Below are 144,179 nucleotides of genomic sequence, written 5' to 3' on the forward strand. Positions count from 1 at the left end.
GACCCAATGGTGCCCTGCCTGCTTATTATGGGATGTGGTTTCTTAGGGTGATGAGGCTGAAGTTTCCTAGATGAAATGAATGGGGAGTGTATAACGTGGAGGGATGTGATGCAAGTTTTGTGTCAACTTGGCTGGACCCTTTCAAGGTCTGTCTGACAAAGGAATAGAAGAAATGCTCTTGAAATGCACATTTAAAAGTGTCCTGCCTACACTTGGATGACAGCCCAGCTTCACTGGTCACCCTCTGCATGGCCTGGACTGGGATTATGGCTGTGTGGGCCAGAAGAGCTGAATTCTTGCTCCGCCTTACCCTTCTTTGCTGTGTACACCTGTTCTACCTGAGCCTCAACTTTCTCATTTGTAAACTGGAGAACCTCTAGCCTTGACTCTCAGAGTGTAACCTTGGATATTAAGTGAAGTGCTGTCAGTAAAGGAGTTTGTCAGGTATGAATTACACAAACTTGGAGACCAAGATGGCTATGAGACTCACTGCCTTCCTCAACAACGTCTGGACCAAGGAGCAGGAGCTGGTCCCATCCTTTGCCACCCAGACCTCACTATAACTCTGCCCACACTCAGCCCCTACACTACATACAAGGCTAGATCAACCAGGTACAGCCTACAATCATCCAGTGCCCCTCTGAGACCATGGGAACCCACCCAGCCACCCCCAGGACTCCCAGACCCAAGCCTGGAGTGGATGGAGAAAGTATGAACACCTCCATGCCCAGGGAGAGGCCCCTCCCCGGTGGCCCCCAATAAAAATGTGAAAATGGAATAAATAATACAGTACATAAATTAACTAGAGAATGTAACAAGTAGGGGTAGGGAATTAAAAGGTATAAACCATTATGTGTAAAATAAATAAGCTACAAGAATATATTGTACAGCACAGGGAATAAAGTCAGTACTTTGTAACAACTTAAATGGAATATAACCTTTAAAAATTGTGAACCACTATGTTGAACACCTGGAACTTATAAAATATTGTACATCAACCATTGCTGTTGTTGTTCAGTCACTAAGTTGTGTCCAACTCTTTGTGACCCCATGGACTGCATTGCATCAGGCTTCCCTGTCCTTCACTATCTCCCAGAGCTTACTCAAACTCATGTCCATTGAATTAATGATGCTAACTAACCATCTCATTCTCTGTCATCCCCTTTTCCTTCACTCAATCTTCCCCAGCATCAGGGTCTTTTCTAATGAGTCGGCTCTTTGCATCAGATGGCCAAAGTACTGGAGCTTCAGCTTTAGCTCCTTGCTGTCCAAAGGCCTCTAAAAGTATTCTCCAACATCAACCATACATCAATTTAAAAGAAAAAAGAATAAGTTCAATGAAGGTAAGGACATTTTATGCTTTACTTATATTTGTATTCTTTGAGGTTAGTAACTACCCTGTACATAGTAGAAACTCAAATACATTCGTTGAATGAAATAGATAAATAAATGACACAGAAGTGGGGTCCATTTTCCAGCCTTGTGGTCTAACACCGGCAGCCACGCTGGGCGGTCACTGCCACACGCTGCTTATTCTTTGATCCTGAAGCCACAAGTGCAGCCCTCAGCCAGAGGCAGGATGCGTATGAGCTTTATCAAGCAGCCCCTGCCCTAATAAAGATTCCCAGATGCCCTGGTGGGGGCTGGGAGAGGAGGTAGGTTTTGAAAAATCTCCTCAGAAATTTCCTCCATGAAGCCCCACCTCCCAAGTTAAGTCCCCCAAGCTCAACTCCTCCAAGGAACCCACTGAGACGGAAAGGCCCTGAAATTCCCAACACCTTTAGCTCATTCAGAGCAAAAAGTTCACCAGATGCTTCTGAACAGTAAGCGATGTCAGACACAGACTCCTCCCCATCCTTTCCGGAGGCAGCTCCTCCAGCCCCAGCTCATTCGCTCTGCCTGGCCCACCTGGAGAGGCCTGGGCTGCAGTGAATGGTTTCCAAAGGTCTGAATTTAATGAAATGCATCATTCCTAAAGTCATTCTAGAAAGAGATTAGAAGCTTCCAGTGGGAGGTAAAGAGAACCGCCCCCCCCCCCCTCCAGAAGCCATTAACCTTCCAGCATCTTAGGGGGTGCTAGTCAAGCAGTTTGGAAGGAGATCAGACCCAACTGGGGAACCAGGGAGGATCACTTTGGGGTGAGCCTGGTAAGTCAGTCACTAAGAGTGTGTACCTCAGCTGTCACCAAGGACGCTACTGGCTCCCAGCCTGAGATGGGAGACGGGACAGGGATAAGAGTGGTGACCCTCACTCAGCACATCCTGCACCCCAGGCCCAGCCCAGTCCAAGCTCCACCTCATCCAGTGCTCACAAGGACCCAGTGACGTAGTGTCTTTATTAGCCCATTTCACAGATTAGGAAGGCAAGGCTCAGAGAAGATAACTGAGGGCAGTAGCCAACAAGTGTCAGGAGTAGGATTTGACCCTCTGTGCCAACCACTATGCTATGCCCCCAGAGAGGGGCTGAGGCATCGGTCTTCAGAGAAAATTGAATGATCCCCCAGATGGGAGTTCAGAAAAGGGCTTAGCAGCCATGGGGCAAGTGACACACATGTGGTTTGGGAGAGTGGGGAGGAATGGGAGAGTCAGACTTGGGGCAGGCCTTGGCCCCTGCCTGGACTTTCCATGTGGTGGTGAAGTCTCTGTGGCCATCCCAGAGTGGCCCCACCACCCTTTCCTTGGCTCCCTGTCCATCTTTTCCTAGGGGGGCAGCCAGGCCTACTGCACAGTTCAGAGCACAGCGGAGTTAGTCCTCCAGCCTTGGCATCCCATCTGCTCTGCTTTCCTCTTTTCTGCAAGAGGAGGGACTCCCATTTTATCTGAAAACACTTGGGCATCAAGGCTCTTAGGAGCCTGGGTGCAGGCCTAGGTCTGGGAGCTGCAGCCCAAATTGTGAAGCATGGGAAAGGCTGTCCACCCCCTTCCTCACGCACCTGCAAGTCAGTGGGAGGCCTGCTTGAGACAAACAGCACTTCACCATTTATTTTTCCTTTCTTCTATTTTTTTTAAACACTTATGTTCCATAATAGCTGGTATTCCTCAATGTTTACTCTCATCATTATACAGCCCTTATTCCTTAAATGTTTGCTTAACATTTTTTGCAGAGCGAAGGAGAAAGCTCCACGGGCCTTTGCAAACAGCTGTTTCCCAAAGGCAAAGGAGGAAAATGCTAAGGTGACAGGGTTCGGGTTCCTGGGGTCCCTGGCTGAGCCCTGGGAGGTTTTCCCAGCAGCCCAAGGGCTGGAGTTCCTTGCCAAGGCCATAACATAGCTGCCTTCAGAGTCCAGTCACTGACCAGTCTCTGGGGCCCTTGAAGACCATGGAGGCTGTTAGAAAAAAGGTCATCTCACTTCCCACCCAGAAGCATTTGGTGGGAAGTGCCCATAGCAGTGGGGCAGTCCAAATGACCCACACCCCAGTGGGACCGCTGCACTGAGGCCCCAGCAGGGTAGATGGTTCCCTGGGGAGCTCTGAGACCAGGACTGGCTCTGGAATAGCCAGATAGCATCCCCAGCCAGGCATCTCCAGCAACTTCTTGGCAGGTCAACTACATGGTCTCTCCTGTGGCCCCTTCTCCTTGAATTAACACATTTTATTTTTAAAACTCCTTGTGATTTTCAGAACTCTTACACACATTTTTTACTTGATCTTCACATTTCCCTGGAAGAAATGAATGTAACACCCTCCACCCCATTCTCCCCCTGGCATGCAGAACACACATCTGCTAATGTTTCTCCACTAAGGCACCCTTTAGTGATCCCCCATGGCCTTTAGGGTCAAGTCCAAGCCCCTGGCACCTTCGGGGCCCTTCCCTCACACCTACAATGGTGCCCACTCATTAAATCTCTTGCCTAAGAATCCTCACGGGGCTTCCCAGGTGGCTCAGTGGTAAAGAACCCACCTGCCAATGCAGGAGATTTAGGAGACTCAGGTTCAATCCCTGGGTCGGAAAGATCCCCTGTAGAAGGAAATGGCAATCCACTCCAGTATTCTTGTCTGGGAAATCCCATGGACAGAGGAGCCTGGAGGGCTACAGTCCATGGAGTGGCAAAGAGTCGGACATGACTGAGCACGCGCGCGTGCACACACACACACACACACACACACACACACAAATCCTCATCTCAAATCTGCTTCTGGCCAACACGCTATCAAACAGGTGTGAGGATTAAATGAGATTATGTGAGTCAAACAGTGCCCGGCATACGGCAGGAGCTTACTAGAAGGGAGCTACCTTGATTACTATTCCTGCCAGAACCAGTGCCTGGTAGGGCCAGCCCAGGCTGCATAAGCACCGTCTCAGGCTAAGCCAGCACTAAAATGCACCTCCCAGTGCTGACCTCGTCCTGCTAGGCCCAGGAGGAGGTAATTCAAGCATAGAAGTTGAGTGTGTGCCCAGTTCACAACCACCCATAAGAAGGCTCGTGAAACACCACCCACGGCAGCTCTCTTGTGAATACAGCGCTCTGATTGTTCCAAGTAACCAGGAATGTTCCTGGGTAATAACTAAGCCTTCAGCAAAAAGAAACAAAGAGGCTGGAAACCTGGGTGTCTGAGGATAGGCAATCAAGTGTGATTTAAGAGATGCCAAAAATCTCTGCTTTCTAAACTCACAGCTTGCCCCAAAGCCCCTGCTGTCCCCAACCAAGGTCCCTGAAATTCCCTCATTCAAAATCCATTCTTTTAATTAGCCTCCAACTAATAAAAAAAAAAAAAAAAGAATACAATTAAACCCAAGACTTAAAAAAAAAACAACAAAATCCATTCTTTGGAGATTTTTTTTTTTTTTTGGCGTGGGGGGGGGGGAGATTCTGTGTGTGTGTGTGTGTGTGTGTGTGTGTGTGTGTGTGTGTGTGGTGTCTCACAGCAACCAGGGATAGAACCCATGCCTTTCCCCTGCGTTGGAAGCGCCGAGTCTTAACCACTGGACCACAAGGGAAGTCCTCCCTTGGAGGTTTTTTTTTTAATTAATTAATTAATTTTAACTGGAGGCTAATTACTTTACAATATTGTATTGGTTTTGCCATACATCGACTTGAATCAGCCATGGGTGTACATGTGTTCCCCATCCTGAACCCCCCTCCCACCTCCCTCCCCATCCCATCCCTCTGGGTCATCCCAGTGCACCAGCCCTGAGCACCCTGTCTCATGCATCAAACCTGGACTGGCGATCTGTTTCACATATGAGTTTTGAGTTCGAGTTTAGAGTTAAACGACCTGGGTTCGGCTTTGGGCTCGGTCACCCACAAGAGGAGCGTGTGTGCTTAGTCGTTCAGTCCGACTCTTTGCGACCCCGTGGACTGTAGTCCACCAGGTTCCTCTGTCCTTGGGGATTCTCCAGGCAAGAATACTGGAGAATGCCCTCCTCCAGGGGGTCTTCCCAACCCAGGGATTGAACCCAGGTCTCCCACATTGCAGGCAGATTCTTTACTGTCTGAGCCACCAGGAGACATGTCCAAATCAAGCTCACATCTCAAGGAGAGCACAGCTGGGCACAGAAGTCTCCGGGTACGAGTTGGTTGGTGCCTGCTCCAGGGGCATACCACACTTAAGGGGGTCTGTGCCACTACAACAGTCAACTGCTAAGTTCCTAGGGACAGAAAGTAGAACAGTGTTTGAGAGGTTGGAGGAGGGGGAGTGAGGTGTTATTTGGGGGGTTTCAGGGTTTTAGTTTAGGAAATGGAAAGAGTTCTATGGTTGGATGGTATTGATGTTACACAATGTGAATGTACTTAATGTCACTGAACTGTACCCTTAAAAATGGCGAAGATAGTATATTTTAGTACCATCTAGTAAGCTCCTGCCGTATGCCGGGCACTGTTTGACTCACACAATCTCATTTAATTTTAGTACATTTTAGTACAATTGAAAAAAAAAAAAAAAAACCACTACAATAAGCCAAAGACAAAGGTAGCTCTGATGCTCACTGTGTTGAAAAGGCTGAAGGGGCCTGGTCCCAAGCTCCCAAAGGCCTCGAGAGGGAACACCTGAAGCAGATGCTGGCCAGGCCAGCCTCCCAGGGGGGTGCAGTGCAGGCAGGGGGAGTAGGAAGGAAAGATGGGCCCAGAAAGAGGAACAAGCAGGGAAGGGAGCCCTCGGACCAGCGCTCCTGGAGAATGTGCGGAAAACCTCTCTCACCTTCCCCGTTTCAGATGAAACAAGGCAGATGTAGGGAGCTGGGGGGATAAACAGGAAAGGACGGTGGAGCTCAGCTTCCTGATTTTCTACAAGGACCACCAGGTATGGTGTCCATGGGTAGGTCCAGGCCAGGCGGGTTCTGACAGTCAACCCACAAGTATCTCCAGGTGTGCACCAAGAAATGCACAGGTTCAGTCCTGTGTGGTGGGGAACCAGGTGAGGGGCCCATTCAGAGTGGGGGTGGCAGGATTATCCAGGAAGGCTTCCTGGAGGAGGCAACCTTCCCTGAGTGTTGAAAGAGTTGGGGAGAATATTAGAAGGGACTTGAGGGGGCCAAGGAGTAGGCTCCCAGGTCAGGGGAAGCCTCTTATATGTTCTTCACAGCCCCCAGTCTCGATTTGTCTGGGGTCCTGCTGATCAATTACAAACTACATGAAAAGACAGACTCTCCTCCCCAAGGCCTTGATGGTCCACTTAGTTGCCCCCCCTTAAGGATTCACCAAATAAGTAATTACTAAGACTGACTCAGCAAGAAAATGAAATATCTCTCAGGGAGGGGGGTAAACAAATTCCCTGTATAATGAAGGGAATTATATAGGCCCTTCATTGCCCCCAACCCATGAGAGAGGGACAGAGGGTGGCAGCGAATGATGCCAGGCAGTGTGCTTTGCTTCCGTGGCATGTGGTTTCCAGAGAGACCAGGGCCACTTCCTTCAGAAAAACACCCGCCCACATAGCTGGAACACAGGATGCATCCTCCAAGCCGTTCTGCACAGAGGCCTCGGCTGCTTGCACCTGTACCTAGCTGCGTCCCAAGGGGAATTTCAAGTGATGCTCTGGTCAGGATGTCCAAAGGAGAGCAATGGACCCCTCTGGAGACAAGAAGCCTCCTGCCCTGGCTCACGTCCCGGGCCCTCCTTTTTCTCTCTGTCTGTCGTTGCTCACGTGACAATCTCTCAGGTGGTTCTCTTGGGCCAAGAAGAGAGAATGGTCACACCCTGACCTCCTGGAACCCTCCGTCCAGCTCCTGTTGTGTATCTTCCTTTCCCCGGGGTCCTGGTGTGTGACTTTCAGGACCAGGAGGAAGAATGTGGTCTCTCCTTCTGAAACTGCAGACTTTAGCCTGACTCCTCGAGACAGTGCCGGGGGAGAGAGGGGCCCTGTGGGAGGGATGAGGTGCGAGGCGGTTGTCATGCCCCTGTGAGGGCTGCACACGCTCCCGTCATCCTCAAATCGCCACAGAGACTGGAGATCTCCACGTGGTGGAGACCCTTGACCACAGTTAGGAAGCTGGGGACGGGTCTGGCCGAATTCAAAACTCTTAACTCACTAAAATAGGCTATTCCCCTGAGATGGGGATGAATCTTCTGTGAGCAGGTAGCAGAAACCAAATTCAAATGTGGGTGTTTTTGTTTTTCAGTAAACAGAACACTTTGCCGCTTTGTGGAGGCCGGGCAGACGGCCCTCCCAGCCTCTCAGCCCAGGCTATATGCTAGTCTGTGTGTCTCTCTGTCTCCATCTCTCTTTCTCTCTATTTCTATCTCTCCCTCCCTCCCTTCCCTAGTCACCGTCAACAAGTTTGATTTCCCCAGTAGAGAGTTTTACAGCCGTAATAATGTAGTCCATCTTCTGGAGTTTAAGGCACCCTTACATATTATCTCATTTGTCTTTGCAGCATCTCTGCAAGGTGAAGGCTTGACAGAAATAGTAAAACAAGAGGCAAGAGCTATAAAAGGACTTTCATGAGGCTCTGTGCGAGAGCAGGGTGGGTGCTCGGGGTTCCTGAGACCGATACTTCCAGAAGACCCACTGAGCCTGGCATGTGAGGCTTTGTAGCAGCCTGCACTCTTCCAACAAGCCTAGAAGTGTTTTAAGAACAAAAGATGTGACGTGGAAGCAACATGAATTAACTCTGCCTGGGGCATCCTCTGAAATGACCATGTGACACTGGTGTTCACCCTTGAAGGATGGGCAGCACATTTCTGTTTTGACTACAGGAAGAACAAGAAAGATCTGGGACAGAGAAGGGCCGGTATCCCAGCTCGTTTGGGCTTACAGGGCTGGATAACCAGGTGTCTGCGGTGGGCAGTGGAATAAAGGTGAGATTCCAGAAGACTCGGTGATTTTTCCAGGGGGTGATTCTGTGAGTGTACCAAGGGATTTAGAAGACGATCCTGCCCATGAGGAGCTTGTAACCTAGTTGGGAAAATAAGATCAGGTAGACACTGAACCACTCAAAGCTATTGCCTTCAAGAATATAGTTCTGAGTCCTACTGAAATAGCATTCCAAAGAAAGAAAAGATCAAGTATGGGCAAGGCAAGTCCAAGAAGTCATCACAAGAGAAGGGGAGGAGAATTGGATGGAAAGGAAAGCATTTAGGTAGGCAAAAAGCAGAGGAAACTGTGGGGAAGCTGAGCGAAGGCCTGGGGCGGGAGCCCCTTAGACCTCTGTCCTCTTAGCATTGCATTGGTCCCCAGACCACCCCCCTTTCCCATCACCCTGCCCCCATGATCCTGCTCAACCCACAGGTTGATACTCAGGTAGACTATAATGGGTCATCATATCACTGTCTTACGTGAACAGTCTACCGTGGCTCCGCTTTGGGTGGAAAGAAAGTAAATCAAGGGGTTTGGGGGGGATCCAGGTCCCTGAAGATGATGGAAACGTTGTAAGCCCCGGAACTAGATTTCCCGCCTGCCTTCTCCCTTCCATTGGCAAATTCAGACTCCAGCTGTTTCTCATGCCTGGAACCTCTTGAGAGACACTGGCTAGCCCAGGGGACTCTAGAGAGATTGAAACATACTGGTCTTCAGCAATTAGTTTTTGAATGAATGACTAAGTGAATGAATGAATGAATGAGAACCTGAATTCCCTTTCCTTTCCCATCCATCACCCATCACAGGCAGCTCACCAGGGTGCTGTGCTATCTATTGTCCCTTGGTATCCTCAGGGGATTGTTTCCAGGACAGATACCTAAATCCATGGATGTTCAAGCCCCTTATATAAAATGGTGTAGTATTTGCATATGTACTACTACACTCGTCTTCCCGCATACTTTACATCATCTCTAGATTACCTACAATAACTTGGTTGTTGGTCGTCCAGTTGCTAAGTCACGTCCAACTCTTTACAGCCCCATGGACTGTAGCCTGCCAGGCTCCTCTGTCTGTGGGATTTTCCAGGCAAGAGTACTGGAGTGGGTTGCCATTTCCTTCCCCAGGGCCTCTTCCCAGGCCCAGGGATCAAACACACGTCTTCCACATTGCAGGTGAATTCTTTACCACTGAGTCACCAGAGAAGCCCTTTACAATACCTAATACAATGTAGATGATAGGTAAATAGAAGCTTCAAGCAGCAAATTCAAGTTTTGCTTTGGGGAACTTTCTGGAATTTTTTTTCTTTCCAGGTATTTTCCATCTGCTGTTAGCTGAATCTGCAGATAGGGAATGTGCAGATACAGAAGGCTAACTTCACTCAACTCTGGACAAACGCAGTTCTAAGTGCTTTGTTCATATTCTCTCTCACATCCCTGAGTGTATTCATGCACATCTGACAGCTGAGAAAATGTTCAGGGAGGCTGTAAATAATACCGATGACAATAATAATGTCAGTGTTAGCTGATACTCATTGAGCACGATCTATGTGTCAGGCATTGTCTAAATGATATAAACACGTTATTCCACTTAACCCCACAACAACTCTATGAAGTAGCTGTTTTGAAGATAAGGAAACTGATAAAGAGCTGTGATGCGGCGGTTCTCACAGCAAGTGAATGAATGAAAATAAACGGGCACTAAGAAAGTGGGTGCAATCAACAAAAACAGAAAGTCATTTCCATCCCCTTCTCGAACGGGGTCCATCTCCAAAAGAGAGGTGAGTGGCTGTGAACGGGCTTGGGCCCCAGCGCCCCCCAGAGATTGCTCCCCGAGTCACCTCCTCCCACCTTCTCCCAGGCTGGCACAGCAGCCAACCTGGAGCTGTAGCTCTTCAGATGATAAGGGCTCTGGGAATGGCTTGGAGGAGGAGAGTTAATTAGTTCACAGCAAGCAGAGCAGGAGCCTGATTACTCCCACCGCAGGGAGTTGATGGCATGTGATAAAGGCTAAGCCAGCCCCCAGGAAGTTCAGTCCTTCTGCACCTGCACAGATGGAAGAACAGGGGACCTCCTCTTCTTCCTCCAGAGACCCGAGTCACCATCCAGAACAAAGTGAGATTAAAGAAGCCTCTCTCCAAGTTGCACCTGGCCCACCCCACCCCACCCTGCCTTGACTGGATTACAGGGTGACTGTCAGCGATCTTGTGGGTCCTGACCTCACTGTAATGGAGCGTAGGATATATAGACGGCTGGCCTGTCCAGCAAGGTACCCGGCCTTCTGTCTCTGTTCTGTTGCCTGTGTACTGAGAGACTCCTTTGGGCTTTCTAAGATTACACGACCAGCCATGCAACAGGAAGAGCTCAGGTGTGAAGGAAAAGAGTCTAGGTTCAAATCTTGACTTTTTCATTGACTAGCTGGGTGACCTTGGTTGAATTTCTTAACCTCTCTGAGCATCAGTTTTCTTTAAAAATAAATAAATAAATAACATGGAAAGAAAACTTGCCTAACATATTAATTAATAGGATAGCATATATAACTTGCCCAAAACAATCTTACTCAAAAAATACTACTTTCCTTCCCTATCTGTAAAATGGAACTAGTCTCACCTGCCTGTCCCCACCTTATAGAGACTGGTGCCAGTGAAGTGAGATGTCGAATATGAAGATGTTCTGCGACCTATATCTCTACGGAGTACAGCTTCCTCCGTCATTCTTCCAGCAAAAGTGCGACATTGACTTCCCAGCACTGGCTGGGCTCCGGTGGCATGTGTCAGTGATTTAGGGCCTGGCGTGATGATTTTGCCAGTCAGCTCCATAACAGAGAGGAATTGACACTCACAGCTCACGCTCCAGTCTGCCTGATGGTCAGCGAGCCGCCTCAGTGTTAAGTTGCTTCAGCTGTGTCCAACTCTTTGTGACCCTATGGACGATAGCCCACCAGGCTCCTCTGTCCATGGAATTCTCCAGGCAAGTATACTGGAGTGGGTTGTCCTGCCCTTCTCCAGGGGATCTTCTTGATCCAGGAATCAAACCTGTGTCTCCTATGACTCCTGCATTGGCAGGTGGGTTCTTTACCACTAACGCCATTTGGGAAGCCCAAGCAAGCCTCCTCTAGCTCCAAGTAGAACTCAGGAGAGGGGAGGGAACACCCCCATGCCCTTCGGGGAAGGCCTCAGGAGGACAGCACAGGAGACGAGAGGTCAGAGTACAGAGTCGATGAACCAGACAGGAGCAGAAGGGAATGGCTCTCAGAAGACCTCCTACCAGAGACGGCTGGAGACTGAGCCTCCCAGCAGCCTGTGATGGGAGGATGCAGGGCCAGCCCGAGGGCTCCAGGGAGGCTCTAGGGGGATCATGTCTCTCACCTGGTGCTGCAGTACCTGGGGAGGCTGAGATCCAGGGAACAGGTCCTGGGATGCTGGTGAACACCTAAGAGGGTCCAGGTGTGAAGACAGGGCTGTGCTGGGGGCTGTTGAACAGGATGGTGGACAGGGTGGGTGGGTGGGAAGGAGACTGGATGGAATGGGTAGCCTATCCCTTCTCCAGGGGATCTTCCCAATCCAGGAATCGAACCGGGGTCTCCTGCATTGCAGGTGGATTCTTTATCAGCTGAGCTACCATGGAAGCCCTCAAAGCACACAGCAGGAACAGGAAAGTCAGAGGGCATGAGGCAGTGAAGGAGCAAACTAAGAAAGCCACACCCATCTCGTGATCTTCCCCATCTTTTTTTTTTACCTTTTATTTTGTATCGGGGTATAGTCCATTAACAGTGTTGTGATAGTTTTGGGTGAACAGTGAAGGGACTCAGCCATACATGTACATGTATCCATTCTCCCCCAAGCTCCCTTCCCATCCAGGCTGCCACATAACACTAGCAGAGTTCCCTGTGCTATACAGTAGGTCCTTGTTGGCTATCCGCTTTAAATACAGCAGTGCGTACTGACACGACCACAGCCTTGGGCAAAGGCACTCACCCCACCCTCTCAGCCTCCTTTCCACATTAGAAAGCCCAAGAAAACACAGTAATTACCTTCTTCCATTTCCGAAGGTCTTTAAGTGATTAACATTGTGGGGATGGCTTTGAACTTCTCAGATAGGAGCTGCTATGGAAATATTATTATTGTTTTAAGAAATAATATGTCTCCCATTGCTGGCTGTTGCTAAAGGGTCTGTTACCTTATCATTGGGGTAAATGTTTGTGAGCTGATTAATTACAACTCCATTTTTCCGACTGTTTAATTTAGATGTTAATAAATTCAATACTTTTATCCACTTATTGTCCCAGATAATATCCTTTGGGAATAACTTCTCATTTATGATAGTGACCTGAGCAAGGAGGCTCATAAACTGTATTAGGAATGCCTTCAATATGAAATGATGAAAATTGCATTATGAATACAGTTCTCTTGCAAGCTTCCAAACGATCAGAACCACGACCCAGCCCAAACTCCACCATTAAGTTGAATTAACATTCCTGTAAGAACTGTGTAATGCTTGCACAGTCTGATTTTCTGTTTAATTTCTCAACCCAAGCATACTGACTTTTCCATTTAATTGACTTTGCCTCAATCTTTATTCAAAGGGAGAAAAAAAAGATACGCAAGAGGGAAAATGATTTCCATTACATCCCTCTGCCCTTCCCCTCTCTGCTGCCTCCACCCCACGCCCCAGGCTGAGAGGCACCTGGGAGGAGAGGCACAGCCCGTGGGCGTCAGGAGACACGGGGACCTGCACTGGAGGCAGGGAGAAGTCGCGTCTCTGTCTCATGTGACACCGAACACCCTTTCTCAGGACGAAGGTGTCTGGAGATGACACCCAGGACCACGGGCATTCAGAGATTTGGGGGAAGGGAGGGCTCTTGCCCATCCAGGAGGGTCAGCTCCCAGCCCTGCTCGAAACCCCAGCCAGCAGTCTCTCTGGGTCTTGGGGCTCCATCTTGGGGTCACATGGGCATGCTAAGTCACTTCAGTCATATTCAACTTTTGGCAACCCCATGGACTGCAGCCCGCCAGGCTCCCCTGTCCAAGGAATTCTCCAGGCAAGAACACTAGTGTGGGTTGCCATAGCCTCCTCCAGGGGATCTTCCCAACCCAGGGATTGAACCTGGATCTCCTGCATTGACAGCCGGGTTCTTTACCGCTAGCGCCATCTGGGAAGCCCCTGGAGCCACACAGCAACACAGAACTGCTCCAGGCATTCACCACGGGATGTTGTTGCTTAGTTGCTAAGTTGAGTCCTACTCTTTTGTGACACTATAGACTGCAGCCGGCCAAGTTCCTCTGTCCATGGGATTCCCCAAGCAAGAATACTGGAGTGGGTTACCATTTCCTACTCCAGGGGTTCTTCCTGACACAGGGATCGAATATGCATCTCCTGCATTGGCAAGCGGGTTCTTTACCACTGAGCCACCAGGGTGTAATCTTTCTCTTTAAAAAGTCCTTTTGAAGAGGACCCCGCCAGTCCTCTGGACATCACAGTCCAGCCCCCAAACTCTGCAGGGAGCCGTAGCCTGTTCCCTGTCCTCCCCATCTTCCCCACCCTCCCCCCATCTTCTCCACCCTGCTCCTCCCTTTCTGTCCCTCCCTCCCTCACCTGCTCTCACTCACCCAGCAGGCTCTCCTCCATCCAAGTTTGGTTTCACCGACGCAGCAGACCATCCTCGTCTAAATACTAGTAAAGATCACCCATCAGTCCTCAGTTATCTGCACAGTGATCAAAGGCAGCAAAACCAGCAAATCCAGAACCACAGACACTGCCATTTGGAATGTGGGAGATGGTTTCATAAGCTACAGCTCCCCAGCATGCCTCAGGTAGTTACTGTTCAAATGACCCTCACTCTGCAGGCAGGGTCCCTGGTGTGAGGGGAGTTCTGTGTGGGGCCGAACAGGACGGCAGCGACAGGCACCCCCAGTGCCCTGACAGAGCGCCACAGTCTCTGGCAGGCCTGGAGGCGGCTCCGCCTGGCGAAGCCTCTCCTCTGGTCTGGCTTTACTGGGGAGGCACAAATGGCACCAAAGGCCTCAGGGTGGGTGGATGGAAAGACTTTTCTTCAAAAGGGAGCAGCCTGCTCAGAGCGTATGCTGAGAAGAGAGACGAAAACATAACCCCCCTGGATCCAAGCACTGAACAAGCAGTCAGCATGCCTTGGGGCAGACAGCTCTGAACCCCCGTCACAGGGTAGCTTCCCTCTAGCTGTGTATGCAGAGTCTGCTTCCTCATGTCCGTGTCCCACAGCCACCCCTCACCTCAGCACCTTATCATGTCACATCGGAGTCCCAGCCTCCCAGCTCACGGCCTCCCATTTCCCTTCTGTTACTGACCTGGGTCCTGGGACTCTGCAATCAATAGAAATCGATAAGAGTCCAAAAGAGAAATTCAAGCAAGGCTTTTACTGGGACTGGTGCTACAGCAGGAGGGAATGAAAACTAGTAACAGGTGCCCTTGCCCACTCCCTGGGGGATGGGGGGGGGCGTGCCAGCTGGTTCCTTAAATGGGGTAACAGCAGGCACAGGGTTGGGCAGGGGGATGGTCTGCCCAACCCCGTAGCGGTGCAGCGTGCGAGGATCACTCACAGTCCCCCCCTTTTGCTCTTGGCAGCTCAGAAGTGGCAGTTGGTTTGTGGCCTTTTTGTATCTTACTGCTTATAGTTGTCCCAACTGAGCATGCGTGCAGTTATTTTCAGTCCCTTGTAGTTTCTTCGTATTCTGTTGCTGGAGGAGAGGTTTGTCTAGGTGCAACGACTCTGGTAAAGGGTCCCAGGTCTCAGGTCCCAGCCTGTCTCCCTTCCACTCCCACAGCTGTGTCCACAGAACCCGATACAGGGTAGAGATAGTTCACTTATGTTTCTCTGCTCATCACCAAAGCAGACAAACCTGGCTGCACCAAGGTGAGAGGTGATATAGCAAGTGATTAAGCCTGAAGCCTGGCCCTGCCTTCTTCCAGCCAGGTGACCATGGGCGATGAACACACCTCCTCTATACTTCAGTGTTCTCCCCTGCAAAGTGAAAGTGGAAGTGTTAATCACTAAGTCATGCCCAACTCATTGTGACCTCATGAACTGCAGCCCACCAGGCTCCTCTGTACTTTTCCAGGCAAGAATACTGGAATGAGTGGGTAGCCATTCCCTTCTCCAGGTGATCTTCCCAACCCAGAGGTTGAACCCAGTCCCCTGCATTGGCAGGTGGATTCTTTACCATCTGAACCACCAGAGAAGCTTCCCCCTCTATAAAATGAGGCCAAAAATAATAGATTGCTTTTGTATGAATTAAGTGAATTAACATATGTATAAATTGCTTAGAACATTGTCTGACACAAAAGTGCTATGTGTTTGCAAGTATCGTTAGTAAGATGTTTAACCCCTTGAGAGCAGGGGCTGTATCCTGCATCTGCAGATCTCTATTCAGCTTGTGGGACAAAACAGTAAAATCATCTAACAGAAAGGCACAGGAGAGAAATGAAGTTAGATTCAAGAGCTGGCTGTGTGATCTTGGATGAATTATATGTTATTCAATACAATGACATTTAGTCTCGTGAAAAACTTGCAAGGCTGATGTAAGGCTTGGAATGATGTTTGTAAAACCTTTATTAGCATAGCGTCTGGTGCTACAGGACACTGGATAAATGGTGACCGTAATCTTTGCTATTATTGCTGAAAGAATGAGCGGCGAGTGAGCTGCAGTCCCTCCAAAGCTGGAATTACATCAGTAAATCTTCAAGAAACCTGCATCCCCATGGGCGGGTCCTGCTAAAGGAATTGTGGGGCCCAGTGCAAAATGAAAACATAGGGCTCCTTGTCCAAAAGTATGATTCAGTATTTCAAGATGGTGACAGCACAGCATTACACGAAGCATGGACCCTACCCAGGGCACAGGTGTCATTCACGCCCCTGGGACTGACCAGTGCTAGTTTCAGCCAAAGGGGCCAAGGCCCTCTTTTGAAGTCAAGAGTCTCAACCCAGAGAATTCTGGGACTTCAGCAGAGTGAAGCTGAGCACGCAGAGTTCCTAAGGCCAGACCAAGTGTCCCCAGTGACTCGACTTCCCAGCAGTGGCCTTAGCACCCCCTCCTGCACCTGAGACCTCACTTCGCAAAGTGAGTGACTCAAGGCCATCCCTTATCTTTGATTAGGTGTGGACCAAAAATGTACTTAGTAGCTGCAGCCAATTGAATTACTGACCCTAATCTCTCACTCCCCTCTCAGCGTATTGACTCCAAGGTCAGCCCGAGTGCATCTCACTGCTGCTTGAATTTCACCCACATTACTCACTTTGAACAATAGGAGCAGCTGGGCTTGCCCTCTTGCACACCTGCCTCTCACCATGGGAAGTACACACCCAGGGTGGCCCCTGCCCCCAAAAAGAGGAGAGACACATGAAGCAGACCTGGACCCACCTCACAATCTGCAGTCAAGCCCAAGTAAATTCAACGGAGATCAACTGAACCCTCCCATAAGCAAGGAACAAATATTCTCCGTTTGGGGCCACTAAGCTTGGGATAGCTTGTTAAGCGGAGTCACCTTGGCAATAGCTGATAGTTGATATAGCATCTTGCAACCCAAAGACACTGACACTCATCTCCCAGTCACCTATTGAAAGTAAGGTACCAGACACAACTTATAAGGGTTTGCAAATAAAACACACACACACACACATCCCCAGCCACAGTCAAGAAACCACCAAGAGGCAAGAGCAAATCTGTGTAACTAGTATCTTGAGTCAACAACTCTAGCTTTACCTCCCAATTTCCTTTAAAACATATTCCTGAAAGCCCATTTTCCCTGCCCCTGGATGAAAAGACAGCAAGATGGCAGCTCCATGACTCTCCTGACCACTCCTATGTAATATAATAGTTCTCCAGTCCTCAGGATCGTAAGTTTTGGTTTAATATTAATAATTAAAATGCCAGGCCTAAGGATTAGTCAAGACTCCACTCTTGATCCAAGCTGGAGACCCCTCCCTCCACTCCTGGATCCCATGCCATGGGGGCAGTGAGGCTGGCCAGGTGGATGTGATCACCATCTTCTCCAGCCTCTCCAACCATAGGATTCTACTCCTTCTGTCCAGCTTCAGAACTGGACTGGAACTGGGCTGATGGAGGGAAGAGAAACAGGGAGTGGAGAGCAGAAAGGTCTCCCTTGACTGGCACTGCTGGGTGATCCAGCATGACTCCCTCTTAAGTGAAGGAAGATTCTCGTCTCATGTGCATTTATGAGGGCACGTCTGGAGACACCCTCAAAGCTGGGGCTCTCTTGTCCACAGTTCCCCTGAGCTGTGTCAAAGCACCTCCGTTCCTGCTGTTTCCTTACTCTTTCCTCAGCTCCTAAGCTGTCAGCACTCCCTCCAACTTCTTTCAGCTGGTTCTGTCTGTCCTTCCAGGTGACCCTCTAGGACAGATCCTAAGATGGCCCATACTAGCTCTCTCTCACACATGGTCAAAAGCGGTCCAGGGTATCACCCTGCACCCTTTGACCTGGCGGATACCAGGAGTGCAGGTCAATCCTGGGGTGGCAGAAACTTCCCAGCCTTGCTCCTCTCCTCACAAAGGTGCTGTCTCTTGCCTTTTAGATTTTCCAAGGGGACTCAGACCATGGACTACTGTACCCTTCAATCTGAAGGGGATCCATATTGAGCTGGGTGATTATATTTTAAACTCTTTCATCTGGACTTGAGGTGAAGGAGGATATATCTTCCATGTCCCTGTATTGGTCATAGTTCAGACAAGAAAATAGAAACCACTCATTATTTTCATCAGACAGGTGACAGAGTGTAAGTTTCCCTGGTTGGCAGTGCTCTGTGTGTGTTGTCACACATGCCAAGAGACTAAAGGATCCTGACTCCATGGGGAGAAGAAAAGTTCCACACTTGGAACTTTCCTGGGCTCTGCTATGTGCTTCTCTTCTTTTGGCTGATCTTGATCTATACCCTTTCCCTATAATAAACCATAATTGTGAATATAACAATGTTAGTGAGTTCTGTGAGTATTTCTAGTGAATTATCAAAACTGAAGGTCTTTTGGAAGCTCTTGAACTTGCAATGGGTGTCAGAAGTGGGAGCAGTCTAGTGAAAAGTCCCCTCTAAATTTCCAGGTGGCTAACTTTGCAGAAATCAGGTGTCAGTCAAATTCTTGGAAAGGCTAGAGGAGTGAGATTTAGGGCCTCTTTGGCCCATCACAGAATTTCAGGTTTATCACCATGGTAGTGATCCTAAAGATTATGAAGTTGTTGTGCTACCTGGAGTCTGAAAACTGCAGAAACCACTGCTGATGTTCATAGCTTCCCATCAGCCCTGAGGCAGGAGACTGACTGGAAAACAGAGAATCCACTGGGAAAACTCAAATTGGCCAGAGCACCCACTACTTCTGCCATGCTGGAGGAGAAAGAATAGCTCTGACTGCTACTTTGGCTTTCAAATCTAGCTCCAGGGCATCTCATTGGCAGAATTAAACCACTCACCAAACAAGTAAGTCTGAGAAGTGGCTTCTGGACTTCTAAAGAGGAGAGCTAAAGAGGAGAGAGCTAGAGTCAGGGTGGGGGGCAATAGGGGTGGGGGGTGGCAATGAATGACTCCTGCCTCGGGCTCAGCAGGAGCTCTCTTTCTTGAAATTCACTTCCTAATTTCCCATAACCATTCTTTGAAGACTTTACTAAGAATGAGGGGTTTGAGACTCATGTTATTAAATTTTGGAAAATTCCACAGTAAACCCTGGAGTCTCCCCACTCCTTTGAATGATGCATGTGTGGTCCAAAAGCTTCAGCCACAAGCACCTTTTTAACATCACATTTTAACATCACACATGGAACAATTAGGATACACTAACACTTGGAATAATGAAGGTATGAACATCCAGAGTCTGGTCTTTGGAAATAATAGATGTGATCATATAGCCTGATATTCAGGAGAAACCCTTCTCTTTAGGACACTCATTTCCAAAATCTGAAACTAAAGGAGATAAAGTAATACTTATTTGGTAAAGGATACCTTGTTTACAAAACACTTCATTCGAATGATAGGGATTTTCAGATGTTTACCACTTGTCAAAACGGAGAAAAGAAACTCTACAGTATTAAGAGGTGTTGTGAGTTAAATAACAATCATTAGTTCAGTCAAAGTATCTTAGAAACAGTCATGAAGTCTCTGGAGAATTATAACTTGTATAACCCATGGTTTCTATGAAAGGATCTTTGTTAATAAAATAAGACCCAGCTATGCATTATGAGTATGGCATGAGTTAGTAAGGGCTTCCCAGAGGTCTCAGGGGTGCATTTCCCATCTCCCTTGGATGCTAGTCTCCTAAAGGGAAAGATTCTATTGTCTGTGTTTATCAGTTAGGATGCTTTGGGCTGTAAGAAACAGAATATCATATCCCAATCAAAATAACTGAAACAATAATGAAATTGATTATCTTACACATCAAGAAGCCTCAGAATATCCCCAGGTCTAGAATTGGTTAATTCAGTGTGATGAAGTCATCAAGGACTTACTGCCTTCCACTTTCCCACTCTTCCATCCTTAGTGTCTGCCTGGTCCCCTCAAAGTGGCAAGATAGCGGCCAACCACACAGCCTCAGGCAGTCACATCACAAAATAGGAGGACAACCTCTTTACCCATTTCTCTTTTTTCCACAGAGAAAATCTTTCCCTAGAAGACTTTCCTTTTGTGTGTGTGACTTTCCTTGCAGGCTCCTTAATCAAGGTTCAAGGTTAGGTCTTGGGGGTGGCCTACTGGACCAGAAAGGAAGGAAGAGATTGGGAAATGTTATTGGTTCAGCAACTGATAACCAACTCTGCCCTTTCCTGAGGCCACAGCTCAATGTGCTGCACATAGTAGGTGTTCAGCAGACACAAGGTAAGAAGTAAAATATCCAAGAGCCAGCTGGGAGCAGTGCTCCCTCAGTCAGTCTCAGTGTCCAGGCTCAGTAGCCTCCGTCACAGGCACCAAGAACCAGCCCCATTTTCCCTCTTACTTTCCTAGAAGCGTCTGGTAAGCCTGATCCAGGAAACAAGGAATGAAACTATTTCTGTATTTTGTCACTGTCTTGTTCTCCCATCTCCTGCAAGCGTCGACATGCCCAAGCAGTAGGAACCTAGAGACCCCAGAGGAGAAGAGCTACTGACAGAAGCACGGTGGTCCCCACAGAGATGAGAGAGCCTGTCCCAGGTTTGACCTCAGGAAAGCCTGCCTTCAGATCAGAAAATAGAAGGACCTCGTTCACATTCCCAGGGAAATTGAGGGCAGCACTCTCGAGTTAAAATGAATGCATCATGCAGGGCCCTTTAGAGGAGCTGAAACTCAGTGACTTTTAAGAGAAGAGAACAGTCGTTCAGAGGTGAATGGTATTGGATTTGCAAAGGTCCCCATCCTCAATGGGGACACATGGGCCAGATGCCTCCTCTTTTCTCAAGATGGAGATGAGACTCACTAAAATGTCACAGCCTCTTCCACTTGCCTTGGTGACCGAATTTCATTGATCTCAGCAGTTACGTGGCCTCTCTCTGCGTCCACTCAACATCCTCCAGAAAACCACAGAAAAATGAGACTTCAGCAAAGATCATGGCAAGTGAGGAGCTTGGACATGGACTTAGCCTCAGCTGACCCCCGTGGTGAAAGCTGGAGCAGCCCAGAGGGTGCAGACCATCAAGGCAGAAGGAAGGCAAAGCATTCATTTTATACCTAAGGAAACAGGAGCCCCAGAGAGGCACACAGGTACTTTGGCTCATTGGAGAGGCTAATGAGCCTACTCTCCACTCCTAATTAGTTGTATAATCTTGGACAAGCCGCATAACCACTTTGAATATTGGTTTCTTCATCTGTAAAATGGAGTTAATTATGTGGACTGCACAGAACTGCCTCAAGCATTAAAAGAGATGAGCCAGGTGGGGGTGCCTCTTCCTGGACTGCGGCGTCACCGTGACCATCTCCTTTCCTACTCCTCTCCCCACTCTGCCTCGGGGCTCCTGGCAGCAGCAAGAGGCTGTACTTTGTTGCAGCCCAGGTGTTCTCTCTCCCCAGCACAGCTCTGAGCCTCTTGCTCGGGGGGCATGAGGCAGGCAGGGAAGCCCTCCCATGAGTCCCCACACTCGGAGCATCAGCCAAGGTCTGGATGGTTCCTTGGAGGAACCACAGGAGCACCTCTGCCCACCCCACTTGCTGTGAGCTGACTCTTATTTACCCCCACAAAGGGGCACAGCTGCTGTTGTTAGGTCTGGGCTCCTTTCTCCTGCCTCTTCCCAACCACCCAGCCTGGGCCTGCCCTCACAGGGGCTGTGCTCCCAACCCCCAGCTTCAAACACCTGGCAGGAGCAGTTTTGACCTTCAGAGACCAAGGACACCAGCCCCACCTCCCTCCCACCTCACCCTGGGAGTGCCTGGATGGGACCCACCCATGTCCCAGTTATACTGCAGAGTCCGTTATTATCTAAGTGAGAACAACAGCCCACATGGACCATTCTGGAAGCATGTGCTCCGGGAAGTCACTATCTGTAGAGATGAGCTCTTCTGCTCCAAAGTTCCTGCAACTCTGCCCTGAGCTCCATGCCCTAACCAAACACCAGCTACCCTGCTTTCCTGATCCTTCTGATCCCCACAAATCTCCCATTTGAATTGGAACTATCTCCTTCAGAGGAAGCTTCCAGCATAAACAGAGATACCCCAAGCCTGTGGGCAGCCCTGGGGTGGCAGCCAGGATTCCTGTTTGTGACTTCTTAGGGGACCCAAGCAAGAAGCATTATGCCTCCGGATCCTCTAAAGCTTGATGTGTAGACATGATCTTCGGCACAAGGGAGTTGTAAGGAATAACCGAATAGCAATTGTATTTTTAAAGCACTTTGCAAGGTGCCACATAAATAACTCTTCCTGTAAGTGATTGTCATATATATAAAATGCTAGAGATGGCAGGGGAAAATTATCGCCAGAGGCAGAAACACACACCGAGTCAGGAAAGCTGGTTTCTGGAGGAAGTCATTGATGGCATCCTGAGAATTAAATGTCAGCAGGGACCTTGTCCCTGGTCTTCATTTCCCAGTTGCCACATGCAGACAGCAAGAGACATGCGCATGTGTTTTAAAAAAAATCACTGGCAGTAAAATCCACTTAAAATATTAAGTCAGCCCTCATGTGGGGGACTTAACAGTGGCACTGATCCTACCTATGATTGCTTTTAATTCTCGGCAGAGAGTGAGATGATCAAACATAACCATTATTTTTCCATCTTATCTGGGGTTGCTAACTCTTTATTCTCCTAGAGCCTGTTAAGGGCAGTTTGCTTTCCTCCAATAGTGTAGCATTTAGCATTAGTTAGATATCATTTACAAGGACAGTTAAAGGTCAAACTACCCCCACGCATTTTCTCTCCATGTTTAATTGGATGGTGTTTAGTCAGCTTCATTCTCAGTGTAAAAAAGCTCTCAGAAATAAAATACAATTGTATAAAAGTCTGCACACAATCCTTTGGGGGGCAACTTTGGGTCCGAGCTCTGAGCTTGAAACAAACAAAAAGAGACCCATCCTGGTGACAAGCCAAGCCTGATCTCAATTGGTACAAACAGGGAGTGTGGAAAGGCCAACACTTTGAAACACCAAGAAAATAGACAAGATTCAAACAAGATTTCATCAAAGAGAAAGAGAATACAAAAAAATACAACAGAAATGAAACAGGCTATGGCTTCAAATACCTTAAACGTTGTAAAAAAAAAAAAAAAAATGCATGCACATTTTTGTGCCAATAAACTTGAAACTTGGATGAAATGAATGATTTCCTAAACAACTTACTGACTTGAAATATAGTGCCCTGATGGTCCAGTGGTTAAGAATCCATCTTCCAATGCAGGGGACATGGGTTTGATCTCTGGTAGGGTAACTAAGATCCCACATGCAGCTGGGCAACTACATCCACGTGCCACAATGAAAGATCATGTTTTGCAACTAAGACCACCTCAGCCAAATAAGTAAATAAATAATTTTTTTAAGTGCACTTCTGGGTAAAGATAGTGGATTGAACACATGCCTGTAACATTTTTCCCTCTCTTTAATCCCATTAAAACTACAGGAAAGGATTTTTTTTTTTAATTTGCTATTTTTATGGTTAAGTCCCTTTTCTGCCCTGCTGTATGGTTTGGCGTTCATTTCCAGTGAACTCTGGGGTTTTGTTTTTTATTAAGACAATTTTTTAGAGCAGTGTTCAGTTCACAGCAAAATTGAGGGAAAGGTTAAAAAAATTGTTTGTTTTCCATATAATCCCTGCCACCAAAAGGATTTTTTTTTTTTCTTTTTAGGAGAAAGACTTATAATCTAGGAGCTGTGAGTCAGAGGAACACGTGGTAGGTAAGTCAGCTGTCTTGAGAAGGCGGTGTGGCGCACAGCGCCGCTGGCCCAGGTCGCCTCCTTTTCGATGACCACTGTCCAGAAGACACCTGCTGGCAGCTTCTCCCTGTGCCTGATGGCTCCGGACACAGCTGGGGTGTCCACCTGGCGCTTTCCCCCGTGCTGCCAACCGAGGAACACTCAGGGCAGAAGTAACACCGTATTTCACTTCCCCTCTTTTCGAGCGGTGGACTGATATGGCAAGGCCTGCTCTTCTGGGCTTCCCACTCCCCGGACCCTTGCCTCCCCAAGACGGAAAAGGCAGCTCTTCCGCTCCCGACGTGGGGTAGGGGAGAGGACCAGCGTGTGAGGCCTGCACCATCCTTCCTTTCCCACGTCACACCCGATGCCCCTCTGTTCCACGTGTGCCCTCCCCCCAACTGCGCCATAACACTGGGAAAGGGCGGCCATGCAGTGTCCCCTCCCCCACCACCCCACGGCGCATGCCCAGACCCACAGCGCATGCCCAGACCCACAGCGCATGCCCAGACCCACAGCGCATGCCCAGACCCACAGCGCATGCCCAGACCCACTCAGTCCCTCCACATGTTGCTGTTTCCACAGGCTGTATTTTTCTAAATCTCCCGTCGGTGTGAGGAAATAGGGAAATAGGTTGTGTCTAACTTGTTTGCATTTAAAATAATTATATTTGATGAGTTAGATGTAAATGAGTCCCCAGTCACACAATATTTTTATAAGTAATAGAATTTACTTCAAAATGTTTTAAATTTTCATTTCAAATGGAGCTATAGGAACCTGAATTCTTCAGCAATGTGGCATCTTGTTACTTTCATCAGGTTGGGAAAAATGAATGAAAGTCAGACAGTGGAAGCAGTTGTGAGAATTACTATAACAAAAGAAGTTACTGTATTTTCTCCACTAAGTGTCTTCCAATGTCAAGAAGGTAGAGGAAGAAAATGTATTTTTAAAGGGTAAAATTTTCTGAATGGGATTTTTGCTTTTAATAATGAAAAGAGCTGACACTGATGGAATGTCTGCTCTGGGCCCAAGCCTAAACCCAGAGCTGAACATACATTAACTCAAAAACATATATTAACCCTACAGTAACTCAGGCCAGTCAGAATCACTGTGGTTCCATTTTACAGATGAAGAAACTGAGGCTTGGTGAAGTTAAGTAATGAGGATTAAGTATTTCCTGACATATCAGTAAACAAAGGATGTTGCCACCATCAAGCTATCACATTACATCTGCCTGGATGGTGAGCCTTGAGGGAACACAGGATGGAGACAAACAGACTGCCAGCAGCCAACTCTGCCTAGGAATCAGCCTCTGCAACCACCCCTGATGGTGCACCTGAAATGACTAGGATAAGAAAACAGGATCCTGGCCCCATATAGCTGAGATCCACAAAAAAAGAATGATTTCAGTGAGCCCAGACTCTGGCATCTTTTCATACATAGAAAAGAGCTAAATTCCTTGAGATATCTGTGGGTTTTTGTTTTAATTAACAATAACCTTTTGATTCCTTTTCATTCCAATCCCAAAGAAACGCAATCCCAAAGAATGCTCAAACTACCTCACAATTGTAATCATCTCACATGCTAGCAAAGTAATGCTCAAAATTCTCCAAGCCAGGCTTCAACAGTACATGAACCGAGAACTTCCAGATGTTCAAGCTGGATTAAGAAAAGGCAGAGGAACCAGAGATCAAATGGCCAACATCTGCTGGATCATCAAAAAAGTGAGAGAGTTCCAGAAAAACATCTATTTCTGATTTATTGACTATGCCAAAGCCTTTGACTGTATGGATCACAACAAACTGTGGAAAATTCTGAAAGAGATGGGAATACCAGACCACCTGACCTGCCTCCTGAGAAATCTGTATCCAGGTCAAGAAGCAACAGTTAGAACTGAACATGAAACAACAGACTGGTTCCAAATAGGGAAAGGAGTACGTCAAGGCTGTATATTGTCACCCTGCTTATTTAACTTATATGAGAGTACATCATGACAAATGATAGACTGGATGAAGCACAAGCTGGAATCAAGAATGCCGAGAGAAATATCAATAACCTCAGATATGCAGATGATACCACACTTATGGCAGAAAGTGAAGAACTAAAGATGAAAGTGAAACAGGAGAGTGAAAAAGTTGGCTTAAAACTCAACATTCAAAAAGCTAAGATCATGGCATCTGGTCCCATAACTTCAATGCAAATAGATGGGGAAACAATGGAAACTGTGAGAGACTTTATTTGTGGGGGCTCCAAAATCACTGCAGATGGTGACTGCAGCCATGAAATTAAAAGACACTTGCTCCTTGGAAGAAAAGCTATGAGACAGCATATTAAAAAGCATATTAAAAAGCAGAGACATTATTTTGCCAACAAAGGTCCATCTAGTCAAAGCTTTTGTTTTTCCAGTAGTCATGTATGGATGTGAGAATTGGACTATAAAGAAAACTGAGTGCCGAAGAATTGATGCTTTTGAACTGCAGTGTTGGAGAAGACTCTTGAGAGTCCCTTGGACTGCAAGGAGATCCAACCAATCCATCCTAGAGGAAATCAGTTCTGAATACTCGTTGGAAGGATTGATGCTGACGCTGAAACTCCTAATACTTTGGCCACCTTATGTGAAGAACTGACTCATTTGAAAAGACCCTAATGCTGGGAATGATTGAAGGTGGGAGGAGAAGGGGACAACAGAGGATGAGATGGCTGGATGGCATCACCAACTCAATGGACATGAGTTTGAGTAAGCTCCGGGAGCTGGTGATTAACAGGGACTCCTGGTGTAATGCAGTCCATGGGGTCACAAAGAGTCAGACATGACTGAGCAACTGAACTGAACTGAACTGAACCTTTTGACATTCAGATTACCTGCCTTTTGAGCAAAAACTCTGATATAACCTGCCCCCTCTGCCCCCCTGTCCACCAGCCCCCACCCCCAGCCTCCTCATAGCAGTCTCTCAGAGTTATTTGAGATGCTGTCTCCCAGGCTTGGAGTCCTAAGAATGTTCACCTAATAAAACATAGCTCTCAGCTTTTACCCTGTACATTTTCTTTTTTCAGTTGATAGTAACTCATCCAGGGTCACATGGCTATGAAATGGGGATTCTGAGTTTGTCTGACTCAGAGCCTGAGTTTTTAGTCAACACATATCCTGACTTTATTCTGGAATCTTGTCTAAACTTTCTCTATTTATACTGCTTCTAATACTTAATTTTTGTCAGGCTTAAGAAAGTGAAACTTCTGCCCAGAGAAAGAATGTGCTACACATTTAGATGCTCACTTATTTCTTGATCCAGAGTGCAAATTCCAGAAACATTCTCTCTGCCAAAGTGAGGCAGCGCGTGATATGCTGATGCTGCTGGATGGTTTTAGGACTGAAGGATTATTGGCAACCCAGCCTTCCAGCCACACTTCCCTGAGATGCACACTCTAAACAGTTTTGTTTGGCCAGTGGGGCAGTTGAAAAGAGCTTACTGAACCTCAGTTAGGCTGGTCCCCTGGACTTTGTCCACTGGCTTACAGCACTTGCACTGTCTGTCTGGGGTCAATCAGCCCCCATCCCCACCCCCAGAACATCCCTCCCTCATCCTTCCTGGACACACAGCACCCTTTCAAATGATCTGTGCCCCATAGTTACCAAATGGGATCCCAACTGTCTCCCCTACTCTGACTCTTTTAACATACCCTACCCACCCCATAAACCTTGCTGTCGGTGTGACCATCTCAGCTTAAGAACCCACACCACCCACGTTGACCCTCCTCCTCATCAGCAACCCCTAAATTCACACCATTTGCTTACTCTGCCTTTCCCATCTGACTTTGTGGTGACCTAGTTCTTGGACCATCCATTCAGCTCAGACCTTGGCCCCATCAGACTCTGCTTCCAGTGTCAGCCCATTGGCTCCCCCTGCCCACTTCCCTGAAGGATCGGTGCCCCCTATCCCACCCCCACCCCCTCACCCCTGAAGCTGTGCAGCCCACCCCCATCCTCAGTGGGAAACAGACAAGAAATCCCATTTGGGAGGGAGGGAGAGAAAGACTTAAAGTGCTAGACATGTTGTAATTGTCACTTAATCCTCATGACTACTTGTAATTGATTTATCCCCCACTTTACTCCAGAAATGGGTTAAGAAGCCTTATGAGACTACATAAAAGGCCAACTAACATGAATTAAAAGCAGAAGCAGAAGAAAAAAGTAACAGGACACATAAACCAAGATTAAAGTGCCAAATATGTCCATAAAGTCTGTGCTGTGCATGGGCCATAGCTTTGCCTCGAATATCCACTGCAGCCAGGAGGACCTGAGCAATAGCTGAGGCTGGTTCCCTGTTCAGTTAAGGGTGAGGAAACTGACCAGAAGGTTGAGTGACTCAGCCAAGACCACACGGCCGGGTGACTGGAAGGTGGTGACAAGATTTAAATCTAAGCCCACGCGAACAGAAGACGCTTCCTTAAGTCTGTAAGGCCCTCCCACAAACTTCCTTCTGAACAAAAAGCATCCATCAGCCTCCCTCCACTGTGGCTCAGCCTCCCTCCAGCCACAGTGGTGTCACCTGGACAATTAGAGAAGAGGCCACCTGGCTGCAGGGGGCTTGTCCGTAGCCATGGCACTGAGGGAAGGGGCCTCCAACAGTTGCTCTGCCCTGGGGGAGACGCAGAAGCAACCAAGCTGCAGCCCTGGGCAGAGGCCAGGGAGCCGGGGGAGGCAACCCGGCAGGACAGCCCACACTTCTGTGAGACAGGCCTGCTCCCCTGTTTCACCCTGAAGGCAGCATACAACTAATAGGCTTGTCATCTGGGGAGATAACATTAGCCTCGTCATTACCATTTTACTAAATAAGTCATTTTCAATTAATTACATTGCACTCTGAGAAGAATTAGCTCTGGTTGACTTTTCCATTCCTGCTGATTATGGCGTTGGCAGAATTCATTAGTCCTATAGATAAGCCAGTGTTTGTGGGCGTGGTGGGTAGAGACAAGCTCACGTGGACCAGTGCCAGGAGCCCCAGTGCATCAGGACAGCTCTAGTCTGTGGCCAGCAACATGGCCTTGGGTCTGCCCATGGGCCCTCCAGGACAACAGTCATTAGCCCTGAGAGCAGCATCCATCTAGAAAAGACCTCCTCATTGGTTGCTTTGCTTTTGGCCTTCCCTTTGATTCCAGGAGAAAAATCTATGAATTGAGTTGTTGATTGCTTTCCTCTCAATTTGAGAGTCTCCAAGAGCAGCTGGGCTTCCCCGGTGACTCAGATGGTAAAGAATCTGCCAGCAATGCTGGAGTCCTGGGTTTGATCCCTGAGTTAGGAAGATCCAATGGAGAAGGGAATGGCAACCCACTCCAGTGTTCTTGCCTGGAGAATCCCGTAGACAGAGGAGCCTGGCAGGCTAGAGTCTATAGGGTTGCAGAGTCAGACATGACTGAAGCAACTTAGCACACACTCATGTCCCTGTAATTTAGCTAAGTGTCTTCAAGGAAAACCATGCAGTCCATGGGGTCACAAAGAGTCAGACATCACTGAGCAACTAACACACAAGAGCAGCTAGAGACTGTGCCCCATAGGGAGGGAAGCCTGGACCCTCTGCTGAGGAGCAAGCTAGGGAGGACCAGTCTGGAAACATGGGGTGCTGTGAAGCAGACATGTGTGAACAGTCACAGGCTGGAGTTCCTCCTTGGCCACTGCAATGGATGAGTGTTCATTTCCCTCCAACATTCATGTGAAACCCACCCCTCAGTGTGATGGTGTTTGGAGGTGGGGCCTGGGGCCTCTGGCAACAATTAGGTCATGAGGGTGCAGCCCTCGTGAATGGGATTAGTGCCCTTGTAAAAGGGACCCCAGGGAGACTTCTAACCCTCTTTCCATCATGTAAAGACATAACAAGATGATGGCAGTCTGCAACTTGGAAGAGGGCCCTCCTCAGAACCGCCTGGGCTGACACTCTGGTCTTGAGCTCCAGCTTCCAAAACTGTGAGATGCAAATATCTGTTTCACCCAGTCTATGGTATTTCATTACAGCAGTTGGAATGGACCAAGACAGCCACATACCCTTAGCCTCTCTAAGCCCCAATTTCCTCAGTAGCCAGCCAGAATAACAGTACCCTCTGATAGGTGTTTTGGGAAGGCTGTCATTTGTAGTGTTAATAGCTAGATTTTAATGGAGTACTGACCACATGCTGGACACTTCTGAACACATGGACCAATTCATTTAACCATGACACAACCTTATGAGGTAGATACCATAATTTTTTCCACTGTCAGATGAGAAAATTGAGGATCAGAAAGGTAAACAATAACCAGGTGGCCCAAAGCCACCTGAGTGGCAGCTAGACGGTCACCTCTGTGCCCCTTACTCTTAGCCACTACGCTCTGTCAATTAGAGGAGATAAAGCATAAAATATTTCATAGACGTTCTGGCATATAGAAAAACTCAAATACTGTTAGCTGTTTTTGCTGTTAATTTTGCACATTAGTGGGGTGGAGAGGAAAAGCCAAACAGAAGGGGGATGTAGAAATTCCACTGGAGGGACCCTACAACCCTGGATCCCTTGCTTCCCTTCTAGCCCACCTGTCTGCAGACAGGGTTCCATTTCAGAAGCTTCTCCCTCCATAGACACTTATGTTATTTTCCCAAAATATAAGGTTGGGTTTGGGGAGCTGGAAAAGAACTGAGTGACCCTCTAGCCCAGGCTCCTCACATTACAGATGAGGAGACCAAGGCCTGGGAAAGTCACAGAGCGGAGCCAGCAGGGAGCCTGTGTCCCCAGATAGTTTCTCTACCACAGGCTTAATGTCCTACAGTCCTCTTTGCATATTGCTTTCCATAAATTTGCATACTGGGCTCTAGAGACTCAGCATATGAAACAAAATAAAAGAATTTATGTATGCTGAATTCCAATGTAATAATCAACTCAACATACTTGAAATGCAGAACAGAGCCCCAGGCTGCCAGGAAGGGGCTGAAGGCCTGGTGAGGCAGGACGGGCGTGCAGGACACAGCCTCACTCTATGCACCATCAGGAGCACCGTCCCATTCCCAGGATGACCCAGGAGCTGCTCCAAGGAGCCAAGGGACACCTCCTTGACAGCCCACCAGAACTAGGACACAATCTCCCCATATAGCCTTCACGAGGGCAAGAGTGGGTGAAGCAACTTCTCTAAGACCGCCAGACAGCTCATGACAGAGCCAAGACAGGGACTCCCAGGCCCACTGTGACATCCACCTTCTAGGTGAAGCTGTCATGAGACCTCTCTGAAGTGCGATTTCTTCCTTCTCTGGCTGGGGAGGGGGAGCCTCCCCTTTGGCTCAGAGCTGTACCTCTAAGGAATTGTCCACTTGGAAAACCCAGAGGCTATGAGCAGATGAGCCCAAGGATTGGTAAGCACTGTGCTGTATGGACTTACCCTGGGTGTTCCCTGGCGGTACATCCCTGAGCCAGGCAGGCCCCCATGCTGGTAGGCCTCACCTGGGGGCATGGTTGGGAGGTGGGGCCAAGGGAGAGAGGGAAATAAAAACACTCACCAGAGCCCACATGGGAGGAAAGAGAAGCCAACGAAACAGTCACTGCCCTGCTGGGGAAGAACAAGCAGGACTGACCCCGGAATGCCTGTCTCTCCCTTCTAGAGCCCAGGGGTGAGGGATTGGCATGATGCTGAACAAAGGGCGGCCCCAGCTGCTGGAAGAGACCCAAGAAGGGGATCCTGAGAGCTCCAGTTAAAGAGAGGCTGCACAGGGGACCATGGGATACCGGGAACTCAGTGAGAGCAGAAGGCCAGAGACAGTCCAGAAGACACGCCTCCAGTTTGCAGTGGTTTTCCTTGAAGACACTTAGCTAAATACAAGGGGACATGTGTGGGTGCTAGGTTGCTTCAGTCATGTCTGATTCTGCGACCCTATGGACTACACCCTGTCTGTGTCCATGGGATTTCCCAAGCAAGAATACTGGAGTGGGTTGCCATGCCCTCCTCCAGGAGATCTTCCCAATCCAGGGATCAAACCTGCATCTCCTGTGTTGCAGGCAGATTCTTTACCCACTTAGCCACCTGAGAAGCCCAAATACAGGGAATTCGCTGGTTAATTCATACAAAGGCCTGCCCCTGACAGCCTGCAGGGCAACACCTCCTTCTCCAGAGACACAGTAGAAAACCACCTTTTGGACCGGACTGAAACTGTGCCTGGGGTGGGCAGATGGGCCATCAGGGGCTCAAGTTAGGGTTCTGCAGACCTTCTCTGATTCATGGCCCTGTGCCTTGTCCCCTGCCAGGCTGGCAGGCTTGAACTGAATGGGACATAATTTGAGTTTGGGCATGTTGGAAAAAGTAAAGAAACTGTCTTTTTTTTTTTTTCCATTTATTTTTATTAGTTGGAGGAGAAACTGTCTTCTTCACCTTCATGGAGGCTGGGAAAAAGTAGAGTAGGGTGGATGGGGCATTTGTAGAAGGGGAAGAGGGACACGAGGAAAGCACAGGTAGAAAGCACAGCATAGTCCCAGCAAAGTTAGTGTGCTTGGTGATATTAGGTAATACTGAGTCATCCTGCATTATTAAAACACAGCAGTGAGACTAGGTTGGAGTCTGGAAAGATGGCTTGGGACCCGTCCTGTGTCCCATAGAGGAGGCTCTTGGACACTATGAGTTTGACTGTCATTCTACTGGCAAGGACACCACTGAAAGCTTTGAGGGTAGACAGTGTGATGCACTGATGCTTTAGAAAGCAGTTTGTGATGTAGGGGACAGAGAGGAAAGAGCTTCAAAGGAGAAAGATTAATTAGGAGGCCTCTGCACCAGGACAAGCCATGAGAGACGAGGAAATAGCCTGAATTTGAGCAGTGGAAAGGAAAGGCGGAAACTAGGAGGGAGTGAAAAGAGAGCTGATAGGAGTCAGTGATGGATCAGCTCTGAGAATAAATAAGAGGAAGGCATCAAAGATGCCTGAGCTTGGGCCAGAATGACTGGGCGATGATGTTATGTGACATCCAGGATTTGGGAGGGGTAGGTGCAAATCAGGAATAAAGGGAGAAGACTGAGCTCATTTGGCAACATTTGATATTCATTTGATAGCCTCACGGGTCTTCAGGACAGTCTTGTGGAGATACCAGAAAGGGGTTGGAAACTCAAGACCAAGTAAGAGGTAGTTGGGCTGGAGAAAGGGTAGGGATCTGGAGGTTGATTTCACTAAAGGAACCAGAGGATACTGAGAAAGGAAAGAGGAGAAATCAAGAAGGAAACCCTGGAGAATGCTGAGCAGATAAAGATGAGGACAGACACATCCTCTGTAGTTAGCGGTAAGTCAGGGGAGGGCACCCAGGGATAGGTTGCAGGAGTCAAAACTGCAAAAACAAAACAACTCGAAAAGGTTTTTTTGCAAGAAAATAAAGCCCCAGAGTGTCCAAAATCATTTCAACTCTTAGGGAATTGAAGTTAAATTCTTTTTCTGGGAAAATAAGAATTTTATAAGAGTAGTGAACAATAAGGGCTTCACTGGTAGCTCAACTGATAAAGAATCCGTCTGCAATGCAGGAGACCCTGGTTCAATTCCAGGGTAGGGAAGATCCACTGGAGAAAGGATAGGCTACCCACTCCAGTATTCTTGGGCTTCCCAGGTGGCTCAGATGGTAAAGAATCTGCCTGCAGTGCAGGAGACCTGGGTTCAGTCCCTGGGTTGGGAAGATCACCTGGAGGAGGGCATGGCAACCCACTCCAGTACTCTTGCCTGGAGAATCCCCTCGAACAGAGGAACCTGGCGGGCTACAGTCCATGGGGTCCAAAGAATTGGGCACAACAGAGGGACTGAGTACTGCACAGCACAGTGAGCAGGAAACATGCAAATACCCTGGATTATTCAAGATGATTTCTACCTCTCAGGTTATTAAGACTGCATTCTTCAGGTTAATTTTTTCTTAATGAACTAAAATAAAAATTTTTCATAACTTTATCATCATAGATGTCATAAATATTTTTTTAAACTTGCAGTTAATATCAGTTCCATCCTTCAGCTGCTCAAGCCAAAAATATTGTAATCATCCTTGACTCTTCCCTCCCACTCATGCCCCATGTCTAACCGACAGCAGATCCTATAAACTCGCCTCACCAGCTCCACAGCTGCCAGGCTGGTCCAAGCCACAGTCACCACTCACGTGGGTTGGGGCCTCAGTCTCCCACAGTCCCCACTGCTCCTGGGCTCACTTGCCAGAATGGTCCTCGTAAAGTGCAGTAGGACAGGGGCTTCCCTGGTAGGTCAGTGGTAAAGAATCCACCTGCCAAAGCAAGAGACATGGGTTTGACCCCTGAGCCGGGAAAATCCCACATGCTGAGGAGCAATTAAGCCTGTGAGCCACAATTGTTGAGCCTGTGTCTAGGGCTTGGGAGCTGCCATTATTGAAGCCCATGCTCTGCAACAAGAGAAGCCACGGCAATGAGAAGCCCGCACACTGCCACTAGAGAGTAGACCCAGCTCACCACAACTACAGAAAAGCCTTTGCACCAATGAAGACCCAACTGCAGCCAAAATAAATAAATAAAATTATAAAAAACAAAACAAAAAATGCAGTAGGACCTTGTCAGGCTTTGGTTCAAAACTTCCAGTGACTTCCCATCTCAACAGTTAAACCCGAAGTCCCCAGCAAGATGCGTAGGATCAGGCCCACCGTGACTCAGCAGCTGCTCCCTCTCTCCCTCCATCTCTTGCTTCAGCCCTGCAGGCCTCCTTGCTCTTCCTCAAAGATCTCCTTTCTATGTTCTCTTGTTTTCTTTACTTGCTATTCCCATGAGTGTCCAGACAGCTTCCTCCCAAACCAACATGTTTTTTCATAGACCACATTCTCCAAGATGCCTTGCTATTCTCAGAGATGCCTTGCCTATTTAAAATTGAATGCTTGACATATCCAGAAAAGATGAAGACTCTAATTCAAAAAGATACCTGCACCCCAATCTTCATTCACAGTAGCCAAGACATGGAAGCAACCCAAGTGTCCATTGACAACGGAATGGATAAAGGAGATGTGGTATACTTATACAGTGGAATATTACTCAGCCATATAAAAGGAATGAGGTATTGCCATTTACAGAAACATGAATGGACTTAGAGATGATCGTGCTGAATGAAGGGGCCAAAGACAAATATCATATGATATCACTTATACATGGAATCTTTTAAAAATGATACAAATGAATCTATATACAGAACAGAAACAGACTCACAGACATAGGAAACAAACTTATAGTAACCAAAGGGGATGGGTGGGCATCAATTAGGAGTATGCAATTAACAGGTACATACTACTATAGATAAAATATATAAACAACAAGGATTTACTGTGTAGCACAGGGAACTAGATTCAATATCTTGTAATAACCAATAATAAAAAGGAATCAGAAAAAATATATATATAACTGAATATATGTATAACTGAATCACTTTGCTGTACTCCTAAAACTAACACATACTGTAAATCAACTATACTTTGAATTAATTAATTGATGCTTGCCCCAGATTCTCTCTCACACATACACCCACACACATTTATCTTCTATTTCTCTTCATATAATATGATAATATACTATATAATTTCTCATTTATTTTTGTTTATTGTCTGTCAACTAGAATGGAAAAGAAGGGATTTTTCCATGCACCTATGGATACCTTATCTTTGACAAAGGAGGCAAAAATATGCAATGGAGAAAAGACAATCTCTTTAACAAGTGGTGCCGGGAAATCTGGTCAACCACCTGTAAAAGAATGAAATTAGAACACTTTCTAATACCATACACAAAAATAAACTCAAAATGGATTAAAAATCTAAATGTAAGATCAGAAACTATAAAACTCCTAGAGGAAAACATAGGCAGAACACTCTCTGACATAAATCACAGCAAGATCCTCTATGACCCACCTCCCAGAGTAATGGAAATAAAAGCAAAAATAAACAAATGGGACCTAATTAAACTTAAAAGCTTTTGCACAATGAAGGAAACTATAAGCAAGGTGAAAAGACAGCCTTCAGAATGGGAGAAAGTAATAGCAAATGAAGCAACTGACAAAGAATTAATCTCAAAAATATACAAGCAGCTCATGCAGCTCAATACCAGAAAAATAAATGACCCAATCTAAAAATGGGTCAAAGAACTAAACAGGCATTTCTCCAAAGAAGACATACAGATGGCTAACAAACACATGAAAAGATGCTGAACATCACTTGTTATCAGAGAAATGCAAATCAAATCCACAGTAGGTACCATCTTAAGCTGGTCAGAATGGCTGCTATCAAAAACTTTACAAACCATAGATGCTAGAGAGGATGTGGAGAAAAGGGAACCCTCTTACACTGTTGGTGGGAATGCAAACTAATACAGCCACTATGCAGAACAGTGTGGAGGTTCCCTAAAAACTGGAAATAGAACTGCCATACAACCCAGCAATCCTACTGCTGGGCATACACACTGAGGAAATCAGAATTGAAAGAGACTCATGTACCCCTATGTTCATCACAGCACTGTTTACAATAGCCAGGACATGGAATCAACCTAGATGTCCATCAGCAGACAAATGGATAAGAAAGTTGTGGTACATATACACAATGGAATATTACTCAGCTATTAAAAAGGAGGCATTTGAGTCAACTCTAATGAGGTGGATGAAACTGGAGCCTATTATACAGAGAAAAGTAAGTCAGAAAGAAAAACACCAGTACAGTATATTAACACATATCCAGGAATTTAGAAATATGGTAACAACGACCCTATATGCAAGACAGCAAAGGAGACACAGATATAAAGAACAGACTTTTGGACTCTGTGGGACAAGGTGAGGGTGGGATGATTTGAGAGAATGGAGAAGGAAATGGCAACCCACTCCAGTATTCTTGCCTGGAGAATCCCATGGACAAAGGAGTTTGGTGGGCTATAGTCCATGGGATCTCCAAGAGTCAGACATGCCTGAGTGACTAACACACACACAAACATTGAAACATGTATATTACCATATGCAAAATAAATGTTCAGTCCAAGTTCGATGCATGAAACAGGGCACTCAAAGCCCATGCACTGTGACAACCCAGAGGGATGGGATTGGGAGGGAGGTAGGAGGGGGGTTTGGGACGGGGGGGACACATGTACACCTGTGGCTGATTCATGTCAATGTATGGCAAAAACCACTAACAATACTGTAAAGTAATTAGCCTCCAATTATAATAAAGATATTAATTTTTTTAAAAAGAAGGGATTTTCGTCTATTTTGCTCACTATTGTGTCCCCAGGGCCATAAAAGTTTGACTTTTGTGAATACTCAAAAATCTAAGTTGAATGAATGAATCTCCAGCTCCTGGGACCAGCCCCACCTTCTCAATCTCTGCCCACTGGTTCCATATTGCTGTACTTAGTCGCTGAGTGTGTCTGACTCTGCGCCCCATGGACTGTAGCCCTCCAGGCTCCTCTGTCCATGGGGATTCTCCAGGCAAGAATACTGGAGTGGGTTGCCATGGACTCCTCTAGAGGATCTTCCCAACTCAGGGACTGAATCCAGGTCTCCTGCACTGCAGGTTGGATTCTTTACCATCTTAGCCACCAGGGAAGCCCAAGAATACTGAAGTGGGTAGACTATCCCTTCCCCAGAGGATCTTCCCTACCCAGGGATTGAACCTGGGTCTCCTGCATTGCAGGTGGATTCTTTATCAGCTGAGCTATCTGGGAAGCCCATATTAGGGGCTGCCATACTAGGCACTGCCAACAGAGGGCGCCAGCAGCAGTAAACCCGCCCTGCTATTTTTCCTACAATTGTAAAACCTGCCCCCTTGTGGTGCAACCTCCGGCTCCAAAGACATCAGCGTCTCAGACGGTGTGAGTTCCAGCTTGACGCGGGCGGGGTGGGGGCGGCAGGGGTCTCTAAATTTCAATGTTTTAATAATTCGCAGCTGTTATTCCACAGTGCCTTTAAGTACTCCTCTTATCCACTCAATTACTAATTATAACTTTCTACCTAGGTAACAATTTGCTGTGTTTAATTCTTTCTGTTCCAATAACTGCTGTGGTTTCTGTCCCCTGATGGACTGTGGCAGGTACAACCCACCGCTCAGGAGGACCACTCATAGCTGACAGCCTGTGTACGTGGCATTCTACCTGTAAGCCAGAGGCTGAGGGTGGGGGAGGGCTCCAGCCCTCCGGATCCAGGTAGGAGTGGAGGGGACTCCTAGTCCACACTCTCCTCTGTTCCCCGCAGACTTGCCCGAACCGGGAGAGGTAGCTAAGGCCCTCATGGCTCCCTGTGCCTGCCTCCGCCTCAACGCTGAAGCCACTTGTGTTCACACCTGTCTCTCTCCTTAGACTACAGGGACAGACCTGCAGGCAGGGGCCCGATCTTATTTGTGTAACCCACTGGCTAGCATGCCGCCTGCACACAGTAGGAGAGCTCAGTAGGTTTGGTGAACCTAAGAGACATGTGATAATGCATCTATTTCAAAACAATATGAAAGAAAGCTACTTACTTGTTTTAATGTACTATCCAACCTAGTATTAAAAAAAAAATGCCATGTGGCAGTAAAAACAAAATGGAAAAAAACTGGTCTGCTTTAATCACCACAACGCAAAATGAGACTTTCAGACGTGAAAACGTGGCCAGTCCCCAGTGAGTCTCTCTCCTCGTAATGTTCAGCTATAATTATGTTTGCATCCTGTCTGCGTGTTATTATTTACATTTCTGTGTTGGTGTTTGCACAGTTGGCAGGGCTCCCAAGGAAGCTTTCCTTCTGAGCCCAGAGATGTCTGCATGTCTCCTAGAAGGGTTGTTGAGGTTCCCCAGACAACTCTGCTCTTTCAGATGACAGCCAGCCTCTGAGACTAGGAGGATCCTGCCAGCCAGGCGTTCCTTCTGTCTCAATTGATCCATAATCAACCTCTCTCTCTCTCTTCCCCTCTCTCTCCTTCCTCCACCCTGCCCCTTCATCTCCCTCTCATTTCTGGGAGAGCATCTATTAGAATCACTTGTGCAATAAATAACAACCCCTTTATAGCTTCTAGTGCTTCCCCTGTGTAATTAGGAAGTGCATTGTTGTGTAATTCAGAAATTAATTAGTAGTAAATGTTTCAGGAGTGCAGGTGGAAGCCGGAGGCTGGCTGCACTTCCTTCGTCCTTGCTTTTGGCTCCAGAGGAATGTTTCTTGCCTCCTTCAGGGGCTTTCTGGGGGTTGGCCCTCTCTTCTTCACCCCGGGTGGTGAGAACACAGCTGCAGAGGCCACGGCTGGCTGTACATCTAGGTGCTCTGGCCCAGTGCTGGGCAGCAGCCACAGAAGGTGACTCTCCGCTGCCCAAAGAGCTCCAGGGATGCCTCTGGTCCAGGGGGCAGAGGGAGTGGATGTTACCCCACAGCTGAACCTCAGAAGGCCAAGGACCCTGCCCTCTCTGGGGAATAGCCTGAAATTCTTTCCCTGCGATGTAGAAAGGCAAAGTGTCCCCCATCCCCTGCAGGATCATGGCACAGAAGACAGTAATGAACAAGGAAGGTGGCTACTTTCCAGCCCAGGAAGTCCTTGTAGGGATGCAGTGATGGCCTCAACGTCACAGCACAGCCCCGAATCTTCCAGAAGAGCCCAGGCCTCTCCAAACAGGCTGTCTTTTCCTATGCTCTTCCCTTCTCTCATGACGTTCCCTCCATCTAGAACACCTTTCCCTCTCGCTGACGGTTGCCTGCATAATACCTAGAATATTTGCTGTTCAGTCGCTAAGTCATGTCCGACTCTTTGCGACCCCATGAACTGCAGCACTCCCAGCTTCCCAGTCCTTCACTCTCTCCCAGAGCTTGCTTAAACTCATGTCCATGTCAGTGATGCCATCCAACCATCTCATCCCCTCTGTCCCCTTCTCCTTCTGCCCTCAATCTTTCCCAGCATCAGGGTCTTTTCCAATGAATCGGCTCTTTGCATCAGGTGGCCAAAGTACTGGAGCTTCGGCTTCAGCATCAGCCTTTCAATGAATATTCAGGATTGATTTCCTTTAGGATTGACTGGTTTGATCTCCTTGCTGGCCAAGGGACTTTCAAGAGTCTTCTGCAGCACCAGAGTTCAAAAGCATCAATTCTTCAGTGCACAGCCTTCTTTATGGTCCAACTCTCACATCCATACATGATCACTGGAAAAACCATAGCTTTGACTATATATACCTAGAATAGTATATATGTGTGTGTGTGTGTGTGTGTGTGTGTGTGTGTGTGTGTGTATACTGGAGAAGGAAATGGCAACCCATTCCAGTATTCTTGCCTGGAGAATCCCATAGCCAGAGGATCCTGGCGGGCTACAGTCCATGGGGTTGCAGAGTCAGACACAACTGAGCGATCTAGTGCCATATATGTGTACCTATCTGTACATATATATACATATATATATACTAGAATAGTAAATAGCTGATGCTTAATATTTACCTAATGAATGAATGAATGAAATCCCAGCTGCCCAGTTCCTATCCATCTCTCAGGAAGCCTGCTCCCTTTCCTGAAACAGCATGGACCTCTCTTCTCTTGTGGCCTGACTTCCCTGTACCTCTTCCAGCAGTGATGTTACACTGTTTTAAATTGTTGTTAGCTGTGTGGGAATCTGTCTCCCCCACTCGCCTGTAAGCTTCTGGGAGACAGAGACCTCTGTTACTCATATTTGCGCTGCCCACCCCGCTTCACCCCCACCCCACCCCCACCCCCACCCCCACAACTCCCGGGATGAGCACTGAGCCTGGATTGTAGCTGGTGCTTCAGACGGTCACTGACTGAATTAGTGAGTCGACTGAAGGGCACGGCTGCACCTCCTGGGCGCCCACCCCACTGCCCTCGGAAGGCTGAGGGGATTCCACCCCAGGTCTCCAGGAGGGGACTAGGGACCAAACAGAAGCCTCTCGTGCCCACCGGGAAAGCCCACCGTGCAAATCCACGCTTAAGTGTCTGTGAGGTTCTGGAACAAGCTGCCTGCCAATCCCCCCAGCCCAAGCATAAACAGAGTAACTGACTACAAGGACATTTTGGCTTGAATTTCATCACCAGATAATGTCTCTCATCTCCTAATCTTCTCTTCCTTGTTGAATTCAATTCGACAAGCTGAAATTGAAGGCTTACACTCCGCACGGAACCACCGTACCTTCTAAACCCCAGAGAATTCCCATGTGCTTTCCTGTGATTTTACCAACAGAGCCATTCCCCTCTGTGAATACTCAGAGGCAGATGGCTGGTCTACAGTGCCCGCCCATTGCCTCCCCAGAGCCTGGTATCCTCAGGGCCAGGACAAGTACCGCCCAGACCCACTGGCTGAAAGGAGCGTTTCCTGGTGCATGGACTCTGGGAAACTGGCTGAACCTCGGGGTCAGAGAACAAGACAACTTGAACAAAAACTAGGTAAGGCCCAGAAGGGAGGTTCCAGCCTGGATGATCCTGGAGCCAAAGGGCTAGCAGCAGGAGATGCCACCTGCAAGACTGGGTGTGCTTGGATGGCAGCCACAGTGCAGGGAACATTAGACGCCCTTTTCTGAGACTCCAGTCCCTACAAACCATCCTGCATGCTCCTGGGGAGAGGGCAGAAGCTGGGGAGGATGGGCACTCTTCAAGAGATTTAATTAGACGGAGAAGCAGAGACAACCGCTTCATATCACCAACGTTCTTCCTTAAAACTTCAATTACATATCAGTCATTCAAGACCTCGAAGAATCGGAACATTGCTGTAGGTTAAAACTGGTAAAATGAGGACCTTGGTTGAATTCCCACTTAAATAAACCAACTGTAAAAGTGCATTTTAAAGTCAATCAAGAAAATGTGGGTATAGGTTGGTTATTAGATGTGACTGAGAATTATTGCTAATTTTGTTAGGTTGGATAACAGTATTGTGGCTGAGTAATAGTGTCCTTCGCTAGAGATGCATAGCAGAGGATAAAATGTCATGATGTCTGTGATTAACTTTAACAAAAACTTCTTCAGTAAATGATAAAACAGATATGGTAAAATATTAAAAATCATTCACTCTAATGAATAATACATGAGACTTCAGTATACAGTTCCCTTATATGTTGTTGATATTTATTATATATCTTAATATTTATATATCAATAATTCATAAACATATAAGTTCATAAATGGATAATAATAAATTATAGCATAAATCATTTTAATAGAAATAAATTTATAAAATATAAGAATGTGAATATAACAAATATAAAATTTTTCAAAAAGAAAAAGCAAGTTTCAGCAGAAGGCCGTAAACTGCCAGGTGTCCCCACACGCCTGCCCCCTGGCTCTGCAGCAGGCACAGAAGGGAGCTGGGCGAAGCATCACTGGCCTTCACGAGACCTTCATAACTCAGCGAAGGTGGGACAGTGTTCCTGCCTTATTTCCACCCCCCATAGAGCCCTATGTTTAATCAACTGGTGAAGCAAGCACAGGCCTCCCAAAATTGTAAGGAGCTGACATCTGTCTTGACGACTTGCAAACTCCAAATTGTCACTCTTTCCCCCACTGAGGGGCCCTCTGTCTCCATGGAGCTGCCACTAGTAAGTGACCGTGTGTGTGCTCAGTTGCTTCGGATGTGTCTGACTCATTCGACCCTCTGAATTGTGGCCCACCAGGCTTCTCTGTCCGTGGGATTCTCCAGGCAAGAATACTAGAGTGAGTTTTCATGCTCTCCTCCAAGGAATCTTCCCTACCCAGGGAATGAACTCAAGTCTCCTGCATTGCAGGTGGATTCTTTACCGCTGAGCCACCAGGGAAGCCCAGTTAAATGACCACTGCTCTCCATTTCATAGGCCTGACAGGTGTGCATCAGACAGAACCGATGGCAGGTGGGATCCAGGATGCGTGTCTCCATCCTTGTCTGAATCACACACATGGGCTTCCCATCACCCCACCTATAACACAGAACTGAGGAACAACAACAACAACAAAAAAGAACTGAGGAACAGAACAAAATGGGCAAGTCCTTCCAGACATTGTCTTTTCTGAAGTGCAGAGAATGGCGTTGGGGCAGAGGGTCTTGACTGTCCACTCTCAATTATGTGAACTCTCCAGGTTGACCCAGCCCATCAATCAAAGCGAACAGTTCATGTATGAAGTGAAAGTGAAGTCGCTCAGTCATGCCTGACTCTTTGAGACCCCGTGGACCCACCAGGCTCCTCCGTCCATGGGATTCTCCAGGCAAGAATACCGGAGTGGGTTGCCATTTCCTTCTCCAGGGGAATCTTCCCGACCCAGGGATTGAACCCAGGTCTCCCACATTGCAGGCAGACGCTTTAACCTCTGAGTCACCAGGGAACGACAATTGGGAAGTGGGGACCCCATAGGAGAAGTATAGAGAAGTATGGCTGGTGCAGGGGGTGGCTGTGTCCTGAAGCCAGAGCAGAAGCAATTACAAGATGAGAAACTGGGACATCTAAAGCTGAGAAGACGCTGGGCATCTGAGAGGCTAGACAACCTGAAGCTTGCAGTGAAAGGAACGAAGTCAACCCTAGTTCAGCAGGGTGAGCACAGCTGACCAAGGAAGGGAGGACTCTGTTCCGTGGCCCCACTGCCCCAGCCCAGAGGAGCGGCTGGCATGAGGGAGGCAGAGAGGAGCGAGGGGAGCACTGGGCAGGGCGGGGGCCTCCACCAGCTACAATGGCAAGATGCACAGGACGCTGAGACCTGATGCTATCAGGACCTGGGTGGGAAGAGCGCCTGCCGCATGTGGCAGGGCCACTGGTCGGATTCTCCCAACCCTGCTCAGTGTGGCTTCTGCAATTGTACATAACCACCAAAAGCCTAACCTGGGCACGTGATGTGACGAGGAAGCTGATAACGCGAGGCCCTAAGCTCTCGCAGGAAAGGGGACTTGCTAGAGATGCCTTGCTAGTGTGGAATTACCCAGAGTATCTGCTACACCCTGATCGCGTCCCACCCCATCATCAGGTTCCCTGTTCCCCGAGGTCACAGTTGAGTCTGGGGGCTGCATGGGGGCGTGTGTGTCTCTGCATTTACTAATGAGGAAACAAACTCTGCCTTTGAGAGGTGATAGGACTCTGTAGGTGGAGGAGGATGGACAGGAAGGGAGGGAGGGTCACCCAACCCCCACAGCTGCCTCCCAGGCTACCTGGAGCCTCCAGCTGAGCCACTTCTCTCTCCTTCCAGAAAGTGGGGAACCCAAGAGCCCCCATGGATTCTTTGCACAAATCACAGGAGGCGGCCATGTCTCTGGCGGCAACAGCTCCCTCTACTCCTTGCCCTGAGTGTGTGTGGGGGGGAGCAGCTCATCAGGGGACCCCCCCCCCAGGGGACACATCTTTCCATCCCCCCAGCCCTTCACCCACCCACAGAGGCTGGCTCTAATCCAAATATCAGCAGTCCCCCTAGGGCTTCTGCTGCTGGAAATTGTCGTGAGGGACCAGTGCAAACACAGTGTCTATTGGGAAAACCAAGTGGGACCCAAGCTACAGAGCCTCCTCAATTGCAAAGGAAAGGACACGGTTTTCATTCACTGAGCACCTACTCTGCAGGGGCACTCTTCTAGGCTCTGGACGAACTGGGAACACTGCATTCACAGACCATCCATAGCAACAGGGAGGCCGTGAAACACAATGCAATAGCGCGTGGGGAGTGTGGGAAGCCAGGGGAGCTTCCCTGGGGAATCCATCCAGGAGCCACCATCCAGGAGGGGCTGAGCTTTCCTGAGACACAGCCACATCTGGGGTGATGAAGAGGCCACATCAAAATGCAGCAGCCCCACTGCCTTAATCCAGGGGAAAGAAAGGAGCATAAAGCAAACTCTCAAATGTTTAACAGGAAAGCTATGTGGTGTTAAGATCCTTAACCGGCCTCATGGGCTATACCGGTAAGAAGTCTTCAGGATAAACCTTACCTGGGACCCAAGACCCCTAAAGCAAATCCATTTCGTATTGAAAGTATATAGGCTTTTTGGTTAGCAAACTATCCCCTAAAGTAGCCTGTAGGCCTTCAAAATAAAGCTAATAGTTGCAAGTCGATTATAACACAATATTTTTCATTTAGGCAGCCATGCTATATTCAAAATATTAGAATGGCTTTGTAGCACTTAATATTTTTTTAATTTATTTTATTGAAGTATAGTAGATTTATGACGTTGGGTTAATTTCTACTTTACAGCAAAGTGATTTAGTTATACATACATATATTCTTTTTCATATTCTTTTCCTTTATGGTTTATCACAGGATACTGAATATAGTTCCCTGTGCTATACAGTGCAGCACTTTTTTCTAAATACAGTGGGACAGGGACCTGAACCTGGTCAGTGAGCATCAGACTAACACCAGTTGGGCTGATGGGGCAGGCTGGGTGGTATCTCCAGGTAGCCTAGAGTACTTGGACATAACACCTCCTAGGTCCTGCTGATGACAGCTCTGGAGATGAACACTCCCTCATACCTCTGACTGGATGAGGAAGGACCTCTTTCCCTCTTAGACCCACAGGCCGCCAACCAAATAGAGCTCCTTCTCCACCCTCCAATGAACTGAGCTCTCTGCAGGGGCGCCATCCCAAAGCCTCTCCCTAGAAGTGAGGTCCCAGAGCTCCCAGCATCTCCTTCACTTAAGGGCCTACCCCTGCTTCCCCCTGGGCCATGGGACAGTTGAAGGCAGTAAGGAGTAAAGCTGACTGGTGGTCAGTCAGAATGGCCATCATCAAAAAGTCTCCAAATAATAAATGCTAGAGAGGGTGGGGAGAAAAGGGAACCTTCCCACACTGTTGGTAGGAATGTAAACTTGTGCAGCCACTATGGAAAACAGTAGGAAGTTTTCTTAAAGAAATAAAAATAGAGCTACCATGTGATCTAGAAATTCCATTCCTGGGTATATATCCAGAAAAAAATAGAAACACTAACTTGAAAAGATTATAATAGTCAAGACATAGATACAAACCAAGTCTCCATCTACAGATGAATGGATAAAAGAAATGTGGTAATATATATGTATTATATATACATGTATGTATACACATATATATACAATGGAATATTAGTCATAAAAAAGAATGAAATAATGCTATTTGCAGTAACATGATGGACCTAATATCATACTAAGTGAAGTAAGTCAGACAGAGAAGAACAAATATTATATATCACTTATATGTGGAATCTTAAAAAATAATATAAATGAATTAATATACAAAACAGAAACAGACTCACAGACATAGAAAACAAACTTATGGTTACCAAAGGGGAAAGGGTGGCGGTGAGAGATAAATTAGAGGAGTTTGGGGTTAACAGATACAAACTATTTTACATAAAATAGACAGGCAATAAGGATTTACTGGATAGTACAGGGAACTGTATTTAATATCTTATAACCTATAATAGAAAAAATCTGAAAAAATATATATACAACTGAATCACTTTGCTTTACACCTGAACTAATACAATCTAGTAAATCAACTATACTTCAATTTTTAAAAAAAAATCTGACTTGTGTTATGCCATACTTATAAGTCATATTCCTATAAAGAAGATTCATCCGGTTGCATTTATAGAGGTCAAACACTAACCGTTAATCAGACTACTACCGAAACCAAGGTGTGAATGTGTGTTTTCTCGCCAGTTGCTCACTGCAATGGACTGCATGGTTGTGCTCCCTTCAAATTTAGATGTTGAAACCCCACATCACAGTGTGGTAGTTTTAGGAAGTCGGACTGAGGAGTATTAGGGTTAGTTAGATAAGATCGGGGTTTCCCTGGTGGCACAGACTGTAAAGAATCTGCCTGCAATGCAGGAGACTCAGATTCGATCCCTGGGTCAGGAAGATCCCCCAGAAAAGGGAACGGCAATCCACTGCAGTATTCTTGCTTGGAGAATTCCATAGACAGAGATACATGGCAGGCTACAGTCCATGGGGTCACAAAAGAGTCAGATGCAACTAAGCAACTAACACACACACACACACACACACACACGCGCGCGCACACACACGTAAGATCATGAGGGTGGGGCCCTCATGAATGGGATTGAAGTGTTAGTCATTCAGTCGTGTCCGCCTCTTTGTGACCCCATGGACTACTAGCCCATCAGGCTCCTCTGTCCACGGGATTAGGATTAGTGCCCTTACAAGAGTCACGAGAGAGCCTGCCTCCCTTCTGCTCTTGCCATGTAAGGACACAATGAGAAGTCCACAGTCTGTAGCCCAGAAGCAGATCTCACCAGAACCTAAGTGTGCTGCACCAATCTCAGACTTCTAGCCTCCAGAACTGTGAGAAAATAAATGTCGGTGTTTTATAAGCCACCTGGTCTCTGGTATTTGCTAGCGCAGCCCAAATAGACTAGGACATCCATCTTCCTTTATACTTCATTTCCACAGTCAGCGCGCGAGAGTCAGCTCCGTCCCCAAGTGCCCATCAGGACGCTGGGCTATGGCATCTATTTTCTTACCAATAACAAAGATACTCCTGTTCCACTGTGAGCAAAACTAACCTGAACCTCATCTCCCCTCAGGTAAGAATTCCCCCCAGCAAGAATTTTCCCTCCCTTTGCTTTCCCTTGGGCAATGCTGACTTGGAGTGTAGCAACTTCTCCATCTGCAAGTGAGGAATAAAGAACTCCTCCCCTTGCAGCTCATCCCAGCACCTATCTCAGAAGGGTGGGGAGCAACTCCTCTCCTGCAGGTGGTCCCTGGAGGCAGTTTAATCTGTAGCAGGCCTCTTCTCCAAGAAATCCACCCACATTTCTCATCTTGCAGCAGCTTTGGGCTGGGTCATTTCTCAAGGACACCTTCTTTCCTAAAGCAGGAACACCCTAGAGCAACCCCCAGATTGTGTATCAATAGAGAAAGGCACAAACCCTTTTGGCCCACAACTTTAATCAATTTCTGTCCCTCCACTGTGCCCTGGGATTGGCTTAAATGCTGTTGAAAGAGATCTCAAGACTCCCTGATTGCTCCAGTGGGAGAAGCCAGGATTTTAGGAAACAATAAACAACAAGGAAGAGATGAAAAATTAATGAATACCCCCTTAAGGATAAAAGTTCACAAAACTGCAAAGAAGGGGAGAAAAGACGCAGGCAGGTTGTCAGGGAGCGTCACTGATGACCAAAACCCTGGGTCACACCAACATACAGCACAGCCACTGCAAAAGAAGGAGATAGAAGTAAGCTCAGGGGCCCTCTGGGAGCTGGTGTGACTGCACCAGAAATGTTCTCCAGCCTCACATGGGTGTGACTTGCTCTAGCTCCTTCCCCAGGAAGTGCCTTGCTCCATAAGTGGAAGCAAGGAAGCCCTTCACTAAGTCACTGCCTCCCAGCCAGAGCCCCATGGACATATGACTTAGGAAAAGCTTAGCCCCACAGGGACTTACAAAAATTTCAGGTTCAACCCAATTGAGCCTAATATGCTTCTAGGAAGGCCTTCCCTAGATCACTGGAAAGGGGTCAGCAACACTGCCATTCTAGAGCAGAAGAGAAGTGGTTGTACCCAGACAACTATGCAGGACCAGGAATAAGCCAGTGCTCCAGCTCTTCTGCCTGAGAAGCTGGTCGAGGGCAATGGCCCCCTCCTGAATCCTTGGGACATGCCCACACCTGCAACTCCACAGGCTAGTAAAGGCCCTGCTGCATAGGCTGCGGCCTTCCACAAGGAAGGGCATGGCATTCTCTGCCTAAGATATTATGAGCCTTGTACACAGTAATTTACACCCATTTGTTTTGCATCTACTCTTGTTGCTGTTCAGTCACTCAGTTGTGTCTGACTCTTTTTGACCCCATGGACTACAGCATGCCAGGCTTCCCTGTCTTCCACCATCTCCCGGAGTTTGCTCAGATTCACATCTATTGAGTTGGTGATGCCATCCAACTATCTCATCCTCTGATGCCCCCTTCTCCTCCTGTCCTCAATCTTTCCCCACATCAGGGTCGTTTCCAGTGAGTTGGCTCTTCGCATCAGGCGGCCAAAGTATTGGAACTTTAGCATCTACTCTATGTTTTGCAATTTAATTCTTTCTGATTTCCTTCTATATGTCAATCAAAGACATTTTGCCTGAGAAGTTAGGCACTTTAAACTGTACCCACCACCCCCAATTTCATCCAAATTAATAAGAGCTTGCATCTTTGAAATGATCTGAGATATAATTGATGATAATCACACTCCTCCCAGAAATGCCTGCCACAGAACATGCACTGTTTCCACAAAGAAATAAGATAAGCCAGTGTGAATAAACAGCAGCAATACCATCCAAGAATTTTCAAGTACCACGAGCAAGCAGTTTACCAAAACTACTTACCTCAGCCACAGAGAGCTGGACAATGCCATTCTGGTCCTTGTCCAGAAGTCTGAACAGTTCTAGAATGCCAGAGCAGGAATGAAGTCAGATAAGGATGCTCCTGGACTTTGGAACAGCCAGAGAGCTGCCTCTGTCCACCCCACACCCACCTGGCACCCTCCCTCCGTCTCCTGCACCCTCTCCAGCTCCCACCTTGCCTCAGGGACCCCAGGAAGCCAGATCTGGATCCAGAGCCCAGAGCAGTGGGCTTTTGGCAGCAGATGTCCACTCGCCCAATTAGACAAACTTCCAGTTGTGAGCAGAGAAGTTCCTTTTGCCATCTGCACACTCAGAGCTCTAGAAACTTGTAATTCTTTCAACAGGGGTGGGGGATGGGGTCATGGAACAGGGGTGGTTGCCCCTTCTGTGGGTAATCTAGACACTAAGCTTCGCCTCTGGCTGCCTGACCTTTCCCCAAACTCCCTCCCTTAGTAGGATATATTAGCATAAGCATGGGGCTTCCTAGATGGCTGGGTGGGTAAAGAATCCGCCTGTAATGCAGGAGACAAAGGTTTGATTCCTGGGTCAGGAAGATCCCCTAGAGGAGGAAATGGCAACCCACTCCAGTATTCTTGCCTGAAAAGTCCCAAGGACAGAGGAGCCTGGTGGGCTACAGTCCATGGGGTCGCAGAGTCAGACATGACTGAGGGGCTAAGTACAGCATTACAGCATAAGCCTAAGTGGGCAGAAGACTATCCACAGCCTCCCAGAAGGAGACCCCTATTCCCTCTCTGGGAGGTGATACCTGCTCTCAATATGATTCCCATGGATGAGAACAGACACCAAAAGCCATTTAAGGACCATTGCAGGACTCATTCATTTGTTGCAGTGACTGCACACAATAGGTGCACAAAAATCTCCCAGAGAAGGCAACACCTTGGGCATGGCCAGCTTGGACTTCCTCAGCCCCTTCAGTTTCTGTTGCCCCTCCCTCAAGGATGCCACAGTTACCTAAGCCTTTCTGGTTCTGCCTTCTGGCCCTGCCCCCTGCCCCTTCCTATACCTCGGGAGAGGTGGGGTGGGTCAGGGTGGGGGTGAGGGGGCTTTCCTGGTGGATCAGATGGTAAAGAAACTGCCTGCAATGTAGGACACCCCGGTTTGATCCCTGAGTTGGGAAGAACCCCTGGAGAAGAAATGGGCAACTCACTCCAGTGTTTTTGCCTAGAAAATCCCATGGACAGAGGAGTATGGTGGGCTACAGCCCATGGGGTCGAAAAGAGTCGGACACAACTGAGCAACTAACACTTTCACTTAAAGGAGAGAGTGACTCACTGAAGAGGGTCTCCAGGCGGATCATACAAGCAATGAAGCTATCAAAGTCCATGGTGAGTTTGCTGCATGCATACCGCATGGCGATGGTCTGCTGGACCTGGTCACTGAGGGTGAAACCTGTGGGCAGAGGGCGGCCAGGGTCATAGATGGAATGAGGGGCTCAGTTCTGTTTCCAACAGAACTCAGGGCTAACTCTGGCCTGATGCTGCCCCCTTCAAAGGATACCAGAGGATTCTAGCCATCAAATCAGTTTCCTTTTAGAAAATCCTCAACAGGATGAACCTCCTCCCTGGTCCAAAAATAGGCCTGGAGCTCCAGCACTAACTTAGCTTTGCATCACATGGACCACAGCAAAAAAAAAAAAAACAGGGAAGGTGAAGGGACTGCCTCTCCTGCCCATTCCCTTCACAGCCCGGTCCTGTGATTGCTGTCACCTTCCCAGGAATAGGCAAAGTCCTTGGAAAAAGTCTAAAGAATCCAGCAACTGCAATCCTTCCCTGCTCGCCAGATAAGGAAGGTACTCAACACATCTTTGTTATCACACTGACATCCAACATAAGGTAATTACCACTGACAGTCATTAGCAACCACCATCATATTAAGCACATTTAAAATGAGCACATCCTGGTCTCAAGATCTTGCCTGCAAGATGTGTCCTCACCTGCCTTCTTGAGGGCTGTCCTCATCTCATGGGCATCAATAGTCCCCGAGTGGTTATGATCCGTCTCCCGAAAGATCTCCTAAAGCAGGAGAAAAATTCCAGGTGAAAACAGCTATTTGCAGCCCCTGAAGAACCATCTCCTTCCACCCCACTGCTTCCTCAACAGGCCGGGGATACCCTCAGAGGCTTCACTGATTCCTCCCAAGAAGTTTCCAGAACAAAAATAGGAACTTGTGCTGAGAGCCAGTGCTAGTCCTTTTGCTCTGTGAACAGTGGGACTTCCTCTGGCAGCACTGGCGCGGGGGCCTGCTTAGTCCTTCCTGGACAATGTGTCCACGTCTGGTGTTCACTTTGACCATGATGAAGGATCTGGTCAGACCAGGACAGGAGATTGATCAGGAATGGGTGTCAGGAAGGGCAAGGCACTAGAAACAGAACGAGGAGAGTGACCAGAGCCCAGAGGTGACCCAACAGGGAGAAAAGGGTTACCAGATACTTCTGGATCTTCAACCAGAGTGTCTTGAATTCCACCAGTTCCAGGGAGCCTGTCCCATTGCTCTAGGTGGGTTAAGGCCAACACAATCAAGCCCAGATTCCACAAGCTTTATGGATCCCATTCTCTTGTGACCTTGCACAGTGAGTGTCTTAAGACCTCAGTGAACAACCATGTCTGCAGTAAGCAGGGCCCTGGGGGTCATGGTGGGAAGGGTTGGTGGGAGGCAAGTTCAAATAAAGATTAAAGAGTCAAATGCTCATGAAGGCCCTCATTTGAGGTCAGGCACAGAGCTAGGGGCAAAGGGCAAGTCAGGAGCCTAAAGCCCTCCTACAATATCATTCATTTAGTGTCCAGCATCCTCATCATCATGGGACATTGAGAGGGTGGAACTAAACAATCTGTAGTAAATTCTCTTCCAGATTTAAATGTCTGCCATTGATATTAGAGGTGACGGCAAAATGGTACCAGAAGAGTTCTCAGGAGCATGAGATTGGGATTTTTAGCCACATGCAGTCTACACATATTTGTCTGGTGCTTTGAAGGGGCTCTGAGCTTCTCAACATTGATTCCCAGGGATCCTGGGAGGACAGCTGGCTCAGCCAAAATGGGCCAGGGGTTCAGTGCAATCCTCTGTGTCCAGTGAATACTGATTAAGCACTGGGCTAGACCTGGGGGGGGTGCTTTTGAACTGTTTGTGAAGTTTGGTCTCTTTGAAACTATCCTTTTCTTAGCTATCCCAATTAATTAATAGACACCAGTGTGTTACAACTCAGGTGTTAAAATTCTGAAACAGACCATCATTCTCACCTCCTTCAACTAGCCAAACAAAAATTCATGTTTACACTCAAGACTGTAAACCTCAGCCTTTAAGGAAGTCTGTGCCTTTTATCTCCACAATCTATGCTGAGTGTTGGATGCACCACAACCTTCAAATCCTCACTAATATGCCTACCAACATACCTGAGGATAGTAATCCGCAAAGAGGGCTAACGCTATGGTCTAGCCAGACCTTACTTGTATCTCATTTCAGCCTCACAAGACCACAAGAGCTACACTCTGTTATCCCATTTTCCAGGAGAAGACATAAGGTTCACAATATTCAATAACTGTGGTAGGGCCAGAACTTGGGTCTCCTGTCTGTTCCAAAGACCTGTGACAAAGCACCAACATATCCTCAATTCCAGATGGAGCTGCCGACTCCCAGGCCTTATCCCAGATGCCCTGAATCAGCATCTCTAGGAGCGAGACCCAGGCAACTAGATTTTTAAAGCCCCATGATTTTTCAGTGCTGATACATGCTACACTGGACCACATGTTATATGATTCTATTAACATGAAAATATCCAGAACAGGCAAATCTATAGAGACAGAAAGTGGTAGTGGGGCAGAGCGTTTGGGGTTGTTGAGCAAAAACGTGAGTGACTGCAAATATGGGTGCAGAGTCCCTTGTAGGGGTGATAAAAAGCTCTAAAATGGATGGTAGTGTTTGCACAACTCTGTGAATATACTAAAAAACCATGAAATTGTACCCTTTAAATGGGTACATTGGATGGCATGTGAATTATGTCTCAATATTGATAGCTCAACAGGTAAAGAATCCACCTGCAATGCAGGAGACACAGGAGACATGGGTTCCATCCCTGGGTCGGGAAGATCCCCTGGAAGAGGAAATCACTACCCATTACAGTATTCTTGCCTGAAAAAATCTCATGGACAGAGGAGCGTGGTGGGCTACAGTCCAAAGGGTTGCAGAGTCAGACGCCACTGAATGACTGAGCACACACGCAAAAAGCGTTTACACAAGGCTCCATGGGGCTTCCCTTGTGGCTCAGATGGTAAAGAATCCACCTGCAATGTGGAAGAACTGGGTTTGATCCCTGGGTTGGGAATATCCCCTGGAGGAGGAAACGGCTACCCACTCCAGTATTCTGGCCTAGAGAATTTCATGGACTGTATAGTCCATGGGGTCACAAAGAGTTGGACACAACTGAGCAACTTTCACTTTCACCATGGGCAGTTCTGCTATATTTTCTGGCTCAAAACCACTGCCCCCAAACCATCCAAATGGTGAAATGACACTCTTGAAGAATGACTGAGGCACAGTCCTCCTAGAGCCATGAAAATGAAAACACCCCTGGGAACAATGTTTGAGGGACCAAAAGGTCACCCTCAAATCTAAATGAAAGTTCATAGGCAAGTTTGAGAAGAATGACTCAGAAATCAAGGAACCGTTTGCAGAAAAGCGAATCAACAGTTAACAGTTCTTCAAGGCCCACACGTTAAACGTGGACCTCACTGAAGGACCATGCTGGCCTCATAGAAGGCCACAGGGCTGGACAGGTCCAGCATCTGAAACTCTGGGACCACAAGGATAGAACCAGCTCTCCGCAGTTGACACCCCTAGCAGAGGTCAGCACACTCAAGCTGGTCGTCCAGGCCCTCTGTGCATGGCCACCGTGCAAGTACAACTCATCCCTCCCACCCTAGAGGTCATCATATCTCATCACAGATGAAGCCCGCAGAGCTGAAGTACATCCTCCGAGGCTCCAGTTTTCAAAGAACTCGCCTTCACCAGCAGCACCATGGGACACCGTAACCTGGACCCACCCAAGAACACGTTTCAAGGAAGGGGTGCCCTGCCCTCCCCCACTCTGTGCTCAAGCTGTTCCTTCCACCTGGAATGCCCTGATCGTCTCCATTCCTCCCCAAGTCTGTCTCATTCTTCAATATAGAACAAGGGTTAAATCAGGTCAGAGCAAACAAACGCGTTCTATCCCGTGTGATCAACTTCTCAACAATTGGCGTCAAGGCTGGGAGACAGAGACAGATGGGGATGGGGAGAGCCAGGGAGAGGAAGGAGAAGGCACCGAGCCTCCTGGGAGGGATGCTGTGATCAATGGGAGGAAGGTCACAAATGCCATTTCTGCTATCTCTGAACTATTGACATGTATATACTACCACAGGCAAAACAGATAGCTAGTGCGGAGCTGCCGGATAGCACAGGCAGCTCAGCGTGGTGCCTGGTGATGACCTAGAGGGGTGAGATGGGGGTAGGGAGGAGGTTCAAAAGGGAGGGGATATATATATAATTATGATTGATTCACGTTATTACACAGCAAAAACCAACACAACATTGAAAAGCAATTATGCTCCAATAAAAAAAAATTAAGTTCTTGGTGAAAATGAAAAAAAAAATGTGAATCACCCAAAAAAAAGAGGATTTTAAACAAGTCATTTAAACACAGCACACCTCAGTTTCTTCGCCTGTAAAACAGAGAGCATCTCAGGCTTACTGAGGAGCAAAAATGAGATGACATTTTTCTTTCCAGCTCAGGCAGGGTACCTGCCATATGTTCAGAAAATGCTGGTTCCCTTCTCTCTCTTTCCCCTGCCTCCATCTCAGGTGGAGGAGTCGAGAAAACCAGGATCAGAGTAAAAATAATGTGGCATTTAAAGGATACATCCATCAGGCTGATCATCTCTCTGCAAGTGTTGATGTCAAATCCATCAAATTTGATGTCTGTTCCTAAATATTTAAATAGAAAGGGGGGAGTCAGGATCATTTGAAGGCACGGGAAATCACCTCCCTTGTAGGAAGCCACCAAAGACACCAGCCAGAGTACAGAGCCGAACGTGAGCTCCACATAAATGAGCGAGCTTGGTGGCAGGCTCCTGGGAAGAGGTCCCCTGGGGTCCCAGAGGTGGATGCTGGCCGCAAGGTTCAGTGTCAGAATCTCAGCTTTGCTACCCACAAGCCATGGAACTTCAGCAAGCTAATATCTCTGAGCTGCGCTATTCTGCTCCATCAATAAGAACAACAATAATACTTGCCCCCAAAGCCAACTGGTGATAAAATTAGATAATGTAAGTGAAGTTCTTAGCATGGTGCTCAGTCTATGGCAAGTTCTTAATAAATCAGCTAACTTTTTATTGGCCGGGTATTGTTCAAAGCACTCTATTTTGTTTAGTCTCTACGTCAAGTCCAGCTCTTTTGAGACCCCTTGGGCTGCAGCCCAGGTTTCCCCAGTGGCTCAGCAGAGAAGAATCTGCCTGCAATGCAGGAGTCTCAGGAGATGTGGGTTTGATACCTGGATTGGGAAGATGCCCTGGAAGAGAGCATGATAACACACTCCAGTAGTCCCGCCTGGAGAATCTGATGGACAGAGGAGTCTGGTGAGCTACAGTCCATAGCGTCACAAAGAATTGTACATGACTGAAGTGACTTAGCATGCATGGATGGACTGCAGCCCTCCAGGCTTCACCGTCCATGGAATTTCCCAGCCAAAAATACTGGAGTGGCTTGCCATTCCCTTCTCCAGGAGATCTTCCCAACCCAGGTATCAAAGCTGTGTCTCCTGGGTTGGCAGGTGGATTCTTGACTACTGAGCCACCAGGGAAGCCCTCTAAGAACTGTACCCCATGTGCTAAATACCTTCATACCCATTTTATAGATAAGGAAACAGAGGCCCAGAGACGTTAAATAATTTGCTCAAGATCACATAACCCAGGCAGAGCTGGGATCTAAATGCAGGCCATCTGGCTCCATAGCCCAAGCTTTTAACTACAACACACAGCTTCTCAAACAGTAGCTGTTAATGTTACTGCTAAATTGCAGGCATCTCTGGAATCTACAGCCATCCCTGGCTCCATGCTCACCTTGCTGACACCTGAAAGCCAAGGCAGGAAGACGCCAAAAACCCTGCAGCCCTCTCCACTTCCCTGGGCTCTTCCTCTGCCAGGCAGGAGGAGTAGCTGGAGCAGACAGTGGGGAGGGCCTCCAAGCCTGGGCTCTCAACCCCAGGGAGGTGCTCAGTCCCAGGGTGGGCTCACATCCGGCTTTGCTCCTGTGTCCTTCATGCTCAGACCCTGTTCTGCTGCGATGGGTGAACATACCCATCACTTGACCAGCCAGAAGCCTTAACCTGGCCCATCCTCGGGCTGGACAAGAAACCAGCTCCATGCCAGCTCACATGGATCTGCGGTTCACAGGGCAAGGGCATGCTTTTCCCCAGCCTGGGTGCAGTTTGATCCTCTGCCAGCCCCCAGGACTTGCTAAAGTCTAAAGACGGAGAACTGTCACGATCGAGGACAGGCAGAATCGTCCCCTCCACACACCTTCCCCAGAGGTGTACTACAGAACAGGATTTTCAAGCTGCATAGTTTCCACAGTACCAAGTTATTAATTTTGTGGGTGAATTTCATTTATGTCACTCTCAGCCCAATTTCTCTCCCGCCAGGACTCAGGACTCTTTGCTGCAGGGCCGCCTGGCCCCAGCATCAGCCCCGCTCTCACCCTGCCCACCACCCCTCTGCTCCAGCCTCTCCCACCTGCCAGACACTCTCTCAGTACAGAAGGAATCAGGGCCCTGGTCCCCATCTGCAGTGCCCCTGGCCCAGTGCCCACCCCCACTCTCACTGGCTCCCAACATCTCTCTTAGGCTCCCAGACTTCCTGAAAAGCCCCCAGGAAGAACTTACGTTTGGAAAACACTTCATTCAGAGCTGTCCTGAGTTCATTGGCCCTGATCTCAGAATCCTAGAAAGAGGAACCCGAATGCAAAGCATGTCAGACCCTAATGCATGTTTCAAAACACAAAATTCACGTAGATTCAGACACCAGGTCCACTGACCCTATGATTTTTAAAAAGTTGTGACAGCTTTAAAAAAAAAAGTCCAATTCACAGGTTCTGAGGGGCCCCCATAGCCCAGCGAGAAGTGTATATTAATGGCGTGAGCTGGGTACACTCATAGCAGAAGGCGTCACACAGGGTCTACTGCCTTTCTCAGACTTGCCCAACCCAAGACCAAGACATGGCGAGAAGCAGTAAAGGAGTCAGTGCTGACGGCCACGTGCCTGGGGTGGAGCATCCTCAAAACCTCACAACAGCCCTGTCCTCATGTTAGGGTGAAGGAAGCTGTGACTCTGTAAACTGCTAAACACCATATGGGCTTCCCTGGTAGCTCAGTCAGGAAAGAATTTGCCTGCAATGCAGGAGACCCAGGTTCAATCCCTGGGTCAGGGAAGATCCCCTGGAGAAGGCAATTCGCTCCAGTATTCTTGCCTGGGAAATGCCATGGACAGAGGAGCCTGAAGGGCCATAGTGGATGGGGTCGCAAGAGTTGAACACGACTTAGCAACCAAACCACCACCAAACACCGGATACCTTTACCACGTAATTGCCACTTGCCTGGGATATAACTGCCAGAGTTCACAGTCACCAGTGGCAGAACTGAGATTCGAAACTTAAGTCTGTCTCACCCCAAAGTACTCACTTTCCCCCCTGCATCTGTGGGAGCTGCTATTTCACATACAGCCCATCTCATCCTGGAAGTAGACATTTTGGGGACTAGGGTTTTTCACCTGCACAGGGCGGGGGATAAACTCTGAGCCTCAGGATTACTGGTCCTTTAACAGCCAGCTGGAGGACAGACCTCAGGCAGGATGACAAATGAAGCTCAGAGACAGTGAGGCTCAGAGAAGGGGCGCCAGACTAAAATCTGGGTTCCAGCCCTGACATCCCCCCCCCCCTTATTTGCCACAGGACCTTAGCCAAGTCACTTCCCCTGGTGAGGTGTGGTCTTAACACTTGTCCCCACAGGGCCCCACTGCTCCCCTCTTCCACCAGCCAGGCCCAGGCTGCTCAACTCGAAACAAGAAAGGTGGGAGCTGTGAGCTTGCCTGTGAGTGCAGCTGGCCTCATTCAGGCACAGAACGGTCAGTCTCAATAATAAGACCTGGGGACATCCTGAAAAGCCTCCAGGCCAAGAATGGGCTATTGAGAACCTGACTGTCCTTCACAAGGCCTCGTGCCCCAGCCAGCTCCTTAACCTCTCTGGGCCCGACCCTACACCAGGAGAACAGCGACAGTGACTAATATTGCCCCACCAGGCAAGAGAGAAAAGATAAGGTACATGAAGAACTACACAAATAGGAGCTTTTATTTTGTTATCAGTCTTGATGTTCCAAATGAAATATGGTCCCTTGGAAGCTAAGGCAACAAGGTTTTGTTAGCAAAAACATTGGTCTAAGTGTCTATCTAAAACATAAATTGCCTCATTTTTGCAAAACTTTCTTTAATGGCTATATAAAGGAATTGTGTTCCCAGGTTTTATTTTCTGCAAAGGATTTTAATGTATTTTCTTCTACTCCGTCCTTAAGTCTATAAAGTGGCTCAGAGCATTCCGGGGGTGGAGAGCATTATTTTTCTCCTTCTGTTACAGAATGAATGTTTGCATCCTCCAAAATTTGTATGTTGAAATCCAACCCCCAATGTTAAACTATAGAAGGAGGGACCTTTGGGAGGTGATTAGGTCATGAGGGTGGAGCCCTCATGAGTGGAATCAGTGCCTTTACAAAAGGCACCCCAGACGGATTCCTAATCCTCTTTCTGCCACATGAGACAGTGAGACATGAGTCCAAAAGTTAGAAGAGAGCCCTCCCCAGAATCTGACCAGGCCAACACCCTGATCTCAGACTGCTAGCCTCCAAAACTGTGAGAAATAAATTTCTGTTGTTCAAACGCTTCCCAGTCTGCGGTACCTTGTTATAGCAGTCCAAGATGACGGACGCCTTTCCAGGCCCTCTGGCAAACCTATTATCCTTCAAAGGGCAGTGCATTTGCTGAATTTATGGGGCCAGTTGTGACACTTGGAGTCCTGAGTCTGCTCTGACTTACAGCCCCTCAGGACCGGAATCACAATAAGCCAAGTCAGTGGGATGGGGTGGGAAGGAGCAGTGGGCTCACCAGCTCCACAAGTCCCCGAGCGGCGCTGGCACCTGGGCCAAGCTTGACTTCCACAAGCCCAGCTCTGCCGGTGTCCCTGAGGGCAGGTGAGGCAGCGGGACAGGAAGCACTTAGCCCAGGCCTGGTTGACTGAGCTGCCGGCCACCCTGGCTGGGCGATTCCTCTCGTCTCTGAAGGATATAGGGAAGTTTTGCCTCCTGGTTTTCTAGTCAGGGCTCTGACCCACCAGGGCCAGTTTACACATAGAAAGGCTTTTGGCAGGACCTGGAGACTCAAATTTTCTACTTTCTCAAAATGCAAGACGACACAGCAAGAAAAGTGGCAGTGGTCAGTCCCACGGTCCTCTCGCCAGCAGCGTAGGAAAGACCTCAGGCTTCAGACAGGAAGAGGCAACAGACAGACCTGGGAGGCCTGCGACCTGTGGCCCCTGCTACTCAAGGAGATGAAAAGGGCAAAAGACTCAGGTGACCTGAGCTTTCTCTAACACTCTCCTGCCCGTGTGGGAGCTCATGTCCGCCCTCCACTCACCTTCCCGGCAAACTTCTCAAACAGACTCCTCAGCTGGCTGTCTTCTTGCTCCACCTCGCTGGGTCGTGGCTAAAAGGCAGGGTGGTTGCAAAGTTAAGATGAGACTCACTGAGAAAAATGAAAGGTGAAGATTTAAAATTCATTCGTGCATCATTCACTACATCTGTCGCGAGTCTGTTGTGTGCTGGGCACTGCATGGGGGGAGGGGAGGCATGGTGATAAACAGGAGGGGTCCAAGGTCCTGGCCCCAGGAGTTTCCCATCCAGCCAGGCTCAGGGGTCTAGGGGATTCCTAGGCGATCAACAAGAAGCCCCGAATGACTACTAAAAGTCAGTGTCAGAGCTTGGCATTTTAAAAGGTGGCATACCTCATGTGGGTTTCCAACTACCACATCCCCAATTTCCCTGAAACACAGAGAAAGGAAAAAGCAAACATGGATAAGTATTAACAAAATGTATAGCTAATGGCTGGGTTTTTTAGGAAGTCTGTGACCCTGCTGAGGGACTGGTTTCCCAACACAAGACCTCCTTTCCCACTATCACTAAACTGCACAAATTGAACCAGGATCCCTCCCTTCATGTCTCCAACTCCCACCCCACCCTGAGTTTTTCACCAGAGACAAGAGCTGCCAAGGTCAGTGGGCCCTTCATGGAATCTAGAATATTCACCCTGGAGGACCACTCATCTGGGGAATTCTCTCCCCACTTTTCCCAGTTACTAATCTCATCTTCCCGGCTATGTGAATCCCTGCTGAAGTGGTGTCTGGGGAATGAGCCACCAAGCCCAAAACCCATGCTTACATGTACATGGTATGTGGTATGTGGTGCAATGTGTGTTTGTGTGTGTGTGGTATGGGGGGGCGATACTATGTGTTAAGTGTGTGTGTGTGTGGTTTTATGTGTGTAGGTAGTATGTGTGTGGTGTGTATGTGAGTGATAATATGTGATGTGTGTATGTACAGAAAGTATACCAGGTGTGTGTATGGTGTGTTTGTGGTGTGTGTGTAGTACATATATGTAAGGGATATGTGATCTGCATGTATGTATGGCATGCGTGTATATGAGCACAGTGTGTATGTAGTGTGTGTGGTATGTCTGTAATGTGTTGGTAGGAAGGTGCACAGTAAATGGGGTATGTGTGGCATGTATGCGTCGTGTGTGTGTATGTGTGTGTGTGTGGTATGGAGAGCTACACTGTGTGTTAAGTGTGTGTATGTGGTGTTTATGTGTGTGTATGGTTTTATGTGTGTAGGCAGTATGTGTGTGGTGTATAGTTGTGTGGTATATGTGATGTGTGTATGTACAGAAAGTATATCAGGTATGTGTGTGCTGTGTATGTGTGGTATATAAATGTAAGGGACATGTGGTCTGCATGTATGTATAGTATGTGTGTATAGGTGCAGGGTGTGTGTGTAGCGTGTGTGGTATGTCTGTAATGTGTTGGTATGTAGATGCACAGTGTATGGGGTGTGTGTGGTGTGTGTATGTGAGGTGTGCGTGCACTGTATATGTATGGTGTGTGTATGTGAGGTATGCGTGCACTGTATATGTGTGGTGTGTGTATGTGAGGTGTGTGTGTCTATATATGTGTGGTGTGTGTATGTGATGTGTGTGTGTACTGTATATGTGTGGTGTGTGTATGTGAGATGTGCATGCACTGTATATGTGTGGTGTGTGTATGTGAGGTGTGCATGCACTGTATTTGTGTGGTGTGTGTATGTGAGGTGTGCATGCACTGTATATGTGTGGCGTGTGTATGTGAGGTGTGTGTGTACTGTATATGTGTGGTGTGTGTATGTGAGATGTGCGTGCACTGTATATGTGTGGTGTGTGTATGTGAGGTGTGTGTGTACTGTATATGTGTGGCGTGTGTATGTGAGGTGTGTGTGTACTGTCTATGTGTGGTGTATGTGAGATGTGCATGCACTGTATATGTGTGGTGTGTGTATGTGAGGTGTGCGTGCACTGTATATGTGTGGTGTGTGTATGTGAGGTGTGCGTGCACTGTATATGTGTGGTGTGTGTATGTGAGGTGTGCGTGCACTGTATATGTGTGGTGTGTGTATGTGAGGTGTGTGTGTACTGTATATGTGTGGTGTGTGTATGTGAGATGTGCATGCACTGTATGTGTGTGGTGTGTGTATGTGAGGTGTGTGTGCATGGTACATGCGGTGTGTGTGTGTTGAGTGTGTGGTGTGTGTAAGAGAAGAGGCAATGTTCTCACCCAGCTCCTCCTCTATGTGGCACCCATCCCCGCTGGGAGGAAAATGCTCTCCCCCAGCTGTTACTGATGCCCTCTCTTGACCTTTTTAGAAGGAAAACTCTCCCCCTCCTACAGATCAATGTGGAGGGCTAGGAGGGGGCCCCCCTAATGAAGAACCCTTGCAGGGGTAACAGATTTCCTCCAGGGCCAGGGGTGGGTCCCACACACCGACAGGGCCCTGCACCCTCGCGGGGCCAGGTCCCTCTGCAGCCCCGCCACCAGCCCGCAGGGGAAGGACACGCACAGGGCCTTGGCCTTCTTCTCCGAGAACACCCTCAGGCAGAAGTCGCCGTCCTGGAAGGGCTGAAAGGTGGCCGGCACCACCACGTACTCCCCGGGAGGCAGCCGCACGCGCGCCGACACCTCGCGCAGGTTGACGTAGGTGCTGGAGCGGGCGGCGGGCGGGCGGCCCAGGAAGAAGTCCCGGCCCAGGTGCGCGTCTGTGTGACTCGCCAGCTGCGCAGAGCAACATCAGGGTCAGTGTCTGCCCACATCCTGGAAGATGAAGGCCGCGGAGCTGGGCTCTATCGCGTTGATTTAGGGCTCGCTGATCTTTAACCCTGGGCTGAGAATCCTAGATGTTCATTGGAAGGACTGATGTTGAAGCTGAAACTCCAATACTTTGGCCATCTGATGTGAAGGGCTGACTCATTTGAAAAGACCCTGATGCTGGGAAAGATTGAGGGCAGGGGGAGAAGCGGACGGACAACAGAGGATGAGATGGCTGGATGGCATCACCGACTCAATGGAGATGAGTTTGAATAAACTCCGGGAGTTGGTGATGGACAGGGAGGCCTGGCATGTTGCAGTTCATGGGGTCGCAAAGAGTCGGACATGACTGAACGACTGAACTGACTGACTGACTGAGAATCCATGGGCTTTGGTCTCTGCGAACTCACCCTGTGTCCATCAGCAGGTGTAATCTGAGCACCTACTGGGTGCCCGACCCCAGTCGAGGCACTGACTTTGGCTACACGACCTTGGCCTCTTCCCGGCTAAATAACGGTTGGTCAACAGGATCTCCATTGTGTGCTTGGCTTCTCTCTGGATATTTTTCCTCATGAATCACCCCTCATTGAATCCAACAGACTCTTTGCATCTGTACCTGGGGTGTGGCTCTGAGCTACCCAGTACAGGTCTGTGGCTTAAATCCCAGTTCTCAAGCATCAGCAGCCAGAAGGGCCTGTTCATCTTTATCTGGCTGGGAAAATTGCCCTGCCAGGTAACCAGGGCGTTAGGCTGGACAGTCAGGGAGACAGACAGAGGGGACGGCCACAGCCAGACTGCCCTGGGTGCCTTGGCTCTCATCTGAGGGAAAAGATGCTCTCATGACCCACTTGTTTGTTGGAGGGAGGCGGAGGCTAGGAGTGATGACACCAGCTAATTAGTGGCTGCAGAGTGCTTCGAAAACACAGGTGCCCATGTTATTATTGCTGTAATTAAGCCTTCCCTTAGCACTGTATTTTATGATCAACCTTCATCAAGATACCTGTGGCAGAGGGCAGGTGCTGGTAAGCTACAAGGGCAATGACTTCTGTGTGGCCCGGGGCTGGATTGCCCACCCCAGAGTCACAGTGTCCACTCATGGTCACCAGACCCTCTTTAGATCCCAGGTCTGCTAAACAGGAGAGAAAGGCAGGGCCACCAGCCCCCACTGCCCTGGTCAGGACTCCACGGGACCCACCAGCCAGCTCCTGATGACCTGGGTGCAAGGGCAGCCACAGCCTTGGGATCCCTCCCTGAAATTTTTTATACTCTGGGGGCATGCCAGCAAGGTCTTGGCCAAGTCTAAGCATGACTGGGCTAAATGTCATTCTTGCTGTCCCTGATGACAGCAGTCAGTAGGGGGAGGTACCAGTAACGGAGAAGTGGGGGCGGGGGTTGTGTTGGGAAAAAGGCAGATCGAGTTCTAGTAAGAACCGAGGGCTGGGACAGATTACAGAAGCCTCATTCACGAGGCCAGAGTGAGAAGTGGAGAACACGGAGGCAGGAGCTGGCGCCCCTCTGATTTACTGGAGACCCCACACAGACATGGGCACCAGGCCCCAGCTATTGCATCTCCCCATGGCCTGGCCCAGCCCCCAGTGTGTGGCCCAGGCCCAGCACGAGCAGCCCTGGGGGACTCGGAAACGCAAGTTCTTGAGCCCCACGCCAGACCTACAGACTCAGAGACTCTGGGGGCGGGGGGCAGCAGGCTAACGCTTTCACGAACCCCCATGGGCTTCTGAGCAGTGGTTTGGAACCACTGACCAAAGACCCCCCAGCACTTGGGGATCACGGGACCCATGGAGACACACAGAGGGCACGGGGAAACTCTGCAGGTAGAGGCTCCGCCGGGCGTGCAGAGGGGCCTCTCCCAGGAACCGGCCATTTCCGATGGGAATCACCATCCATCAGACTTAACACAAGTCTGCATTTAATGACTTTTGAGTAGTGACAAGGGCTTGCCTTGAATCATCCATACCCCCTTTCTGTTACCGCCATAACCAATAATATGCATTTGGGAGTCAACAGGCAGGGTATATCAGTGGTCAGCACCTTTGGAACAAGGCATGGGCAGGAGCCTGTGAACTTGGGTTTCATTGGCACATGCTACCAGGTGGCCAAGGTTGAGAACCCGTGGGTAGGGGTAAGCAAAGCAGGGCAAACATACCTCTACATACCCAGAATAACAGACTCTGGCTGAGGGAACTCCAGACAGAAGTGGTTCCTAACCTCAGCTGCATGTTGGAATCACCGCAGAGGTTCTGCTACAAGTTCTCGGGGCATGAGATGTCTAAGAATTCCCTGGTGTCCCCAGCATGCAGTCGAGGGGAGGCCTGCCAGGTTGGGATGAGCTGGGGCCTGACTGGGTACCAGCTGCGTGGACAAGGCATTCTTATAAGTGTGCCCCGCCAGCCCTTGCCCATGAGGCCACTGGCATTGCTGACTGAGGTCTGAGGCAGCACTAGGAAACCCCAGAGGTAAGTAAGACCTCGATGATGTTTCTCTCAAACCCAGCTGTAAATCACTGAGGAGCACGGGAATAGCCAGGAGCCAAAAAGATAAAATTGGTGCTTCCTTTTCTTGTCAGACATGAGGGCATTTATTCCTGGTAGCTGGATAAATAGGAGCCTGAGTGAGCTACAGTCATCTTGTTTGGATCAGAGCGCCAGGCACACGGGGGCAACGGTTACCACTGTGCCCTTCTTGGCGGGTGGGTCCCAAGTGTCTTTACCAGGTCTCAAGGTTACCAGCTCACCAGATCCTGTAGAGTTGGTTTGTAGGAGAGCCAGCTTCCATCAGAGGAAGCTGATGTTGCCAGGTGCCCGTCCGTAGAGGCTGCCCAGCTGTTCCTTACCAAAGAGGGGACATCTCCGTTAGCGTGAACATACCTCTTTGGGTATCTACAGGAAAGGAGAAAAGAGCAGGTCACCTGAGGGTGCCTCGCCCCTCCCCTTGTGCCTTTTCGTCCCTCCCCACATTTAGCGCAGACTGTGCGGTCCTGGGCCCCTGGGAGGAAGCCTGAGCTAAAGTGAGAGCCTCATCAGCATTTCCGAACCTGGAAAGTCATTGGTGAATAGCAAGACCATCTGTAGACTACTGAGCACTAGAAATCTGAAAGAAAGGGAAACAAAGAGTTCTACTTCATTTTCTTGTTGTATCATCTACCAGGATCCTAAATGTTTTAAGAGGAATAGCCTTGGGGTTTACATGAGAACTAACATCTTAAAGGCCTACAGACCTGGCCTCCAGATCAAGGGCTTGTCCAGAAGAGGGTTTGCTCAAGTCAAGACATAATTTAATCACCATTCACTACAGGGATTGGTCCAGGAAGAGGCACATGACCCAAGTTGAGTCCATCAGAGACTTCTCTATGATTTTTGAATGGGAACTAAGGGAAGAGGGCTCTTCTTTTATGTGGGTGACATTAGGGAGATTGTGCAGAAAGCTAAACCGGGAGGATGGCACTGACACCAGAGGGCAGATGTGGAAAGAAAGGGTTCTGAGAGCAGGCAAGTCCCCTGTCCCAAGCATTCCTATCGTTCTCTGGGTTTGCTTACATGAGCTGGTAGAGTCCTTTTCGCTAGTCTACATGCATGCTTAATCACTCAGCCATGTACAACTCTTTGTGACCACATAGACTGTAGCCCACTAGGCTCCTCTGTCCATGGGGATTCTCCAGGCAAGAATACTGGAGGGGGTTGCCATGCCCGCCTCCAGGAAATCTTCCCAACCCAGGGATTGAACCCAGCTCGCCCGAATTGCAGGTGGATTCTTTACCATCTGAGCCACCAGGGAAGTCCAAGAATACTGGAGTGGGTAACCTATCCCTCCGCCAGGGGATCTTCCCAACCCAGGGATCAAACCCAGGTCTCCCACATTGCAGGAGGTTTCTTAATCAGCTGAGCCACCAGGGAAGCCCCTAGTCTAGTTGGGTCTATTATTTGCAACTGGAAACAGTGACGCCCACAGGAGATCTAGGATGCAGAGTGGAGGCCCCACATGCCCAGATAGAGAGAGGGTTCAACCCCCACCTTTGCCCCTGCCACACAGGCTGTTTAGATCAGAAGAGCAGGAAGGGCACTGTTTGTGGCTTAGGTCTGTGGGCAACTGCCAATACCGAAGGAAAAAAGGAAATTTGGATCAGCTGGCATCCTCACTCTGGAGCCCCCATTTATAACTGGCAGCAGAGGTAGAAAAGTCTGGGGCCACTGTCACTCCTCTGACTTTGCGTCTAAAGCTGAGATCTGCCATGCAGAGGCCCTGGCTGTCTGGGAGAGCAGAGATTCCTCAGGGGACTGCCTCCTGCTACCTGTCTAACCGCCTTCACTCTCCTCAGCAGGGACTCCCTCAACCACCTTGGTGGTCTTTCCATTTAACCCGCCCACCACCTCCAGTAATATGCTCTGAACCCACAGCCAAGAGTCCCTGGACAGGAACTGAGCCATTCAGCCAGCCAGGCAGCAACCAGGCAGGAGACAAGGCCAGCCTCGCCCAGTGATGGATGGAAAGGGACAGTCACCTTTGAAATGTAGGATCCTGAATGCAAATGACAGGCCTGCCTGGCAGGAGCCTGTTGTCACCATGGAAGATAAGAGGGGAGAAAATCGAGGCCAGACAAGCAGGGCTTTTTAGCCTTAAGGGCTTTCTGGCTGCTCCTCAATCAGTGTCAAGTTTCCAACCTCAAGCCAGACTCCAGTTTACAGACAGTTAAAGCCAGAAAGGGGTGGAAGGGGGGAGAGGGGGGCGGTGCTTCCCAGGTGGCGCTAGCAGTAAAGAACCCACCTGCCAATGCAGGAGACATAAGAGACACGGCTTCGATCCCTGGGTCGGGAAGATCACCTGGAGAAGGAAATGGCAGCCCACTCCAGTCTTCTTGCCTGGAGAATCCCATGGACAGAGGAACTTGGTGGGCTACAGTCCATGGGGTCGCAAAGAGTTGGACACAACTCAGCGGCTAATACTTTCAAAGCCAGAGGAGGCAGTTCCAAGGGTCAGAGAACAGTACCCGCTACAACCCCTGCACTCCCTCTGTCTAACACCAGACCCTTTGAACAAGCCCAGTCACTGTCTCCACCCTCGGACACTGCCTCCACCCTCAGACATCCCTAAAGCACTGCACATGCCCTCATCTTAACCCTAAAGTTTGTGTTCACAGATGTCATGCTCTAGATTAGAAGCCTCTGGCTATAAGAAGGTCCATGGATCACATACATGGGGTTACTTTAAAAGCAGCTATAAACTGATGTCTGAAAAACTGACATGCTGTATATATTATTTATGAGAGCAAATGCCATGCCCACAAAGCTATTTCCGTGTGTTAGCTCATGTTCCAAAGAAAGAAAGTTTTTCTGATCCTGTTATAGAAGGTAGAGCCTGTGGATGAAAGCTGGTGGCCACAGTCCCTATTGCAGCCCACCCTTCGGCCATACCTGCCTACTGCTCTCTCCAAAACTGTCACTTTCTCTCCTGCTGTCAAGGAGCACATGCCATCCCCTATGGCTGGAAAGTTCTCCCTCATTCATCTTTGAAATCCAGCTCATTTTTTGATGCCCTGATCAAAGTCTTCTCCACGAAGCGATCCCTCTCGGAGGAGACCTCAGGCCACAGTGCTGACCCTCATCATAGCAGATCTGACTGCCCTGCAGTGAGTGATGTATGTGCATATTTTTCCCCTTGAGATTGTGAGCACCTTGAGGGCAATAACCTTGTGCCATTCCTCTGTATCTCAGCTTTCAGCAAGGCACCTGGCAGACACACACTAAAGATGGGTTGAATTGATATGCATAGGGTAAATACTTTCTATATAAAGAATATGCCTGTAATGTGGGAAACCTGGGTTGGATCCCTGGGTCAGGAAGATCCCCTGGAGAAGGGAATGGCAACCCACTCCAGTATTCTTGCCTGGAGAATTCCATAGACAGAGGAGCCTGGTAGGCTACAGTCCATGGGATCACACAGAGTCGGACATGACCGAGTGACTAACACTTTCTATAAAAAAAGAATCTGGTTGGGTGCCACTTACATTCTAGGTGGAGGTGGAAGGGCTAAGCTGGAATAGAATTGGAGCTTATTTAGTTGAAATTCTTTTCTCCAGTCATCAAACAGCAATTATTTTTCAATTCCCTATTCCTCCAACACAAAATACACACACATACATACACCCTAAACTCTAAAGCCCTAAGTTCCTAAATAAGAGAAAGAAAGGGGCTGGAAGTTGTATGAGCTTAATAGTCACAATTTTCCTTACTGGTTTCTAATTATAATACTTCTTTTTCATACAGTAATTTATACTGAGGTGTTGGACCTCCAGCCAGCTCTTGGTCCTTCTGATTAGAATTGTATTTTTCCCAAGAAATTCATTTTTAACAAAATTCTATAAAAACAACCACCATGAATCCCTCCAGAATTCATTATAGAAAGTCTTTGCCTGTATTAAAAAGTGGATTCCAATTTGATCCTGGTTAGGCTTATCAAGACGCAGAGGTCTTGCTCGAAGATATCTGTGAGGCTGTGAAATCTATATAGAGGTGGGTACCAGGGCAAACTGGGGTATTAAGCCAGGCACTAAAGCCTGGGCCAAGAGCCAGCTATGACCTTCAGTCCAGAGATACCAGAACTGAAAATGTCCTGTGGCTCCTTTTACCCCAGCCTGGTGTATCCCAACAAGTGTCTTGGGGTTGCCCCGAGAGGAGGGTGTCTGTCTTTGGCTCCCATAACCAGCTTCCCTTTTCCTACCCTGTGATGTCCTCAAACTCCTGTGTCACCTTCTTGGCTCCCATCCCTTGAGAAGCCTACACCTGGAAAGAGTCTAATAAGTGTGTTTACACTGAACAGGCAATGACAGGGAAAAGTTTAATGAATTACACATCTCGATGTTAATAATAGGGATTTAAACCAAAGGAATGAATCTCTAATTGTGAGATTTGGGCCTCAGTAAGGCCACTGAGAGAAGCATTTTAGGGGAGCAAGGAGAACACTTGATTAGGAACAGCCAAACAAAAAGAAAGATGCACTTCAATCGCTGGCCAAAATATTCCGACCAAAGACGTCAGGTGTGCCATGATGACTGACCCCAGCTCCAGAGTACCTTGTAGACAGCATAGCCGATGCTGAGCATGCCCTGTCCCATCCTCTTCTGTCGCCGGCGATTCTTCTGCATCAGCCCCAGCAGTACCGTGCAGCAGGGTTCACCGACGCTCTCCTCCTGGTGATCATCCACCTTGTCCAAATGGATTTTGAACTGGGGATTGGTCCAGTAAGTGGCTGGAAGTCACCCAGGAGACGGTGGTTCCCCACAAGGTAGGTGAGGTGATCAGGAAGAACAGAATGAAAAGGAGGAACTGTGATCATCCCCAGAAAGCATAACTCTGGCCAAACTGTGCCAGGTAAGCAGGCCTCAACAAGATTGCTTTCCAAGGTAGTCGGCATTTCCTCCTATCTCCCTACCGTGCCCACATACCAGCACACACACACCCCCAGCATGTGCAAACTTTGCACTTGTCCATTTCATCAACCAGGGGCCCTGATATGCTTGACTGGGATATTCAAGCTCCTGAGGTCCCAGGGCTACACGAGGACCCTCTGGGGAGGGCCAAGTCTTCCTGGGGAAATGGTTAACATCTCCTTGTTCCCAGCTCCCGGCCTGTGAAGATGAACCCAACCCCTGGAGGAAGGAGGTGTCTGGGGAACAAGCAGGTCTCTGGCTCAGATGAGAACAAAAGTCCAGTGAAGGCTAGGAACCTAGGGGGCCTCTCCTGACAGGCTAAAAGGTGACCACTCTTGCCCCCAGGAAGCCCCATCTGATGGGCCCCTGCTTCAGATCACAGCCTGAAACAGCCTGATTATAGATCGATCCTCTGTCCAGAGGCCCAGGGGCCCCTCTAGATGACTCAGCATTGCAGCCAGTGATGAGACACATTCCCCTCAAGTACGGTGGAGAAGGAAATGGCAACCCACTCCAATGTTCTTGCCGGGGAAATCCCAAGGATGGAGGATCCCAGTGGGCTATAGTTCCTGGGGTCACAAAGAGTTGGACATGACTGAGTAACTAGCACCTCAAGTCACTTCAGTAGTCTCCAACTCTTTGTGGCCCTGTGGACCATAGCCCACCAAGCTCCTCTGTCCATTGCATTCTCCAGGCAAGAATACCGAAGAGGGTTGCCATGCTATCCTCTGGGAGATCTTCCTGACCCAGAGAGCGAACCTAAGTGCCTTTTGTCTCCTGCATTGGCAGGCGGGCTCTTTACCACTAGCACCACCTGGGAAGCCTAATTGGTGATTAAGAAGCATGTCTGCCACACCACCTGTGGATATTTTAAAAGACTGCTTCATTTCAAATATAACCTTAAAAAAAAATCTCTCCAAATAGCAACTGTACAGGCTAAGGCACAGAGAAGGCAAACGGGTCACCCAGGGGCAGACAACAATTCTACGACAGACTCAAGTGGTAGAACATAATTGAGGAAGATGGGCTTGATGGGCCATCTCCATGCCAGGGCCTCAACAATGTCAATAATGATGTGCCTGGGGGCGGGCGGGGAGGTGGGGGGTGGAGTAGTAGGGGAAGAAGGGATCCTTTAAATGAGTTCCAACGTGATGAAATAACAAGGCTTTCACAAATGACCAACAGCCACTGGTTATTATATTTTCTTAACAATAAAATTACAATCCCACCTTCCCAGAATCTCCACTTTCATTTTTTTTTTTAGGACACAAATGTGTAGATTTTAAAGCCAAATATCTGCCGACTCCAGAGGAGCCAGAGACAATTCTGTAATCTTCTGTTACTTACATCATTACCAAAGGGCAGGAACCATCCATCTCTTCTCGACAGCTAGCTGGCGGCACAGATGGGGTCGCGATTTCGTGCATACAGATACCTTAGGCACCTCCTACAGTGCCAAGCTCCCAAAATGATCCATGCAAATTTCCAACACATTTTCTAAGAGCTTGCTAATGGTGAGCATATTTTAATTTCTCCCAAATGCAACATTACTGCAATCCCTACATATTTTTGTTTACCCCTTAACGGAGCTCAAAGAAGAGAATGGGTCATAAAAATAATACATCCCATTTGTATAACACTACACCATTTACAAAGCACTTCCAAAAGCTGGTATTATCCCTCCACTTTGATGATTGGGAAATTGAAGCTTAGAACAGGGAAATGACCCTCCCAGGGTCCCAGAACCGTTAAACTGAGCATCTGAGCAACTGTGGCATGAAAGGAACTCCCTCCTCCCTCTCTGCTCAGCGTTCATCTCGGCCATCAGAAATGGGAGCTTAGGTTGGAGGGGGACAAAGAACCAGCGACCCAGTCAAGCCCCAGGATTCCACCCACGTGGGGTTTTGTTCTAATGCTGCTTCTACACCCTGAGCACAGGCCTGCACTGAGCTGTCGTGAGAACGAGGCCCAGCGCCTACACATCTAAGTCCGTCAACAAGGTCAACATCAAACTAGGAGAGGGAGCATGCAGCCTGGGGAGGGGGGAAGTGGAGAGGGTGGGTTTTGCTTTCTTTCATTTCTCCTGAGAGATGTGGGGCTGTTTTTCGGAGTTTCTTCCTCTGCTGCTGCCTCAGGTGATTCGACCTAGGAGGAGCCTGTATGTGTAGACATTAGTGATCTCCTGCCAACAGGAAGGCTTCCACCTTTAATAGGATGAGGGCCCAGGTTAGCACAGCAGCAGCGGTTTGCACCAGACTATCCCCACCAGGGAGGGTGCTCCGATGACTCCCAGGGGGAGCAGACAGTGGCCATTCCCACGCCCTGCGTGTGACCACCCCTGATGAGGCTGTCAGGCCCTGCCACCTCCAACTTAGGTGCAAACAAAGCAGAACAGCCACTCGGATGCAGTCTACCAACACAGTGATGCTGCACCTGTCCCAGGGCGCAGGGGGCCAGGTGCCAGCCAGCTGGGCCGGGGGGAGATGGAGGAAGCCCCAGAGAAGAACAAGAGACCTTGGTGCAGAGTCAAGTCACGGTTAGTACAAAGAACAGCCTTTGAAGGCAAGGGGCAGGTGGGTGGAGCAGAAAGTCTGAACACGCAGAGATGCTAAAGAATGACGTTACCTGAGATCGAGCTGCAGGTAAGGGGCTGCAGAGTCACCACCCACCCCTGCAGCCTTGGCCTCCAAGCCCCAGAAAGAGGCTGGGCCACCAAGAGGTGTCAGGAGCCAGAGGACAGAGCGCAAAGGCATTGTCCCAAGATTAACGGATAAGGATGCCCAGCCCAGGGAGGACAAAACAGAAGACAGGTGGACGCAGCGTCACCCTCCTCCCCCCACCTCACCTGGGTAGTTCTGGCAGCCGCCAGCTGTGGAGCCCCGAGTCCAGCACCCATTGAACAGCACCAGGTTCCATTTGTGCACCTCCTCGCTACTCAGTGAGTCCAGGGACAGGTTGCAGATCTCCAGCCGAGAGAACTGCCTCAAGAAATCCGAAAAAGACATCCTGGGGGCAAAGGGATCGGTGAGCTCTCAGTCAAGAGAGCTGGGCTGGAAAGGTGGTGGAAGATGTGGCCCAGTGGGCACAGGACAGACCAGACGTCGTGGGCTAACTTTCCTACACCCCACTGTACAAATACGCAGCAATCATTGGACAAATGCCCCACTATTTCTTTTTAAATGACTTATAATTCACCAGTCAAACAATGATATTTTAACAGCAGTGAAAAAAGTGTACAGTATAGGCAAATTCCTCACTATTGCTTGCATTTCTGTTCTTAAAAAGCTCGCCTCTTACATCCAACAAACCAGCAAAGAGATTGAACCGTAAACTGCAGAGACCCTGGGAGGTAAAACGAACCAAGTCACCACCTCGAGGTGACTGGTTAACGCTGATTGGTGTCCAGCCTAGAGATGGTCCCTAAGCCACCTAGTCTAACCATGTCCTTATTATCTTCCTTAGGGAGTGAAGGAAGTTGTTGTATTTTGATGCTAATCTAAACCTTGGACTTTGAAAAGATACAGAAACTGAGAAAGTCAGGCTAATAGCTAATCCATTTTGAGGCCCAGATACCTTGGTTTCTACCTTTTACTGGAGTAAAAGGGGAAGAAGAAAAGAGCCCCCTGGCCGGCAACCACATTGAATTCCTGGAACACCTAGAGAGAACTGCCCATGTGCAAACCAGGAAGGAATCCACAACTAAGAGGACAGCGTTCCGGCAGACGCTCTCACCAAAACTCTCCATCCTCGGCTTTCTTGTCCAGCTGTTCTTTCTGCCTGGGGTCTATGTAATTCCACTCCGGTGCACTGGGAAAGAAAGAATAAAATTGTTGTTGTTTTAAGGAAGCAGAGGTGATGGTTCTTGAAGAGTTTGCTGCAGAGCAAGCTACTTGCTGCAGCTCAGCTTCCCACCCTCCCCACCTCACCACCAACCCCAGATATGGGGAATACCAAAATGACTGGGGGCAGGGGGAGGGTATGAGATGGTAGGGGGTGCCATCTGGGGAAGGGACAGGACTCCACAGGCACTAGCAGGGTGACCCCAGACATGCAGCAGGAGGAACAATGGGCCATGGCTTTCCTCTAATTTCACTCTCCAGGCAAGTTCTACATTCATGCCTGATTCAACCCCCCAGGCCCTGGATCACAGGCCTGGGCAAGTCCAGGGGAAGAGCTGTGAGAATGGCCAGCAGAGAAAGGCCACCTCCTCCTCTTCTCAGTTGGTGAGACATCCTTCTGGCTTATCTGTCTGAGGTGAAGATACCATGAGAAGGCCTAAGCATCTTGGACACATAAACATGGTCCCCTTCCTGAGCCCGCAGATGCCAATCACTCCCAATTTTGTGCCAGTTTCCCTGGAGTAATGGCACCCTGCAAGGCTTCCTGCTGGCAGCCTTTCCGTGGCAATACCCACATACTTTGTTCAAATGCCATCTCCAGCTACCTGACCTTTAAGAAGTGAGGTTTCCCTGAAATATGTATGCAGTGTCTAAATAACTAAGCAGCATCAAGATCCATCTTTTAAAAAAAAAAAATCCCTTCTCTGAATGCTTTCGGCAAAACATGGAGACCTCCCCTTGGCCGCATGAACACCAGGACTAAGCCCAGCCTCTCCCTCCAGGGGGGCTCTCAGGTCCCCAAAGGATCAAGCAGGGGAACTCCCAGGGCCTCTGTAATTCATGGAAACAGTCATTGAATCAGAACCAAAACTCTGAATGTGCTTGTCATAAACAAAGATTAGGAGACAAGTTGGAGAATTTGAGATCTGACCTAAATATCCCAGTTAGTTTCTTGAAACTAACTGGAAAAAAAATTTTTTAACTTAAAGACATTGGGCTGAGGCTAGGGGGGTCTCACAGAGCTGCAGCACCCTCCCCCACAACATCCATATAGAAACACCCCAGGCTGCGTCTCCAGATGGTGGTGCCCGCCAGTCATCACCTCGAACCCCTGGACCTGTCCCAGCCTGTTAGAGGCTGAGCAGCATCAGGGAAAGGAGATAAAGCCCCATAAGCCCTGTAAACAGCTTGGGAAACAGCTGCAGCTTAAAATGGCCAAAACTCGGGGTTTCTATTTCATTCAACCATGACATGCTTTTGGGGCAGTCGGTAGAACTAAGGTTTTGGGTTTTGCTCCATCACAGGCAGTGGAATGAAAAGTCTTTAATATAGGAGGCCATCTGTGGCCTTGGGGACGTGTGTTTCTTCATGACACAAACCTGAAGGGAAGGACTGCAGTTATGAGCAGTAATGATGTGTGATTAGTTCATAAAAGTAATAAAGTTCCCTTCCAAAGCCCTGGTGGCATCATGCAGTATGGACAGCACATGGGGTACATATGAGGCTTAAGGATGTGTTTTGGGCGGGGCGGGGGGGGTGTTTTTATGACCATTCCCATTTCTGGCGGCTCTTCATCCATGACACTGGTGAGTTCTCCATCCTCCCCTAGCGGCGCCAACCTGCCTCCCCCGTGCCAGCAGTGCTAACTAGGGTGGAAACCAGACCATGCTCTCTCCAGCCTCCCGTACTACGGTGGCACTGATTCCAGAACACGGCTGTCCCAGGACACCACGGGAGGCCTCTCTCTGGGTTCAGGCACCATCTCGGAGAGGCCTGGGTCCCTCCAGTCATTAATGACTTTGTCAGGAGAGATCAGTACCTGCCAGAAATGAGCTCTCAGCAAGCGGGCACCCCTCCCGTTCATCCTCCTGCCTGCGGCAGCCAGTGACTCCTCTAAAATTCAGTTCCTCTTTCTAAGCGCGTTTCTTCCTCATGCTGAGGGGTTTGGCCTTTGTCAGAGTAACCAGACTTTGCGAAGTGGAAAGAATTCGATCAAGAGTGATGGGTCTCACCTTTGGATGACCGCCGTGGTACACAGAAAACAAGCAAACCCTCAGGCGCGAAGCAAAATTCCACTGAGCTGCCAAACTTGCAAATGCCAGAGCAGAGCAAGGAATCAAAGACTACTGCTGAGTGGGTTTTGTTTGGTTTTTCCCCACCTGGAACCATCTAACATTCTTTTCTGAACAGGCTGTGTGATCTGCGGATAGGAAGCACCAGGAGCGCACTGCCCCAGGGGTCTCAGAATCACTGCGTGTGTTTTGCCCGATGCCTTCCCCGCAAAGGGAGGTGGGCACGGGCAGGGAGGCAGGGGAGAACCTACTTGTCGCTCCAGGCCCCCTTCCACTCCACTTCGCCCCACGGGTTCCGGAGTCTGATCAGCCTCTCTGGACAGCCCTGGAAATCCACCTGCAAGGGCCACACACAAAGGCAAGTGAATCTCCGCACCCAGCCCTGCTGCCCTGCGTTCGTGTCTGCACCTGAGCGGACTTGCATTCAATTCCTCAAAGGCCTCTAAACATGTCTTCTTTTCACACATTTTTTCAGGCCTTAGCTCTGTTTTTCCATAATCTGGTTGAATAGATAGTGAGTCTAGCATAAAAAAACAAGCATCTGTTGGCTTTAACTTGGCTTAAAATTTTATAGTTGACTGACTCAGTTCTTAATATATGAGACCTATTGATAATACATGCCCTCCAACAAATACTAAGAGCAGAGCAATTAGCATTTCATGAGCTGGTGCTATGACCTGGGCGTCAAGCTGGGCCTTTCAGATGCATTATCACCACATTTAAACTTCACAACCATCCTATAAGCTGGGTGCTGTTATTATCTTCATTTTAATCTCCCTCAAAACTCTGAGACACACAGAGAGTGGATATATGTACATGGATAACTGATTCACTTTGCCACACACCTGAAGCTAACACAGCATTGTAAATAAAATATACTCCAATAAAAATTTAAAAAAAAAAAACCTCTGAGACCTAGACAGAGGGGTTAAATTATCCAAGATTACCTAGTTAGTAAGTAATAGGTGGAGGACAGGCACCCAGGCAGCCTGTCTGAAAGCCCATACATTCATCCACCTTCCCCTACTCTCTGTGGAACCCCATTTGTGTATTTGCTCACATACACAAACACGATGAACTGTTCAGTCTTCAGTATCTGACCTTCCTTTGTATCCTCCGTCATGCCCTCAACCCAGTGTCTACACATACATGCTGAATTCACGTTTGGGAATTGACTTCATTAAGGAGTGTATTTGTGAAACACAACACAAATACACACAGTGAACATTAATGCCTTTTTAATAAATAACAAAAACTAAGACACCATTGCATTTCCCTTTTTGCCTTAGCCCTCAGGAAACCCAAAGCAAAATTAATTTCTCCACTGGAACACTGTCTTTAGCCTGGACTGTCTTCTGTATTTTGCCTTTGTTGTATGGTTTTATTGAGTCTGTGCTGTTCATTGCAAACCAGTACACATCCTTTTTGGAAGCAGGCAGACTATAGTAAATAAAAATAATGAAAGCTTAGCCGTGCTTTCTCCTTGGGTTGGAGAGTAAGGAATATCTGCGTTCCTCTCACTATCACACCCCACCTTGAAAGCTGGGGCAGGTATTACTGCCTTTTTTGCCTTGAGGATCCTATAGGTTTCCAGTGCTTTATCTGTACAAACATACTTCTTAGAAAGAGTATGGATCTAACTGACAGTTTCTACAACTTTCCTCTAAAACTTTCTGTCCCATCCTGGCCACATCTCAGAGGAGAGCCTGCATTTAGTTAGAGCCCATAAAGCTGTGGCTCAGAGAGGTTACGTAAGCCATCTCCGAGTAGCTAAGAGGAAGAAGGAGCCTTGTAATGAGCAGGAGGGTGTCAGGGGGTCTGTGCAACCAGAGAGGCTGCACCCCAGCAGGGCCGGGAAGCACTACATGGTGATCCCCTCTCTTTCTCTCTAGGATGCCAGGGATTTACGGTTATACCATCATGCATTACCCTACCCTTCCATCCCTGCCCAACTTTACCTCTTCGACTCCAGTGACAGAGTATGCGTGACCCTTAACCAGCTTCTGGCTGGTGATGGCTTCCGTTTCGGCGGCACTGGAGACCTGAGTTGAGAATAAAGAAGTCCACTCAGAGTGGCTGACCCTGACCTTCTTGGGGCCAGTCCTACAAGGCTTTCTAAGCACATGCTACACAGCCAGGGGGGTCCCAGTGCAGGGCTGGGAACATATACAGGCAGAGCAATTAACCCCAGGTAAACAGAGCTCTCTCCATCCACTCCTCTTTGATCAGGCCTGCCTGCCAGTCCTGGAAAATGACTTACCAGCCTTTAAAATGACATAGAAAGCTGGGAAGTCATTTATTCCCCATGAGGGATACCACGACTGCCTGCAAAAGACTAACCATAACAACCCCTCTGGACTGGTCCCTGTTCACCAGTGGGGGTCCCCAGAGTCCCTCCTCAATAGTCCCGCACCTTCCCCAGGGTCCACATCACTTCTCTACCAAAAAAAAACACACATATCCTGCTGGGGTTTTTATAGAGAGGAGAAAGGGAGATTGTTCCTGCCTAGTCATTCATCTGTGTGAGACCACGGTATGGAGAGAAAGAGCAGGTGGAGGGACTGGTGGCCCCCAGGCTCTGGTCTCCAGGCTACCTTGGAGCTGCATACCGCCAACCCCCAGACAGGGCATCACCCCTGGGTCAAAACCTCTTCCCGTGTCTTCAGTGAGCTCCAAGCCCCCATCATATATTGTTGATCACTGTGTTTCCAAAATCCCAAGATTACTTAGCCAAACGGGGGTGGCAAAGGCAGGGCCCAGGATCGAGGGATCAAGGCTGCATTCTTAGGGCAATTCCTGCAGAACTAAAGGGGCTTGACACTTAGGGCTTCTAACATTTCTGAGTTTATGAGCCCAAACTCTGGTTCCTATCCATTAATTAGGTCTTGCCATCAGCTCCCACCTGCTAGGGACCAATACATCATGGGACTTACTCGATAAGCCCCAGACTCTGGCCCAAAGCCTTCCCAGCCTCGAGCCCCCGACCTGGTCCCTTCCCTACCACATGCAGGGAGGAGAAGCAAAGAGAAGCCACCCCAGCTCACGTCAATGGAGCAGGCCAGCAGAGACCCCGAGCGGAGGGCCTTCCGGATGATCTGGAACAGATTGGCCGGTGGCTTCTTCAGGTTATAAAACTCAGAGATGCCACCTGTGAAATCCTCAAACCCCTCCACCGTGGACCCTCCAGTGAGAGCCTCATAAGAACCGTTGAGCCTGTTGGACAAGAAAGAACACAGGTATCATCCACAGCCGTTAGCAAGGGGAGCACGTGGGATGGGGCAGGGGCGCTGTGAGGACGTGGTGCACCCTGGAGGGCGCAGGGGGGGTCTTCGTCAGTTCTGTCTGCGGGCCAGGGATTTAGGCACAGTTTCAGAAGGCCAGTTCAGCACTCTGCCAGGAACCAATCTCAGAACACCTCTCACGAAGCCAAGCGCTCTTTCAAAAAGCAAAGTGCAGGACTTCCCTGGTGGGGTCCAGTGGTTGAATCTGCCTGCCAATGCAGGGGACACGGGTTTACAGGACACTTCTGAAACCTGTATGCCTACAGCCCATGCTCCACAGCAAGAGAAGCCACCCTAATGAGAAGCCCAAGCATTGCAGATAGATGGCCTTTACTCGCTGCAACTAGAGAAAGCTTGAGCACAGCAACGAAGACCCAGCACGGCCAAAAATTAATACGTAAAAATAAAAAGCAATGTGTAATCACACCAGAGCTGACCTTGACATCTTGGGTTTTGGGGGAGTTGAGGGCATGGGTAAGGATGAAGGGGACCCTCCCTCAAGGCTGAGAGGCCTCCTTTGGGGCTTGCTTTGGGAATAGGGCTGGGAAGGAACAGGGGTTGCAGAAAAAGGGGACCAATCAATAAAATGAATTAAAAGAACCCCAAAGAAGACTTTGAAAATTGAATGCCAGTGAGAATAAGAATGACTCCCAAACAAAAGGTAGAGATTTTGGTGAGTCTGATATCTAAGCATATTTGCTTTATTCTTCTTCTTCATCACTCTTTAAAAAACTCACATTGACCGAAGAACTGACCCGGAGGCTTTAAGAGGACAAAACCAACGTCCCAATTCACACATTCATGTGGGACAGAGCTGAGCTTTGAATTCCTAGCCCAAATTTTTGTTTCTCTGTTATTGGGGATACTGTACATGGCAGGGTCTGGGTGCTGGGAAAGACTTGGTCAGGGTACCCCAGTCAGGGGGGAGGGAGCAAGCTCCCCCAGTTCTGTGCGGTCTCCCAGCTCCTACCTGCCCCACTTACTTGGCATAGGCCTTCTCCAGCAGCGCGCTCCAGAATTCACTGCCTTCTTCGGAATGCAGGAAGAGCAGCTTTCCATCCTTGGTGGGGAGCCTGTCGTCCACGACCACCTCCACCCACTCTCCATATTGCCAGAACTGGGGGAGGGAAATACAGCATCCGCTTACAGGGACGAGCCGACAGGCAGAGTCGGCGTCCTCAGGGGACCTCGGAAGGAGCCTCTGAGCTGGTCAATGCTCCAGCCTTTAATGAACTGGATCTGTCATTTAAGAGCAGGATCTGTCTTACTTGACCATGTCCACAGGAGATGCCAGTGAAAGCGGGAAACAAGTTCAGAGGCTGAATTTGTGAATGAGGGGAACTGTACCATGCTGTGGCAGCAGTGGGTGACTCGAGCCCACATCTCCTGACCCTCACTCACTCCAAGTGCTTTCCTCAAGGCCACGTGGCCTGGAGGAGACGGGAGGGGACAGGCATGTGGGTGATTGGATGAATGCGTCAAAGCAAGGGTTCTCAAACTCAAGCACGCATCAGAAGGCCCTGGAGGGACTGTTAGAACCTAGGTTCCTACTGGGCCCCAAATCCAGACCTCCGATTCTTGGCGTGGGTCCCCACACTCTGGAAAGTAGGGTCAAGGGCCGGGAGCTAGGCGGCATACCTGAAAATGAAATATTCCCGCGTAGTTCTCCTGGAAGCTCTGGTCCCTGGGGACCACACGATGCAGCAGCTCTCGGTTCAAGGTGAGGGAGGCAATGGCCGCCAGAAGCCAGCAGTCACCTGTGCCGGGTCAAGGGGGACACACACTGGTCAGGCCAGGCCTGCAGGCTCTCTGCTTTCTCTGATTCACTGGCCCGTATAGTCTAGAGTCATGTGACTCCCTTCTAGGTCAGAGAATCGGACTCTCTTCCTCAGTGTGTGAAGGTCCCGCAGCCTCCTTGGAAGTTCTTAGCTCTTCCCTCACCACCTCCCCCACACACACACACGCTGACCATTCCACGTGTCTGAAGCATTCAAGAGTGAACTAGAAAACAGAAAAGCAGCAGCAAAAATCAGCCTCTTTGATTCCTTAATAGCAACGTTAAGAAAACATCTGGGGTACTTCCCTGGTGGTCCGGTGGTTAAGAATCTGCCTTGCAATACAGGGGATGCGAGTTTGATCCCTGGTCAGGGAACTAAGACCCCAAATGCGTCGGAGCAACTCGGCCCACGCGCCGCCACCACTAAGCTCACGTGCCACAAGTAGAGAGTCCACGCGCTGCCACGAAAAATCCATGCGATGCAATGAAAATCCCGCATGATCCCACACGCTGCAACCAAGACCCGATATAGCCAAATAAACAAATATTAAAAAGAGAAGACATTTGGTTGGGGGAGACACTGAAGTGATGTGGTGAGCGCAGGGGTGTGTGTGTATGTGTGCATGTTCCTTGCTCCTTGGCATTGGGTTAACAGAGTTGCCTCTTCATGTCTGTTGGAGGACTGCCCTTTTACGTTTCAGAGCTCACCATGACAGGCTTGATCTCGCATTGCTTATAAAACTCCTGAGATAATAATTAGCATGAAATTATCATACTTTTACGCACAACAAATAAAAATTAAGAGAGGTTAAAAATGATTGGGCTCAGCGCTGGTCACTTTGGAGATCCAAGTAAATGCAAGAGAAAACAGAAAAATGCTTTCTGTACAAGTCGGGACCCCCCACCAGGCCCAAGCCCCTGAGCGCTGCCTCCATGGAAGGCATCTTAATCTCCCATGGTGTTGACTCCAGAGGTGAAGCACCGGCCCCAGACACCCCTTACTGACTTTAGCATCCTGTGGTGGATCTAGCATCCTGGAATTGATGTAAACTTGTGTCACATCCATCTACCTGCTTATTCTACACCAGTCTCTGAGATCTCAATGTCCCACATGTGCTGCTTGTTGCATGAAGGAGTAGCCCATCCTACCAGTCCAGCAGCTGCCTCCTCCCAGTTTCAGTCCAGAGTCCTACTTATAGGAGTCTAGGGTTTGGTGACAAGTTTGTCCCATTCCAATCCCACTGAAATGGCTTCCGAACCCAGCCTGTGTGTCACCTTGTCCACAGAAACAAAATCTGAATGTCTTCAGGGTATCTTCAGAGGAAGTCCCTTCAACCTTTCAGAGTCCCTCTGAGGACCTTGTCCAACTCTCCATTTTCTTTCAATGCTGTGGCCCAGGTTGCATACATAGTCCAAGATGAACACACCAAGGTTCTCTCAGATGCAGGCTACCTGAGCAGGCAGTAAGTGAATAGTGGTCCAGAAGCCCACCTCCGAGCATCCATCACCTGCTCAGAACAGCTCCATCACCAGGTCATCCTAGAAAGCCCTTTGGTCTATCTGCCCTCATCTCTCAACAGAGAGGTTCCTGATTTGGTCCCATAGTAATTCCTCTCCCTCTCCCTTTACCCAACCAGGCTCATGCATTTTCTCTCTCTCCCTCTCTCACACACAGTTACTTTTTGAAGAGCTTTTCTGACCCAGAAGACAGCCTACTCCTTGCCTCCCACTCTCACTGACAAATGCCCTCCTCCCTAAGGCAGTGGGGCCTCCAGGTGGGACCAGACCCAGTAGCTGGAGGAGATAAAAACTGGTACAGCAGGCATGGGACTGCGGCTTCTCATTAAAGAAGACTCGAGGGGGCCAGTACCTCGTTCAAAGACAACTTCCAAAGAGTAGATAAAATAACATATTCCCTTCTCTCACTCCAGCCTTCTTCCTGTTAACACATGTGACTATCTCATTCCTCTGCTCAGAAATCTTCGACGTCCTCCACTGCTCAAGAACAAGATAAAAACTAACGGAGCACCAAGACCCTTGACAACATGCGCCCTTCCTACTTCCCCTGCCTGCCTCCCACCGTCCTCCCACCCTGAGTCCAGTCTCCAGATGCACTCGGATCTGCACACACCATGCCCTGGTCTTTCCCAGCGCACGTTTTCACTCATCCATCCCCTGGGCTTGCAGACTCCTTGCTGTAACACCATCCCCTTTCTCCTCCTCCTTGAAGCCTCCTCTGATGCTTCTCATCCTCCAGACGCAGGTTACCTCTTTTTCTTTGTGTTTCCCAAAGACCTCGTGTATATGAAGTTGACCAAAAAGTTCATTCAGATTTTTCTGTATGCTGTTAAGGAAAAACCTGAACCAACTTTTTGGCCAATCCAGTACTTCTCGGTACACAAGCTCTTCCCTATCCAATTCCTGACCCACCTCGATGCCCCATGTGCTCCATCCCGAGCCCCCAGCACCTTTCTGGGCCACCTGAATGAGACTGTCTTCCCCACCCCCTCCCCCGCCCAGTCCTCTGCAATCCCTTCCTGCTGAACAGGCACATGGATCCCTTCATCTTGGAATCCCCAACAGGTAGCCAACACATAGCAGGGACTCAATGAATGTTTAATGAATAAAAATAAATGTTTGCAGAGAAAGACAAGTATCATATGATTTCACTTACATGCAGAATCTAAAATATGATACACATGAGCTTATATACAAAGCAGAAACAGACTCATAGACATGGTAAATAAACTAATGGTTACCAAAGGGGGGTGGGGAAGGATAAATTAGACTTTGGGGATTAGCAGATACAAACTACAAAATAAAACAGATAAACCACAAGGTCCCACCATAGCACAGGGAGCTATATTCAATATCTTGTAATAAACCATAGTAGAAAAGAATATGAGAAAGAATTTATATATGTATAACCAAATAACTTTGCTATATACAAAATTTGTAAATCAACTATAACTTAAAAAATTTTAAAGACTTTTTAAAAATTTGTAAATATGTGAAGGAAGTGCTAGTGGTAAAGAACCCACCTGCCAATGCAGGAGACATAAGAGATGCAGATTCAGTCCCTGGGTAGGGGAAGAGCCCCTGGAGAAGGAAATGGCAACCCACTCCAGTATTCTTGCCTGGAGAATCCCAGGGACAGAGGAGTCCACAGGATCACAAAGAGTCAGACATGACTGAAGCGACTTAGCACGCACACACGTGACCAAATGAATCGATGATTCACATTTTTGTTCTTGTGCAAATTCCCAACAGCACCTCACATGTTTGCACCTGAACATCCCTGGTGTGTGGAGAGGTGGAGCCCAAGGAGGACATGCCCTGAACGTGACAAGAGTCAGCTCCACCAGTATCGGGGCCTCAGGCTCTAGAGCCCGAGGGCAGAGGGAGACAAGGGCAGACCACCGCAGGGGTGCAGGCCTCTGGGAGTGGGCAGTGACCGGTCCTCAGCCCTCCCTGAGGCAGAAGGCCTCTCACAGAGATCCGAACACACCTCCCTTCACGAGTTGCCGCCTTGGTTCTCTTCTGATACCAATGCTCTTGCTGCCAGACAGGCTGCTTCCAACAGCCCACCTAGAGAATTCCTTAGACGTTACAATTCACCGCAAGGACACAAAGTGTCCCTCCGCTGCTGACATCAAAGGGGCTGCCCAGCTGGAGGGGAGTTTAATTTGTTCTTAATTTGCCTCATTCCTGACATTTCCCCGAGCCAGCACAGAGCTGCGAGGAGATGTGGTGGGTCCCAGGGCTCTGGGATGCCTGCCAGGGGCTCCGCAAGGTGTCGATGCACAGTCATCACAGAGATGCTTTCTCTAAGGCACAGATCCAAATGAGCGTGTTCCTCTTCCGAGAACCCTCTTGGGAGGATGGACGTTTATGCTGTCACTCAGAACATTTCAGAGACGTGTTTGGGGATCTGCCTGGACACCTGCACATAGACATTGAATTCTCCTCCGTGGACACACAGCTTGATCTTTGAGCACAATGTTAACATCCAAAAGCAACCGAGTGGCTTTTGGATCTAAGTTTAGTGGTGAATAAGATGGACAGAAAAAACTGGGAAAGAATCTTGATGGTCAAGGCCCTCCTCCCCAACCACCCTCCAACGAGGGCAGGTCCCAGTTATAGAGTCGCCGACCAGAGCTAGAGAATGGCTCCTGCATCCCTGTCCTCGTGGGAAGTCTGGGACCATCCGACCTTTGTTCTTCCCACTCCTTCTTCAGGTTAGATACTGAATGGGTTTAATATTTATTAAAACAATAAGATGACTTATTTTCTACTCCACTCAAACTTCCCACTCATTGCATGAGCAGGCTTCAGGGTTCTAGTAAACAGCAGGGAGATCCCACTCATTATTTGCCCTGCTTTGTGAAAAACATGTTTTAAGCCACTCAGGAAATAATAATCCTGAGTCAGGCTTTGTTAAAAACAAACACATGAAAAACTCCAAATTCAAAAATTCCATTTACATGTTACCATCAAAGCCTGATGATCTAAACACGCAGTATTAGAATAAGCCCTAGGTATCAAGAACTGGGGCTATAACCCAAGAGAATTTTTCAAGCATCAAGGGAAGAAGTGGAGATGCTTCTGGGCTACTGGGAGGAGAGAGGAAGAGAAAAAGAGAGAGAAAAGGTCAGACATTGGAACCCCTGTCATCATTCCTCTTCCACCGGGAGGTTGACCAATGGCCGGAGCAGCAACTATAGCAAAACCACAAAGAGTTTTAAAGAGGAAGCCAGAGCAGAGAGGATTTATGCCCTGCTTCCCGCGGAGGACTCGGGAAGCAAAATAAAAATGGCACCACGGAGAGCTCGGGCGGAGAGAAGATGCGAGATGGTGGTAAAGAGCGCCCTCTGGGGACTGCCTGGTGGTCCAGCAGCTGAGACTCCACGCGCCCAGTGCAGGGGGCCAGGGTTTGACTCCTGGTCAGGGAACCAGATCCCACATGTCACAACCAAGAGTTTGCATGTCGCAACTAATAGCTGGTGCAGCCAAATAAACAAAAATAATAATATGCATTTAAAAAAAAAAAGAGCACCCTCAAGTATTCCTCTGCCATCAGGGCTAAGAGCAGGGAAGAGAAGGCAAGTCAATCCCAACACAGAGGCCATGGGTGACCGCCTGGCTCAGGGCCATGGAGGAGGCAAGCCTGGGTCAGCCAGGGAAGAAGGTCCACTGGACCCCAGCAGCACCAGCAGCACAGACCACACACCGTACATCATTCCCAGTTCCATAAGACCAGCAGGACACAGGGGCCAGTCACCCTCCTCAAATAGCCTGGAGGACATTTGGGCTTTCCTTCCATGCAGCGCCATCCTGGGGAGGCTGGAGAGGGGCCAGCCCTGAAGAAGTAAAAAAAAAAAAAAAAAATCACCCGAATAGAGAGACTGAAGAAGGAACATTTACCCAAAAGGGACAAGAACCCGAAACAGGCCGAGACAGAAATACCTTTTATTGGCCGGTGACAGGTTCCCTCCCACTCACGGTCAGTGGAAATTGGGGCTCCCCAGTAAGCTGAGAGAAGTGAGAAGGATACAGAACGTGTGATGACTGCATATCTGAATGTAACGCAGAGACTCTGACGTGCTCCTGTGTGCTCATTTCCTAAAAACCCATCCTTACTGTTTTGAAGGCAGGAGGAGAAGGGGACGACAGAGGATGAGAGGGTTGGATGGCATCACCGACTCAATGGACATGGGTTTGGGTGGACTCCGGGAGTTGGTGATGGACAGGGAGGCCTGGCATGCTGCGGTTCATGGGGTCGCAAAGGGTCGGACACGACTGAGCAACTGAACTGAACTGAACTGTTTTTGAACTGAGGCCTCCTGCGTCCCCTTCTCGCTGTAAGACGGCTGCAGCGGTTCACACTCGCGCTGCTGTTTTCACTCTGCCCATCAGCACCAAGCAAGCCCTCGGCCTTCAACTCCTGCCTTCTTGGATGAACTGAAACCCATACACACATGCTTGTGGCCATTCTTGGTTTGTTGACAATTCCCAGCTCTCTGGCTAGACCAAAAGCTGACTGGAGGCAGGCAGTGGGCTCATGTCTTCATAGACCTCAGCAGAAAGTGCTGCAGTGAATGAAATCATTCCAGTAGGAAACTGGCCCACCTGATCTGAAAACTCATACCTTAATTACGAGCAAGAAAATCTCATAACTTAGCCCATTTTGCAGTTGATATCTTGAACTGGGAGAAATAATACAGCATACATTCACGCTGCAGAAGACTAGAATCAGACAGAATTTAGAGCTACTATCCTAGTTAATAGGGGCTTCCCTGGCAGCTCAGCTGGAAAAGAATCTGCCCTCAGTGCAGGAGAGTGACCCCAGTTCAATTCCTGGGTCAGGAAGACCCCCCGCAGAAGGGATGGGTTACCCAATCCAGTATACCTGGGCTTCCCTGGCGGCTCAGATGGTAAAGAATCCACCTGCAATGCAGGAGACTTGGGTTCAATCCCTGGGTTGGGAAGATCCCCCAGAAGAGAACATGGCAACCCACTCCAGTATTCTTGCCTGGAGAATCCCCATGAACAGAGAAGCCTGATGGGCTACAGTGCATGGGGTTGCAAAGAGTTGGACATGACTGAGCGACTAAACAGCACAGCATCCTAGTTAATAAAGCTCCTATAAGTTTGGGATTAACAGATATACACTATCATGTATAAAATAAACAACAAGGACATAATGGAAGCACAGAGAACTATATTCAACATCATAATGGAACCTAACCACCTAATGGAAAAGAATCTTAAAAAAGATATATATATATATATATAATTTATGATTCTTCAAACTGAATCACTTTGTTGTACAACTGAAACTAACACATTACAAATCAACTTCCTTTAGATTTTTTTTAAAAAAGAGAAACATTAAAAATAAAAAATCTCCCATAACATAGTATATCCAGCCAGAACAGGTTTCTCTAGCCGAGCACTGTTGACACTTGGCTGACTGGCTCTGTGTTGCCAGCCATCCTGAGGTCTGTAGATGTTCAACAGCACCCCTGGGTTTGACCACCAGGTGTCAGGACCACCTGCCTCCCAGCATGACAACCAAAAGTGTCTCCAGACACTGCCAACATGCCCTGGGATAGGGGATGGAGGATCATCTCCCACCCACATTGAGACCTCATGAGCCAGAACATTCACAGCAAAATCAGGGGGTGAGGGAAGTCTGCATTGCAGAAGGTTGGACGAAATGGCTTTGCATATGTCTCCAGTTCTCAACAGTGGCACAGTATGAAAATGTCACTGACGAGGATGATAACGATGTTTCCTTAGTCCATTACTCCTAGAGTCTTCTGGAAGCTACTTTCTTCTTCCCCCTTCCTTCTTTCATGCCTGTCTTTGCTGAAGAAAATTGTAACACCCAAAGGAAAGCTCTGACTTGCTCTTTAAGGTCAGCACCCAAGCCAGAGTAGGGCGTCATCTTAGCCCGCTTCCAGCATTCGCTCATCTCAGGATCTCAGGCATAGCATGATTGGACTTAGGCCCCTCTACCTGGATTTGGAAGAGTGACCATTTGACCTCTTGCAGACCTCCTGAGCTATATCATTCTACTATTCTTCTTTTCTGCAAATCATACAGACGCCAGCCTTCACCATTGCAGGCCAAGGCAAAGCTAGACATTCCTGTTCTTGCATGACATCTGTGCCACTGCGTCCCCTCAGCCCCTCTCTGCAGCCTCAGTGGCCAGCTTCCATCCCAGAAAACCCCTCTGCTCTCTCTCCAGGGTTGGCTCAGGAGCACAGATGCCTGTCAGCCCAGGAGAGTCTGGCTCCAGCTCTGCAAGGGTCTTTTGGCATCCTCAGGGCTCCTGTTTACTCTGAGATTACTGTCAACTGCTCCCTGCCCTCCCCCCCCAAGCCACATCACTCCCTCCCTGGAGCAGTGCCTGCCCAGGCTGACCTGGTGGTGCACAGGACCAGGGGGATGAATGAATCAGCCACGTTCACACTCCCTGCATCCTAGCAGAATCCTCCACTGACTTTCCAGTCCTCTTTGAATCATTTAGTACATCTCCCCCACCTCATACCTGCCTCCAACCCTCCTTGGAAAACATCTCTGGGAGGTTCCCTTCCTTCAGGTTTAGGGAGTATGTCTTGTATGTCAGTCAGCATCACTCACCAGCACTTAGCAAGCACTGCTGGTGTAGGACACTGGGACAAGAGAGATGTCAAAGACATGACCCCTGCCTTCAGGAAGCCAGCAAGCTTAAAGGAGTCAAAACAGCGTGGCTTTTGCCCTCAGAAAGCCTGGGTTTAAATTCTCAGGCCCCAATTAGCCTGCCAAGTAACACATAGCAATTCCTTAATTCTTATGATCTGTTGTTTTCTAATCTGTAAAATGGGTTTATGTCTCACAATTTATCGTACAGGATCATTTGAGCAAAAAGAACTTATTTGTAGCAACAGGGATGTTTAAACATAAATAGCAACTTCCAGTTAGGTAGAGAGGAAATTAGGACATAAAAAATACAAAAGATGCACATGGATATACATGTAACAGCAGACATATTTTTAGAGGGTCTCTTGAGCATCTTGATTAATGGTCCCCTGAGGGTAAGCCAGCTTCTCTCTACCCCAACCCCATTTACCAATACAGTTTCAGAGAGGGCAGAGAGGGATGAGCAATAAGAGGTGGGCTTTAAAACTCCAGAGCAAGGAGCAGGGGCCCGAATGGGGTGAGATGACCCCAGAGGACAATGACTCCTGGGCCCTCCCCACTGGGATTCAGAGAAAACCACTGTGGGGAAACTTCTGCACCACAGAGGGAGTGGGCAGCCTCCACAGAATTAAGAATGTGGTGAGCCATGATGGACACAGGTGTTTGGCTGACTCAGAAAATCCCCCAAGTTTCCCTGTGGCCTCAACAAAAAAAAGGGCAGAGGCCACCAGCATGCAGGCAGGAAGCAGGCTGAGCAACCCTGGCAGACACGGCTAGTCTGCACACGGGGCCCCAGCTGGCCGGGCCTCCTCACCATCTTGGGAAGGAGAGGGCAGAGGAGAGGGATCTGGAAGACTAAACAGTTACCCCAAGGGACCGAGCTACACCAAAGAAGGCTCTTTCAACTACTGGGTTGGACAAAGTTTCAGGCTGAACTGGACTAAGTGTAGTTCTCCACTTCGCTAGGCAGGGCTCCTGAGGAAGATGAAAGCAGCTTTAGATCTCAGACATGCGCTAAGTGTCAAACCCAGAGACTCCAGAGAGGCTGCCTGAGATGAACTTTCAGGAAGTCTCCGGCGATAAGCGACATTTCTGCTCAGAAGCGACGACTCCAATGGCCTTCCTAAGGCCAAACAGGAGCCTCTGTGCCTCCTGGAATAGCAGCTGGGGCCTCTCAGGCTCTGTCTGCGGCAGTCTCTTTCCTGGGTCAAAGGAAACGCGTCCAGGAACAGGTCACACTCACAGGGCAGACATGAGCCCCTACACCCAGCTCCCCTGCCCGGGTCCATTCAGCGTTAGCACTTCCCGATCTGGGTCACGTGTAAAGTGCCTGCACCTTCTTGGAACCTGCAGATGTGCTGTGGGCTAAAGGACTGTGCACATCCCGTCCCCAGTAAAGCCCGCCAAGTCCTGAGGCAGGTTAGTCCGATGGTTTCTGTGAGTTCTTACAAAATGGAAATGAGAGGAAAAGGCATTCCAGGCTCAGCCCTTCACCTTCCAAGAGTTTCCCTAAAATCGCATAAGTGCGCCCCCTCCGTCAATGTCCCCCATAGCAGGAGAGTGCCTTCCTGCATTTGAACCTTTCGGGCTCTGCACTGGGTAAAGCAGGCATCTAGTCCCCACTTTCCAGATGCGTAACACTGAGGCCCTGAGCAGCTCAAGGTCAGTCAGTGTCAGAGTCCGGTCTAGCCCAGCAAGACGATTAGCTCACTGCATTCCCACACCCCGCAGAGCCCTCGGAATCCAAAGCAAATGGAATTATCCCACCATATGAAATGTTACGCCTAGACACCTGAGCAAGAGGATCATTTGCAGGATTTCATGAAACTGATGAAAGTGACTTTGGAGACCTGCTCCTGAACCAAACCCAAAGAGAACCTGGCAGAGTGACAGCAGTGACAGCTAAGGAACAGAAGACGGGGCTCCAGGCACAATGGGCCTGCAAGGGAGCGGTGAGAGCCTCAGAGGATTGAAAATGGACCTTGGGGAAAGTGGGGAAGCCTTCAACGTTTCTATGATTCTGCATCAAAAGTCAAGGGAGAGGTGGAAGGTGTCACATCCCGTGGCCTTGTCTTTTTTTTTTCCCCAGAAAAAATACACCCCTCAAAAGTCAACAACTGGGACTTCCAGGGTGGTCTGCAGGTAAGACTCCGAGCTCTGAATGCAGGAGGCCGAGGTTTGATCCCTGGTCAAGGAACTAGATGCCGCATGCCTTAACTAAAGATACTGTGTGCCACAATTAAGACCCAGTGCAGCCAAATAAATAAATAATATTTTTCTTTTAAAAAATCAACGAAGCAATCTAAATGTCTACCAATAAATGACTGGATATAAGAAGATGGGGGCCGATACATACAATGGAATACTATGCAACCATTAAAAAGACTGAATTTTTGCCATTTGGTGGCTGCCAAGGTCTATTGAAAGGGAGAAATGGAGAGATATTAAATTGATATAAAATTTAAGTTGTCTAAGATTAATTCTAGAGATCTGATATAGGACATACCATATCTGACATGGTGCCTATAGTTAACAATAGTCTCTTGTGCACTTAACAGTTTAAGAGGGTAGATCTCATGTGAAATGTTCTTACCAGAAAAGTCAATAAAATGAAACAAAGGAACACGAGGAAACTTTTGGAGGTGAGAGATATTACTTTGATTGTGGTGATGGTTTCACAGGTGTATGCTGTCTGGAAGCTCATTAAACTGTATACGTTAAAAAAGAAAAAAAGAAAAAAAAAAAAGAAAACTACAGTCATGGAGATCTAACATGGCCTTTTGGAAGTACCTGGATTTGTGAGGCCCATGAAAGAAAAAGGATGAAAGGACAGTCCTTATAGATCAAATAAAAACAAAAACCAGAAAAAGAAGCCAACAGTTGATTCATTCTAAGATCTAGCACAAAGCTGCAGTTATTACATGAGTGCTGCAAAAATCTAAGAAAACATTTTTCAGAATTTTTTGTATCATTTTTCAAAGTGGCATACACCAAACCTTTTTAGACATGATGAAGGTGGGCCTCTTCTGATACAGCTCATCCTCATATAATGAGGGTTTCTCGTCTTGCGGCTTGTCCATCGAAGGGTGTTTCCACTTTCTCCACTACTACAGCACGTCTAGTGGAACTTGCCCTTGATGACAAGCTTCCACGTGGCCCCACTGCCCAGGACCACAGCCCCAAATTCTTCCCCCAGCATCACGGCCCTGCACCATCCAGCGGCTCCCTGCTTTCCATCCCCAGCCTTTGCATTCCTACTCCCTCTGGGCTGCAGCCCCACCACTTTCCTTCAAGTCCTCCCTGGTGTCCCGCTTTTCCTAGATGAAGGACCTTTGCTTATCTTCCTTCTGTTGCCTGAAAACCTCCTCACTGGGAGAGGAGACACAGTGCCAGTCTGTTCAAAGAAGACACTTAATATGAGTAAAATGAAGGAATGAGCTGTGAAAGTTCTTTCTGATTCTGACAGATTCAAATGTCTGTTAAGACATACATCCCTTCTCTCTTGGGAGCATCCCACTGTCAACCACCCCTGGATCTGCCACCTAATCCCCACCTCCTGCCGTACCTGTAAATTAAGAACCTACCACGCCTTACTGGCATATCTTCTTCACTTTATGGTTGTGTTAGAGCAAAGTACCATTGTTCTGGAAGCAGGATCCCAGAGCACATCAATCCCTAATATTTTGAATGTCCAGAAGCAGGGAGTGGAATACTGGGGTCACCCTGGGAGGAATATCACCAATACATTTTCCAGGATTAGCCCCCAAAATCTTATCGGTATTTTTCTGAACAATGGTGGCATGACTCCTTATGGCAAGTATAATTTTTACATCCTCAAAATCACTCCTTTCAAGCTGCACTATATATAATAAAGCACACTAAATAATCCACTTCTGCGGCTCCCCCCATAGGTCAGCTCGCATCTCCACTCCTGGTTCCCATGACTACCCAGAAGGCAGCCCTCACATCTGACAGCAGAGCTGGGCACCCAAGGCAGCTAGAACCCATCACTACATTCGGCAGAGGGTAATTCTGGGCAAGGGCATGGGGGTGGGGGTGGGGGTGGGGTTCTTCAGTTTCCAGGAGCTCAGAGCATCCCAGAGAGTTAATGCAGCATCAAAAAAGAAGAAGAAAATGGGAAAGGTTGGCAGGTCATCTTTTGAGTCAGAGGCCATCTTGTTTTACCTTCAAAGTGATCAGTGGGGAAGAAAAAAGAAAACTCTTCACAGTTGAGGGAGCTTATTTAAATTATTTCAGAATTTCTTTCTAGTTGTTCAGGGAGCCACCCCCCCAAGGCCAATTCTCATTTAATTTCTCCTATTGTTGAAGGAATAAGGTTGATAACATGAAACTGCTTGAGGACATCCTATCCCCAAACCCCCTGCTTCAAATCATAACTTTAATGCTATTTAGAAGGGGAAATTTCTTATATAGATTATAAAAATGAAATTGATTCCAAGGAGGGGAAAAAATCAGTAAGTAAATACATTTGGGGCTTATGTAAATACATCTCAGAGCTAGTTTCCAGGAACTGGCTTGCTTACTGAGTTTAATTATAATACCCTTTGGATTCAAACGCCAGAAGCCAGGTTCCAATGGAGAGAGAAATAAAAAGATAAGTGCTAAAGATTCATCACAAGCTCTGGCCAAGGCTGAAACACAATGAGGTAAAAAGTGATCTTTCACTGTTTGTGCTGAGGCAGAATAAGCATGCGTGCATGCTAAGTCGCTTTAGTCGTGTCCTACTCTTTGCAACCCCAGGGACTGTAGCCCACCAGGCTCCTCTGTCCATGGAATTCTCCAGGCAAGAATATTGGAGTGGGTTACCATGTCCTCCTCCAGGGGATTTTCCTGACTCAGGGATGGAACCTGCTTCTCTTACATCTCCTGCATTGGCAGCCAGGTTCTTTACCACTAGTGCCACCTAGGAAGCCTGAAGCAGAGTACATGGCTTATCAAACGCCTAATTCCAAAAACGATGGTAAACAGTGTGGCGCCCCCAAATCGGTCCTGGGATCCTCAGGCTTCCAAATGGACACGTGGGTCCTCAAAGTGCGACAAACATGAAGCACAGCCTAAAGGAGAGTCTCCACGGCAAGATGAGGACGGCCTTCCACATATTAAAACATAAGGTGAAAGGCCTTCCCTGAAAGTCCAGTGGTTAAGACATGGTGCTCTCACTGCAGGGGGCACGGGTTCAATCCCCAGTTGGGGAACTAAGATCCCACACGCCATGCAGCACAGCCAAGAAACAAACAAACAAAACAAGAGAGCAGGTAAGTGAGCTCAGATATAAAGCGCCTGGAGCCCAGTAGGGTGTTGTCAACAGAAAGCAAGGTATTTTTATGCTGGGGAAACATCCTGAGTACAGTGGCTAAGAGCAAAAAGATGCAAAAAGAGACAGAAAGGAATCAAAGCTCTTAGAAGGAGGGGCAGAGGTGACCCTGGCCAGGTCGCTGGGCAGGGGGCCACAGAGAAAGCAATTTCCAGCAGCAGCCAGGGCAGGCATGCCTGGGGCTGGTCTACAAGAGAATAGTGTTTCTTCAAAGACGAGAGTAAGGACGGTGAGCAGCAGTTCAAGAGGCTCGGCAGGGTAAAACGTGACTAGAATGCAGGAAGTCCAAAGGGCCAATGGCAAAACTCAAGCCCAGTAGGGCCATGGTGTAGACAAAAGAGGATAAACCAGTCACAACTGGCTTGCAGATCTGCTGGGCTTGGGCAGTGCTGGCCGGCATAGTGATGCGCGTGTCTGAATTGGGAGGTTTCACATAAACAACCAGATTTCTGGCTTCTCCGAAAAACTACCAAATCCAGCCAAAATTCCTCTAGTCATTCTACAAATATTCATTAAGCACCTACACTGTGCCAAGCAATATTCTGGGCCCTAAGGATATAACAGTGGTGGGGAGGGGGTGGAAATCCTCCATGTGATGGAGTTTCCATTTTAGTGGGAAAGACAAGCTAAATAAATCCACATGCCAGGTGGTTATATATGCCATGAAGGAAAAGGAAGCCAGGTGGGATGAGTGAGAGTCACGAAGGGGCTGCATTTGAAGGCAGGGCAGTCGGGGTTAGCCTCCTGGTTCCCTGGGTACCGTCCAGTTCAAGCTGGGGGATGGCTCCCTGTCATGCAGGGCATGGTCTCCAGCTTGCCACAGTCCCCACTGCTTGCGCCTGTTACCTACTCCTGGCCTAGAGGAGCAGGCAAAAGGGCAAGATGGCAAGAGGGAGGTGACAGGAACTGACAGGGCCAGGAGAAAGTCCCTGAAAGAGACGGGCATCTGGGAAGGGCTTGTAAAATGGCTTAAACCGGGGCAATGGAGACACTGCTTGTTCTCCATCTTCAAATCAGTGTAGCCTCTTAGAACAAAGGAAGCATCTGTCCTTCCTCCGGTGAGCAGATGGCATGGATTTGCTTCCGGGAAGACCAGGTCCTGTTGGAGGAGAGAGCAGAGGAGGGGAAAGGAGGACCCATTTATCTGTCCTGCGGGTGGTGGGAACCAGAGGTATAACCTGTGAACCGCAGCTTGGATGCGCCTGCGGAAGCTTCTAGTAAACGCCCCCCGGCTGAACCAAACTCCACGGAGGCCCAAGCACAGCCGGCAGCTTCATGCAGCCGACCAGCTCCTGCACCAGCTGGTCTCCACCTCGGCTCCTTCCTCTCGGTGAGGAGCCCCCGCACGCGGCACACACAAGCTCCCTGCAGGCCTGGGGACCCGACGTAGCATCCTCAGTGCTCGGTCAACTACACCGTCTGCAGCGGGCCCCCGGTCTTCTGGAGTGATGCCCTTTGACCGGCCTCATTGAAGGGAGCAGCGGTGTGCCCGCTAAGAAGCCAGAGAGAGTGGAAGGAACCCAAGACTCACAGCTGGTGCCTGATGGGCAAACTGTCCTTGCGCCCTGGGGTGGTGTCTGAATGTGGGAACCTAACCCGGGGATGGGAGTTCCCTGAGGCACAGAGTCGGGCCTTAACAGTGGGGGTCCTATTGAGTCCGTGGATGACGCTACAATTACGGTCCTCTAAAAATATAGGACAGATGTATTGGGTTGGCCAAAAAGTTCGTTCGGGGTTTTCCGTAAGGTGCTACAGAAAAATCTGAACAAACTTTTTGGCCCACCCAATGTGTCTGCCACCACCTCTCTGAGCAGGAATCAACCACACTCTGAACTGGGTTTTCAGACCCAAACCTCAGGCTGCTCAGCCAAGGTGGAGCTCAACGAGCACTCCCCCCACCGGCTGGGACCACTTGCCACCTCCTTATCAGTTTAGTAACCTCCAGGGCGAGAGGTGGTCTCCTTAGGGACTCAGAGGCTGGCCTGCACTTTTTGCATCTCTCTCAGGAAGTGAGGGACAGTCAGGATATCTCTTAGTAAAACTGAAGGGCACTAACAAAATTCCCTTTGCTGCAAAAAGAAATCTACCCCTGGTAGAAGCAGCCTAACATCCTAGTAATGCAGAGTTCTTAATCTTTCCTATGTCTGGACCCTTTGGCAGTTTAGTGAAATCAAGATCTGATCCCAGGATAATGTTTCTAAATGGATGAAGTAAAATATAGGACTATAGAAACTACATTGAAACAATTACTGAAATTTTTTTAAATTATAGTAAGGTTTCTACTTCTTTATTAATATTCTATATAAAAGATTTAGAGTGGGGTCTAATAAACAGCATAATTATGAAGTAATGATGAATATAAGTGGTATTTTGAGATATTTGCAACAGTCATAATGTAATATGAATATGATCCATGATTTCTATTACCGTGCTTCATTACTTGCATTCATACTAAAAGGAAATAAGTTAGTGAGGGTTAGTGTAACTAAAGATGTAAGAGTACAATTCTTTCATGCTCTTAAGACTCTGTTCTACATACAAATCCTCCTTAATACATTGGTTTGAATTCATACTAAAGTGTAAATGGTTGCCCTGGACCCTTTTCTCAGAGTGGATGAGACAGTGGTGTTAGTGGGACCAAACATGAGGACACTAAGCACTAGGGATCAAATAGAAGGGAAAGATATTTCACAAAGAAGGTGAATCACTGAAAGCAGGAGAAGATCATTAACAAAAGCAAATTTCCCCTTGTCACTTAATGACTGGGCTACAAGTTACTGTCATCTGCAGAAGTCTAACCCTGTGCTCTCCAGAACCAATGAGGGAGTCTGGTGCCTTTGAGTTCTCTGAGCCTTCCCTGGATTGCTCATTAAAAGTAACTAGTGAATTGACTTACTTTGCCCCAGCCCTCAAAGGATGTTACTGATCAAAAGGTATCAAGAAAAATGCCTGTGAAGATGCTGACACCAGCCCCAACTGCTGAGGGCTGTGGGGGCCCGGCCTCTGTTCTAGGAGAGCAGGCCTTTCTTGGTGGGGGAGTGTGGCTCACAGAGAAAAATCGATGCAAGGGTTGCATCAGAGAAGGTGCCTGGACTTAGGTGTCCTTGTTCACTCTTTTTTGTCTATAGAGACAAGTGAAACCAGCCAGTTATTCCTTTTTTGAAACAAAAATATCAAATATAAAAACCCTACTCGATAAATACAACAAAGATGAAAAAAACATCAATTTCATAAAGGTGAAGAGAAAAACCAAGTCACTAGAGAAAGGAAGAGATAAGTACACATGAACACACACAGAGAGAGGAGACAGAGAGTGGAAAATAGCAGGATAAAGAGAGAAACCCCAATACTCACCAAACCCTTCAAAGAAAAGCTTAGCTCCCTCACTAATCCTGCTCTGCATGGAAAATAAACCACCACTAGATCAAAAGCCTGGATAAACATTGTTTCACATTTGTTATTCAGAAAGCACTCTAATTCCTATCTAAATTCTGCAAGTCTGTTTCTCCTTTGTTAAGGAAAAAAATCTGCTCCTCATTCTTGAAAGCAGCAGGGCATAAAAGATACCCAAAGATACATAAAGTCCTGTTGCATTTTCACAACTGTAGGCATAAGTGATACCCTGTCTCAATGTTTCCCCACCTGAGAATGCAGTTTGGTTAGGGTGGTAGGCCTGCATGGTTCTGCTGAGCCTGGAGAGACAGGCTGACTCAGAGCAGCGTCCTCCCTTGGAGGCCACAAGATTCAGCAAGCAGAAGGAGCTGGCTTCCTCCCCATGTTCCTTTACTCACAGCCACCGCAGGGCCTTGGGACAAGGTCATTCCTGACGTCCCTGGGACATAAGTACTTTCGGTGATCTGAGAATAGATAAGCCAACAAGCTGGTTTGCATGAACTTTGAAATCCTTCAAAAATAAAAATGACCCACAAACTGCAAAACAATTATACCAAAGAAACTCTCACACTGTTAAGAAAGTTCTAGGACCCACAACAGGTTTCCCAACCTGGGTATCTGGCAAAGGGATTGAGAACCCCCAGAAAATTTGACTTTGGAGGCCAGTGGGATTTGATTGCAGAACTTACACAGGGCTGGGGAAACAGACTCTTGGAGTGCACAAACAAAACCTTGTGCGCACAAGGACCCAGGAGAATTGAGACAGTCACAAGAGACTGACCCAGACTTGCCTGTGAGTGTCCAGGAGTCTCCAGCGGAGGCGTCGGTTGGCAGTGGCCTGCTGCAGGGTCAGGGGCCCTGAGTGTAGCAGTGCATGCATGGGACCTTTAGAAGGGGGTCACCATTATCTTCATCACCTCCATGACAGTTTGGTCTCAGGTCAAACAACAGGGAGGGAACACAGCCCTGCCCATCAACAGAAAACTGGATTAAAGATTTACTGAGCATGGCCCCACCCATCAGAACAAGAGCCAGTTTCCCCCATAGTCAGTCTCTCCCATCAGGAAGCTTCCATAAGCCTCTTATCCTTATCATCAGAGGGTGGACAGAATGAAAACCACAATCACAGAAAACTAATCAAACTAATCACATGGACTACAGTCTTGTATAACAATGAAACTATGAACCAGGCCCTGTAGGGCCACCCAAGACAAACAGGCCATGGTGGAAAGTTCTGACAAAATGTGGTCTGCTGGAGAGGGGAATGGCAAACCACTTTGGTATTCTTGCCTTGAGAACCCCACGAACAGTATGAAAAGGCAAAAAGATATAACACTGGAAAGATGAACTCCCCAGGTCGGTAGGTGCTCAGTACGCTACTGGAGATCAGTGGAGAAATAACTCCAGAAAGAATGAAGAGATGGAGCCAAAGTGAAAACAATGCCCATTTGTGGATGTGATTGGTGACAGAAGTAAAGTCTGATGCTGTAAAGAGCAATACTGCATAGGAACCTGGAATGTTAGGTCTATGAATCAAGGTAAATTAGAAGTGATCAAACAGGAGATGGCAAGAGTGAACGTCAACATTTTAGGAATCAGTGAACTGGAATGGGTGAATCTAATTCAGATGAGCATTATATCTACTACTGTGGGCAACAATCCCTTAGAAGAAATGGAGTAGCCCTCAGAGTTAACAGAAGAGTCTGAAATGCAGTACTTGGATGTAATCTCAAAAATGAAAGAATGCTCTCTCCTCATTTCCAAGGCAAACCATTCAATATCACAGTAATCCAAGCTTATGCCCCAACCAGTAATGCTGAAGAAGCTGAAGTTAAACGGTTCTATGAAGACGTACAAGACCTTCCAGAACTAACACCAAAAAAAGATGTCCTTTTCATCATAGGGGACTGGAATGCAAAAGTAAGAAGAAACACCTTGAGTAACAGGCAAACTTGGCCCTGGAATACAAAATGAAGCAGGGCAAAGGCTAACAGAGTTTTGCCAAGAGAACTCACTGGTCATAGCAAACACCCTCTTCCAACAACACAAGAGAAGACTCTACACATGGACATCACCAGATGGTCAACACTGAAATCAGATTGATTATAGTCTTTGCAGCTGAAGATGGAGAGGCTCTATACAGTTAGCAAAAACAAGACCGGGAGCTGACTGTGGCTCAGATCATGAACTCCTTATTGCCAAATTCAGACTTAAATTGAAGAAAGTAGGGAAAACCACTAGACCATTCAGGTATGACCTAAATCAAATCCCTTATGCTTTATATAGTGGAAGTAACAAACAGATTCAAGGGATTAGATTTAATAGACAGAATGCCTGAAGAACTAAGAACAGAGGTTTGTGACATTGTACAGGAGGCAGTGATCAAGACCTTCCCCAAGAAAAAGAAATGCAAAAAGGCAAAATGGTTGCCTGAGGAGGCCTTACAAATAGCTGAGAAAAGAAGAGAAGCTAAAGGCAAAGGAGAAAAGGAAAGATATTCCCATTTGAATACAGAGTTCCAAAGAATAGCAAGGAGAGATAAGAAAGCCTCCCTCAGTGATCAATGCAAAGAAATAGAGGAAAACAACAGAATGGGGGGGGGGGGGGGGGACAGAATGGGAAAGACTAAAGATCTCTTCAAGAAAATTAGAGATACCAAGGGAATATTTCATGCAAAGAGGGACACAATAAAGGACAGAAATGGTATGGACCTAACAGAAGCAGAAAATATTAAGAAGAGGTGGCAAGAATACACAGAACTATACAAAAAAGATCTTCACGACCCAGATAACCACAATGGTGTGATCACTCACCTAGAGCCAGACATCCAGGAATGCGAAGTCAAGTGAGCCTTAGGAAACATCACTACGAACAAAGCTAGTGGAGGTGATGGAATTCCAGTTGAGCTATTTCAAATCCTAAAAGATGATGCCGTGAAAGTGCTGCACTCAATATGCCAGCAAATTTGGAAAACTCAGTGGGGGCCACAGGACAGTCAGTTTTCATTCCAATCCCAAAGAAAGGCAATGCCAAAGAACGTTCAAACTACTGCACAGTTGTACTCATCTCACACGCTGGCAAAGTAATGCTCAAAATTCTCCAAGCCAGGCTTCGACAGTACGTTAACCATGAACTTCCAGATGCTCAAGCTAGATTTAGGAAAGGCAGAGGAACCAGAGATCAAACTGCCAACATCCGTTGGATCATTGAAAAAGCAAGAGAATTCCAGAAAAACACATACTTCTGCTTTATTGATTATGCTAAAGTCTTTGACTGTGTAGATCACAACAAACTGTGGAAAATTCTTCAAGAGATGGGAATACCAGACTACCTGACCTGCCTCCTGAGAAATCTGTATGCAGGTCAAGAAACAACATTTAGAACTGAACATGGAACAACAGATTGGTTCCAAATTGGGGAAGGAGTATGTCAAGGCTGTATATTGTCACCCTGCTTATTTAACTTATATGCAGTTTACATCATGAGAAATGCTGGGCTGGAGGAAGCACAAGCTGGAATCAATATTGCTGGGAGAAATATCAGTAACCTCAGATATGCAGATGATACCAGCCTTGTGGAAGAAAGTGAAGAGGAAGAGAAGAGCCTCTTGATGAAAGTGAAAGAGGAGAGTGAAAAAGTTGGCTTAAAACTCAACATTTAAAAAAGTAAGATCATGGCATCCAGTCCCATCACTTCATGGCAAATAAATGGGGAAACAATGGAAACAGTGAGAGACTTTATTTTCTTGGGCTCTAAAATCACTGTAGATGGTGACTGCAGCCATGAAATTAAAAGATGCTTGCTCCTTGAAAGGAAAGCTATGACCAACCTAGACAGTATATTAAAAAGCAGAGACATTACTTTGCCCACAAAGGTCTGTCTAGTCAAAGCTATGGTTTTTCCAGTAGTCGTGTATGGATGTGAGAGTTGGACCGCAAAGAAGGCTGAGCACTTAAGAACTGATGCTTTTGAACTGTGGTGTTGGAGAAGACTCTTGAGAGTCCCTTTGACTGCAAGGAGATCCAACCAGTCCATCCTAAAGGAAATCAGTCCTGAATATTCATTGGAAGGATTGATGTTGAAGCTGAAGCTCCAATACTTTGGCCACCTGATGCAAAGAACTGACTCATTGGAAAAGACCCTGATGCTGGGAAAGATTGAAGGCAGGAGGAGAAGGGGAAGATAGAGGATGAGATGGTTGGATGGCATCACCAACTTGATGGACATGAGTTTGAGCAAGCTTTGGGAGTTGATGATAGACAGTGAAGCCCTGCGTGCTGCAGTCCACGGGGTCACAAAAAGTCAGACACGACTGAGTGACTGAACTGAACTGAAAAATAAAGACATGTTGTCAACTTCAGGATGGAATTTTTTTATTCCAAATATATTCCAAATGCCTGATCCAGCCTGACTGCTAAGAGTGATATTGGCAATAAAGGAAGGAAAAATACAAGTAGCCTCTGATTTAGGCTACCCTGTTTTCATGATTTAATAATGATACAAAGCAAAGGTTTTAGGAAACAAATCAGATGTAAGTAAACATTCATGGAGCCCTGCTACCCCCAGGCACTGTGGATTATAGAGACGCAGAAGAGAATCAGTCCCACCGTGCGTACAGGCTGGGCACCCAGGGTTATTACATCCACTTCCGCCCCCACTTACTGCCCACTACGGGAGGACAAGGGACCGTGTTAATTCCCTACCCATCACAACCACCAGGCAGGCTGGGTTTGACTATATCCCCACTCTACAGCTGTGCTAACTGAGGTGGTGAGGCCACAGGCAGACTGTGAAGACCCAGGTCTCCCTGCAGGGCTCTCTGCACTCCAGCTGTGAACGAGACACTGCTGGTGGCAGATTCAGAGAAAGAGGAGAACGGCCCTTGGGGAGGAGCACTTCCTGGAGCGCTGCAGGGTGCTGGATTCAGGGGCGGGGGCTGGGGGTGGGGAGAGAAGAGGGCAGGACCAATGAGTCAGAAGGGCAGGGGTGACCTGGGGTGGGGAGAGCACAGTGTGGCCAGACCTGGTGCCTGCCAGCCCACTGATACACTGAAGTAGGCTTTCTCCATTCCGTCAGCCCACTGCCACCTCCTTTCGGAGAAGTGTTTTGGAGGAAGGCCTGCAGTCACAAGAGCAAGCCCATGACCCAGGCTAAACCAACCATAGAGTCCCCCACCCCTCCGACTGAAAGGCCCCTAGGAATGGGCAAAGAACCCAACCACCAGACCAGAAACTTTTTCTGAGATTAAACCAAAGCTGGTTCACGATCGTACCAAGTTGACATCTGGAACCTTAGCGGTCATCTCTTGCGCTGCTTGGAGCCTGCTTGGCCTGGGAGAGGGTGGAGCAGACACAGAGAGACCAGCAGAGACACGACAGGCAGAGAGAGCTCCAGGAACATCTGGATCCCTGGACCCAGCCTTCCCCAGGCCAGCGCTGCCCTTCCTTTCCCATGGTCCAGGGGGATGAGCCAACAACTTCTTTTTCCTTAAGCTGACTGAGTTGGATTTCTGAAGCCAGTGACCAAAGCAGTTCTGGCTGGTGCATGGTCATGACATATTGCATCAGGTGAATGAAGCCAGAAACATGAACTTCATGGTGGGACAAGATCTATTTCTGTGGCCTCAGAGGGACACGCATGGGTCAACAAGAGAGAGACAGACAGTGTAGGGACAAACAGCAGAGGGACCGGCGAGGTGCCAGCAGTTCCCTGGGTGATGCACCAGCCATGAGCCTTCGCTGGAAATGGGTACCACAGACAGGGAATCCTACACTTAACAACTTACTCGCTCATGATACAGTGAGGCCCCGAGATCCCCTCATACTGGAGGGACACTGCGTGAGTGGTCCTTGCCAGATCTGGTGAGTGTGGGCTCTGCCAGGAAGACATGGAAAGGCTGAGGCTGAGGGAGACCCTTTCTTAGTGCACCGAGATGATGAGTGCCAGGCCTGAAGATCCAGGGAGGGCTTCTGTCGAGGGGCTGTTTCATCACCAGATCCCTAGTTGATTATGTGTGTGAAGGCAAACCACCCTGTCCTCCAGCAGAGACTGAGTCACCCAACAAAATGCATACGACACTGTGAGTAATTATCTGGAGCAACTGAATCTTTAGCATTGCAGACTTCCCAGTCTTTCATCCTATAATAACGTCACCAAAGAAAGTTAGCTCCTGGACTTCGCATGAGCACAGACTCTGGTGGGAGCCAAAGACTCACAAGGTAAGGACTCACATGAAGTTCTTGCAAGAGTTAGATTTTATATATATATATTATATTATATTATATTATATTATATTATATTATATTATATTATATTAAAACAGTTATCAAAATACATTTTTAAAATTAAGATAGAGTAAGATTCATGCCTCTTAAAATTCTACATAAAAGTTTTGGAGTGGCACCTCATAAGCAGCATAATTATGAGGTAATGATGAGTATAAGTGGTATTTTGAGATATTTACAACAATTGTGACGTAACAGGAATATAAGCCATGATTTCTATTACTGTGCTTCATTGCCTGCATTCATACCAAAAGGAAATAAGTTAGTAACTAAGATGTAACGGTGCAGTTCTTTCATGCTCTAGAAATAATACTCAACACACAGAGGCTCCTAGAACCCACTGACTCAAGTTACACTGAAGTGTAAATAGTTGTCCTGGGCCCTTTCTCAGAGTAGATAAGACAATGGTGATAGTGAGACTGATCAAATAGAAGGGAGAGATATTCCACAATGACTGAAGCAGCCAAACTCCACACCTGCTGACAAACACCCTTGCACACACAAGGACATTCACTGCAACATTTAATTTAATAGCAGTAGAGAGAAAATAACTCAAGTGTCCATGGATAGGAGACAGGCTAAATCAACGGTGGTACATCACACAATGGACTGCAATGTTCTGAGTGGTCACAGAAGAACAAAGCTCAGTCGGACTTCCCTGGTGGCCCAGTAGGTAGGACTTAGAATTTTCACTGCAGGGGGCGTGGGTTTGATCCCTGGTTTAGGAACTAAGATCCCATATACCATGAGGTGCAGCCAAAAAATAAATAAAAATGAAAAAAAAAAAAAAGAACGAAGCCCTTCATACACTGACTTGGAAAGATCTCCAAGACCTTTTATTAAGTGAAATAATGACAAATAATGGCAAGGTGCCAAACAGTATTTACTGAATGCTATCTTCAAGGCAAAAAAGAGATACACATTAGAATGCATTTTAAGATTTGCTTGAATTTGCATAAAGAAATACTGGATGGATTTTAAAACAGTTGCAGGGAAACAGAATAGATGGAGATAGATGGGAAGCCAAATTTTCACTCTGGACCTTTCAGTTTTCATTTTTGAACAGTGTATACTCAAAATAAAAGTAAAATAACAGTGACACAAAGCTGTGTAAAGGACATCAGTTTCACTCTATAGATAAACTGTAAAAAAGTAACAATATTTAAAATCTGCATTAGACCCCACTGCGCTGTGTTGGATTCTGTCAAGCCTGCAAGGCACTGGGCAAGCATTAATCCCTGTCACTCCCTGACAGGTGCCACGTAACACCACCTCTTAATCTCTCCACGGTCCACCCACTGTTAAAGCCGCCAGGCCCAAGTCTCAGTCCACACGGATTGCTGTCATGCAGCTCCTGGCATTCACCCTGGGGCCAAGTTGCAGGCCCGGCACCCAGGTACCCACTTCGATACTTGTTGCAGCTCCATCTGGTCCACAGGCCCTCTGGCCCCATACCAAGCACCCTTCAGGAAATTGGACTCAACAAGCCTTTCCGCTCTGTTCATTAAAATCCACCAAGGCAGCGCCGGGCTAATCCAGGGCGGCCTCCGCGGCGTCGCCCCAGCACTTTGATGTGAGTTGGATTCGGGGAGTCGGGTTCATTTCCTGCTCCTCCAGCCGCCGGCTCCATCAGCAGCACACGCTCACCATGGTAACGCTCTGGCCTCTTTTGGGAAACTCTCCTTCCTCCGAGCTTAAAACTATTCAAAGGAGGATCTCTCCAAGTCAATCAATTAAAAGACACTAAATACCTTTTCCAAAGTCAACCCATCTACAACAAGAAGTTGTTAAAAGCATAAATGTGAAGTTGTGTTTCCCTGAGATGCATGCTATATTAAGTTAAACATTTCGCTTGAAGTAAAAAGGCACAGTACACTTACCAGAACAAGAAAAGGTCAGAACACAAGCCCTCTGGGAGCCCTCACCTCACTCAAAGGCTGAGGACACGGAGGCTGTGGCTTTCAGGGACTGGGGCACACGTCTATGTGGTACCCGAATGGTTCTCAATGCTTTGTACTCACGCTCCATGAGCTCTGGCTAAGGGGATATTTGCTATACTCATTAAAGGACAGAACACTGGAAGCATTTAAAATGAATGCCAGCAGTTTTCAAAATCATAGAGGGTTTTCAGCAGGCTGAAGAGAATAGGTTTGCAGTGCAAGGAGAAAAAAGACAGAGGGGAAATCTCCGGAAAGATAAAGGGCGATGGGGCCACGTGGATGCGGAGATTTTGTTTGTTTGGCTGACTTTCAAGCAAGCAGGATTTGTTTCCTCCTGTCTTCATTTCCAGTTCTATATCCTGCAACTGTCACCGGCTGGCCGTTTGGAAAGCTGGCGAATTCAATTCAGAGCCATGTTGTCCCTAAAATGTCAGTGTTGTCCAACTCAAGGCAGAAACCGTGAGATCCTGGGATCAGGAGGGCTTATGAGATCAACAATGCTAATCTGCTATCAAACAGAACCTTGGTTTCCAACACTTAAGGCTAGAACTTACAAAACAAAATACATTATTCCTCTAACTTAACTGTGCCTGATTTGGAGGGAATATGAAAGATTGGAAAGTGAAGGTTCTTAATCCCATGATTCCTGGCCTAGGAAAGAAAGCTTGGATGCAAAGCTAGGATTTTTGTTTTCTTACTCATGAAAAGAGCATCTATTGTGACAGCAGGTGGCGCTAGTGGTGAAGAATCCGCCTGCAATGCAGAAGACAAAAGGGACTCGGGTTTGATCCCTGGGTGGAGAAGATCCCCTGGAGGAGGAAACAGCAACCCATTCCAGTATTCTTACCTGGAGACTCTCACGGACAGTGGAGCTTTGGACAGAGTCCAAGGGGTCACAAAGAGTTGAACATGACTAAAGCGACTTAGACGCCTAATTGTATACATGTGGCCACTCCACAGGACGAATCATGTCCACTTACAGGAAACTATTATCAACACACAGCACAAGGACTCCCCCACTGGTTCAGTGGCTAAAACTTCGTACTCCCAATGCCAGAGGCCCACGTCTGATCCCTGGTCAGGGAGCTAGATCCCATATGCTGCAACTGAGAGTGTGCATGCCACAACTAAAAGATACAGCATGCTGCAATGAAAACCTGAAGCAGTCAAATAAATAAATATTAAAAAAAAAAAAAGAATACTAGCACAGTTATCTACTGTATGCCTATAATCCTAGCTTGTGACTCTAGCATTAAAAAGGGTTAAATGAGCATATGGAAAATCTCTTGGTTAAAAGGAACCAAAGGGAGTTCCAGTATTCCAGATCCAGAGTGGAGAGTGCAGTCTCAAAGACCCATACAGGTAAGTGACAGACCTAATGTAGACGGTCAAGTCTAACAGCGTAATCTGATGTTACTCATTACACACACACCTGCCCTCCCCCAAAACAAACAGGACTCTCCCTAGTGACTCACCCAGGGCACCCTGACAGATGTCTGTGCGCGTGGCTCCTCCAACGATAAACTGAGGGCTGGGGCACAATTCCTGGAAACAATCGGGGACAAAACACAAGTCACAAAGATGCCCAGTGATGGTGGCACCAAGGGTGAAGGAGCTTGATGGTCACAAAATTCATGGAAGAAGCCCAAGGGATCATCTATTGCATGTACCGCATTTTATCACAGAGGATTCTGAAGCCCAGAGAAGGCAGGAGAGCTGCCCACAGTCCCACAGCCAGGGGTGGCAAAGCAGGCGTTGGAGCCCACAGCTCCCCTTGTGAGCAGGCTTTTTATCACTATACATACGGTGTGGGTGTGTGGGTGTGAAGGCGGGGAGGCAGGAGAAAGGCAAAGACTAAGATAATGACAGGATGAAACGTGATCTCACTGTTGGGACAACACCCCTATTTTTAGGGAGAGGATGAGGCTAATGTTTAGCACTCTAAGAAAATGCTCTGCACCCTGCGGACAGTCGTTAAACACTTGACCCAGTGATGATGACCCTGTGTGCTAATGGAAACACTAAGGCTTCAGGAAGTGTCCTGTCCAGAGAGGAGAACTCAACCTCACTCCCACATCTGACCTGCACTCCGCCGCCTCCCTGCTCAGCTGTCTCAGAGTGGCACTTGTCACAGACAAGCTCGTGGCCCTAGAGCTCTATTAGGGCACAAGAAGGCATCCTGTGGGCCTGCTTTCTTCCTAGATGTTTAGCAAGGATGTACATCCAGCAAGGATGTACTCAGCGCCTGTTCCATACACGGTACTAGGTGCACCATATCGGGAAGGGGAAAGATGGGAGCATGGTGACACAGAGGGAAAGAACACACATGGTTCTTCGCCTCAAAGTGCTTTCAGCCTGCGTGGGAAACCAAGATAGACATCCATGACAAAAATCAGAGGCAAGGGACTTCCCTGGCGGGCCAGTGGTTAGGACTCTGCGCTTCCACCGTAGGGCGCTTGGGTTAGATCCCTGGTTGGGGAACTAAGATCCGCAGGCCACACAACATGGCCAAAAAATAAATAATGAATAAAAATTTTAAAAAAAAAATCAGAGGAAAAGCCGAGTGCCTAATACTGGAATGTAGACCACAGAAAACAAAAGGAGGAAAGGGAGAAAGGCCCACGAGGGAAAGACTTATGCCTGAAAAGACATTAGATGGGAGATGATACATGTGCATGAGAAAAGCAGAATCTAGGACAGACAACGGGCTTCCCAGGTGGCACTAGTGGTAAAGAATCTGCCTGCAATGCAGGAGACATAAGAGACAAAGGTTCGATCCCTGGGTTGGAAGATCCCCTGGAGGAGGGCATGGCAACCCACTCCAGTATTCTTGCCTGGAGAATCCCATGGACAGAGGAACCTAGTAGGCTACAGTCCATCGTGTTGCAAAGAGTTGGACATGACTGAAGTGACTTAGCAGATGTGAGGACTGGCTCTCAAAGGAGAGGTGGGTCTGCCTCACCACCAGGCACACTCTTAGGGAACAAGGGTGGGACCTCAAGGGACAAAAAGGAAGCCAGCCCAGTTTTGCTATATCAGGGACTGTCTGACCAACAAAGAATGGGACATATTTCCATCTTACTCCATGAGTGACTGCATGCTAAGCCACTTCAGTCATGTCCGACTACTTGTGACCCCACAGACTGTAGCCCGCCAGCCTCTCCTGTCCGTGGGATTCTCCAGGCAAGCATACTGGAATGGGTTGCCAGGCCCTCCTCCAGGGGATCTTCCAACCCAGGGATTGAACCCTAGTCTCTTATGTCTCCTGAATTGGCAAGCAGGTTCTTTACCACTAGCGCCACCTGGGAAGCCCATCTTACTCCATAGAGATAAAGAATTGGTGGATCAAAAAGGAAAGGAGAAGCAAGAGAATGATGGGCTGAAGGCAGACAGAGAGAGTGGGTGTGCAGCCATGAGCTGGGATTCGGAGGTTCCGGGACCATGCGGGGTGGAGGCTTCTGAATGGCAGCCCTAACACCCTTGTATAAACCTCCTGCCCAAATGGGCAGAGATAGCACCTTTGGGCTGGCTTTTTTTCTTCCAAATATTAAAAAAAAAAAAAAAATCACTAACTTGTTTTTCATTTAAATAGTGTGTGCCCATGGGTTAAAATATATATAACAGCAAATAATGCTATAAAAACAAAAAAATTCCTTTCACTTTAGATTCCTTGCTGTTAACATTTCTTGTATACCCTTACAGAAACTTGTGATGTAAAAGCATATTTACATATATATAGCTTCCCTGGTGGCTCAGATAGTAAAGACTCTACCTGTAATGCAGGAGACCCAGATTCCATCCCTGGATTGGGAAGATCCTCTGGAGAAGAGAATGGCTACCCACTCCAGTATTCTTGCCTGGAGAATTCCATAGACAGGGGAGCCTGGTGGGCTACAGTCCATGGCATCACAAAGAGTCGGACATGACTGAGTGACTAACACCTTATATATATACATTTTCTATCTTGTATATCTTTGCTCAGCACATAGAGAGCTTTATCATTTCATAATAAGCACCATAAGTTATTTAGCCAGCCTTCCAATGATGGAGCTTAGTTCTGCTTATTTGTTTCAACCTCTAGTGGCAACTTTTTGTTTTTTTAATTTGTCCACACCAGGTCTTAGTTGCAGCATGTAGGATCTAGTTCCCTGACCAGGGGTTAAACCTGGGGCCGGTGCATTGGGAGCGCGGAGTCTTAACCCCTGGATCACCAACTGTTCCTCCAGCGGCAGTTTACAGACAAAAGCGGCATGAGCCAAACTAGGGGTTCTAAAAGTGGGCAGCAGCAAATTCTAATCCCAGGTGATCAAGAAGATCCCAGAGTCCAGACATCCTCTCTTGGTGGGCAGAAGGTAGAGAGATTTGAAATTTTAATTAATAAAAATGGAGAGACAAAAAGAAATGTTGAATGTTATTTAAAAAAAAAAAAAAGGAAGGGCTGAGAGCATGCTGAACAGAGGTTTGGCAGAATCTCTCTCCTTAAAAACCTTCTTTAAAGAGTCTCCAGCTCCTCGTCTCCCATCCATCCGTCAGCCTCTTGAAGCCTGGCTCCGATCTCCCAGGGATCCATGAAACTCCTCTCACCTGAGTCACCAGTACTCACTGAATGAGCTTCGCCATCCTCCATCTCACTGCTCTTTACACTTGATACTGTTGCCTGTTCCCACCTTCTGAAACCCTCCTCTCTTGGTGTCTGAATCCTCACTCGCTCTTGACTTTCTCACCTCTCTACTCCTTGTCAAGTCTCCTTCAAGACTTCCTCTGCTCTGCTCATCCTCAAGACCAGGGAACCCCTGAGCTGAGTCCTCAGTCCTGGGCATGACCGCATCTCACAGAGCAATAACATGCCCGGAGCCTTCTCCCTGGGTGACGCCATCCAGACCTGTGGCTTCAGTTACTAAGTACAGAATATGCTGATGCTCCCAAATCACTCCCCCAAGCTGTACATCCAATTACCCATGTCACACTGTCTATATAGTAGACACGCACTAGACTCAGACCTAATAGGTCTACCAAACTCAGCTAAAATGTTAAGTTTGGCTTGGAAAACAGAGTGGTTTGCAAAGGCTGGAGACAACAGACAGTGTTATAACCAGAGTGGTGCTAAAAGGTTCCTGTGTGTGCCTGTTAAGTCACTTTAGTCATGTCTAACTCTTTGCACCTCTATGGATCGTAGCCTGCCAGGTTCCTCTGGGGCAGGGATTCTCCAGGCAAGAATACTGGAGTGGTTTGCCGTGCCCTCCTCCAGGGAATTTTCCCAACCCAGGGATTGAATGCACCTTTTCTTGTGGTTCCTGCATTGGCTGATGGGTTCTTTACCACTAGAGCACCTGGGAAGCCCAAGAAGGTTCCTAGGCAATGGAATGCTCATTTGATTACATGTTATTCATTAGCATAACTCAAAATGTACACCACCACCCCCCAAGAGAAAGCAACCAGGAAATTCCCTGACTTATATGTTGTGTGAATCTCTCAGGGGCCACAGAATGTCCTCAGCCTTGCAAGGAGATCATATCTCAGCATTATGCCTGAAGAATATTCCCAAAGTCTTCTCTCCATTGCTAACTTTCTATCAGAACTCAGATCAGATCAGAGATACAAAGTAACTTGGCAGTCAAAGACATTTAAAAGAGGCAGGCCCCTGCAAAGAGGCAGGCTCCCAACTCCCTACACTTGGGACAATATATTTTCTTCCTTTAAGAACAAACATGTCTTTTCAGCAATAATGTTTACAATTTCTCAGGTAATCAGAACACACCGCAAACTCGATTACTCAAGCCTCCTATCAGCCTCTGATGAAGTTACAAGAGAAACAATGGTATCAGTAAGAAATTCAAGGCAGGAAGTGATTTAAATCACATTCTCAGTGACTTCACAACTTGGAAACGCTGCTCCCCAGGATATTAGTCCATGTCTGAGAGTCTATGTTTGGCATCTCAGGAGCCCTGGCTGTGCACTTTTGGGAAACCCAATGATGCGGTCATGTTCATCATCATCACCATTGATTATGCCCATGGGACTAAGCCCAGCACTCCTGTCCCTCTAGGGTCTGGCCCCATTTGACGTTTCCAGGCTTGCTCTCTGCTTCCCATAGTGCTCTCCTCTGACTACAGGCACTGCCGTCCTCTGAACAAGCTCTGAACGCACATCCACGGCCTTGTGCCTCTGCTCACACCATGCCTGCTCGGTCTTGATCATGACCCTCTTCTTTCACCAGCACCCCCACCCCCACCTCAGATGTCTGCAGTAATTAACCAGCCCCGATTCCACAGTCAATTTAACTGTTTCTGCCCTTGAACTCCCGTATATTGTGTCCATATTTATATTTCACTCTCTGGGCATTTTGTCTTACGATAATAGCTAGAGACAGCTCATAGAATTGAGCATCTGTTACATGCCAGGCACTGGGCTAAATTCATCCTCTTACTCAAACTTCCCAATAACCCAATAAGGTAAGTCATATTATTATTATTTTGTGGGGTTTTTTTTTGCCATATTACATGGCATGTGGGATGTGGAATCTTAGCTCCCTGACTAAGGAGTGAACCCACATCCCTTGCAGTGGAAGCACACTGGACTGCCAAAGATGTCCCATGTTATTCCCATTTTATAGATGAAGGAAACTGAGTCCTGGGGAGGTCAGTAACTTAGCCACACAGCTAATAAACGGAAGAGAGAAAACCAGAATCCTGATCCACCTGACACCCAAACCCAAGCTTTTGGCCATTCTGCTGCCAGTCCGCTCTCTGACTATCTCCCCAGCTAGCGAAACTTCACAGAGGCGCCACGCTAGCATCTATACATGACCAGCTCTCAATAAATCAAGGTGGAGTTGAAAAATTCCCAAATTCATTCACTTAAGCGGCAGCAGCTGGATAGAGTGGAAGCCCCATGCTGAGGCCTCGCCCCCTCATGCTTATCCGAACCTCCCAAAGGTCAACCCAGCAGATTTCTCTTAACTGGAGGTGGCTGTCCCATGAGTCTTTACCATGCAGCTGACATTGTCTCACACCTCTCTCTCTCTCTCTCTCTCTGGTTTTCTCCTTGGGATCAATAAACTGTTTAATTACAGAGAGAAAAAAAAAAAAAGGACACAGAAGAAAATCATTGACTAGGCTGCACTGGGGCCTGCACACATTGAGCATCCCTCAAACCACAGAGGCCGGCTGGGCATCAACCCAGAGCCATGGGGAAGCTGCGAGATGAGAAGCCGCTTCTAGGAGTACTCCTTGGTCTCACAGTCAGACATGTCATCTGTGATAGGGCTGTGGTCCGTGTCCAACACTCATAGCGGAAGTGTTGTCTTAGGATCATGAATAGCTAAAAGTTTCTCCTGAGAACCCAAGCTTGACCATGAGCTCTTCAGTCTGGGCAAACTTGTCCTCCAACCCTTCAAGAGCCCATCCAAACCTTTCACTCAGGACTTAAAATAGGCAGAAACACCCAGCAGGGGCAGGATGTCAAATTTTATGATTTCAGAAAACATCTAAGTATCAAGCTTTATGTATGATTGAGAGGGGGAAAAAACAAATATCCATATAAATTTAGCCCATCTCCTCGCCTTTCCAGAGAAGGCAATCGCACCCCACTCCAGTACTCTTGCCTGGAAAATCCCATGGACGGAGGAGCCTGGTGGGCTGCAGTCCATGGGGTCGCCAAGAGTCGGACTGAGTGACTTCACTTTCACTTTTCACTTTCATGCATTAGAGAAGGAAACGGCAACCCACTCCAGTGTTCTTGCCCAGAGAATCCCAGGGACGGGGGAGCCTGGTGGGCTGCGTCTATGGGGTCGCACAAAGTCGGACACGACTGAAGTGACTTAGCAGCAGCAGCAGCAGCAGCATCACCTTTCTCCCAAAGGAAGTAAAAATTAACATCTTTGTGGGAATGAGGGTTCTAAGAGCCACACCCGGGCAGCTGGCTTCAGGTGCCTAAAACCAGGAGCTAAAGGGCCATCGTCAAAGGCAACAAGTAAAACAAAAAACAGACAACTGAAAACCGGGCACTTGAACAGGTGTTTCTACAAAGACAATTTATGAAAGGATCAATAAGCACATGAGCGCTTCCCTGGTGTCTCAGTGGTGGAGAATCCACCAATCCCTGGTCTGGAAAGATCCCACAGAGTGAGGAGCAGAGAAGGCCGCCTGCCACAACTACCGAGCCTGTGCTCTAGAGCCCGGGAAATGCCACTACCAGATGGGCCCTAGGGCCCACGCTCTGCAGCAAGAGGAGACCCCACAGTGAGAAGCCCGGCACCGCAACCGGAGAGGAGCCCCCACTCCCCCAAACCTAGAGAAAGCCCACACAGCAACCGAGACCCAGCATAGCCAAAAAGAAAGAAAGAAAATCTATGGGGAAAAAACAGGAAAAGATGCTTAACATCACTAATCATTAGGGAAATGCAAATCAAAACCACGATGAGATCACACTTCACACTCCCTGGTATGGCCACCACCACAAAACAGGAAGTAACCGGTGAGGGTGAGGATACGGATGTGGAAAAACTGGAAGCCTGTACACTGCTGGTGGGAACATAAAATGGTGCACTGGCTATGGAAAACAATATAATTAGTCCTCAAAAGTCGAAAATAAATTACCATATGTGATTCTATTTCTGGATCCAGACCCAAGATGAATGAAAGCAGAGATCTCAAAGAGCTATTTGTCCACCCATATCCACAATGGCCAAGAGATGCAAACAACCCAAGTGTCTACTGATGGATGAATGGATAAATAAAATGTGAAATATTCATACAGTGAAATACTATTCGATCTTAAAAAGAAAATGCCGTCACATGCCACAACATAGATGCATCTTGAGGACATTACGCTAAGTGAAATCAGCCAGTCATAAAAGGACAATTTGCATGATTTCACTTATATAGGAGGTACCCAGAATAGTCAAACTCATAGAGACAGAAGTAGAAGGGAAGCAGGGACGTAGAGTTATTGTTTAAGGAGTACAGAGTTTCAGGTTTGCAAGCTGTAAAAGTTCTGGAGACGGTTGGTGACAACAGTTGCCCAGCAATGTCAATGCTCTTATTGTTGCTGAACTATACACTTAAAATGGTTAAGATGGTAAATTTCATGTTGTGTGTATTTTAACACAATCTAAGAAAAAGGGAAGATGGAAGAAAGAGGGAGTGGGGAGGGGAAGAAGAGAGGGGAGGGAGGGAAGAAGGCAAATGAACTCATTGGTGCACCTCATTTCTGGACACCCCAACCTTCTTGCGGGCCCCTGAGAGACCTCAAGGAAGAAGGAAATGAAGCATTTGGGAACAGGCTAATTTTCCCAGATTGTGAGGCACATCTCTATTCACAGAATCAGGGTCATTACCAACTCAGGAGCCTATTCAAAAATCTGTAAGATCGTAGAGGATAAAGCTGGGTCCTATAACATGCCATGTGATGTGTGAGCACAACCTAGCCAAAAGCAGCCATGTGAGAATCCTTATTGATGACTGGGAATGGAGAGGGTAAATTTTGACAAGCTTTTATTCACTCATCTGAAAACTCTCAATAATGGGAGTACTTAGGTTTCACATTAATCAGGTTCTACTTACTACCTAGTCATCTGGATTTTATAGCATTTTACCGACAGGCACAAATCATCACTTCATTCTGAAATTACCGAATTTATGTGGGTAGTGAGACCAGGTGAAGACACAGTCTAGGGGAAAACGTGGTTGAGGAGGTGAGGGCTCTAAGAATTTCAAATGAAGGAGGGACTTCCCTGGTGGTCCAGTGGCTAAGACTCTGTGCTCCCAATGCAGGGGCCCCAGGTTCCATCCCTGCTAGGGGAAGAAGATCCCATATGCTGCAACTAAGCATTTACATGCCATAACTAAGTCCTGGCACACACAAATATATATATATATATATATGTATATATATATATATATATATATATATATATATATATAGCTTCCCTGGTGGCTCAGATGGTAAAGAATCTGACTGCAATGCAGGAGACCTGGCTTCAATCCCTGGGTTGGGAAGATCCCCTGGAGGAGAGCATGGCAACCCACTCTAGTATTCTTGCCTGGAGAATCCCCAGGGACAGAGGAGCTTGGCAGGCTGTAGTCCATGGGGTCGCAAAGAGTCGGACACAAATGAGCAACTAAGCACAGTATACATATATAAAGGAGCTTCAAACAAAGGAGAAAAACTCGGCAAAGGCTAATGATACCTGACTTCGGTTACCAAATGAAGCTTTCTCCCCTCCCATCTTATCCACCTCGCCTCCCTAGGCTCCCTGGGATCCTTCATTCCACTCAAATGCATCCTCTTCCCTTAAGTCTTTCCATCATTCAGTCTTAACATCCCAGGGTCCCACACCCATGGTTTATGTCTCCGTTAGCATTTCCTTCATCCTGTCCAGGATGTCAGTCCTTTATTCACTTGTCTGCCTCCCCACAACCTCCATCAGAGCTGAGGCCACAGCTGATCCCTCAGTTTCTCCCCAACCACCTTCCCAAACAGGGCAGAGCCAACACCTGGCCCAAAACAGGCCTAAAACAAAAAAAAAACAAACAAAAACTGTTGAAATGAAACATGGTTGTCAACTCCTGACATTAGACTATAAACCCAACCTGGATTTTTGCCAACATCGCAAAGTACCCAGAGAGGTTCCAGAGAGGGGTGGAAAATGGCCATGGAGGGGCTGGAGGGAGGCCAGGCCACGGAGTTATGCTCAGAGGCGGTGCTCAGTTGCTCAGTCACGTCCAACTCTGCAACCCCATGGACTGTAGCCTGCCAGGCTCCTCTGCCCATGGGATTTTCCAGACAAGAATACTGGAGTGGGTTGCCACTTCCTTCTCCAGGGGAGGTAACTGTTTTGTAAAACTGATAGGATGAAAACAGAAAGGGAAGAGATAGCTGGAGGTAAAGGGTGGTTCTGATCCCAGGATTCCAATCCAACTTGTCTGGTTCCAAAACCTATGCATGCTCTTCCCTCTATACTTTATCGTCTCCGAAAAGAATTTTTTAAGTGGGAGTGCCAGGGTGGCGGTTGTCTGAAATATGGGCTCCAGGAACAGACGGGCAAGAACTATAACGTCTCCCTCAACTACTGCCCAGAAGTGAGGAGCCTCCATCCTGACTCTCAGCAGCAAGCCCGTCTCCTTACCGTGGGCCGCTTCCAGACAACACCTTGAGTCTGGGGGGAGCAAGGTCCGAGATCCTTGTAGCCCAAAGCTGACGGGCATGCTGGGAACTCTGGGTCCTTAAACAGGACCCCCGAGTCCAAGCACTGCCGCCTCAAGGTCTCGAAGTCCTGGCCCAAGTACTTCACGGCCTTCTGGCTGGAGCCAAGGCCTTCGGCGGCCGCGCGCTGCCTGGCTACTCGGGCCGCCAGGGCTGCCATGGCTGAGGGCTCGGTGGAGCAGACAGAGGGCAGGGATGCTCCGTGCTCTCGGAGACCTGCCCTGCTGGGAGGGAAGCTATAAGGCATCCTGAAGCAGGGGAGGGGAGGGTGGAGCAGGTAAACATTTCACCTGAGGGCCCGGCCCCACTGGCTGCCCCCTCCAGAGAGCAGTGAGTCAGGGCCAGGAGCAAATATGTACCCAGGGTGCCCTGCCCTGCCCGCCCCTTCTGCCTTTCAGCAGACAATCTGGAGGCTGGGAACCTTCCAGGGCCCCTCCCAGGCCATAAGCCTAAGACATTCTTGAGGATCACAGTCACCCATCCCCATCTCTTTGCAAGACCTGCTTACCCGCCATTGGCACCATCAGTTGAGATGAGAAGGCCTATAGGGTAGCGTAAGGCCAGTATTTACCAAAGAATTGGTTCTCAGCAGAAGGGAAAGGGGTTGGAGGGGTCACCTTTTTTTCCAGAAAAGTTTGGCTACATATTTTCTAGAAAGATAGACATATCAGAGAAGGGTGAGTCATGGAGAGAGTCAGAGTAACCCCAAGAAAAAGGGGCCCCACCTATGAGAGAAGGGTTTGGCCTTTTCCTGGGCATCTATCTCAACTCCACCAGTAATTAGCCCTGTCACCTGGGGCAAGTCATTTAGCCTCTCATCCCCTTAATTTTCTCACCTGTAAAATGGAAGGTAATAGTAGGATCTACCTTATATAGGGTTGTTTGGAAGGGTGATGAGATAGGACATAGAATTTGCTTAGAAGAGTACATAAGAAGCACTCAGTAAATAATCAGTCATCATTATTCCTGGGAACCAGGACCAGAAAGAGAAAGCCTGAGGATCAGAGGTTGTGGGTTCTGTGGATAGCCTCTAAAAGCCATCCTTGCCACAAAAAGCAAGGAGATGGGTTTTCCCATAGAGCCTTAAGAAAGGTGCAGAGCCTGCTGACAAATTGATTTCTGCCCAGTGAAAGCTGTCAGTCTTCTAACCTATGTAACTATGTGCTGTGGTTAGTCACTCAGTCATGTCCGACTCTTGCAACCCCATAGACTATAGCCTGCCAGGCTCCTCTGTCCATGGAGTTCTCCAGGCAAGAATACTGGAGTGGGTTGCCATTTCCTTCTCCAGTGTAGCTATAGAAACCAAATTTGTGTTGTTTTAAAGCCCCTACATTTGTCATAATTGGTTATGGCAGAAATAGAAAATTAATGCAGGAAAGAAAACATAATATGAAGAGTGATTACATACAGGGGAGGAAGGAAATAGGGAGGGGTAGTCCAGGATAGAAATTAGACTTATTTTATAGGTTTGACTTGGAACGTGTAAATATTTAATCCTAAAAATTGTCGTTAAAAAAATCCATAAAATAAAATGGGATGAACGTATTGGTAGCACACCATTTAGAAGTTCAAAGTGGCTAAAAAAGTTATTTGGTTACAACCTGCAATACAACATATCTTGGAAGAAAAACTTACGAAACACAAGAAAAAATCTTACACTATTTTCACTAATCATATGGTTGGTAGTAAAATTTTTGTCATTCTTTTGAAATTATTGTGTGCATATTATGGGAGAAAGCAAATGAGAAGTATTTGATATTCTAATTCTATAATTCAGTGTCGTTTAGAACTCAAATTCTGGGCATGGGGTAAGGGAGATTCATACTTAAGGTCCAAAAGATTAAATAAAAATTCCACCAGTCCTCAATTTGGATAGGAAGTATCATCTTAAAAAAGAGAGAGTTGTGGGTTCTAATCTCAGTAGAGAAATGGGCTCTGGGACCTTGCACTGATTGTTTTTCTCAGGGCTCCAATTTCCGAGGCCTGGTCTACCCTAAGGATGGAAACATCAGTGATTTTTGAAATTTGGGGGTGGGGAGAAACTGAAAAATGATCTCCCAAAGATATCTAGTCCTAATCTCTGGAACCTGTGAATAGTATATAACTTTTGTGGAAAAATGATTTTTGCAGAAGTGATTAAGTTAAGGATTTTAAAGTGAGGAGACGATCATAACCTTAAGAGTAATTACAAGTATCCTCATGAGACAGAGATTGAAGGAGATTTAACAACAGACAGAAGAGGAGAAGGTACCCACAGAGGCAGAGAGACTGGGGTGATGCTGTCTCAGGCCAAGTGCCAACAGCCACCAGAAACGGGCAGAGGCCATAAATGAATCCTCCCCGAGAGTCTTTGGAAGGGCTGTGGCCTTGCCACCATCTTGGTTTCAGCACCATGGAACTGATTTTGGACGTCTGGCCTCCAAAACTGAGAGAGAACATATTCCTACTGTTTTAAGCCATGAAGTTTGTTAACTGGTTACAGCAGCCACAGGAAACAAATCCGGGGTGTATAAGACTCCCGTGAAACACTTGCTTAAAATGCTGATTTCTGGGACTTCCCTGGCAGTCCAGGAGTTAAAAATCCACCTTCCACTGCAGGGGGTATAAGTTTGATCCCTGGTCGGGGAACTAAGATCCCACCCGATGGCACAACCTAGTAGATAAAATTATTTTCAAGTTTTTTCAAAAATAAAATGCTGACTCCTGCCTTTGCTCCCCACTCCCTCCAAAGTTCTAATTCAGTGGGTGTGGGGTAGGACCCAGGAGTCTGCAGTTTTCATACTGTTATCACAGGGATGGTGCCAAATGCAGGGGTCCACGGTCCACACTCTGAGAAGCTCTGAACCAGCTGAACTCTGAGGTTCCCACCTTATAAGTCAGCCACTGTCTGTGTGTAGAGCAGCTCACCAGGCAGGTGGGTCTGGGCAAAGAGGAAGAAGTGTCTGCTCCCCAGGCATCCAGCATAAGACATGGTTTCAGGTTTCACCAGAAAATCAAGGCCAAAAAATGACCCTCAGAGGTTCAAGCTAGCATCACAAAGACTTGGCTAGGCCCTCGTCTCTCTGGGGGTCCCACCTGCATTTCCTCAACCGCACCTTGATTCACCGTCTGCCCCAATAGCAAGCTCATCCGAAGTTCAAGATTACCTTTTCCCTTGTGGCTCAGCTGGTAAAGAATCTGCCTGCAATGCAGGAGACCTGGGTCTGATCCCTGGGTTGGGAAGATTCCCTGGAGAATCTTCCATGGCCCAAGGGGTCGCAAAGAATCAGACACAACTGAGTGACCTTCACTTCACTAACGTTGCTCCTGGTCTCACTTGGGTGGCCCCATCCTCCTTTAAAACCAGAGCCGTAATTCCTCTATTCAGTCAATACAGAATCCTCTCAAGCACATGGGATTCCAGGGGAAATCTAGCAACTCTGCAAAAGGCAAGGAAATACTTATTTTTACTTTTGAATCTGAAAGTGAAAGTTGAAATCGCTCAGTTATGTCTGACTCTTTATAATCCTATGGGCTACACAGTCCATGGAATTCTCCAGGCCAGAATTCTGGAGTGGGTAGCCTTTCCCTTCTCCAAGGGATCTTCCCGACCCAGGAATCAAACCAGGGTCTCCTGCATTGCAGGCAGATTCTTTACCAACTGAGCTATCAGGGAAACCCCATTTTTTAATCTACTGTCTAATTATCTGAAGCTTGTGACTGACGTCCATGGCCAATCTTACTCTACTCAGAGCAGTCATTTCAAACACAAATCCAACCATGTCTCTTCCAAACCTAAAGCCCCCTCAATGGCTGCCCATCACTCAGGAGAACAAGTCTGCCCATCACTCAGCAGCCTGGCCCTTTGCTCCCTCTCTGCCCCCTGTCCCCAACCCCCTGCCTCTCTGCTCTCCACTCCCTGACCTCTTTCAGGCCCTGGAATGCCCTGCTCTGTCCCATTGAAGGCTCTGAACCTGCTAAGCCCTCCCCCCAAAATCCCTCTCCTCACCCCCACCCCTACTCAGCTTTCCGGTGCCCAGGGCCCCAGGGAAGTCTTCCTGGACCCCCTACACAGAGACATCCGCCTCCTATAGGCTCTCGCAGCAGCCAGCGGTACCCTGCCTGGCAACCAAGCAGGGTGAATTTGATGAATGCCCCCTCCACCCCAGCAGGCTCTGATCTCCACAAGGACAACTGTCTGTGTTTGTTTTGTTCATCACTGTGTCACTGGAGCCTGGAAAGCTCCTGGAGCATAGTAGGGACTGAATAAATACTTGCTGAATGAATAAACACCCACAGCTATAAGATGCCCAGTGACTGGAGAGGTACATACCAGGGATAGTGGACCCAGTACCTTCAGGCAGAGAGCTCATAGGATTGTTCTCCCTGCCTGTTTCTCTCCAAGCCTCCCTGAAACACTCCCCGTAGATGGACTGAAATAAACAAGCCTCCCTCCATCTAATGGCAGCATGAGTGCAGCTGGTAACCTCCGTTATCCATAAGTGGCTCCTCTGGGGTTAGCAATCTCCTCCCCACCCCACCTGCCTAAATCACCTCCAGACACTGCACGAACAAACCCGTCTTCATTTTAGGCAGACAGGTCTCTACCGCTGTGAACAGAGCCCTCATTTCCCAAGTCAGGAGGCGTCTCTGCTCACCAGCCCCACCTGAGCTGACAGCCAGCGTCTCCCTGTTACCCAACCCGCTGGCCCTGTCAACCTGGACAGACGTCTCCCCAGCCTCACACCCCAGACACCCTGGCAAGTGCTGCTGCCAGTTCCACCCAGGAAGCCCAAGTTCCACTGATGAGGCCCCGCAGAAACCCACCAGGCGGCACTGACTAGTAAGAACTTCTTGGCGAACAGCACTGGTGAATGCGGCTCAGGCAGAGGCTGTTTTATCCAGCGGCTCCTCTCAGCCAGAAGGAGAGGCTGCCTTGAGCCCTCAGCAAGGAAGACAAATCACCCCAAAGCCCAAGTGTGCTTCTCAGATGAAGTTTGCAAAGCTTGTTGTCATGCAGAACCCGATCTTCAGTCTCCTTCCTGGGCCTTCCCATTTCAGATTTCTAAGGCAAGCAGGGGGTGAATCTAATGTCAAGAGGATTACAGAGTTCTCATACACTGCTGGTAGGAATGGAAAATGTACAGACACTTTGGACACCAGTCTAGCAGTCCCTCCAAATGCTAAACACAGAGTGACAGAGTAATTCCTAGGAACATTCCACTCCAGAGAATTGAAAGAGAATTGAAAAGAGAATTGAGTCCTGTGGACTCAAGTCCACAGGAAAACTTGTACTCTGATGCTCGTAACACGTTATTCACAATAGCCAAAAAGTCGAAACAGCCCAGTGTCTATCAACGGATGAATAGACAAAATGTAGTATCGCCGTGCAACTGAATATCATTCAGCCATAAAAGGGAATGAAAAAACGGACACACACTACAACACGGCTGACCCTTGAAAATACTATGCTCAGTGAAAGAAGGGGTAGACCAGCAAGCCGAGCTGGGAAACCAGTGGACACTGTCTCCTTGTGGTCAACCTAGACCCTGCAGATCCAGTGTAACCACAAAAGACCACACAGGGTATGGTTCTAGCTATAAGAAATAACCAGACGAGCCAAGTCCACAGAAACAGAGTAGATTATCGGTTGCCAGGAACTGAGGAGAGAGGAAAACTGGGACGGACTACAAACAGGTATTTGGTTTCTATTTGGGATGATGGAAATTTTCTGGAATTAGGCAGCAGTGATGGTTACACAACATAGTGACTGTAATGGAAGCCACAGAATTGTGTACTTTAAAATAATGACTTGTCTAATATGTGAATTATTTCACAATAAATTTTTTAAAATAGAAGAAAATAATATTGCAAAGAAGATGGTTTGATGTGACCTCTGCATTCATTTGTGGTCTCTAAGGGAAAAGATGGGTTTCTGGTCTGCCCAGGACAGCAAGAATCCCATCATACCAAAGAGTGCCAGAGCTGAAAGACTGAACCCTAAAACAGCCCTGAGAATACAGAAGTCTGGGCAGGCCAGGTATATGGGTTCACATACCATCCCAGGCCCTCCTCGCTGGCAGGAAGCGGCAGACCCAGTCAAGCCAAGCTGAGAGACCAGCTGAGACTGCCCCCCAGTGGCCAACCTAGATCTTGCAGACCCAGTATGTCTGAAGTGAAGTGAAATGAAGTGGTGTCCTACTCTTTGCCACCCGGTGGATTGTAGCCTACCAGGCTCCTCCGTCCATGGGATTCTCCAGGCAAGAATACTGGAGTGGGTTGCCATTTCTTTCTGCAGGGCATCTTCCCGAACCAGGGATCGAACCCGGGTCTCTCGCATTGGAGGCAGACTCTTTAACCTCTGAGCCACCAGGCAAGCCTAAGATTACTGGACTGGGTTGCCATTTCCTTCTGCAGGGGATCTTCCCGACCCAGGGATCGAACCCTGGTCTCCTGCATTGCAGGCAGATGCTTTAACCTAATGCTCTAAAAACTTACATCTGAATAGAGGCACCACTTTCAAGCCCATGACCAATTTGAGATTCATAGCAAGTCTATGGGTAGACTATGTATTGTCAGGTTAACCCAAAGTCATTCACATGGCAAACATGACCCGAAGCCTTCTGATTTTAAATTCCATGCTCTTTCCACAGTACAGGACCTACATTGCCTACGAGTAGAAAGCCCTGGTCTGGGCAATAGGCCACAAGGCAGAAAACCTGAGACAAAAAAGCCCACTCACCGTTCAGTCCTTCAACCCACAAGCCTTCTCCACACCAACACTTTGCTGTGCATGAGCAGACACCAAGGAGAAGGATCAAAGGACAAGCAAATACCACCCCTGCCCGCCAAGAACTTGGATGCTACAGGAGAGACAAAGCAACCCTCAAAGAAAGGAGTGGCCGATTCCGAGGGGACAGATGATAAGGAAGGCTTTATGGAGAAGATGGCATTCCAGCTGGATCCTGAAGAGTTAAGGGACTTAAAGGATGATCAGGATTTGAAAAAGGGAAGCAAGAAAATGGCATTTGAGCCTAGAGGCGCATCGAGAATAAAGGCAAGGACTATTAATGCTCCCACGTGGCACTAGTGGTAAAGAACCCACCTGCCAATGCAGGAGACGTAAGAGATACGGGTTCAATCCCTGGGTCGGGAAGATCCCCTGAAGGAGGAAATGGCAACCCACTCCAGTCTTCTTGCCTGGAGAATCCCATGGACAGAGGAGCCTTATGGGCTACAGTCCACGGGGTCGCAAAGAGTCAGACACAAATGAAGTGACTTAGCATGCACGATTAATGCTCCGAAGTGGCTGGAGTGAAGGACGAGGTGATGGACAAGATGACAGGGCATGTAGATACTTCAGACGTGGAATTTTTCTCTAGTTAAAAGCAATTAGCAACTTCCCTGGTGGTACAGAGGTTAAGAATCTTCCTGCTTATTCAGGTGACACTGGTTTGATCCCTGGTCCAGGAAGATTCCACAGGCTGCAGAGCAACTAAGCCCATGAGCCACAACTACCAAAGCCCATGCACCTAGAGCCCATGCTCCGCAACAAGAGAATCCAACACAATGAGAAGCCCGCATACCACAAGGAAGGGTAGCCTCCACTGGCCACAACTAGAGAAAGTCCGCACACAGCAACAGAGACCCAGTGCAGCCAAAAACAAATAAATATTAATAAATAAAATTATATTTTAAAAAAATGAAGTTGCTTTAAACCAGGCAAGAGCGGATGACAGTCTAAGCCAGGTAGTGTCTGCCGGACTGGGCAGGTGGTGAGATGAATTGCCAAAGTTCCCTCCTCTGCATGTCCTGGAGCAGCCAAGGTGGGGGGTGGGCAGGGGAAACTGCCAGGATACCGCTGAACACTGGCCTTGTGGAGACCCTCTCCCACCTCCACCCTAGAGCTCTGACAGTTCAGGACTCACGTTTTGAGTAACAGGGGCAATATGATTTCCTCCAAAAGGAAACAATTTCCTAGGGGAAAAAAAAGCTGGGGGAAAATGTGAGAACTGTCCTGGCCCAGTCTATTGCAGAAAACAAACCCATGGAAGGCTGGAACTGTGCATGCATTATCTAGTTTATCATGGAAGCCCCCACAGAGTGCTGCAGGTAATTGCCAGAGCTTAGTATTTTTGAGGTTGTTCTTTCGGAGTATCACTAGGTCACACACTCCCTTGCCCTCCATCCCTGATGCCAGGTAACCATGGATGTAGCATGTTTTCTCTGTGGCATGATCTACAGAAAACTGTAGATCAGTTTTCTCTTTCCTTATGAGGTCATTTCCTTCAGCATACAACCCTCCTTTAATTTCTCTTGTTTCTAACTTTTCTTGAATTCATATTTCTGATCCATTTTCCCCTTTCTTTTTACAATAAAGTTTCATCAAAGAGGTATATACACTCACTGTGTCCAACGCTCACCTCCCAGTCTCTCTTCTAGTCAGATTTTCAGGATAAACCATTGGGTGAAAAACCTCATGACCATGATGTTGCTAAAACCAATGCTTATTTCTCAGTTTCAGTTCTCATTTTACTTAAACTATAAGTAGCAACGGTTTGCCTTGGAAATGAACAGAGATCATTCTGTCATTTTTGAGATCGCATCCAAGTACTGCATTTCAGACTCTTTTGTTAACCATGACGGCTACTCCATTTCTTCTAAGGGATTCCTGCCCACAGTAGTAGATATAATAGTCATCTGAGTTAAATTCACCCATTTCAGTCCATTTTAGTTCACTGATTCCTAGAATGTTGATATTCACTCTTGCCATCTCCTGTTTGACCACTACCAATTTGCCTTGATTCATGGACCTAACATTCCAGGTTCCTATGCAATATTGCTCTTTACAGCATTGGATCTTGCTTCTATCACCAGTCCCATCCACAACTGGGTATTGTTTTTGCTTTGGCTCCATTCCTTCATTCTTTCTGGAGTTATTTCTCCACTGATCTCCAGTAGTATAATGGGCACCTACCGACCTGGGGAGTTCCTCTTTCAGTATCCTATCATTTCGCCTTTTCATACTGTTCATGGGGTTCTCAAGGCAAGAATACTGAAGTGGTTTGCCATTCCCTTTTCCAAAAAAAGATGTCCTTTTCATTATAGGGGACTGGAATGCAAAAGTAGGAAGTCAAGAAATACCTGGAGTAACAGGCAAATTTGGCCTTGGCGCACGGAATGAAGCAGGGCAAAGGCTAATAGAGTTCTGCCAAGAGAACGCACTGGTCATAGCAAACACCCTCTTCCAACAACACAAGAGAAGACTTTACACATGGACATCACCAGATGGTCAACACCGAAATCAGATTGATTATATGCTTTGCAGCCAAAGATGGAGAAGCTCTATACAGTCAGCAAAAACAAGACTGGGAGCTGACTGTGACTCAGATCATGAAATCCTTATTGCCAAATTCAGACTTAAATTGAAGAAAATAGGGAAAACCACTAGATCATTCAGGTATGACCTAAATCAAATCCCTTATGACTACACAGTGGAAGTGAGAAATAGATTTAAGGGACTAGATCCGATAGACAGAGAGCCTGATGAACTATGGACGGAGGTTTGTGACACTGTACAGGAGACAGGGATCAAGACCATCCTCATGGAAAAGAAACGCAAAAAGGCAAAATGGCTGTCTGAGGAGGCCTTACAAATAGCTGTGAAAAGAAGAGAAGTGAAAAGCAAAGGAGAAAAAGAAAGATATTCCCATTTGAATGCAGAGTTCCAAAGGATAGCCAGGAGAGATAAGAAAGCCTTCATCAGCAATCAATGCAAAGAAATAGAGGAAAACAACAGAATGGGAAAGACTAGAGATCTCTTCAAGAAAATTAGAGATACCAAGGGAACATTTCATGCAAAGATGGGTTCAATAAAGGACAGAAATGGTATGGACCTAACAGAAGCAGAAGATATTAATAAGAGGTGGCAAGAATACACAGAAGAACTGTACAAAAAGATCTTCATGACCCAGATAACCACAATGGTGTGATCACTCACCCAGAGCCAGACATCCTGGAATGTGAAGTCAAGTGGGCCTTAGAAAGCATCACTACGAATAAAACTAGTATAGGTGATGGAATTCCAGTTGAGCTATTCCAAATCCTAAAAAATGATGCTGTGAAAGTGCTGCACTCAATATGCCAGCAAATTTGGAAAACCCAGCAGTGGCCAAAGGACTGGAAAAGGTCAGTTTTCATTCCAATCCCAAAGAAAGGCAATCCCAAAGAATGCTCAAACTACCGCACAATTGCACTCATCTCACACGCTAGTAAAGTAACGCTCAAAATTCTCCAAGCCAGGATTCAGCAATACATGAACCATGAAGTTCCAGATGTTCAAGCTGGTTTTAGAAAAGGCAGAGGAACCAGAGATCAAATTGCCAACATCTGCTGGATCATCAAAAAAGCAAGAGTGTTCCAGAAAAACATCTATTTCTGCTTTATTGACTATGCCAAAGACTTCAACTGTGTGGATCACAATACACTGTGGAAAATTCTGAAGGACATGGGAATACCAGACCACCTGACCTGCCTCTTGAGAAACCTATATGCAGGTCAGGAAGCAACAGTTAGAACTGGACATGAAAAAACAGACTGGTTCCAAAGAGGAAAAGGAGTACGTCAAGACTCTATATTGTCACCCTGCTTATTTAACTTATATGCAGAGTACATCATGAGAAAGGCTGGGCTGGAAGAAGCACAAGCTGGAATCAAGATTGCCGGGAGAAATATCAATAACCTCAGATATGCAGAGGACACCACCCTTATGGCAGAAAGTGAAGAGAAACTAAAAAGCCTCTTGATGAAAGTGAAAGAGGAGAGTGAAAAAGTTGGCTTAAAGATCAACATTCAGAAAATGAAGATCATGGCATCTGGTCCCATCACCTCATGGGAAATAGATAGGGAGACAGTGGAAACAGTGTCAGACTTTATTTGGGGGGGCTCCAAAATCACTGCAGATGGTGAATGCAGCCATGAAATTAAAAGACGCTTACTCCTTGGAAGGAAAGTTATGACCAACCTAGATAGCATATTAAAAAGCAGAGACATTACTTTGCCAACAAAGGTCCATCTAGTCAAGGCTATGGTTTTCCCAGTACTCATGTATGGATGTGAGAGTTGGACTATAAAGAAAGCTGAGCACCAAAAAATTGATGCTTTTGAACTGTGGTGTTGGAGAAGACTCTTGAGAGTCCCTTGGACTGCAAGGAGATCCAACCAGTCCATCCTAAAGGAGATCAGTCCTGGGTGTTCATTGGAAGGACTGATGCTGAAGCTGAAACTCCAATACTTTGGCCACCTGATGCGAAGAGCTGACTCATTGGAAAAGTCCCTGATGCTGGGAGGGACTGGGGGCAGGAGGAGAAGGGGACGACAGAGGATGAGATGGCTGGATGGCATCACTGCCTTGATGGACATGAGTCTGAGTAAACTCCCAGAGCTGGTGATGGACAGGGAGGCCTGGCATGCTGCAGTTCATGGGCTGGCAAAGAGTCAGACACGACTGAGCGACTGAACTGAACTGAACTGATAAGCAACAGTTAGACACAGATCAATGCTCCTTCCTTCCAGAAACGGAGGTGGGGGGAGAATTTCAGGAGGGATGTCTTTGAGTGGGCAAGGAAGGATCCGATCTAAAACCCAAGGGAAAAGGTTGGCCATAGCTAGGAGCATAGACAGCCCATCCTTAGTCACAGGAGAAAAGGTAGAACACATAGGAGCGTAGGTATGACCGTGGGACCCCAGAAAGCTCTCTTCTGATTGCTTTAATTTTCACTCATGGAAGCAGGAATTAAGGACATTTAGGTGAGACTGAGAATGAGGTGGAGGTGTTGGATATCCGAAAGAGAGAAGTTATGATGGGGAATGGGAGAAGGGAAAGACAGAAACATAATAGTATGGTTGCCAGGCAGTATTCCCGGGTGGCTCAGAAGGTAAAGCGTCCGCTTACAATGCGGGAGATTCGGGTTTGATCCCTGGGTCGGGAAGACTCTCTTTAGAAGGAAATGGCAACCCACTCCAGTACCCTTGCCTGGAAAATCCCATGGACGGAGGAGCCTGGTAGGCTACAGTCCATGGGGTCACAAAGAGTCGGACACGACTGAGCGACTTCACTTTCACTTTTTCTTTCAGGCAGTATTAAGAACCCAGTGCAGTCAGTGATTATCAACAGAGTGTGAGCAGCCTGTATATTAGTTATCTACTGCTGCTAGCAATTTATCCCAGTTGTGGCCTAGAACAACAACCATTTATTATCTCACCATTTCTGTGAGTAAGGAAGTCGGGCATAACTTAGCTGGGTGGTTCTGTTCTGAGTCTTTTTTGAGGCTGCAGGTAAAATGTTGATGGTAAGCTGTAATCAACTGAGGCTTGACTGGAGTGGGAGGACACACTTCCAAGATGAATGAATAACTATCTACACATACAAATTATGTTCAGACTTTGTATCCTGCATCCTTGGATTGCTTTGGAAGCCCAGGAAGGGTAAAATTATACGAATTTCAGTACCCATGTATCCTGAGTCTTCCTTTACTCACCCGACACAGAGGACATGAGAGGCCCAGAACACGGCTTCGTTATGCTCTCAACAAAGCTACACTTGTCTGGAAGTGAAGGGCTCCTGAGCAAGCTGAACGCACCCACCAGCCCTGGAACTGGAACAAGCCACACCTGCGGAAGGGGTGGAGCACGCCTTCACGGCGACTGCGCATGCGCGCGTGCACTGCGCGTCGGGGCCCTGGCTGAGTCCTTGATTTCCACCACCGTCTCCTTTCAGCAATAACGCGTGCAATAGCAACTCTCATCCACTAGGCTTTACCGATGTGAATACAAAGTTTCATCACACAGTTCGTAAATAGCAGAACCAGGACTAGGCCACAGGTTTGTCTTACCTGGAAGTCTATGCTCTTCTCTAGGGCACTATATTGACACCGTGTAAAGAGAATCACTGCGGATGGTGACTGCAGCCATGAAATTAAAAGACGCTTACTCCTTGGAAGGAAAGTTATGACCAACCTAGACAGCGTATTAAAAAGCAGAGACATTACTTTGCCAACAAAGGTCCGTCTAGTCAAGGCTATGGTTTTTCCAGTGGTCATGTATGCATGTGAGAGTTGGACTGTGAAGAAAGCTGAGTGCCGAAAAATTGATGCTTTTGAACTGTGGTGTTGGAGAAGACTCTTGAGAGTCCCTTGGACTGCAAGGAGATCCAACCAGTCCATCCTGAAGGAGATCAGTCCTGTGTGTTCATTGGAAGGACTGATGCGGAAGCTGAAACTCCAATCCTTTGGCCACCTCATGCGAAGAGCTGACTCATTGGAAAAGACCCTGATGCTGGGAGGGATTGGGGGCAGGAGGAGAAGGGGATGACAGAGGATGAGATGGCTGGATGGCATCACTGCCTTGATGGACATGAGTTTGAGTAAACTCTGGGAGTTGGTGATGGACAGGGAGGCCTGGCATGCTGCATGCAGTTCATGGGGTGGCAAAGAGTCAGACACGACTGAGTGACTGAACTGAACTGAACTGAAAGAGACAAATACTGGAGAAGTTGGCAGCCGACTCCAGTATTCTTGCCTGGAGAATCCCATGGACAGAGGAGCCTGGCGGGCTACAGTCCATGGGGTTGTAAAGAGTCGGACACGACTTAGCAACTAAACACACACATACACACACTCAGACAAATGATCGCTTGGAAACATGTAGAATGCACCCTGGAGTGAACTTGGTGGAGGCTGATTTCTTGTCACAGACAGACTCCTCACACAGAGCCCCCTGACTTCCTGCTGCTAGTGGGAGGTGAAAGAGCCCAGGTTCTCCCTACAGCACGCCAGGGATGTGCCTTCTCAGATCAGCTGAGATTATAGCTAGCAGAAATTAGAGCTGCAAGCAGCAACCGTCAGTGGCAAGAAATTTTTAAAGGTGTCAGAGCTAAGGTGTTGTGACTCCAGCGGCTGGTAGTCTTTGCTGCCCCCTGGATTCCTGTTTCATTTCAACCTGCCTTATAGATTCATTTGCAACCAAGTGCTTGGTGTAACAGTGAGTGTGTAGTACCACTCTTCCTGTTTCACCCCTCAAGAGGGTGGTAGCTAGCTGTCATTCTTTTAGAGGTTGTGCCTACCCCCTTCCCTACTCTCTCATTTTTATTAAACATCTAAAAATGTGTAAGAAGAGAGCTTAGGGGCACTACGTACCTGGAAAATAGATTATTATTAAAGTGAGAAAGGGAGCAGGAAATGGCAACCCACTCCAGTATTCTTGCCTGGAGAATCCCATAGACAGAGGATCCTGGCGGGCCACAGTCCATGGGGTCGCAAGAGTCGGACCCAACTTAGCGACTAAACCACCACCAAAGAGAGAAAGGGTGATGGAATGGGTCAGGCCAGGGTTAAAAATAAACTCCACATTTTGTACCTTTGTTAGACTCTTGTTAGACTTTGTTAGGCTTTGTTAGACTCTTGTTCCCAACACTAATGTGAACAAAACATACAGCCCAGCTTTTAAACACTAAAAATTAAGATATTATTTATATGAGTCATAAAAAATCCCCTTACCACCAGACATACGCTAACACCACATATAAAAGTGAACAATCAGGAACATCATTCAACCTCTTGTTTAAAACTGGCTTTGAATTGCTGAACTCTGGAGAATTGGAGCTGCTTTTTATTGTCTGGGATTCTCTGGAGGGATATCAACTCTGATCAGAGTTTTAAATAGAGAAAAATATTGAGAGTTAATTAAAATGTATCAATGCTGTCATTTTCCATGGGGCACAAAGAACTAATGTATAGTTAGGATATCAGCAAAAGGTTAGTAAAAATATTAGTCACTGGTAAGTTAAATGCACAACTCCTAGGACGTGATCACAACACAACATTTTTTTTTCTTCTTTTACATTCTGTTCAATGTGCATTTGATATTTCTATTTACATGCCTACTTTGTGCAAAAAGTGAGGATCTGTTTTCGTATGAAAGGAATTTCCACAGTTAACAACACTCTTAGCTATGGGTGCTGTTCCAGGCCTTTTATAAACAGATTTCAGACTCAGAAAGAATCTGTCAGGCAGAAGGAAAACTAATTCAACAGATTAATCTACAGCATTTTGACCATATATCCTCAGTAAAGACAAAAAGAATTGTAAACAAATATTGAATACTGGTTGGTAGTTTTGATTTTTTCACAGTAGAATGAGTTAGCAATTTAAAACTACTTTCAGAGTATACTTGGATTAAGTAAACGAAGAAATATATTAAGAATGGTGTTCTCATTGTTGGCGTTCTTCACTGTTGGTGAAGGGAATTACAAATAGGGAGAGAGGGAACTTTAAAACAAACCACATGGTATTTGTTTGGAAATTGAAGGTCAGTATGAACTCATGAGGCAAAGTGTAATTTTTTATGAGTTAAAATGTTATTTCATTTATTCACTTTCATAAACATAAAAGTGAAGATGCATTTATTTACCCAATTTTTAAACTAATTTATTTTCCTATTGAAAAGAAAACCAGCAAGGTGGTAAAGGGTGGTTCAAAGAGAATTTGAGAGATTAAATATTGCAGATACTGAATAAAGAATGATAAAATAGGACATGTGGGTTAGATACAAAGCTGGTTAACGTCATACAGGGCAAGGAAGCTGTGACCTCTGGTATTTGAGGATTTAGTTTCTGATTTGTTTGGGTTTTGTTGTTTTGTTTTTTACCTGAAAGAAATAATTTGCCTCAGTACCAGACAAAAATCTATGTATTAGCATGTAAACTTATAGAGTCTGGACTCTATTCAGTGGTGGACAACGACTCAAACAAAAGTTCATTTCCCTAAAGAATTTTTTAAAAAATCCTTGAGTGGACCCATTAGCTGGAGACAGACAGTGTCCTCTGTAGAGAGGACAAGATATGTCTGCCATGAGGGTCAGGGAGCATTTCTGCTTCGATAGCAATAAGCACCTAGATCTTTCTAAACACCTTTCTCCACTAAAAGGTACAAAGATTCCGTGAAGTAATGGAGCTAGGGCAGAAAACATTTAAGAGGAATCTGGACTCTAGTTATGTGCCAAAAAGCAAGAGAGTGCTCAAAGAATGGTGGGGATAGGTTAAAAGAACATAGCAACCAACTTGGACTCCAACTGGATGACTTGAGGATAGAAATAAATAATGATAGTAATGGATTAGAATCCACTGAGTAAAATAAGAATTTGTGTGTCTTTATTGGAGGAGAAGGGAAAATTCTTCCTAACAGCAGAATGCCAGCCAAGAAAAACAGAAGAAATAATGAGACAAGAAAAGACTATTTTGTAATACTCATAGTAACGGTTGTTTCAGGCAAGACATATCAATGAATGCTATAACTAGTGGACAAAAGTTTGATAAGGCACAGGACATTAATACAGTTTCAAAATATTTCCTATCAAATGATTGATTGATTACAGAGGACAAAATAACTTTACAATGGAGAAGCTGGCAGACACCACCTTTCCTCAGTAGTCAAAATCAACATCTCCAGTGATGGGACAAATCAATATCATATGCCTCCTGGATGTAAAGTCCTAAAAAGGGTACAGTGTCATTTCTATAATATTATTGCCAAAATGCACAGCTCAGATCATGAAGAAACATCAGACAAACCCAAACTGAAGGACATTGAAACTAGCCTGTATTCTTCAAAAATGTCGAAGTCATGAAAGACAAAATAAGACTGAAGAACTGTTATAGTTTAAAGAACTCTAAAAGGATATAACAACTAAGAGCACTTCATGGTCCTGGATGGGGTCATTTGTCGTGGTGAACCGTAATTTCCTAGTTACTTGTCTACATCCTCTGTGTCTTGTTCATGGTTTAGGCCTCATTGCTCATCGTTATGCCTGGCACATTACACCTTGCCAGAATAGTGATACATATATGGATGGATAGATGGATGGATCAATAGATGCTTGGTTGATTGATGATAGTAGGTGGTAGACGACCAATTAGATATAGATGGATAGATAGATAAATGAACAAAATGACTCAGTATCAAAATCCAGAGGGCTTTGGACTCTGGACTCATAACTTCCTGAGATCCATGGCAAAACGCTTTACCAGTTTTACTCATTGATACCGAAAAGTATCAAAGGACTTCGAGATAGATTTCCTTTTCCGCAGCTAGATTGGGGGTTTTATGGCTCTGAAATGACAATACTGCGTTCTGCCACGTGGTGGCGCCAGCGCAACACCAAAGAGGCCTTCAGCGGCGCCGTTTCGCCCTCCTCGTCTGACTGGTGTGACGTCACCCACCCCGGTGGACGGTGGACAGCATTATTACGGTGAAGATTTACTAGGGGCTTGTATTTTGTTATTCGAGACATCACGGCAATAGTTAAAATTCTCAGACTCAAAGAAATCATCCCAGCTTCACAAAAGGGTGGAGAAGGGTATTTTCTCTCCAAGAGCCTGTCAGCCAGCTGGAAAGAAATAAGTGAGCAAGCTGTTCCACTGGGAATGAGGAGAAACCACTGTCTTCGACAAAATCAAGTCCTTTTCCCTCTGGGCCTGCCTCTGAGGTCGAGAAGGCTCTAGGGACTGAGAAGGGGGTAGGAGAGGAGGGAGTCTGCAATGTGACCAGATTCTGCTTCTGGAAGGAGCCTTCAGTGTCTCTGGCATTTCCTGCAATGGGGCTCAGGGGCCCCCTCCACGCTGACCCCGACCCCTCCCCTACCCAGCCTGACCTTCACCCTGACCTTAACCCTTTTTATGACTCCTTCGAGGACCGGTTTCCCTAGTGGCTCAGCCTGGAAAACGTCTGCCCGCAATGCGGGAGACCCAAATTTGACCCCTGGGTCAGGAAGAAGGAAATGGCAACCCAATCCAGTATTCTTGCCAGGAAAATTCCGTGGATGGAGTAGCCTGGTAGGCTACAGTTCATGGGATCACAAAGAATCGGACATGACTGAGCGACTTCACTTTCCTTTCCCTTCAGGGCCTGTAGAGGAGCCAGCCCCTCCCCACCCCCCAGGCTCACCTCTGGGCTCTCTGCCCTCTTCCACACTTCCACTCCCCTCCGCCCTACCCACCACCACCACCCCCTGCAAGAGGCCAAGAGAGAGTGCCCTGGGTCTCTGGTTTGTAACTGGCCCTACCTGCCCCCAGTGGGTGGAGATGGGGTAGAGAGACTGGGCTGTGTGATGGCCAGCCTGGTCCCAAGCGGATTCCCTAAAGGCTTCTGGGCTCCTGCCCCCGCACACACACATACCAGCATCAGCATACACACCTGAAGTCCAACCACAGAGCATGAGAGGAGGAGGGAGGCAGCAGGAGACGCTTGCAGGACCTTGATCAAGAACATTCTCACCTTTCTCCTAGAGGAGACGTCACAGGCCCCCACCCTGGAGAAGAAACCTTCTGGTTCTCCTCTAGAGAGGGATGGTGCACCCCACCCCCACAAAAACCAGGGACATGAGAAACAAGCATCATGAACGTTAAATCTGGGCTCCTAAAAACTCTGAGCATCAAACCAGTCCGTCCTAAAAGAAATCAGTCCTGAATATTCATTGGAAGGACTGATGCTGAAGCTGAACTCCAATACTTCGACCACCTGATGCGAAGAACTGACTCATTGGAAAAGACCCTAATGCTGGGAAAGATTGAAGGCAGGAGGAGAAGGGGACGACAGAAGATAAGATGGTTGGATGGCATCACCAACTCGATGGACATGAGTTTGAGCAGGCTCCAGGAATTGGTGATGGGACAGGGAGGCCTGGTGTGCTGCAGTCCATGGGGTCGCAAAGAGTCAGACACAACTGAGCGACTGAACTGCCTGAAAAACTCTGAGTTCAGGGATCCCTTTAGCAGGACACAAGGCCCTAAGCAAAATCTCCTCTACCCTATATAAGTGGCATGCGTTCATGCTAAGTTGCTTCTGCAGTGTCTGATTCTTTGCGACTCCATGGACTGTTGTCCACCAGGCTCCTCTATCCATGGGATTCTCCAGGCAAGAATGCTGGGGTGGGTTGCCATGCCCTCCTTCAGGGGATCTTCCCAACCTATCGATCAAAGCCACATCTCCTGCGACTTCTGCATTGCAGGAGGATTCTTTACTGCTGAGCCACCAGGGAAGCGCATATAGGCAACACAGACACTGGAGAAAACAGCAAGCTTTACCTTGGGGAAGCTTCACGTCTATGATCCTTCAGTCAGCAGACCTCTAACCAGGGACCCAGCAGTTGTCAGGCACTGTGCCAAGGTCACAAAGTAAATAAGAAAGACCCAGTCCTCCATTTCAGGAACTTACAGGCTAGGCGGGGATCAGACCCATAAATATTTGTCACAGCTGGTTATAAACGCAGTAACAGAAGTTATACAAAAAGTGCTAAGGTAATAGCTCTAATTATTCATTATCGTGTTTTCTGATTTATATTCAAGTCCACATCATAGAATGTACACGAGAGAGCACTTATGTCTTGACATGACTTGCATTTCTGATCAGTCTCTAGAAAAGAATTCCTCCAGGACACTCCCTTCTGAGGATGAGTCAGGAAGCGGAGGCCTCTCCGGCATAAACTGGGTCAGAGCAGGGGTGACTGGGCCCCACTGCACGTTCCAAGCAGAGTCTGGGCACAGCCTGAGGCGGGTGGGAGGGCGGGGTGGTGGAGGCGGGTAGCAGAACCGGACCCCGCTCTGAGAAGCGGAAGCCTCAGTGCCAGCTCCAGCCCTCCCCTACAGCTGCCACAGCCCTTCTCTGGCCTCGGCCTCTCATCTGGTGATGAGATGGAAGGAGACGGTCCTGCCCTCTTCTCCACCTCCAAGCCAGTGGCCTTGGTGAGTCTCATCCTTGCCATTAGATGCGGAAGAACTTCCACTCTCTGAGTCAGACCCTGTGTGGCTACATCACTAGGACATGACTCAGACCCGGACTCAGCTGGGAGGCTCCTCTGGTAATATTCCCTTATTTGGCCCCAGGCAGGGGCTCACTTGGGAGCTGCCGGGCAGGGCCTCTTTCTGGGCCAAGGAAGAACCTGGGTGCCCAACACCCAGGCAGGGACGGCCTGTCACGGGCTCTGTAACTGACCGGCCCATCCTCAGAAGGGACTGGTGCTAAGGAAGCTCTTCCCAAGCTTTAAATCATATGGAAATTTAGGTTATAAATTGTCTGAAGAATGACCTGGGCACCGTTAAGATTCACTGTGCCTGGAAGCCCAAATTAACATTCTAAAAGGTAAATATCTCTGTAGAAAAGTCGTGCAAGTGTGCGCCTGTGGGGGTGTGTGTGTGTGTGTGTGTGTATTAAAGAAGACAAACAACCTCTCCGAGGAGGAAGCGTCAGGCAGTGGAAATATCCTAGCTCTACCCCCAGTGCTGGCTGCATGTAGACTTGGCCCCTATGGCTGGAAGTTGAAAACAAGAGTGGAAGATGGACCAGGCAGATTCTGAAACAGGAAAAGCCAAATCAGTTGTCCACAAAGGGCACAGGCAGAGAAAGGGGAGCTGGTAAAGGTGGTTGAGGAAGAATAGGCTGAGACCTGGGAGGAAAGCCAGGGGAGGGAGTGTCCACTGAAACAGAGGTGGAGAAAGGTTTTGAGGAGGGAAAGGGCTGCACAGAACGAGGCAAGAACAGAGGAGCCTTCCAATCTGCAAAACAGCTCAAAGGGTATGGCTCAGAACAGCATCTATAGCCTTTGAGAAACCAAGATCTTCTTTAAAAAAATAATTGAGCCATTAGGAAATGTAGATGTCTTTTTAAATTTTATTTATTTGTTTTGACCATGCTATACTGCCTGTGGGATCTAGTTCCCTGACCAGGTATCGAACCCGTGTCCCATACAGTGGAAGAGGGAATCTTAACCACTGGACCACCAGGGAAGCCTCAGAACCAAGATCTTTGATTGAGAATCTGGAAGCCATCAGTGACTGTGACCATTGCAGTCTGGGGCACACCGGTGAATAAGGGTCAGAATGTTCAGTTTTCACCCCACTGGTTCTGCAAACCACATGGCCCTGGGTCTCGGGCAGGGCTTCCCAAATGCAGCTTTGCGTTCAAATTCCAACTCCCTTACTCACTGGCTGTATGACCCCAGGGAAGTCACTGGAACTCCTGGTGCCTCCGTTTCCTCTTCTCTAAATGTGGGGAAAACGACAAGACCCATATCATAGGGTTACTGTAAGGAATAAAAAAACATGCAGAGTATTCAAGATGAAGACCAGCTCTCCCTAGGCTGCTCCAGCCCCTGACAATACAGCAGAGGCCCCGAGCTGGCCATTCCGTCCACCTCTAACAGGCCAGCTTTGCTCAGGTGTCCTTCGTGGGTTGGCTGGGACTTTCTCAGGCGGCACTGCTGGCCCACCTACCCCGTCATCTTTCCTTCTCTTTCTCTCTTTCCACAGGTGTCAGGCTTGTACTGTGGTCCAATGGTTCCCCAACATCCTCTGCCCTCTCCACATTTCTCTTTCATGGGTATCACCCCCAATCAATGTCTTGCATGTCTAATTTCATGCTGGCATTTGCTTCCTGGAGGACCCAAATTGACAAACTAGGTAAAACAGAATTCTTCGCTATAGGGCTTGCCTAAGTCTTTAACGTAAGAATATACATTATGATTCCCAAGAGGGGAACATAATCTGAAATGTGTCCCAAATATATTTGATCTCTAAAAGCTAACACATCATACTCACACCCACAACACCACGGAACATCCATTGACATCTCATGGAACTTACAATCTGCTAAGTAAAGTTTGATGAACACTGAAGGAGAAGGCCTCTACAGTTCCATCTGACCCTAGGATTCTGTCACAGGGCTCTCAAAAGGTGAAACACTTCAATAATTAGAGTGCTTCCAGGGCTTCATTGTACAGAAGGGAAGTCCCAAGTCCTCACTTGATTTTTCTCAACAACCCAAGAGATGTCTCCTCCTAAAGCACATAGTACTTTATTAATACCAATGTAATCATCCCTATTTTACAGATGGAAAAACTGAGGCTTAGAAAGGTTAAGACACTTGCCTCAGATCCACACTCAAGTTCCTGGTGTTGACACTGAGTCATGATCATTTTGAGATGTTGCCTTGATGGGTGGCCAAAGGGAGTGGGGAAATGGAAAGGTTCCCGAATCTAGGTCCCAGGAATAAATTGGATAACAGCAAAAACAAGATGTCACTAGGTAGAGCCCTGTGCCTAAAGGAGAAAGAAGGTAAAAATTAACAGCAAGAGAATGGTGCCTGAGCCCAGGTGGAATGCGACATCGCACAGAGGAGAAAAAAATACAGAAAACTGCCAAATAGCATCTGTAACAGAGTGTGGGAAATGTGGAGATGCATGGGGCTTCCCTGGTGGCTCAGATGGTAAAGAGTCTGTCTGCAGTGCTGGAGACCCAGGTTTGAATACTGGGTTGGGAAGACCTCCTGGAGGAGTGCATGGCAACCCACTCCAGTATTCTTGCTTGGAGAATCCCATGGACAGAGGAGCCTGATGGGCTACAGTCCATGGGGTTGCAAAGATTTGGTCATGACCAAGCGACTAACACAAAGGGATTAGGAGAGAGGGCTGGGTGGCTGTCCTTGTAACAGCAGGATTAGTGACTGGCTGCCCCAGCCCCATCCATGTCTGCTCACTGTTCTAGCCCCGTCTGCGATCCCCAGCCCCACGTCAACCCAGTCCACACGCTGTAGGATTACCACCTAACCCAGCAGAGGCTAGATCAGTGCAGCCACCAGCTTCCCTTCCAATGGGTGGATATCTGGAGACACAGTGGTTATGAAACACTTTCAAGTTCATTCTCCAATAACAAGCCTGTTAACTGATTGGCTGAAAAAAACTGGAATGGAATTGGGAGAAGTAATGGATCCAAGAGACCAGACAGAGCCAGGCTTCTCAAGATGCAGTTCCCCACATCCCAGTGTAAACAAATTAGCACTGGTAATGTTTACCATTGCTCTGAACATCCTCAAACATTACTGGGGAAGTTGGTTTCTGTCACAGCTCATGTGGGCATGGTGGGGACAACTGCATGCTGACCACCAAGCCTGCAGAAAATGAGGGCAGACGGGGCCAAGTACACACTTCTCATTGTCTGAGCTGGAGCATATGTGGGGAGTTCTAGAATCTCTACATGAAACAACTTAGGGCTGGAGATGGGGGTTGTGGGTATATTGGGGTGCACTGGGGCCTTGTCTTGAGGTGTTTTTGCCTAGTAAGCCCCCTGTTCTGGCTCAGAAATGTATTTATGTGGGGGGCCTAGAGGTTCTGCTGATGGAGGTTATGGTTGGGGCAAGCCCCCTCCCAGCATCCCTGGTGCAGACATTGGAGCTTATTGCTTCCAGCAGAGGAGAGAACACCCGCCCTGCGGTCCCTCCCTGCTACGGGCGGCGTGAAAATAGGGGAATTGCTCCCAGAGTGTCAAGGACACCCTGGCCTTGAAGACAAAGGTGCGCGGCTGCTGCTAAAGCGGCCGAGGCAGTCCAGTGCCAGCAATTTCACACACAGTGATTCGATGCTAACAAACAACTCTGGGAACTTTGCGGCGTAGGTAGTTTTCCCCATTTGAAGCTAATAGAGAATTGATGGTTAGTGTTTTGACAACTCCAAAGGACCCCACAAATACAAGATATAACCTTATCAGCAAAGCTATCACCAGGGGACCCCTTCTATGGAAACTGCTCCCAGAGTTGGTGTGTGGTAAGTACCAGCAGCCCTGCCTCTCTGGCCTCTTGGCAAGAGTCGGATAAAATATCTTGAGTTCCAGCTGACTGATAAAATCATCAAAGGGCCCAGGAAACTGTCTGGGCTTTTGGAAGCTTGCATTGCCAGGCACGGCCCAGCCCAGCCCCTCTTCAGTCCTTGGAAACACACAGGACACTCCCTCCGCTCGGTGGAATCAACAGGCCCATCCAACCCTCACAGGAATGGCATGAGGAAAGAATAAGGTCTGTAGCAGCTCCAGCAAGGAGAAATCTCCAAAACAAAACCACATGTTGTTAACACTGCAGAATTCGTATTCCCCCTGCTCTCTGCTAGATTCTGATCACAGACCTGAAAGTTGAGGAGAAGACAGAACTAGCTTTGCTGCAGCCTCAGTCCTAGGGGAGAGGTGGTTCCTTGTCCTCTTAAGCCAGGAAAAGAGACTGGACAGGACTAAGGCTCTATCACATAATAGCTGTCACTCTGCTGGGCCTCAGTTTCCTCGTCTATCAAATGAGGAAATAAGATCTCCCTGACCAATTAAATTAAAGATGTAAATGTGCAAATGTGTATAGTGAGAGGAGCTCAATCCGGCACATCGAGGGGTCAGCTAAGAAGTTGGCTTGGGAGAGCATCCCCAGAACGTTCATATTGTGTCCCTGTCATCTCTCAAGCAGCTGTGCTGCGGAGTTGGTATGACCTAGATGCTTTATTTTCTCTTATTTTCACTTGCAGAAAATAATCTACAGAAAAATTATATGAAAGGAGGTCCTACAGGGCTTCCCTGGTGACTCAGTGGCAAAGAATCCGTCTGCCAATGCAAGAGATGCAGGTTCAACCCCTGGATTGGGGAGATCCCCCGGAAGAGGAAATGGCAAACCACTCCTATATTCTTGCCTGGGGAACCCTAGGGACAGAGGAGCCTGGTACGCTACAGTCCATGGAGTCACAGTGAGGGACTGAGCACACACTATATAGCACAGAGAACTACCCTCAGTATCCTACGATAAACCATAATGGAAAAGAATATTTTAAAAGGAATGTATATATAGATTTAACTGAATCACTTTGCTGTACAGTGGAAATTAACACATTATAAGTCAACTATACTTCAATTAAAAATAGATTGATCAAGAAAAAAAGTCTACTAAAAGAAATTCCGTTGCTGTGGCCCTCTGACACACACACACATTCCCTGTCTCTCTCTGTCACACACACGCCTGCTGGTGCAGAGACTTATGCTTCATCCCCAGGCAGCTTTGGGTAAACCCAGCAGCACCGACTCGCCCCTGCTCTCAGGACTGGTGACTCACCGGATCGCTGAGGCTGATGGGGTGTATGTGCGTCTGTCTGTGCTGGTGAGTCCTGTGGAAGTGACTGTGTGGTCAGAGAGAGATGAGGTTTTGCCAGATCCAGCGAGACAGCATTATGTGAGAGGCACTGAGAAGTACAGGGCAGTGGTTATTCAAGTTTTAAAAACTGGATTTCTTCCAATAGTGGGTGTGGTCATCATCGTGTGTGTGCTGCTGCTGCTGCTGCTAAGTCACTTCAGTCGTGTCCGACTCTGTGAGACCCCATAGACCGCAGCCTACCAGGCTCCCCTGTCCCTGGGATTCTCCTGGCAAGAACTGGAGTGGGTTGCCATTTTCTTCTCCAATGTGTGAAAGTGAAAAGTGAAAGTGAAGTCTCTCAGTCGTGTCCAACTCTTAGCGACCCCATGGACCGCAGCCCACCAGGCTCCTCCATCCATGGGATTTTCCAGGTGAGAGTACTGGAGTGGGGTGCCATTGCCTTCTCCAATCATCGTGTGTAACTACAAGTAAATGTGAGTTCCTTTGTGAGAGTCCTGTGTGCAGAGGCCCTAAAGGCTGGCAAATCAGCTGTCAGGGCTGCAGAAAAAATTGGGCGTTGCACCAGCCCAGAGGGAGGCAGTCCGGGGTGACAAGGAGGCTCCTCTGCCAAGAGCTGGTTTGCCTTTGTCACTAAAAGGCCTGGGGCGGGGAACCTCAGCCACTTGCCTGGGAGAAGGTGCTTTCCCGGAACCACCTGTCCTCCAGCAGACCAGCTGGAGAAGCAGTCTGCCCACTTGGCTGGTGGAGGGGTGCATGAGCTTTCTCTCAGGAGCCCAGAGCTCAGCGCCCCAGTGGAAATTCATACTGCAGGAAATGAACAAATTCCAGGAAGGGCTGTCTCTTCCCTCTGTTCTCCACTGGCCTGGTTTCCTAAAACTCTTGCATCAGAAACCCATGAGCTAGAAACGAATGCCCCCATTTCATCCAAGGGTACAGAAAGCAAAGCCCGTGCTGGTAGTATATGAAACACATTCAGACTTAGATGGGGAAGACTAATCAGAAAGAAACGCTGTTGCAATCAGGGGAACTCTCCGGCTCAGAAAGCTGCAACAGTCTCAAAATCAAACAAAAAAGGACTCCCCTGTGTGTGTGTGTGTGTGTGTGTGTGTGTGTGTGTGTGTGTTTAATAAAGGAGGGGCAACAGAGATAAGCAGAATGTTTGGAGGGGAAGCCAGACAAACAAGGGGAAAGGAATGGGGTCGGATAGGAAAGGGTCATGCTGAGGTCAGCAGATTCGCAGGAGAAGCTGATAAGGGGGGCCCAGTCCATATTTTTCTATGTTGGCTTGGGCTTGGAGGCAAGAGAAACCTGATAAAGTTTGGTTAAGCAGAGGGTAAGAAATGGACCCCTGAACATCTTGTCAAGGACAAGAACAGATGAAGGAGGAGGAGTAGAGTTGGTGAATACAAAACCAAACCAAGTGGAGGCTGAGTCCACGGAACCAGGAGTGCCTGGGAAGTCCACTCCTGAAGCACTTGGTGCAAAGGGCTCGTCCTCAGACATGAAGATATAGCAGCCAATGCCACTCACGTATCCTATGACCGTCCTTCTCTCCAGGAAACTTAGAAAGCGGGGAGCAGTAGGCAGTCCCCAGAAGATTCTGAGGGGCAGAGAAGTAGTTCCTTCAAGTGCAGCCCCCCCTTATAAAACGGGCATGTGGCCCTCAAGATCAACATCAGTGCGGGCTTTAAAGAAGAAGCTGGCACCCTGATGATGGGAAAGTACTGACAGCATTGGCCCATACCGCCTGTCAGCAAACCTTCTGGTCATGGAATCTTTGGCTATGAAAGAACCCCAGAGGTCACTACCCCCATCTCTGAGCCCCCTTTGGCAGAGGGACCCCACACTGGCTGGCCCTCAATCATTAAAGACCAAACACTTTCTGACCTACGGAGCCTTGGCTGCACAGCCCAGAATCTGTATTTTTGACACACTACCCAAGTGATTCTGATACTCAGCCAAGCTGGGGAACTCCTGACCCCTTGAACACAACCAGTGGTGCTGGACTCCCAGCATCACAAGGCGGCCCATTGTACATGGCACAGCTCCAGCCACTATTTAATTAATTTTCATGGCGAATTAAAATCTGTGCCCCTTTAAATCGGCCACTAGTTCCTTTTCTCCCTCTGAAGCAACACAGAATGAATACGCTTCCTCTTCTCCAGGACAATCCTGCAAAC

The 144,179-nt window shown here is 47.8% G+C and overlaps 1 protein-coding gene across 1 annotated transcript; it reads right to left on the reverse strand.

Moving 5' to 3' along the window:
* Positions 1-46,522: 46,522 nt before the first annotated feature.
* Positions 46,523-117,227, reverse strand: CAPN8 (calpain 8). Its single transcript, XM_061160123.1, has 21 exons — positions 116,943-117,227; positions 107,290-107,359; positions 80,537-80,655; positions 79,882-80,015; positions 78,662-78,830; positions 77,576-77,659; positions 75,869-75,954; positions 73,439-73,513; positions 72,552-72,712; positions 69,350-69,525; positions 65,151-65,162; positions 62,021-62,232; positions 59,882-59,918; positions 59,515-59,583; positions 56,720-56,777; positions 54,704-54,768; positions 51,236-51,304; positions 50,747-50,825; positions 50,086-50,202; positions 48,775-48,833; positions 46,523-47,625 (listed from the first exon to the last, which is right to left on the reverse strand). The coding sequence occupies exons 1-21, from the start codon at positions 117,177-117,179 to the stop codon at positions 47,602-47,604; spliced, it is 2,112 nt and encodes a 703-aa protein (XP_061016106.1). The 5' UTR covers positions 117,180-117,227; the 3' UTR covers positions 46,523-47,601.
* Positions 117,228-144,179: the final 26,952 nt, after the last annotated feature.

The sequence above is a fragment of the Dama dama genome, chromosome 14 (genome assembly GCF_033118175.1).
Source record: "Dama dama isolate Ldn47 chromosome 14, ASM3311817v1, whole genome shotgun sequence".
NCBI lineage: Eukaryota > Metazoa > Chordata > Mammalia > Artiodactyla > Cervidae > Dama > Dama dama.

Coding starts and splice junctions, on each gene's coding strand:
- CAPN8 (XM_061160123.1), bottom strand. CDS start 117,179: ATGGCAGCCCTGGCGGCCCGAGTAGCCAGGCAGCGCGCGGCCGCCGAA. Junction 59,584..59,881: donor TAGTTGGAAACCCACATGAG/GTATGCCACCTT, acceptor CCTGCCTTTTAG/CCACGACCCAGCGAGGTGGA. Junction 54,769..56,719: donor GAATGAAGTGTTTTCCAAAC/GTAAGTTCTTCC, acceptor TTAAATATTTAG/GAACAGACATCAAATTTGAT.